The sequence below is a fragment of the Pygocentrus nattereri genome, chromosome 16 (genome assembly GCF_015220715.1).
Source record: "Pygocentrus nattereri isolate fPygNat1 chromosome 16, fPygNat1.pri, whole genome shotgun sequence".
NCBI classification, from domain to species: domain Eukaryota; kingdom Metazoa; phylum Chordata; class Actinopteri; order Characiformes; family Serrasalmidae; genus Pygocentrus; species Pygocentrus nattereri.
The window spans coordinates 18,548,718-18,678,701 of NC_051226.1; the positions used below are offsets into that span (position 1 = coordinate 18,548,718).

At 38.4% G+C, this 129,984-nt stretch overlaps 9 protein-coding genes and 1 non-coding gene across 17 annotated transcripts; 4 read left to right on the forward strand and 6 right to left on the reverse strand.

Moving 5' to 3' along the window:
- The first annotated feature begins 3,815 nt into the window (after positions 1-3,815).
- Positions 3,816-20,352, forward strand: tnfsf10l3 (tumor necrosis factor (ligand) superfamily, member 10 like 3). The gene is made up of 5 exons (XM_017698660.2): positions 3,816-4,136; positions 10,919-11,068; positions 13,695-13,731; positions 14,779-14,871; positions 16,435-20,352. Exons 1-5 carry the CDS (start codon positions 3,870-3,872, stop codon positions 16,890-16,892), a joined length of 1,005 nt encoding a protein of 334 aa, XP_017554149.1. The 5' UTR covers positions 3,816-3,869; the 3' UTR covers positions 16,893-20,352.
- clcn5a (chloride channel, voltage-sensitive 5a) lies at positions 19,990-33,032 on the reverse strand. 2 transcript variants are annotated; one of them, XM_017698658.2, is made up of 12 exons: positions 32,808-33,032; positions 31,889-32,074; positions 30,748-30,890; positions 30,568-30,667; positions 30,132-30,442; positions 27,433-27,639; positions 26,628-26,708; positions 24,815-25,360; positions 23,985-24,171; positions 23,192-23,590; positions 22,307-22,523; positions 19,990-22,134 (listed from the first exon to the last, which is right to left on the reverse strand). In XM_017698658.2, the coding sequence occupies exons 2-12, from the start codon at positions 32,031-32,033 to the stop codon at positions 22,044-22,046; spliced, it is 2,427 nt and encodes an 808-aa protein (XP_017554147.1). In that variant the 5' UTR covers positions 32,034-32,074; positions 32,808-33,032; the 3' UTR covers positions 19,990-22,043. The 2 variants fall into 2 exon arrangements, with proteins under 2 accessions (XP_017554147.1, XP_017554146.1); XM_017698657.2 differs by having other exon boundaries at positions 32,664-33,032.
- Positions 33,033-44,415: 11,383 nt separating this feature from the next.
- phka1b (phosphorylase kinase, alpha 1b (muscle)) lies at positions 44,416-65,461 on the forward strand. The gene is made up of 32 exons (XM_017698661.2): positions 44,416-44,493; positions 45,073-45,231; positions 45,865-45,912; positions 46,977-47,145; positions 47,346-47,428; positions 47,528-47,608; positions 47,880-47,978; positions 48,128-48,274; positions 48,463-48,516; positions 48,698-48,820; positions 48,947-49,042; positions 49,230-49,337; positions 49,578-49,656; positions 51,290-51,424; positions 51,511-51,620; positions 52,783-52,927; positions 53,027-53,105; positions 53,190-53,260; positions 54,308-54,469; positions 54,580-54,650; positions 54,728-54,873; positions 54,990-55,143; positions 56,974-57,053; positions 57,178-57,256; positions 57,742-57,871; positions 59,790-59,891; positions 60,007-60,122; positions 60,212-60,256; positions 60,410-60,571; positions 60,650-60,703; positions 60,965-61,165; positions 65,107-65,461. Exons 1-32 carry the CDS (start codon positions 44,416-44,418, stop codon positions 65,278-65,280), a joined length of 3,540 nt encoding a protein of 1,179 aa, XP_017554150.1. The 3' UTR covers positions 65,281-65,461.
- Positions 65,462-65,605: 144 nt separating this feature from the next.
- On the reverse strand, positions 65,606-79,689 carry LOC108428006 (phosphatidylinositol-binding clathrin assembly protein-like). Of its 3 annotated transcripts, XM_017698662.2 has the most exons (19): positions 78,765-79,689; positions 76,854-76,996; positions 76,478-76,553; positions 76,291-76,393; positions 76,088-76,181; positions 74,564-74,675; positions 74,109-74,215; positions 72,967-73,008; positions 70,705-70,790; positions 70,058-70,112; positions 69,752-69,894; positions 69,297-69,394; positions 68,872-68,988; positions 68,753-68,783; positions 67,785-67,917; positions 67,563-67,586; positions 67,376-67,432; positions 66,835-66,951; positions 65,606-66,288 (listed from the first exon to the last, which is right to left on the reverse strand). In XM_017698662.2, the coding sequence occupies exons 1-19, from the start codon at positions 78,892-78,894 to the stop codon at positions 66,274-66,276; spliced, it is 1,683 nt and encodes a 560-aa protein (XP_017554151.1). In that variant the 5' UTR covers positions 78,895-79,689; the 3' UTR covers positions 65,606-66,273. The 3 variants fall into 3 exon arrangements, with proteins under 3 accessions (XP_017554151.1, XP_017554153.1, XP_017554152.1); XM_017698664.2 differs by lacking the exon at positions 72,967-73,008 and having other exon boundaries at positions 78,765-78,894; XM_017698663.2 differs by lacking the exon at positions 67,563-67,586 and having other exon boundaries at positions 78,765-78,894.
- A 1,144-nt stretch (positions 79,690-80,833) lies between these two features.
- Positions 80,834-86,927, reverse strand: rab38c (RAB38c, member of RAS oncogene family). Its single transcript, XM_017698517.2, has 4 exons — positions 86,878-86,927; positions 86,314-86,515; positions 85,325-85,605; positions 80,834-82,190 (listed from the first exon to the last, which is right to left on the reverse strand). Exons 2-4 carry the CDS (start codon positions 86,504-86,506, stop codon positions 82,023-82,025), a joined length of 642 nt encoding a protein of 213 aa, XP_017554006.2. The 5' UTR covers positions 86,507-86,515; positions 86,878-86,927; the 3' UTR covers positions 80,834-82,022.
- Positions 86,928-88,358: 1,431 nt separating this feature from the next.
- Positions 88,359-88,464, forward strand: LOC119265472. The gene has a single exon (XR_005131666.1). It is a non-coding gene; the product is annotated as a U6 spliceosomal RNA (small nuclear RNA).
- A 1,418-nt stretch (positions 88,465-89,882) lies between these two features.
- rab39ba (RAB39B, member RAS oncogene family a) lies at positions 89,883-97,372 on the forward strand. The gene is made up of 3 exons (XM_017698665.2): positions 89,883-90,270; positions 91,674-91,900; positions 95,077-97,372. The coding sequence occupies exons 2-3, from the start codon at positions 91,686-91,688 to the stop codon at positions 95,501-95,503; spliced, it is 642 nt and encodes a 213-aa protein (XP_017554154.1). The 5' UTR covers positions 89,883-90,270; positions 91,674-91,685; the 3' UTR covers positions 95,504-97,372.
- Positions 97,373-97,462: 90 nt separating this feature from the next.
- slc7a3a (solute carrier family 7 member 3a) lies at positions 97,463-109,865 on the reverse strand. Of its 3 annotated transcripts, none has more exons than XM_017698666.2 (12): positions 109,729-109,865; positions 104,525-104,996; positions 103,778-103,939; positions 103,456-103,627; positions 103,221-103,339; positions 102,855-103,077; positions 102,360-102,499; positions 101,497-101,599; positions 101,178-101,404; positions 100,771-100,937; positions 100,487-100,595; positions 99,815-99,960 (listed from the first exon to the last, which is right to left on the reverse strand). In XM_017698666.2, exons 2-12 carry the CDS (start codon positions 104,889-104,891, stop codon positions 99,815-99,817), a joined length of 1,935 nt encoding a protein of 644 aa, XP_017554155.1. In that variant the 5' UTR covers positions 104,892-104,996; positions 109,729-109,865. The 3 variants fall into 3 exon arrangements, with proteins under 3 accessions (XP_037401724.1, XP_017554155.1, XP_017554156.1); XM_017698667.2 differs by lacking the exon at positions 109,729-109,865 and adding an exon at positions 109,548-109,658; XM_037545827.1 differs by lacking the exon at positions 109,729-109,865 and having other exon boundaries at positions 97,463-99,960; positions 104,525-104,891.
- A 3,605-nt stretch (positions 109,866-113,470) lies between these two features.
- snx12 (sorting nexin 12) lies at positions 113,471-119,002 on the reverse strand. 2 transcript variants are annotated; one of them, XM_017698670.2, is made up of 6 exons: positions 118,640-119,001; positions 117,801-117,896; positions 116,308-116,432; positions 116,033-116,123; positions 115,001-115,011; positions 113,471-114,446 (listed from the first exon to the last, which is right to left on the reverse strand). In XM_017698670.2, the coding sequence occupies exons 1-5, from the start codon at positions 118,802-118,804 to the stop codon at positions 115,006-115,008; spliced, it is 483 nt and encodes a 160-aa protein (XP_017554159.1). In that variant the 5' UTR covers positions 118,805-119,001; the 3' UTR covers positions 113,471-114,446; positions 115,001-115,005. The 2 variants fall into 2 exon arrangements, with proteins under 2 accessions (XP_017554159.1, XP_017554158.1); XM_017698669.2 differs by lacking the exons at positions 113,471-114,446; positions 115,001-115,011 and having other exon boundaries at positions 115,098-116,123; positions 118,640-119,002.
- Positions 119,003-120,204: 1,202 nt separating this feature from the next.
- On the reverse strand, positions 120,205-126,397 carry LOC108427930 (porphobilinogen deaminase-like). Of its 2 annotated transcripts, none has more exons than XM_017698518.2 (14): positions 126,194-126,397; positions 125,284-125,337; positions 124,935-125,007; positions 124,564-124,613; positions 124,318-124,373; positions 124,112-124,189; positions 123,822-123,899; positions 123,649-123,724; positions 123,404-123,517; positions 123,200-123,238; positions 121,982-122,101; positions 121,817-121,870; positions 121,534-121,620; positions 120,205-121,213 (listed from the first exon to the last, which is right to left on the reverse strand). In XM_017698518.2, exons 1-14 carry the CDS (start codon positions 126,227-126,229, stop codon positions 121,040-121,042), a joined length of 1,089 nt encoding a protein of 362 aa, XP_017554007.1. In that variant the 5' UTR covers positions 126,230-126,397; the 3' UTR covers positions 120,205-121,039. The 2 variants fall into 2 exon arrangements, with proteins under 2 accessions (XP_017554007.1, XP_017554008.1); XM_017698519.2 differs by lacking the exon at positions 126,194-126,397 and adding an exon at positions 125,479-125,559.
- Positions 126,398-129,984: the final 3,587 nt, after the last annotated feature.

The following is a 129,984-nucleotide window of genomic DNA, read 5'->3' on the forward strand; positions in this document are numbered from 1 at the left end:
CAAAGCACAAGTACATTCATAACACAACATTAAGATGTTTAGGGTGGTTATATATAAAAGATTTTTCATGCTTACTGAATATTTCATTATAAGCTAGTTATGTATTTTGTGTATTTGAAATGAAACGTTAAATGTAATTTTAAATACATTATTTTTAAAATGTTCTCTGAAAGTTCTTAAGGTTTTATGTTTCTGGCCCCACTATACACATGGTACTTTATTTTGTTTTACTGGATTCAGATTTAGGCTCTCACTCCTAATTTCCTAAATCCGCATGTCAGTACATTAGTGGGTAAATGCTTATTTATGATGTTTCGCAAATCTTATTTGGCAAAAATGACCAGGGCCCACTTAGCAGGCCCAGAGTTTTATTACACACTTCTATAATGTAGGAACAGCTCAGCCTGTTTTAGATTTCTAGCTTATGTATACTGCTCATCCTGCAATGTGTGGTACAGCTGTCTATGAGCTCCATACATCCTAGCTTTGATGCATATCTGTCATGTGAACTGCTATGCAGAGTAACCACACATAACAGCTGTTAAATATATATGGTCTCGGTGGGGGTCCAGGGCAGGCCGCACTGGGCAAGGTCAGAGACCTAAAGAACATGGGCGGAAAACAGATCATGCGAAAAACATAAATCCAAACTTCCCTTCTTTAGTAGATATGTTTGTGATAAGTAGGAGGGCATGATTTTTACTCATTTCATTCAGTGAAAAAATGTTTTTAATATAAAGTCACACTGAAAAAAACATGTAATGCATTGTATTGCAAACTTTGTCTGCATGTGTTTGGAATCTGCGTCTTGTATAAGTAACATGGTAGCATGGTAACATGTAACCATGGTAACATGCCAAATTAAATAAATGATTAACAGATGATCGTTTGTTAGTGTCTTTAGTGGCTTCTACAACTTGACACCAAGCCTGAGTGTAGTGTTGTGTGTGCTCTCAGCTGTCTGTGGCCTTTGCTAGGAAGCTGTAGCCATCTGTTAGCATATGTGAGACATCAGGATACAGCCTGAGCTGACATACTGCCTCTGTCTTCTGTCCTCTTAAACTAAACATTGAAGAGATAGTTTGGGGTGTGTCTGAAGTGTGCTTCTTTTTTGCACTGGAGCTATGATGCATGTGTAGCTAACAAGTAGCAGAAGCTGTGAAAGCTGAACGTAGAAACTGAATTCTTAAATCATCATACACTATGACTAGATTGAGGTGTTAAATAGACATGTTTATATGGTTTCTGACACTATATGTCATACTGTTATCTATGAAAATGGACAAAAGTACATCATATGCTTGCCTTTGAAATAGGAAACTACTTTTTTTTGCCTTTATAAAGACAAGTCACTGTCAGATATAATCAAGTCAGTTCAGCTAAATACAGGCCTGACTCTTCCTGCTGGATGTAAAGTTTCTTGCTCTAGCTTGGTAAATCACTGCCTAGTGTCTGTATTATGCCCCGGACAGAAATAGCTCCCTCTGGCAAGGAGATAATTACATAAAGCTCAATTTGCCAAAAAAACAAAAGCAAAGTTTTGAGAGATGTTTGTTTCAGCTTGTCCGATCCTTCACAAACATATTTAAGATCAAATGTGTTTGTCAGGTCATGAAAACTTTTCTAAAATGTAATGCATTGGGTTTATTTGCTTAACGTAATGTAACGACAGACATTTTGTCAAATATTTTTGTTACAGATAAACACAAGGAAGACTATCACTCTGATGGTCTTATTTGAGGGGAGGTCTGGCATGTGGTCGGGTGCTGGAACAGCCTAGCGCTCAGGACCATTCTGTGGCCAATGTAATCTTTCTGATGGAATGACAGCATCATACTTCACCCAGTAATATTAGAAACAGAGCAGGCTAACACTGATTTAAAAAGACAAAATCTGATTAAATCACTCAGAGAATTTAGCAGGGCCCTTCAGCATTATTGCTTTTATGAGAGAAATCTAACCTTTTGTTTCAGCAAAAATATGATGTAACGAAAAAACCTGCAAAAGAATATTTCAAAAACATATGTATTCGTGAACCTTTTTTATGGATTTGGAGGCAAACCTTGGGTCATGCCTGGACTTGCTGAAAGAGCCCACCACAACCCACTTTTACCCTCGTTTTTATCCATAATTTCTTGTCATTTGATGGAGCCCACAGTCCTTGTATTCTAACAAGGATCAAAAATCCACCACCATACTTCACTAATGGGAAGCAGATTATGCCAAAGCAACCTCTGATGTTCATCTTACCTGACTATAGGATATAGTTCCAATCAAAGTCAATATTTAAATCCAGTTGTTTACTTTATTGTTTGACAAAAGTAAAGGCTGTTTTCTGACAAGACTTCAGAATTATAAATATTTGTTGGCTTTAAGGTGGCACTTAATTGCAGTTTCGCAGCTTGGTAACCCCCCAAAAAACTCTTCCTACAACCGTTCAACAGCTGAGCAAATGTTTTATGTTTTCTTCTTGACTGTGGATGAGTGCAAAAGACATTTGTGTAAGATCAGCACAGCTTCTATTGCTTGAAGTTTCTTAGGTATTGCCTAATACTGAAGATGGGCACTTGGTGAAAAGCTGTTTTATTTTTGCCTTTGCTTGGTTTATGAAGATCAACAACCTCATCTCATTTCACTTACGTATTCCCTGACCTTGGACTTATTAAAGGGCAACTCTTTTCTCATTTTTTCCAAAAGTCAGTTGCTAAACCGTATATAGAAATTGAGAGAGGTTTCATGTGAAATGCAGTCAAATGTACTCAGTGTCTGAATTGTGCTTCTTTTGCACTGGAGTTATGATGCTTATATAGCTAACAAGTAATAGAAGCTGTGAAAGCTGAACATAGAAGCTGAATTCTTAAATCATCATACACTATCTCTAACTAAATTGAGGTGTTAAATAGACATGTTTATATGGTTTCTGACATTATATGTCATAGTGTTATCTGTGAAATGCTCCATTCTAGAGAAACTTACCCAGTCAGAATTGTTCACAGTGGTGGTAAATGGAATCAGACATCAGAAAAGTTTAATGCCTCTACAAGCTACATCACAAAAAGATCTTACATGAAATGGTAATGAATACACTGTCCAGGACCATCAGCAACATGACGTTTAAAAACTCACATGTATGACACGTGTATGTTCACTAGTGGTTTTGGACAATAAACAAATTGGCTAAATCTGTGCTATTGACATCGCGATCCCTGGTTCCTATCACCACCATTGCAAACAAGTCTGAGCCACTAAGTTGTCTACAGTGAACCATTTCACATTGAACCAGTCAGAATGAATTACTTTACATCTCAGCGATTTACTTACACATACATTTGAACACATCGGGGGGGATTTCCCTTTAATTAAGGATCCAATGTGTCTGACCCCATATCATTTCATATGATACCCTATGGTAGGGAGTAATGAATGGATGACCTGCTAAAGACTCAGCTGTGCTTAGCAATGGGAATATATTAAACTTTATTTTGACTGTGATGTGAAAAGCTAATTGTGACTTGTCTTGCGTGTATAATTTCTTTCTTTGAACATTTGTGTCTCACTGAAAGGTTACATTTCCTTCATAATTTCAGTGCGAGATTAAATTTATAAACAAAAAAAGTCATAGCTTTGTGGAGGACAACGTAAATGATAAAATGTCATTACATTTTTAAACAATGATAGAAGAAAAGTTTTAGTCAAAAGTGAACTTGTTATCTCCCACCAGCCAGGATAATCATCTCGCACTAAGGAACGCCTTCTTAACAGGCTGATCTTAAGCAATGCAGCACTGTGTCTCTGCTTTAGATGAGCTCAGCCACTCTCAGACATGCTCTTCAGCCTAGAGCTCGCTGTTATAACTAATAGACAAAGTGATGGACATGGAGGTGGCGGCTCCTCCACCACCCTCTGCTGAACGCGAGGAGCAGTCATTCGAAAGGAATGCGCTGGCATCCGAGGAAAACTCACATTATTTAAGATCTGTGAGCAGCGAGTCGAGCTCATTCATCATGGTTCAGCCGAAAAGCCGTCTGGAAGCGCCGTCCAAGATGTGGATGACCATGGTTATTACCGTCATGATCATTTTCCAAGTCGCTTCGACAACCGGACTCTTCATTTACCTCAATATGTCCATGGCTCAAGTAAGTTCTTTTCTTTGAATATAAGTGATAATAGTTTTTTTTATGAAGAGTAAATGGACACAGTTCGCTCAGTATTGCGTGGATTTTTCGGGTAAACAAATGCAGCGAGAAAAAAAGTAGTCCCACTCATAAAGCTGTTCAGTGAAGTTAGCTAGCAGCCCATGACCCTCGGTGAATGCTAAGTGAACGGCTGCACTAACGCGGGTTATTTCACGCTACATGATTAACTCGGAACGCATCAGCCTGAAGGAGTACATTGTCTTTGCAGCTTGTTTTATACACACATTCCCCCACGATGCGTCCTACTTCATCTAAACCACACTACGGACTACTTTGAGCGCTTCCACAAGCACAAATAAAGGAAGGAAGCTAAAGATGAGCGGATTGATACTGGAGTATCGATACTTCCCATCCAGACTCTGACAACTGATCAGAGAATATTGAGACCACGTGATTTGTTTAATCAGTAAGTGAGCGTCAAAAGTAAAAGGGGAATATAAACTTATAATAATAATAATTAAAAATTCCAAGTAAATTTGGACCATTTCTAGTACTGTCATAATGTGTGAATATATAAAGCCTTTAATATGTTGTAACATGTTATTATTCCCAATATTTTAAATCCTGCAAATAAATAGCCATGTGCTAGTTTGATTCTCTTTCTCCATTAAAGGATGTGTTAACTTATTTTCTCTCAGATAATGTGCAAAACAGGGATTATATATATATATATATTTATATCTATCTCTATCTATATATATATATATATATATATATATATATATATATATATTTACAAGACAGTAGTGCGTCCTGCTATGATGTATGGTTTGGAGACTGTGGCTCTGTCTAAAAGACAGGAGGCTGAGCTGGAGGTGGCGGAGATGAAGATGCTGAGATTTTCGTTGGGAGTGACAAGGATGGACAAGATTAGAATGAGCAGTGTTATGGAGGTGTGTTGTGGAGGAATAGTGGATATATTGGGCAAAGAATGTTGGAGATGGAGCTGCCGGTTAGATGGAGAAGAGGTAGACCTCAGAGAAGGTTTATGGATGTAGTGAAGGTGGACATGGAGATGGTTGGTGTAAAAGTAGAGGAGGCAGTGGATAGGGCAAGATGGAGGCAGATGATCCGCTGTGGCGACCCCTAAAGGGAGCAGCCGAAAGAAGAAGAATATATATATATATATATATATATATATATATATATATATATATATATATATATATATATACACACACACACACACACCTATGTATGTATATAAGTCCTAGATTAATTTGTACTAAACTCTGCTTGCAACCAGTTTTCCATTTGGAAATCTAGCACTTTTTAAGAGATTACAGTAGTCTTAGACTTTTATATGCACTTTAAAGCATCAGTGGTGACCCTGTTTGTTTTCAGAGTCGTGCTTGTTTCACAGATCTGAGAATTTTCCTGCATTGGTCTATGTTAGGATATGTTATCTACATTCTCAAGCCTTTGCTTCATTTGCTGAGCACTCACTAACCTTTGTCATGGCCACATTGTAATAGCCCTCCAATAATACTGATATTGGTCAAGACCAAAACATATGACCACATGACCTTTGAAAACGGGTCTTGTTGTTGCAGATATGAATGTATGAATATCCTCGAAGAGTCCTTAGACAATATGAAGCCAGTTACTTACTGTACTAAGCTAAAAATTATTTTAACCAAAGACTGCTGGTATCAGATTGAATTAGTGCACTAATTGCAGTCTGATTTTCTCAGACTTTTTGGGAGTCTGAGGTTTGGAAGCAGAAGAGCAACAACAGGAGTTTAGACAGCTGTGTACATAATGCATAAAGGTCGTGAAAATAGCCTGACCTTGCCAAAATGAAAACCACAAGGCTTTCGGAGAAAAAGACCACAGATGACCTACAAACATGATCATCCCTGTAGAGATGTGCTTGTTAAAACAAACACCAAAACAAATGGAAATACTCAGCGTTTCCATATGTGCCTGTTTATTAAGGGATGCTGATATATATTGCTTCAGAATATATAATGGTGGCAACTAGTGATGATTACAGAATATTTTTAGATTGGCTCATATTGGAGTCAGAGATTTTGTTCTGGGAAAAATAAATGCTTTCAAGTTCAGCGAGCTCCATAATGATGGCAACATGTCTCTAAATATGTTTACTATAAAGAGAACACTTCATTAAGCAATACTGATTTAACTCATTCCATATTCAGTAGTGGACAGTCAACCATCTAATCACAAGGCTAATCACTTAAAACCTACCATATTCAAACATGCAAACTTGCGGGCAGTTAATAAAGGGGGCTAGTTCAGAACCCAACCCTGTGTAGGTGGGGTTTGAGGCTTGGTCCACTAGAATTTTTTAGTGATTTTAATATGAAAATGTAAAGTGTTGTGGGGCACTCTGAGAGTAAATTACAGTGAAAGAAGAAATTGATTCAGTTCATTGACTATACCAACAAGTCATATAAAAAATTGTACTGCTTTCTAAGTAGACTTATTAAAAAAATGCTTTTGCCTTCTTAATAACTTTTGTAACTAGAGGACATTGTAAAAGTCAGCATCTGTTTCATCAATTAAAAAAAAAAAACAAAGTTGTAGTTGATTGTTTTGTTTCCAAATAATGGTATTATACATATATTAACAGTTTTGCACTGCCATTGCAGGCCATTGAAGACAGAAGTCATGTATGGAAAACCAATTTCACCACTACTGAAACTTTTACATGTGTCGTATCTAAAATTATTTGTGTACATAAATGACCATGTGTTGCTGCTGGAAAAGGTGATTCTTCTTCTGAATTCTCCTTGTTGACAGCAGGGATCAAAATGAGCTACATTACATAAAGCATGTGACTGGCATGCTCAGCATTAAACTGATGAAATTTGCCAAAAGTAGGGGTCAGTGACAGAAGAGGGGCACTTAAGGGGTCAATGAGATTTTAACTAGGGTCAGTGCTCCTTTGCCCCCACCCCTCGATTCGCCCATGGATTGGCCCATTCTGTTGGCGACTAAAGCACGTTGTCAAATAGATTATTATAAATGCTGTGACTGACCTTGTGATTGCCATTATGACATTCTTTGTAGGGATGCACCAATGTGGGAATTGTGGGGGGATGCCTATATCTGTTATTTTTCATGCACATGTCTGCTGATACTGCTGCTGATATATAGATATTTCTAAAAAAGTAGTAATTTGTATTATGGAGAAATGTAACATTTAGATGTAGAGGGTTACAAATACAGTAAAATCTATAAAAGTAGACATTTCAGTATTGCAGCTCAGTACTGCATAAACATTCTGCTCTTCCGGAGTACAAAATACATCATCACATAACAGTTTGAAATATCAGTAAAATCTAAACATTTGTCTGATTCTGACACTTTTTATTTTAAGCAAATCTGCCAGTACCAGTATGACTCTAATATCATTGTGCACTATAGTTCTTTGGAACCATAAATGCTTGTTTTTTGTCATGTTAAATGTTTTGGTTGTTTGTTATTAAATTAATTAAACAATTAATTTCATGATGTGATGCTAACATATCATTAACTTTGCACCCTTAATGGCATCTATAAAAGTTTTGAACAAAATGAACATCATGCAGAATAGTTGTTTTAACATTAATGCTAAGTGACCATACCTTTTTCTGAAGTGCATTAGTAGACATGAACACTGCATGCCCAAAAGTATTGAGACACTCTTTCTAATTAGTAAAATAGCTACTTTAAGTGGTGCCCGTAGCTGACATGTAGGTTCAGTTGCAAACTCTGAGTTTGTATAATCTCCATGAAACAGCACTGTCAGTACAATAGAATCTGGTGCAGCTGCACATGAAAATAAGGTCACCACGCTTAATCCCAAGCATCAGTTGGAGGGGTAGGGGTATGAAGCCTCCACTGCTGGTGTGGAGCAGTTGAACTGCATTCTCTGGAGTGATGGAGCAACATTTTATACTTGAGTTAGAGATGAATTAGAGTGATGTTTGTGATCCAACAATGGCCATCTAACATAATGCTGTTGTGGCTAAATGCAATCAAATCTTCACAGCAATGTTATAACATCTAGTGTAAAGTCTTCACAGAAGAGTAAAGGCTGTTACTGCAGCAAAGGAGGACAAATTCTCTGTTAATACCCTTGATTTTGGATTTTGGAGACATTGCACAAACTGCGGTAGACATATAGTTCTGAGCAGAAAGCAGAGCCCATCATGTATTCAAATTTCAAAACAGCTATGAATTTATACAGTTTTCAATGTCAGGGAAATGAGCATTTAATGGCAGTTTTGGTTGGAAATCATATTTTACATTATCATCCTTCAGTCAAAGGAAGTAAATTTTTTGAGCGTGACCTTGAAAGTGCGAAAGATTTCCTGCTGCTCACTCAATGCTACAGTCAGTATGCAGAATCAAAACAGATGTTCCTTCTCCAGGTCGTTACTACACGTGTTTAGGGACCATGAGAATTGATTGGGTGTTTGAAGAACACAGTCTGACGTTGATGTTAGCCAGTGCCTTTTTCCTGCACTCAGCTATGAGCATTACATATAAAACAAACAGAAAAAAACCTTAGAGGGTGTCTGTGCTCTTAGCTGACCATGAAACATGCCATTACTGTGTGAACACCAGATGGAGAAAGGAAGTTAACGCTGCAGCTGGCAGCCATGGTGTGTCAAACACTGTGCAGGAAATATCCAAATGCACACGCCTGAGGAGATCCTTACAGAGGATCCTGATCAGCTTCATTGTCAGTATCAAAGACAATGTTTTTCTATTCATTAAATTGTATTCATTTATAAAAATCGTCACTGAATCAGGTTTTATGCATGTTTATTATGGAAAAAAAATGATTATGTAAAATGAATTATGACTGTTTTTGGTACAGAAAATGTTGCAAATGCTGGATCTTGGGGAAAAACATTGATTAAACACATAATGGCTGTGTCACTATGACTGATGGCAATAATTGCATATGGTTTTGGGAAAAAGAAATATGTGTGAAGGTAGGAAGAGGGTGTGGAATATATCTTCAGATGGTTCTAACTCTATGAATCCAGTTAAGCAATTATGCAACTAAATAAATCAGTAGACCAGATCAATTAGATAAATCGTTGAATTTGCAATCAGTATTGTAATCTGTCCAACAGCGTACTAGAACTAACTCCAGAGCTGATTAGTGTCATGTTAGAGGGTAAGGGGAACATATATAAAGCTTAGGATATTGCAGTTCTTTCATTAATTTTATTATGTTGTTTAAACAGAACCAGATGCTGTCATAAAATAAAAAAAGAATTCCCAGCATATAATCACATTGCAGATTTTAATAGAGAAATGACAATCCCTTTAATTTGCTGTATAAGTTGCATTTTTACCACTGCAATTATCAAGCTCATTTCTGCGAGCACCCCTGTGGGATTTACAGATGGCGTACATTCACATTTCACATTTATTTTATGCTCCAACATAAACACAGACATTTGAATTTGTTAAATCCAAATGACATTTTACCTGTTATGTTGCAGTTTTACATCCTTTAAGCCTGTCTCTGAATATTATTGGAGGAGCCTTTTAGTCTATCTGTCTGCTGACCTGGTCAGCTCACTCTTGTGAGTCCAGTGTGTAAAAAAGAAAATTAATTGTAGAACAGAATCCCATTCAGTTTGAGCACAGACTGAGCACAGAATGTGTAATTGATGTGGTAAAATGAATTGAACTCCACAGCACTGTTTACCCTGGGAAGAGGGGAGATTGCATATTATTTAAATCTGGAATTCTTGGTGGGAGAAAAGTGTAATCGTGCCTCTGTGCCTCTGTGGGACCACAAAATATCAGGCAATGTTTCATTTAGTACAGTAATAAAATTAAAGCTCTTAAACAAGTTTTGGCTGACTTTAAAGGACTCATATCATGGAAAACTGAATTTTCTTTGCTTTTTTTAAATTAATTGGCTCATTAATAGAATGTAAACACTGTTGATGTTTGAAAGTATATCATTCACCCCCAGTTCATACAGTTCTTACATAGAAACTAAACAGCAGAAACAGCCTGTTTTGAATCTTGTATTCTGTGATGTTGCAAAAATATTTACATATACCCACCTATTTAGCCTATAGCAGGTTAGCTCCAGCAGCCAGTCAGAACATAAATCACTTACATATAATCAATCTTAAAGGCACAGTAACAAAAACTGCCAGTTTAATGATAAAGGATAAAAACAAGGTTGGAAAATGAGCATGTAAAAAATAAATTATGACACACAAATGTCATAAGTTGAGCTCAGGAAAAAATAATATACAAGAAAAATGTAGGATGAAATCGAAATAATCTATGGCTTTTAACAAAAGAGCACTGGAATGTGTGCTTTCAAGCTCTCTTGCGTGCCTGTAATGCTTGCTTGAGATTGAGAGAAAAAATGAGACACAACTGAGTTTGGTTTTGACAGCAAGATTGAATCATTCATTCAAGCCATAACATGTTTATGAAGCTTTTTGTCATTGTTTTGCTTACAGACTTTTATCTTGATGATAAAAGCAGTGATGACTGGAAGCAGTGTAATGGTGGAGAGAGGATGGTGACTTCATAGCACATCTGTCCACATGATCTGAAACGTTGCCTTCATTTGCCTAATTTTCAGCAGAATTTCATTAGAGCTGTGCTGTGACTGGAGACTGAATTGTGTGCTATGTCAGATAGACGTCCTTTAGTAAAAAGATAAACTTTGTTATTTTTAAATCTGAAGTATCTTTGTTTTTACTCTGTCTGCTGATACTCAGGCCCGGAGTCAGGGTGTTTCTGAGGAACTACGGTGTCTAGGGCTGCTGAATGCTCTGGAAAAAGACCAGGAGGTGCCTGATGGCCTGGTCCAGCTGTTTGGTGAACCGTGTATCAAACTGGCTGAGGGAATTAAGGCATACATCTCCAAGGTAAGCGTGGGTACATTCTCATTTTTTAATAAGTGGTCTTGTGATTTATCATAAGGATCTGATGTTGTGCTTGCTATAGCATGATGTTTTGTTATAAACTAGAAGGGCTGAAAAACTGGTTGGAAAGTCTTGGCAGGATTCTCAAGACCTGAGGAAAAATGAATGCAAGTGTGCACTTGCTAATGTGTGCCATGCATCAGTTCCAGGAAAGCAAATTCATCCAGCAAGGCTTTTTTTGTGCCACAGTTTTTTTATTTTATTGGACCTTTAAACTTCTCTTGAGTATCCCTTTTGGACACCTATGAAACAGCTTTACTTTGTGGTGCTCTTATCGCTAAATGAATGAAGAGCTGATTTTTAAATTCTCTAAATCTGTCAGATAGGCTCTAGCTGTGACTCATGTGACATGTGGCATGCATTAAAATAATTGTTTCAGAAATATAAATTTAAAAAACAATAAAAAACGAATCAGGAATCATCTGCCTCTAATCAGTGAGGCTTGATGTCTAATTCATATCAGACCAGTTGTCCTGATTCCAGTGTTATGGGAGCAGTTTGCTTGAATGTCCTGTGAAGTGAATGTCATTTGTTTGAGAAAATGGGAAATTTGTTGGAGAGTGGAGCTTCACCGACCACAAAAATGTGGTGGTAATCATTGAAAAAACAGCTATCCGCTAATAATACAGGCAAGGATCTCCGAGGACGCTTCAACTCTGTTCTCTGTCTCTCCAACTCCTTCTGACTCATTGGAAGAAAATGAAAGCTAGTTAGATGTGTGAACACTGTAAACATTGTTATAATTTAAAAATGTATTGTGTTCTTCCTCACACTTATAGTCCATTTATGGACATATAGAGATTAAGTTAAGATTGGAGCTATGAATATGCACTTACTTGCTTTAATTTTACTTTTAATGTCAGTCAATGGAACTAAACCTTTTTCCAATTACTTTTGGGCCATTTCTTTTGGTCCATTCATAATGAAATTTGCACACAATGTAAAGGCCAACTGACATAACAACCAAAAAAACAGCCAAAATGGAGATACAAGGTTTTATTCCGACAGCAACAATACACACACACACACACACACACACACACACATATATATATATATATATATATATATATATGTGAATTGAGTAGGCTGAATAGGTGTGTGTGTGTGTTTATATATATATATAGGGCTAATATGTACTTCCACTGTAACGTGTATCTGGCAGATCTTTTCTTCTTGTATTTAAATGGGATCATTCACTTTATTATGAAGGTTTGTGATATTACTGCCGCCAAGAGAACTATAGCAGTAATTGTACCTAAAGGCATAAAAGACTTTTTGGCAGGCTTCTGTAAACAAAAATGAATGCAGATGTGCAATTGCTAATATCTGCCGTGCACCAACTCCAGGAAACCAGTTCAACAAGCAAGGCTTTTGTGTACCAATGGATTCAATTGGAGAATTCAGTTGAATGAAATTCAGTTAACATTTCCTTTAGGCGCCCATTATCTGTATGATAAAGATTTACTTTGTGGTGTTCCTGTTGCTAATTGGAGGTTGGTAATATTGCTACAGACATATATGCAAAAGTATTTAGACACCCCTTCTATTCAGTGAATTCAACTCAAGGTGCAAACAAGGTGCACACATTGTTGACTGAGGCATTCAGTTGTGCAAAAAAGCTCACACGTGGCAGTTAGATGGTTATACAGCCCCTCAGCATTGGGCTAAAGAGCAGTGGAAGTGCGTTCTCTAGAGTGATGGAGAACCTTCAAAAACCATCCAATAGGTGATGTTAGGGTTAGGGTTAGGGTTAGTTTGCTGTTACTGCAGCAAATGGGTGTGTGGGGGGTTGGTATGGTGGGGGGCAAATTGCTTAATAATACCCCTAATTTCAGAACTTTGGATATAGTGCACCTTTCACAGTTCAGGTTCAGTGGATAACAGACATTTCTTTGGCCATATGGCATTTATTCTTCATTTAATAACACAATGGCAGTTTGCTTTGGCCTACTGCACTTAGTTAAAAGTGCAAGTCAGCTTTTTGAGGCATTAACAATTCAAGTGAAGTGGAACCCCTCACCTCTCTAAGCTATCGTCTCCCTCGTTGGTGTTTTTGTTTCCACTTTGGTTTGTTTTTTTCTCTCCTTTCACATAGTCGATACTCTTGAAAACCTTCTGGTACATCTGATATGTGACCACTTTGATTCCCGAAGAGAAAGTCAATCACATATGATGTCAGCACTTCTTTGTATTGTTGGCAGGATTTTACATGGAATCTCAGTGTCTTTTGTTTTCTCCTTGGCTGTAAGTTGGATTCAGAGAGGATAAACGTGTCCTGAATGACGTTATTGGCACAAAAGCTCTGAAAGCCTCTTGGCTATACTCCATTTAGCCAGCATGGCTCCTCTGGCCTCTGGCAGAATGAAGCTGTGCAGTCATTTCCTGCTCACAGCTTTAACACCACCCTTTACTTTGTTTAATAAGCAAAGATATTCAATACATAAATATATAACTATAGACATAGAGAGGCAATGGCGACCAGCAAAATGAATGTAGTAGATACTGTAGTTTTTATGTCTTCACTGTTGCTGCAAATCTGAGCGGGACTTTCTTTGTTTTCATTCAGGTAACAGAAAACATCATCTCCCAGCATGTCTTTCAAGGTAATGTTATACCCGTGGAAGCCAAATAGTTGGTTTTAGATCATCCTAAGATAAGCTTTCCCTCTCTCTCTCCCTCTCTCTCTCTCCACACCCCCAAAAAAATCACACATCACACACTGTTTTTTTTTGTGTTCTTAAGTGAGAAGGTATTTTGTTATGATTGACCAATAATAATTCAATAGTTATTACTACTAATAGTAATATAAAATTATTAATCTGATTTCAAAATGATTTTTTCTCTTGTAAGTCATTACAGACCAATGCAGTAAATTGTAAATGGTTTACTTGAGCTTAAAGATTATTATGTCATTTTACAAGTGCTCAATATGAACCTCCTCCAGCAGTACAGACATCAACGCCATAGTCAAATTCATCCCATACTCGATTGAGCACGCTGAGTGTCACTGTACTCATGGCTCTTTCAGTGCAATTTCATTATATTTCATAATTCAATGTAATTTATTATGATTTGTGTATAGTCTTGTTTTTCCTAAAGACAATCCATACTTTTTATCATTTCTTGACATCAAAATAAAGCACAAAATTACTATGTAATTGAAGTTGTAATGTTACATTGTTTTGTTTAAATAGTATAGAATGTCCTTAATAACTTGACTTTTAAGGGTTAAATATGTATCAAAATGTCATATGACGCATGGTATTTTAATGAGCTCCAGCTTTTCCTCTCTTCATTTTTTTTAACGTCGTGAATGGTTATTATTGGGTCTTGTCTTGTTTTGTGTAATGAAAAAATGATCATTAAATTATTTTCTTGACATTGAAACAAATGGAAAATGAGTATTAAAATCAGTTTATGCTGCGGTATAACGGAAGACACATTTTGATTTTGATAAAGGTGGTATTAATCATAATAAAGCATTGCATAAAGCATTGATATTTTTTGTAATTCCAGCAATTAAATATGTAACAGTTGCATTTGAATAGTATAACAAAAAGAAAGTAACACTTGACGTAACAACATGCCAAATTGCTTTTTTGCTTTTTGGATCAGCCGTTCACTCTGCTCTGCCTTTCTGTTTCTTACAGAAAGACAAACAGCTCCGCCACGGACAACGTTTCTCACTGGTGGGAATCCGCGCCCTTCTGCTCACCTCACTCTCCGAGACAGTGGACTACAGGGTGTGTGTGTGTGTGTGTGTATGTGTATGTGTGTGCGTGTGTCTGGTGGGTGAGGGTTTGAAGCATGACCTATATTTTCATATAAGGCTAATACTCATTTTGTAATACTAGTAAAATCAGGACCTGAAGTATAACAAAGAGAAGCTTGAAACATTCCTTAAAAAAAGCAACAATGTCTGCATTGTTTGCACTGTTTATATAATGAATCTCTTAAGACCACACTTGAGAAATGTTTCCACAAGTACTGTGAGATCTCAAACAGTGCTTCAGTTGTTACCAAAGAGATTAGCAAACAGGCAATTGTTTGTGATTTATACTTTATTTGCAATGCATACTTTATAGGCTTTAAAACCTTAAATGGGATAAACAAGATGCTCCCAAACTGCGTATGATTGTTCACTCTAAAAAGTGATGGGTTAAATAAAATTATATTTGTTACCCATTTTAGTGCATTTTGTGTTGTGTAACACATTTTCTGTTACTTTTAATAAATTTGGTAACCATAACTGAGCACAGCAATACATTAAACTAACACATTGAGGTGTCTAGTTAAGGACGGATTGTGTTGTTTCACGAGTGTAGGAGTCAGGTTAAAGGAATATTCTGAAGTTTGTCAAGCTGATCTCTGCATCTGTATTGTATGGTTTATTACAGTGGACAATAACATTAATGCCTTTGCCTCTACTTAGAAAAAAAAAGGAAATCTGTTGACTCAAAACTGACTTTTTACAGAAAAACTCTATGCTAGCCAAGGCAAACGTCTGTTAGCTAATGTAACAGAATTGGCAGTTAGCATTCTCCTCCATGTGCGATTTAAATTGTCCATTGACATTGCGTCAACAGCAGTTTGAAAAGATGCAATGACTAGCTTAATATGACTTGGAAGAAGCTTGTTCTAACATTAATCTTCCCAGCTTGGTAGCATCATGTCATTGGGGTAGACCTAGCTAGTGGATGGAATTTGCAATAACTAAAAAAATTAGGAGAAAATTGGGCAAAATAATAGTTAAAGATGCATACTATTTAACCCTGTTTACACCTGGTCACTTCTAGATTTTAGCCACATGCATTTACACTTGATAGTCAAGTGCGTCTCTGGTATAAGTGGTCTGAGTGATCGGATTTGTATCTGTTTTAAATGCATCTTAGGTGCATTTAGATTTACATTTTTATGTGGCTTGACCTTATCTAAAAGTAATCCGCATATTCAAGATGCATGAAGTAACCAGGTGTAAACGGGGTCTATGTGTACTATTTAACATGACATCGCAACATTGGAGCAAAATAGTGAAAAAGTGGTTCCCAGAGGTTTCTGGCAGGAGTTCATTGAAGCGTCCTACAGAAATGTACATTTCATATAAACATCTGCCCATTGGCTTCTATAAGTGTGTTCTATGTCAACAATAAAAAAGTCTTAAATTATTGTCTGTGGTAATTGGCTATATGCTGATGTGGCAGCTAGAGCTTAGGTTGAAAAATGCTGGACTATTTTTTTTAAGTATTACGTTCATGAATATGACGTTATACATCCACATTCTTTAACTTTCCTCTTCATTCTTGCAGGCCCTATATCTCTAACCCCTCAGGCAGAACTGCACCAGTCCTGCCGTCACCCTGTGCGTTCCTGGGGCAACCAGAGCTTCGGCTCCCACCTGCACAACATGACCGTCTCCAATGGCCGCCTGCGCATCCCCAAGGCCGGACGCTACTACCTATATGCCCAGGTCTATTTCCGCTACCTCACCCTGTCCAGCAGTGAGCGGCAGTCCAGTTCTGAGAGTCACCAGGTGGTGCAGTGTGTGTACAAGAAGACGGCGTACGCACGGCCCATTCAGCTTCTGAAGGGAGTGGGCACCAAGTGCTGGGCGCCGGACAGTGAGAATGCTCTGCACTCTGTCTATCAGGGCGGCCTGTTCGAGCTGCGGGCGGGTGATGAGATCTTTGTCTCCGTGTCTTCCCCTGTTGCTGTACATGCGGAAGACTCATCAAGTTACTTTGGAGCCTTCCGCTTTGACCTGTGACCTCTGGCATAGTGAGTGGTGGTCTAGTTTTCTTTGTTTGGATGAAAGTCCAATGGGTTCTTCTGAAGCGACTCAACAGAGGACTGTGAGAAAGACTGAAAATGAGAGGATTTAGGAAGCCAACCATGACTTCCTGTTTACTCAGAAACCTCCATGGAGTGAGCTCAAATGACTCACGACTATACAACCAGCTTAATGACATACAAAAGGCACATGCCATTATCAAAAACAGTTGGAGAAGTGTCCTATTGTGGTTATATATGGTGAGAGCAATCGCTGCTATTTTTCATGGCCTCAGCGACTACGGAAACCCCTGATCCAGCATCCAGCTGAAGTGAGGTCTCCTCTTTATCCCCTCTGAAAATGTGTATCATGACCTCAAATAAGGAATTCTCTGGCACATAAGATTTGGAGCTAGTGGGAAAGCAGCAGAGGAATTTACTGAACTCTCCATGTATTAGAGCAGATGTGAATGGTGCTGCCAGACGCATGGAAAAATCCAAATGGATAGACACACTAGGGACTTGTGCTCACAGCTATTTTTCTATGCTTTCTATGATGGAGCTTCAAACAGCTAAATGTACAGAAAAAGTAAGTTAAAAAAGCAAACTGTGGGTAATGGATCTTAATCGACTGGCACTCTAAAATGGTTTAATATGCCTGTATTCTTCATAATATATTCTTTCAAAAAATAAATGACTCATGGCCAAGCAAATACACAATAAACATCATCAAATCATTCTCACCAGTGGTGAACTATGATTAACAGAGTTTTGTTGTGGGCCAAAAATCTCAAAACTCAGTCAAAAACGAGGAAATAATTACCTTTGCAATAATGCTGATTTCTTGTAGCGCCTCTATGGAATTCTAGTAGTATGTTATTGCTAAACTAACAGTGATTCACATGAATATTTTTTGCTCATTCTAGATTAAACGCAGACATGTGAAGCTTATAACAGACCATGTGTAGTTGTAAAGATACAACTGTAGCATAGAATAGTACATTTCAACAAATACTGTTTCAACATAGCACTCTGCAAACTGAAATGTTGATAATACTTCTATTGTTAATTGCCTTTTATAAAATAAAGGACATTTTTGTATCTTTGTGGATGAAATGAATCACCAAGGGTATGAGGACACCTTCAGGCCTCACTGTAATATGAACCATGATCGTAAGCACCGTGTGACTCAGTACTCGCGTCTGATCCTCATTACAGTCTGACGGAAATTCACATTGAATCACCATTTATCTCATCCAGAATTTGAGTTTAAACTATGTGGAAGACCCCCTATGTTTTTGTGTGAGAGAGTCAGTGAGGAAACGTCGATAGTGAATACTGACTCACACTGTCGAAATCACGGTTGTATGTATATGACATACTAGGCTTTGAACTGACTTTCTTCTATGAGACTGTTTATTGGTCATCCTTCAGAGGCTTTTTTATTTAATTCTAAGATATTTTTCCACACAGTTCCTCAGGCTGTAAGCCTGCATGTTACTACGTATGTCTCTCGCAGAAACAGACAAACTATTTGGTCCTCTAATGACCTGTAAGTTTACAGAAATTTCACTTTGTGGTGGGAAAAGTCATTTTGCAGGAATCTATGTTAGGAAACATGCTATGAGGCTAATAGAGGAAACTAAAGTTGCTGAACACAGCTACAGTACACTGAACCTAAAGTTACTTGCAAACACATTTATTATGGGTTTCCCAGCCTACTTGTGGACTAAATTTTAGTGTCAATGGAGAGCCATCACTGGAAATTCTTTTTAGTCTATGTTTAATCTGGGCCTGGAAAACTGGCTCTAAAACTGTATAGGTAGAAAGATAACAGGTTGTTAATGTCAGAATGCCAGTTCAAGATATACACTACATAGTGGTGCTTCTGTTAGTGACTTGTAATGTCATTTGGTAACTTAGAGGAAAAAGCCCCCTTAATTTCTCTTTTGATCAAATGATGAGACCAAATGTAATATAAGCCCATTTACTGACAGTCTATGCTTAAAGCAATGAAATTACATCTGGATTCATTCCTCAATAATTTGATTATTTCACTTGATCTCATTTTAGTCCCATTAGATAATGGTGATCTATGCATTTATACATGAATAGTCAGATGCAGGTGGGTAGGCCGATTAGTAGAGCTGGTTTTGAGAAGAATTAAAATACATGTTTTATACTTCCAAAGTGAATGTTAGATTTGTTAGATTTCTTTGGTGCAATTAGTCCATCAGGCGAGTGCTCCATATCACCATAAATACATTATTTATTAATATTTTCATCAGAAAGACAAAGTTATTCACTGCAGTTTCACTGACTGGCTAGCATTGGCGTTACATACTAGCGGAAGCTATCATAAGCTAGAATTTGGAAACATTATTAGTCAGCTTAACAGCTACATCCACGCCTGATCTGTTCTAAGCTATAATAATCAGCTGTACTTTTCAGTTAAATGTTGAATGCTGATGAATTAATTGTTGTTGCTGCAATAATAATGACATTATGATTATTGTTATTAATTCATTTTAAATCAACATTAGACAATTAAGTTAATTCAATAACACAGATGCTGACATAGGCATCAATTTAATTTTAAATCTTTTTGGTTTTGTACTTTGCCTAATAACAATTTTTTTAAAAATTCTAGGATTAGAAATTGACCTAAATAAAACATTCTGTAAAAGATTAGCCAAGGGGGCTTCTTACACCAGGTAGTGGGGCATGATTCCCCTTTACAAGGTTGTCTTTTTTGTGCTGTGGCACCAAAATGGGCTGCTGTTTCAGTTTGTTTTCACTAACTGTGTCTTGGTCTATGCATCATCATCCTGTTTATACTATGTTTAAAAATTTACCCTTCATTTTTCCAAACATGTCAGGTATTAGCTTGCTGTGTGGCACATCAGCAGCTAATCAGTGTTCATTTTGCAGTATGAGGTACAGCTGTTCACATACCACACTATCACAAATAGGTTGCCGGCCATTATGTTTTGGCAGAACCCACCAGAAAACTTGCTCTAAAGGAAAGCGAGAACATAAAGGATTTAGCTATTTGTATGTTTACATACAATCAAATAAACACAGGAGATCACATCTTAACTTGTCTCATGGGTATTAATGCATAAATTACTGTGATAATGTTACATTCATATTTAATACTAACATATGTTCATGATCAACAAGCATTGATTAGACAATTGAAATAAGTACAAACAACGGATTAAAAGACGTTACATTGTTTAAGACCCGACATGTACACAATGTTTTTTTTTGTTTTGTTTTTTTAAATAAAAGAAATACTCTGCAGGAAAAGTGGCTTTTTGTGCATCGCAATTTACAGACTTTTCAACCTTTCTTGAAGCCCTTGAGCTCTTCTCTCATTAGTAATACCTAATAATGAAATCAGATGTCATGGTACATGGTTAGATGAAAAATCCAGTATCAACTCTGGTATGCGATGAGATTAGAAAAAGCTTAAAGCAATACATATAAATGTGTCTTTGGAGGATGTAAAAAATGAGAACGTATTTTATTGGTAAGCTTATGCAGCAGACCAAGGGCAGTGTCATAAACGAATAGACAGCCAACGCAAACATGAGCATGTAATCTATAATCATCTGATCTCTACTGTAAGTCACTTCCATAATAACACATAGATTTAAACCCAGGTAGGTGGCTCATAGCACAGCAATGGCTGCCTTACAATCCAGGTACGCAAGTTTGGAAGCTTTAGAAAGTATAATCAGACAGAGTATTTAAATTTTAGATACTGTTTTGAGTAGTGTTTACATAAAATGTGTACATTAAATAAAAATATTGGAATTAGGGTCATAGTTAATGCTTGTGATATATGAGAGAAAGTTCAACCACGCATGCATCAGATCATGAGGCATATAGCATAATACAATATTTAACATATTACAGGTGGCTCGTTATGCCTACCATAAATTAAATACATGAAATGAAGCCTGAAGTTATGAGGTGACGAGTCTGTGATTAGTCAGGCCATTACAGTTACAATTACCTTTACTACTCTTCTTTAAAGCCTAAACAACCACATTTCTGTGGACTTGATCACTTCTGCAAATTTGCATTCTGACAATGTGGGTTGAGCCACCTGGCTAGGTGAAGATCTGCACTGCTTGCTGTAATCAACCACTAAAGCAACAAGACAGGATTTCTAGCAAAGAAAACAAAACTCATCTGAGGACCTCTTCTGCCTGATGGGCAGAACATACGACACCCTGCAGCAATTTCATGCCAGATCAACTAAGCACAAAAACAGCCAATTTAAAGTAGAGAGTGGAATGCCCAATGTCCTTGTACATTTCATCATTGAAGATAATGTAAAGGTAAAAAAGACTGCAATCCCCAAAGCAGTGGCTCTTTGAGAAAAATAAAAGTGCTCTGCAACTTTCCCCACACACTTCTTAATACTGTGAACTGAAATACTTTCCTTAAACGACAACCCCACTGATGATTCCGCTGAAGAAGCTGAAAAAGCCACAGTTATTTAAAGCCAAAATTCTGACGGACACTACAAATAAAAAATGGAAGGGTTCACAACACAGAAAACACATGGATGTGAAAACTTACACCAATTTTAGTTTAGATGGTTTTAGCTCATTCTTTGTGACATCCATGAAACATATTCAAATGAAAGATGAACAAAGCATTCCTCGGTTACTGAGAGAACATGGGGCTTTGAGTTTTCAGAGTCTGTCTATTTCACAGTTTATCATTTTGCAGGAATTTCAACATATCTAAAGGTAAACATGATTGGGATTGTGGCATGTGCAAACCCACAGAATGTTTTCTTTTTTCAACATGAAGTGATAGTCTTGATATGTTATGATAGACTGGCTACTTAGGGGGAAAAAATGAAAACAAAAAAACCTGGCATCTTGATTTGGCCAAGTTTGGTGGTTAAGCAATGCCGAGGTGCATAGGGTGTTTTGCTGCAAGTTGTCCACCTTGGCGTCATGCCTGCAGCTCTGAGGCCCTACAAATGGCCATCACAGTGTGAGTGGACTCTAATCCAGCACAAGCTGTGCTGTAGTGCAAATGATTGGTCAAGACAGCCATTCCCTGCCTGACAAGTGGCTACACACTGGAGCATGAGTGAGATAAGAAAGGCCAGCTTGGAGCTTCAGTTGAAGAGAATGGAGTCTGGGTCACGGTTGGCTATTTGGGCCATGTGCTTTAAAATGTCCTTCTTGGTGATGATCCCCAATAAACGCCTGTGAAGAAAGAGAGAATATTTAGAAGCTGTGAAGACAGAGTGGATATTAAAAACTGCTTGCCTATGAGCTAATTTCCTGCCTGCACTGCCACTATTTCACAAAAAACAGTAATTCATAAAACACTTCCTAACTGTCTTTGAAATAGAGTTAAAATGCTAAAGCTTGTTACCCGTTATGAGTAACAAGACACTGGCGCAGCCCAAGTTTGCGGAAGATGTCCACCACAATGTCCATGGGAGTGTGGTCAGTAACGGTAAAAGGGCTGAGGTCCATGATGCCGCGCAGCTTCAGGGGAGGCGGGCAGTTGGGTGGTTGAGGGGGCGTGTACTCTGTGAAGAAAATCCGAGAGGTGCTGACCACACCTTCTTGTCGCTGCCGAGCATTCTCTGAAGGAAAGAGAGAAGAAATGAGTAGCGGTGCAGAAAAATAACTAAAAGCTCTCAAAAGCTATCTGTGGCTCACACAACAGTTTGAGCAAGATCTAGGGGTGGACATGGTTATTTGAATATTTGAAGAAACTATTTGGGCTAATTTGTTAGTGACATTAGTCCCACAGCTCCAGCATTAAGATAAAAAAAAAGCTAAATTTGGACTACAAATATATCTTGGCTGATCAACTACATCTGGGAGAAGTGGGAAATTGTGTAATTTTTCTTGCCAAACCATTTCCTTAGTCAGGTATTTAAACAATGGATGTATAGTTTGGAATAAAATTTCAAATATTTTTTATATCTTCTTGAAATATCTCATGTTAAGCAAAATTATGAAATTAAGTGGAGCTACACACACAGACGTATACATACATACATACATACATTATATATTATTGTATTATATTATATATTATAAACACATTTTAAAAATAAAATATTTTACATACGAAAATATTTTAAGCAAAAAGATTTGAATACTGTGTTGTGCATTACTCCAAGTAAGTCCATGGGTCACCTGGGAGTACATTAAATCAAATACATAAAATCTAAACAGACACATATTCCACCACTTTGCCTAGTCACATAAACTTTCAAGCTCCAATTTGTGTTAAGTCTCTCACCGATGGAAACGACTAGATCGCGACGCAGCACAAAGCCCACCAGTCTCTGTGACTCCTGAGAGACCACTACCGGGAAGCCGCTGTAAGATGTGTCTGCGATTAGAGCCTCTACCTCCTCTACACTCATACCATCCTGAGTTATAATGGAGACTGGGGGGTCACTACGACGAGGCCGCATAACATCCATGGCCAGTGTCTTGTGGCTAAACTCCTCTTTAGGCTCTAGGAATGGGTAACCGTTCAGTCTGATGTGGGCCTCATAGATTCCCTCACGACCCAGTGCATCCGCTACCCATTTACTTGTCATGGTAGCAGCCATTAGAGGCACAATGTACTCCAATCCTCCCGTCAGCTCAAACATAATGACCACCAGAGAGACCGTCATACGAGTCACACCACCTGGAAAGAGAAAATGAAGAGAGAAGCTGCAGTTTAAAACTCCACCCTTTCCAAAGGGTTTTCCTCTGTGGAAAAAGGCAGATATATCATTCCCATTCTTTAATCACATTAAAAGCATTCCAGAACAGTCCACACAATTATTTTGTCTGTGATGTGTAGGGTGACAGGCAATAATCCAGCGATGCAGTTTGGTAGCAGTGATCTTGCAGAGTAGGGCACCACTGATGAACGAGTTCATGTCATGCTTACTGCAGACTGCTAGTTTTCATTTTAGATTTGATTATAGTTTTGTTTTACACAATTTAGCTTGAATCATGACAGGAAAAAAATTTAAACACTTGTGTACCATTTATGGAGGATAAGACCAATGCAGTGGGCTGTATTTCTCACTTACCCAAACAGGCAGCAGCGCCCACCATGGCATAGAGGCCTGGTGTGATGCAGTCTGCACCAGGTGAACACCAACCTTTGAAGATCACCCAGTCATGGTGGTAATATGCTAGCTGCTCCATGCCCACTCCTAGCAGCCTGCCTGCAATTGCTCCCACAGCCATGCTGGGAATGAATAGACCTGAAGGTATCTGGCATGGGGGAAAATGGCCAGCGTCAAAATGGAAACAAAATAACAGCTTATAGTCTCATAACAAAGGATGACCCAGGCACTAAACCATCACCCCAGTGAACTCCAATGGACTCTAGATGCAGTTTAGTAAAGCAGACTTAGTACAGCTTTTATGATCAGTCTTATATTGAATTTTCCCAAAATTCTATAATTGAAAGTAAACCTCAAAATGGACCTTTTTTACCATTTTAGTTCTTGTCCTTGGTCATTTTGACATTATGTATTTGACAAAATTCTTGTTTTCCTGTAATCGTTAAGCAACATGAAATGAATTCTGCACACCTCTAAAACATCTCAAATTTGGCTCACAAATATTATCATTCACCCTCCCCTCCCAGCTATAATCCAGTGAACACCTCTTCAGCAAACCAGTGAAAATACTTAGCACCCAATAACTGTCTATAAATAATACGTCAAGTTTGGAGTGCCACTGGTTGTTAATTGATTTTAGACAGAATTGAATCTAATTTTTAGGTGCTAGAAATATATAAAATGATGCAATACTTTCAAACACAATTTCGTCAAAGAATTTTAAAATTACTTAATTTTTTCCTTCATGTTAAGCATCATATTCCAATAGCTGTACTACTAATTAAACTTACCTTCATGCCAAAAGTCACCACAGTGATGAGCATCTTAAAGATAAGTGCCAGTGCCAGCTGCCACATGGCCATGTAGACGTCATGGCTAGCAGGGCGGTCGGGCAATGTGTTGCCACTAAGCTTGATGTCGCTGACATTAGAATAGTTGCAGAGCTGGGAGGAGTCCAGCAGGCCGCAATCATTGAACAGCTCTGAGATTAGCTCACTGGTGCTCATGCGTGTGTAGCTATTGGGGAACGCCAGAACAGCTGTGATTGCAGTCACCACCAGGACCTCCAGTACAGGGTACTGGCCCAGACGCGTTGTCTTGCGCCTCCGACACCAGGCGATGTTGGCCCGTATGAAGAAGGCACCCCAAATGCCTCCGAAAATTCCCAGCAGCACAAATGGCACCAACTCTACGAGGTGCCAGGGAGAGTGGAACTCTACGTAGAACAGCACCAGACGACTGTTTCCAAATGGGTTAATGGAGCGCAATGTGAAGGCAGCCACAAGAGCAGCGAAGAAAGAACGCCACAGTGTCTTTAAGGGGAAGTAGTAACTGACCTAGAGGAAGGAAGAGTTCAGCATGAACCTCAATCAACTTGAAGCCGAAGATCATGAAAAAGACTTCTTATCTGCCAGTAACAAAGCCATTGAATCACAGAATCAAATATACACTACAGGTATGCACCAACACGACATTTCCCTTTTGATAGAGACCAATATCTTTTTCTATCTAACCTAACTACTCAAAAGCTGCCAGTGAATACATCTATGTATCATTCCACTTCATGAGTTTTTTATTTTGGTAAAAGCAGTATACAGAATAAAACACACTAGGCTTGAGTAGATGGCATTTTCTAATGGGATAACTTCACATTTTAGTAGTTTCAGAGCTACAAAAAGTCGCTGTGCTCTTCAGCATGGTCATCTTTAAATGTTTAAATTTATTTAAATTTGATGCACTGCACAGATTTTTTTACAGCATGTGTGAAGCATGAATTAGTCCCACACCACTGGCATGCTGCTTGATTTAGTTAGTCTAAATGTAGTGTGTAAGAAACTGTTTCATGACAGTGGTATTATCTACTGCCCATAATATTTAAATGCCAGTATCAGAGCTAATACAGAATAAGCTTATTTTATTAGAGCTTTATAAGAACATCTACTAAATGGCAATGTAATATAACCTATTAGTGTCACTAACCAACTGAATTCCATAACGTGTGCATGGGGTGTGAAGGAGGGAATCGGGCTTCCTGGGAGACTCACTAAGGCACTGAATTAGATGACAGGTCTAAATGTTACCAGCGAAAACACTGCTGTAAACCCATGGAATATTTATGGATCAATGTCTTTGGTGAAACTTGATGTCAATAAACGTGACGGTTGTAGGAAAACAATAAATGCTTGTTTTAATACAAGCCCAATTCCAATGAAGTTGGGACGTTGTGTAAAACATGAATAAAAACAGAATACGATGATTTGCAAATCCTTTTCAACCTATATTCGATTGAATACAACTTCTTTGGAACGTGTTGCAGGCATCAAATTCAAAATGAGTAAATATTCGCATAAAACAATAAAGTTTATCCGTTTGAACATTAAATATCTTGTCTTTGTAGTGTATTCCATTGAATATAGGTTGAAAAGGATTTGCAAATCATCGTATTCTGTTTTTATATATGTTATTACACAACGTCCCAACTTCATTGGAATTGGGGTTGTACTTTTGGGCTGTCCTGAATTTCATGTCACATTCAAAAAGCAAGAAACCTCTCCTTTCAGAGGAAATGACAGTAGGAGCATATCACCTAATAGAGGTATTTACCTCCTCCAGGCTGAAGAGGACCCCTCCAATCGGTGCTCCAAATGCCACTGAAACTCCAACTGCAGCTGCAGCAGAAAGCACCTGCATGTATAAATACAGAGTTAGGACAAAAACCACTGCCAAGGTTACAACAGACCAAACATACAGCAACAGTGATCTAATGTTTTAATGTTAAATGTTGTCTGCAAAACTGTATTCAACTGCTGTAAGCAAGATTACTTGACTTGAATGTAATTAAATAATTAATTAATTAATTAATTAATTAAGAACCCCCACCAAAAGGACTTTTCACTAAAATGATAATCGAATTACTTTGTCTTAATATAACAAATGCATTATGTCATGTAAACACTTCTTTCAATAGTGCTGTAACAGCTAGTTTTGTTACAGTAACAACATTAGAATACCAGAGCATAACCTTGCATAACTAAAGGCAACTTTCCATGGCAAATTGTGCAAACCAGTACAGTATGATTTGGCTACATCTATTCTATTCTATCCGGTTCTATGGCCATAGAGACAGCAGACAAATATTTGGAATGTGTCTGTGGAAAACATAATACCACAGGAACAAGCTATCAGTCTATTCCAAGTATTGTGTGACAAACAGCCTCTTAGTGTGATGCTGTTTTCAGGGTAAGAAATGGGAAATTTAAAAGATGCAGGTCTTTTTTTCACTACCAATCCTTGTTGCCCCCAATAATTTCCTGTCCTATAGTGCAAAACAGTGACAGTCATAACTGGGCCTGTCACTCTATCCTCTTCCAAATTGTTTTATAATCTTTTTTTGCTATTTTTCACTCACCTCTCGTCTTTTGGCCTCGTTTTTTCTGTACTTGGTGAAAAGGTGGCAAAGAATGTTCCCACAACAGCAGGCTACATGGACCAGTGGCCCCTCTTTGCCCAGACTGAGGCCAGATGACACGGCTAGCACCAGAGTGATGGTTTTAATCATCAGAGTCCATTTGCCCAGGTAACCACGGATGATGAACCCACTAAGAATGGTCTTAATCTGAGGATCAGATTCAGGACACTTAATCAAGATATTACCACATAATACAGACACCTCTGAAATTAATGACACATTTGGAAAAGATAAGCAAAAAAGTGGGACATAACATGTTGATTTAACATTGTTTATCAGCTTATTCCCAAGTAGAAAATATAGAAAAATAAAAACCTAACTAATGTTTCTAAAAATCTAACCTAATGTTTCTAATGTTGAATGAAGCGGTTTTTAAAAAATAAATAAATAAAAAAAACTTATTCGAGCGAATGTCTTGCAGTTTGTACACACATTTTCTTTTATTTCTTAAATCGTTCCCTTGTTTTCTTTCAAACGTGTGCATGTTTTCTTTACTTCATGGGTGCGTTTTTGTTTATTCATGATCACGATTTTCTAATTCGTTCCCTCATTTTCTTTTAATCGGTCGTGTTTTATTTTTAACTGAACGCATGGTGTTTGTATTTTGACAACAGCTCCCTGAGAATTTCTTCCTGTAATTGTATGATGTTTTCCAACACCGCAGCTGGTCACAGGTTAAATATGATCAGTAGAAAGTGCAGTTTAGTGAAAATTGTGGGTATAGTTTGTCTTCCTTCATTTCACCACCAAACTGCAGCTTCTCTGATGAATCTGAGGGCCGTTTGCTGCAAAGAGGAATTGCAGTTTCCTCATAGCACCCCAAATCAAAATTAGACCTGATGAGTATCTCTATCCATTACCTTAGCCATCTAACTCATCAAAACCCATCAGTCTCAGGGAGCTGTTAATTACTCCTGCATAAGTAATAATAACACTGCCTGTATCTACTACACAGAATCAAATATACACTACAGGTATGCACCAACACTACATTTCCCTTTTGATAGAGACCAATATCTTTGTCTATCTAACCTAACTACTCAAACGCTGCCAATAAATATATGTATGTATCATTCCACTTCATGAGTATTTTATTTTGGTAAAAGCAGTATACAGATTCAGAAATGCAGACTCACTAAGGCACTGAATTAGACAGGTCGTTTGGATTGATTTTTTTTTTTTTGCCATGGCAGCATAGAATTTGGTGTGGTGGGCTGCCATAGAGAAATGTTACCAGCTAAAACACTGCTGTAAACCCATGGAATATTTATGGATACTCCTGAATATGAGAAATAACACAAGTTGTATCTACTACACAAAAAATAAACAACGTGCGTTCCATTAAAATGGAACATGACAACGATTAAAAGAAAACGAGAGAACCAATTAGAAAATCGTGACCACGAATAAACAAAAAACGTACCCATGAAGCAAAGAAAACATGCGCACATTTAAAAGAAAACAAGGGAACGATTTAAGAAAACATGCGTATGAACTGCAAAACATTCGCTCAAATTATTTATTTATTTTTTAACTCCGTACATAACAGACAATCCATTCCTCCTTACAAATTCTCCTCATGTCTTTCAGACTTTCCCCTTCAGCTTCCCACACATGTTTACTATGAGTTTTAGGTCACAGAAGCAGGGTAGTCACTACAAAAGCCTGACTCTGTGGTCAGTAGAGAATTTTCTGTGAATTTGTTTTGGATTATTGTCCTGTCTTAGCCACTCAGACCTCCTCACTGCACATGGGGGAAAAATACACTTGTATCCACTTACAGGCACGTTGTTCACAGCTAAGGATGTTCAAGAACTCTTAATTATTCCCTAACAGAAGAATTGGTGTTTACCTTTCTTGTCATACTGTTTAGCCCAGTGTTACAGAAAGTTGTGCATAACCCTGTTTGGGGTGTATCTGTTAGTGTATATGTAGGGGACCATCCAAATAAAGTGTGACCCAAAATGTACATTAAATCTGTACATATGTACATTAAAACTAATAAATGAAAAAAGTTCAAATTATTACACCACATGTTTTTGAGACAAAAAAATCTTTTGTCTTTCAGTAATTTTAGCTTAATGAAAGATTAGATGCCACTCGTACCGAGGGTGCAAGATCAAGCTCATTTTTTTCAATTACCTTGTTTGGTCATTTTTAAAAACGATGCTAAAAATTCAATGTCAGAGAGAGTAACTGAGACATTTTTCTGTCAGATTATAAATCAGCATATACAGTCATATGCAAAGGTTTAAGCACTCACAAAGTTACATGTTTTGTTGATTTAAATGAAAATACATTCCACAAGCTATACAAAAATTTACATACATACATATATATATATATATATATACACACACACACACACACACACACACACACACACATATATATATATATATATATATGGCACAGGCCACATTTTAGGGTTTTTCCCCCAATATTTTAAAGGATGTGTGTTATTTTCACTTAGCACATCAATACAAATAATATATTACTGAGGGCACCCAAACTTTTGCTTATGTCTGTAAATGAATGAACTCCTCAGAAGCAAGAGCATCCCTGCAAATATTGGCAGTTCTAATCAGGAGGAAAAATAGAGAAACTGAAAAGAAAAAATGGATTATTGTCGGCCTTACCTCTGGGATACCAGAGCCACAGGCATAGGGAGCAAAGGATCTGACTAGAGACACGGCTAAGAACGAGAAGAACAGGGCCCAGCAGACATACATTAAATAGTTCATGATGTACGCTAAAGGCCCATTATTGTAGCCAATGAGGAGCTCGGCCCAGCTCTTCCAGTTAGGACACTTGTCTCGCTCCTGGAACGTGGTCTCTTTGGAGTTCCAGCAGCAGTGCTCATGGTTGAACCAGAAACCACTGAGACACACGCCCTCCTTCAGGTCCGTCATCCAGTGAGCTGCAATGTCAATCCAACCAGCCAGGGCACCTTTAAATTAAAGCAAGAAATAAAGCAGGATGTCTATCAGCTGACCCACTTAATAAGTAAACTATGAATAAAAATAAGCACTGCTAATGGTAATGCAAGATAAATTAAGAGCCTGAGGAATTAACCTGCTTTCAGTCCAACCAGAAGCATGAGAAGCCAACCAGAGAAGGCGTCATGAATGCTCATTATGAAAGCCCAGGTGGACTCTTTACTCTGACTGGCAATCTGCAGAACAGAGAAGTACATAATTCCAATCCAGTCTCCTATGTGCATTTAAATTGTATCTCAGTCTTAGTCCCACTAACCTCTCTGTGACGGTCCCGGTCCTTGGACTTTTCTCGCACCCAGTCAATGGTGTTGAAGTCTTCGTACGTGCCTACTCCAGGCACTGGTTCATCCAGAAGATCCATCATCTTAGGGACCCCATTCACCCCATTCTCAAGTACAGCTGCACATTGAATAGAAAGCGTTAGCTCATTCAGGGTTGAATATTGGGTGAAGTGTGCTATCCTTTTAACAGAACATTAATCTAACAAGTATCATAATTAAGAAAGCACTGAGAACAAAAGGTAGATTCTATGATTCTGTTTTTTTGCCATCAATAAACATCTTCAAAAAAATGCTCCAACAGCAATTCTGAAACCCTTTTATTGCTCTCCATTGCCTATAACAGGTGGTGTTAAGCTTCAATGATTTGAAATGAGCTCTGACTACACATATGACAGCAATAAAACAATTCTGACAATCAGCGCAGTTTTACTAGTAGTGAAACTCTTCTCATCCATATGACCTAATAGAAGATGCATTTATTCAATTAAAAAAAAAAATCAGCCTATGTATGTACAGAATAACTCAGAACCAAAAATATTACAGTTGACAGATAGGCAGTAATGTTAAATCTAAGGCAAAACAGTGGCATGAGATTGAGAGACATGTTAACATTTCACAGCTGTTCTCGCCTTAACAGCAGACATAACAGAAACAAGCTGCTAAAAGGCAAGGTAAGCAAATAATTCAGCGATCCCCCAAGTCAAAATATGAAACCACCACAGAAATAACTAGAGAGACTTTGATCTTGTTGATAAAGGCTTAGAGCAGCTCTCTTTGTGGGTGGCAGTGAATACCGACATAATGACCTCATCCATTTCACACCAGGCTTTTCTTACTCAAATATAAATACCAGAAGCATCTACATTACTGATTTGCCCCCTAAACTTGTATCACATTCCATGAGAAAAAGAATAAAAACTATGGGAAGCTCTTACTTAACAATAATTCAAAAGAAAAGGTCAAGAGTGAATGAGGGCATTCGCTACCAAATAATCCGGATTTAATTTTTTTAAAATAACTTTACTTCTTCTAAGTTGTGGGCACCATGTACATTCTACTAGATCTAACTAAACAACTGAGTGACAATCTCTCTTTTGTGCTCTGCAGTTCATTTACCTAATCCATAGTCACGGTCCAACGGAGGAACATCATCAGTACTGGAAAAATCCAGAGTGGCCCCAGCGATTTCCACCATGTCCTCATCGCTGGCGGCACTCTGCAGGCTGGTGAAGCTCTCACTGCAGTAGCCCGTGTTCTCCATCTTCTCTTCAAACAGATGGGGACATAGTAAAGCCCTCTGATCTGTCATGGATCAGAGAGGGTACCATAAATTTGTTGCAGCGCATGTTACAGCCTTAAAGGCCAGTAACGGAGAACTGCGACGTTTAAATAAGATAAAATACAGGCAACCAAACAAATTGAGGCAGGTGAGAAACGGCTAGCTTGAGCTAACATATTTTTGACTCGAGGTAACTAGATCTCGGCAACAGGGAAAAGCGAGTGTAATTAGCGCAGCGGCTAAATGGCCAAACAGTAACTTTACTGTAAATGCTCTGAATCAGGTCTATCAGCTGGGGCGCCGGTTAGTGCACGTTAGCTAGTTACACGGCTAACTAGCAAACTTATTTTACATTTGCGCTATAACGGCTTATTCATGACGAAAAAGCACATCCATCTAACTTCTCCTTAGCCAAAATCTCTTGGTCTGGTATGGCAAAAGCAAATCAAAGCGAGGTGGTACAGTGTAACTTTAAACTACATTAGCTGGCTGCTAATCTGTGCCCGCGGGCTACGAGAAAGTGAATAAACACTGATAGCAACACTCAGTCCCGTTAACTACTGTTAGCTAGCTAGCATCTACGGAAAAACAAGCCGAATTAGTAATTCATACCACTTAGCTGAACGCTTCCTGGCCGTTTCCACAAGGCAGGTAACACGTTACATATTTACTTTGTCGAGCATTCAGCATTGTCATCAAGCTGGTTAAAAATTACCTTTCTAACTACTTTTGTTTTGCATCAGCCAATTCGCCTACCTTACATCTCCTCAAAGACATGCATAGACGAGTGTCGATAGAAAGGAAAACAGCATCGGTAATCCATTAACAGAAACGTGTTATGGTTAGACAGGTTAAAAATTTCTTTGTACTCGCCACACAGAACATATCCTAAATAACTCTAACTGGCTGCTCAAATGTTTTAACAAGTATTAACACACGAAGCCGGACCTAAACACCATAATCAGCTTTGAACTCAGGGCTGCATGAGGACCACATCACTGTCGCCATCTAGTGTCGATTGTACAGCGGTGCTGCTGGGGTCCTTAATTTTACTGTGTGGGTCTTCACACGCGGTCGTGTGCAGAAGTTATGGCTCCCCTGGTCAAATGGCATTGTTTTGTTTATTTCTAAATAAAAATAAATACACTATTTCTAAAGAGAACACACTTCTGTATATTTTAATGCACAATTACTGATTATTAGCTGAATTGAAAAAATACCCAACACAAAATGTAGCCTGTGCAAACGCGTTTTACATTTTATACATTTTTCCAAGATGTTAAACTTTGCAAATAAATAGAAATTGTGCATCAAAATGTGCCGAAAAATGCCATATTTAAATTTGTTTAATTAAGAAAAAACATCAATAGGCAAACCTACAATATAGATGACTTGGCATGTTATTTCAGTGTTTGATACCCAGTTGGTTGGTTTTACAGGGACAGTAAAAAGCCTATACTTAGCTGAACTGGACAGCCAGCCTGTGAGCTGTGTGTTCTCCACTTCACAGCTAGTGTTCAGACCTTCAGCTCCACTAAGGAAACAAGTGAGGGGCACTCAGCTTTCACAGGCTGACAAACAGAGCCCTACAGAGCGCTGCTGTTGACATCTTGTATACATAAAACTGGTGCATGGCCACACCTTAATAACGCGTGGGAATGAGACACTATGACTTAGTAAGAAGTGGGAATGAGATAATTAATTTGTGGCCACTACATAGTAAGGGGTGGGAATGAGATCATGCCTTACTAAGTTGTGGCCGTGCATTATTTTTTTTGTACAGATTGTCAGCTGCAGGGCATTGTAAGAGCCAAACAAACAAACGTGGCTGTTTCTCTTTGTGTAGCCAAAGGTGGGTTATCTTTTATTTACTGCTCAACATCTCTTACTTTGGGCTTTAAAAGCCTTGAGAAATTGTTAAGAACCCTTGCTCTCTCTTAGGCAGCCTTTGGAAGTGATGTTGAATATCATGAGTTGTTGTTGTCAGTTAGTTTCATACACTTTTAAATCTGTTGATAGGAATTCTTTTTGTTATTTAGTATCAACGTCACAATTACCATGCCTGTTACTATCCCAGTGTCCATCTCCCCTACTGTCCTGGACTCATAGCTCTGTGTTGATTTATATTTCTTGGTTTAATTTTCATGTTAAATGGTGGCATTCTCCCTTAAAGGGCCCACATCATGTAAAACTGAAAAGTCCACACTTTTGAGACAAAAGAGCTTGAGGTTACACATTAACACTGTTAAATTTCACAAACATCCTCCTGTTCAGTCTATAGCAGTTTAGCTCCTTTTTTCCACTGATGAGGAGTATTTATGCTCAGACTGCTTCATCAAACACAATACAAGGCAGCCAGCAAGAACAAAGGTTATTTACATAAATCAGTCTTAAAAACACATTAAATATACACACATCTTCTAAGCTGCTTCTCCCTCAGGGTTACAGGGAATGCTGGAGCCTATCCCAGCTGTCATCAGGTGGAAGACAGAATAAACCCTGGACAGGTCACCAGTCCATCACAGGGTAGACATGTCCAATAGGCCTAACTGCATGTCTTTTGGACTGTGGGAGGAAACCCACACAGACATGGGGAGAAAGAACCCTGGTCACCCAGCCATGGAATCGAACTCAGGCCTTCTTGCTGTGAGGCGACAACGCTACCCACCATGCTGCCAACATGAAATACAACTTGTTTAATTTCAAGGGATGAAAAAAGGTTGAAAAATGATCAAGTAAAATGAAATATGACTCTTTTTGGTACATGAAACCACAATAATGGCATCAATGGACCTCAAGAAAAGCTGTAAAATGCAAGAAAGATGTAGGATACAGACCCTTCAAACTCAAATCAATTGTACTTGCCATTATCTCTGGATTTATGATGAAATATTTTGTTTTGAAACATGATAAATAAGCTGAAAATTGTCAGGAATGTTGAATTCTGGTCTAATAGTTAAGACAGGAAAGGAAATGTTGGTCAGAGTTGGTCTAAAGTGGTCTAAACCGCTAATGCATAATGATGCAAGCGTGGGTTTACAGCCATTGCTGTTGTGGTCAGGTGGATTCTCAAAGGTCCATGAATCCAGGCCAAAGTACACTCACATACCTTCACAGGCACACAGTTGCCTGATTTTTTTAGATCAGAGAAGCCATTGCCTGGGCCCTGGTACTTGGGTAGCTTTTTAACAAACTAGCAGATAAACACTGGGATAACTAAATATCAGAACCCACACACAGGAGCATAAAGAAACATTAAAGTACTTCCAAGGGTCAGTGAAGTGGTATGACCGCTGAGGCTTTGACCACAGCTGTAATTTGGTACAGGCATGAATGACGAAACCTATCAGAAACCTAAAGGCTCAAAGTTCAGCCTTCAGATGGCTGAAGCATCTTGTTTGAATTAAAAGCAATTGCACAGAGACATCTTTTAATGTCACCGGCACTTAATGCACTGCCTACGTGTCAGTCAAATAGTAATCATCTAAAGGAGGCCTAGTTTTGTTTTAGTGGCATTAAGTTTTTGCTTAATATGCTTTCACAAGTTCAATATTGCATTTAGTGGACTCAGTGTTGGCAAGCAGTGTCAGTGAAGTCATGCCTGCTTTATGGTTCATAATGGTAAGTGCCTGTGTAATGTATTGCATGCAGACCTTTGTACTGCGCAGTTTGCATTACATCTATAAACTTTAGTTGTAGGCATTACTGGTGTGAAACAAGCCACAAAGTTCAGCATAAGTGTTCACTCAGATATATCCAGTTCTGCTAAAACTTTATTACATGGTTATGGTGTTACAAAATGACACAAAGCATGTTTGATGCTTACTACATGATATTAGTACACCACAGAGCAATACATGCTGAGATTATATGAGAGCAATTTACACTACTGCTCAAAACTGTGGAATCATCTGTCACATTATTTTACAGATTATAATAACTCACCTTGTGTGAATTTGAATATTACAACTTATTTTAAAATGTAGTTTTAAGTGTTTTGTTCAATATTTCTAGAAATGTGTGAATAAAAAGTCATGAAAGGATTAATATTATACTATGAACATCTATTTACATTATTTTCCTGATTGTGCACAAATGCACATTATGGTCTATTTATAAAACAGTAAATCCCAAAGTTTATGACCTAATTAAATGTTCTGTAGTCCATGCTTGAGAATTGTAGTATATCATTGCTGTCAAAAAAACCCAAGTATCTTCAAAATGGTAATTTTACAGGAGAAATCAAAACGTTCCTTACTTTTTAATGTCAAAGTAAATTTATTCCAAGCTGTTTTAGAGCATTTACATCAATCTGGTGATCATAAAAATATAAGGATCAGTTGCTGTGCTCAAATAAAAATGTAAAGAAAAAAAGATGCACTTTTTAAAGGCCTGAAGTGGGTTTTGAGTGTCCACATGCATCACCTGTAAATTTAGAAAGAAAGAGACAGAAAGAACGTCATGTTCTGACTCAGAGAATGCTTTGACTGGACCTTTGTTACCTCTGTACAGACACTGTCCCAACTAGAATGTCAGGTGATAACAACAACAACAACAATAATAATAAAAGCAATAATAATAATCACCATAATCATCGTCATCATCATTATCATTATCATCATCATAATTTTGCAGAACTCTTTTCACAGACACAGTCATGTAATACAAAAATAAAATCATTCTACATTCTACTCATTCCACCGTTGCCATTTGTAAATGCTGGTGTGTAATTCAATTGTTAAACATAATTCTAATGAACATCAGTAAAGTTGTAACACCACTCAAAAAATGACTAAAATCAGAGCTTTTCTAAAGTGTGCTCTGTTTACACGCTAGTTCCCATCACATTGATATGTTAAAGGCCTATAGAGAGTTTTGACTATTCACATACTTCACGGACATTCAAATGTGTGTCTCGGTGAATAGTGACCCTCTTGGTCACAAAGAAGGATTAGGCAATGTGAACTTTTGCCTACATCTTTCTCATGTTACAGAGTCATCTCATGTCATCACCCTCATGTTACAGAGTTTAGCAAACTTCTGAATTTTCTTAGTCTATACATACTTTGTAAATATTCAGTGCATATGTAGGATTTTTAATGCATAATACGACAAACACAAACTCGAGGTTTCTGAAGTATATTTAATATTCAATATTCAAACCTTTATTTAATCTGGGACTGATTGAAGTAAGAAATATACATTTAATAAAAAGATTATAGTTTACAAGATAAAACAATGAAAACAAAATCAGTATTTGTTGTTTTTAACACATATACGCAATGTACTAAGAATGAATGCAGAAATGCAGAAAATATTTCTTGGTCCATGTGGAGAGCAGTGTTTTGAAATTGTGACCCCAGCCTGGGCAGAGCATTCTGTACAAAAAGAACTGACCAACCAGTCCATCAGCTTCATCTTTGCTTTAGACCTCTGTCTGAGTGAACCTGGTGACATGGTCATGCGTCCATGCTGAGAGCGCATGATGTGGAATAACTGGAAGGAAGGATGTCCATTGCATATATTAACATGACCAAATAAAGCCATGAAAAGTTATTGGGTGATGATCACTGCACAAATGCACACCACAGCTTCAGATGTCACAGAACTGGTCATCTGAAATTACTTAATGTTTCCTGAGTGACATCACTGACACAGACTTTTTGCAACACATGAAACAGTCAAAGTTTTTCGCTAACAGTGGACTTGTCACAGTTAGTCCTTTTTCCTTTGAGATATCAGTGCAAGAGATCATTGACAAAGACCTTCCTGTCATTTAAAGGACATTTTATGTTTCTGTAGCACCACTGACGAACAATATTGGTACAATATTATAAAAATCACTATATTTATATATTTTAAAGATGTTTAAATAAGATAAACAATAATGTATTGCATTTTTTATAATTTAAACTGCATCAAAATTGCTGTTTCACCTGCGGTTTTTCAGAATTTATTTATTTTTGCTAGTTAATTTAATAACAGAGCTAAGAATACACAGAAATATATCTCATTTTCATCACTTCAGTGTTGTAGGACAGCATTTAACACCACATTGGCATAATGATTAAAACAATAAAAAAGGCTGAAGGCCCACCTAAGAGAAAATGAGAAAAACAACCAAGATATAGAACAAACAAATAAAATATAAAGACTGCTACATCATAATAAGAGCATTGTCATGTATTTATATATTTATCTACTGAATATAAAATGCAGTTAATACAATCACATATAGTATGTACTCTTCTTGTCTATTACCATCATATAAACAAAAAATACTCATCACAGCTGTCACGGCTGTGGGGACTGTCACAGCTGTCACGGCTGTGGGGACAATCCAGTTGGCATTTGGCTAGAATGAATCAAAGAGTGGTGGGGTTGCCAAGGATGAGACAGGAGATTGACAATCTTCTGCTTTAAGAAATTTCATCGTCTGATATTCTGTTGATGGCTTTCAAAAACACAATATTTGTGTCTCAAGATTCTCCCATGAGCCTCCCATGCTGTCTTCAGCTGGACTGGGATTTGATGTCTCGGTGCAACAAATCATCAGTGGCCAGTTGTGCCATAGATGTGAATCAAGGCCAGTGTCTTCTTGAAATTTATAGACAGAAATGTAAGATTTATCTGGGTAAATTATAATAAGTTTATTTTCTTGGCCAGTTCTGGTGCAGTTGCGTCAAAGCCAGTGGCATACCTACCAGAGGGACTTGGCTGGGGTGAATGATAGGATTGTGAGGCTGGAGGGTTTTGCACTGGGGCCCATGGCATGGGGGGGCCTAAAACTCAATTACTTCTATCAAGGGCTCATATCATGAAGAACTCAGTTTTACTTAATTACATTCAACATATATCTCACATCAAATAAAATAGTAAATTTCGCTCCCAGTCCATAAAGTCCATATGTAAACAACTGCAAAAACAGCCACCTGTTGACCTGACCGATGTCACAAAAAGAGCACATTTACACATATTAACCCATTCAACCTACCACAATTAGTCAAAACCATGAATGCTGATAATGTAAGGAGACTTTCAGCTTTGCTTTTTTGAATACGGTGTTCAATCAGAACAGAGCTCATTTACATATACCAGCCTTAAAGTCAGAGTAACAAAAACAGCTTATTCTGAAAAGAGTAGATAAAATGAGGTTGGAAACGGATAAACAAATAAATTATAGTTGTTTCTTTGTTGGGTGGCACAGTGGGTAGCGCTGTTGCCTCACAGCAAGAAGGGCCTGGGTTTGATTCCCCAGCCGGGTGACCAGGGTCCATTCTGTGTGGAGTTTGTATGTTCTCCTCATGTCTGTGTGGGTTTCCTCTGGGTTCTCCAGTGTCCTCCCACAGTCCAAAGACGTGCAGTCAGGCTAATTGGACATGCTTAATTGCCCCTAGGAATGAATGTGTGTGTGAATGTGTATAGTCTATCTGTCTGTCTGCCCTGCGATAGACTGGTGATCTGTCCAGGGTGTATCCTGCCTTCTGCCCGATGACCACTGGGATAGGCTCCAGAACCCCCCCCCCGCAGCCCTGAGGGAGAAGCAGCTTAGAAAATGTGTGTGCGTGTGTGCTTCTTTGTTTCACCTAAATCCACAGAAACTTAAAATAACAAAATTGAATAACAAATAAAACAATAAGTGGATCACAGGGAAAAAATAAAGATATAAAGATACATGGATATGGGGCCTTTAACAACAATACATTACCATTAGCATGAACAGAATGTGTAATAGAAGCTGCTCAACATTTGCATTGTAGGTGTGGTTTATCCATCCATCCATCCATCCATTTTCTAAGCCGCTTCTCCTGCTGGAGCCTACCAGCAGTCTTCGGGCGGAAGGCAGGATAGGTGTGGTTTATTATAAGTATATTTTTAATAATTATTTTTCTATTCTTTTCTAAATACAGAAAACTAATATTGTCTATAGAAATAGACAATATCTTGTTGTCTGTAGAAATCCACGCCATGCTGCAAGTACAGCAGATAAAGAGTAGGTTGAAAATGCTATAGTATTCTTTTAAGATTATCCTCCTTTATGCGACTCACATGATTCAGAAGCAAGTGCACTCAAGTAAATCAACAGAAGCGTATCACTTACAGTACAATTCTAAAAAAACTGAACCCCAAATGCTGGCTGAGATGACATTTCTGTGCACATGATCAGAAGCTGTACTGTTTCGCAGTAGGCCTGTGTCCCAAATGCCAAATAACAAGAAACTATTGGCTGCTATTTGGAGCTTATCTCAATCATCAAATATTTGACCAACGTGTGATTTCACAGTGGTCAGGACAGTACAGAGGGTGAAAGAGGATGGAAAAAAATGAGAGCAAGGGAGGGAGGCTCCTTCTGTGGGTGTATAAAAGCAGAGGCTGTTCTCACCAACAGCTGATCTGTTCCACTATCAACCAGCATCACCAGCCAACATGCCTCGTTACAGCCAGGCAATACTGGGACTGTGCCTTTTGGTTTTGCTTTTTGCAGTGCACCTGGTAAAGCTTTGTTTTAGCCACTTCTTTCTACTTTTTTATATCTTTAGGATTGGTCAGACTTGTCAGTCTGGAGCTTAAACTCATGGAATGATATTTCTGCATATATTAAAACAACCAATGTATTACATTTACTTGGTTCATAGGAGTGACATTTTAATAAGTTATAAAGTTTTTTGTGGTGTTGTATTTCTGGGCTCCTTGTAGAATACTCAGAAGTGTCCAGGCTTTCACTCAGTAGCGTATAATCATATATCATGTAAATGTCATTAATCTGTGTACCTTAGAGTTCCAGCGCACCAGCAATGGCTTCTGAAGCCACATCTACTCTCCAGCAGTCAGATACTGCACTGATTCGCAAAACTCGTATGTCACCTGTGTGGAGAATCTTGGCGAGTAAACCACCTGGAGCTTACTGTCATGACCATATAGAGTGCTCTACAGGCCTCTGCAGGTAAAAGAGCGCTTTAATACTAATCATTGGCTTTTGAAATGAATAATGTGTCATTATGGTTTACTTACTAGGGGTGTAACAATTCACAAAGTTCATAATCTGATTTGGTTTGATGTCTTGACGCAATGCATTTTTCAATATAACAAAATAAGTGTCCAAAATGTGCTTTAACATTAAAATGTCAATGTTTCGTTTTCATTCGGTAAAAAAGAGTAACATGTCAAAGGCATGTTACTTTTTACATGCCTTTGACATGTTTACAGTATCAATAGCAAATCTAGCCAGTAGAAAATGTTCTAGCTCCAAGCTATCCCAGTAGCCACAAATAAACATGCTAGTGATAATAAAATATGAAACAATGTGACAGATCAATATGGTATATTGTTACATGCCTTTTCTTGCATATATTTAAATGCATAATGTTTGCATTTTCAGTATTGAAACATTTTAAATATATTTTTTTCAATCAAAATATTGTTTACTGTTCATAGGAAAGGCTTTTGCTCTTTCAACCAGCCTGTTCGTTCCTAAAGGATCTGGAGCCTGTACTTATTGATGAGATTAAAACAATTACCCTTCTGATAGTCATCAACCTACACATCCACCAGCATGTTTAGGTGACAATAGTCAGTGATTGTTTCGTGGAAGTACAAAAAAACAAGAAGAATACTGATTTTCAAACATCCATTCTTTCTGACTGGAACTACATTACAAAGACAACAGATTCAACAATGTAATATGAATTGTATTAATTATTGTTTTGTAAAGTATGAAATATATTTATTTTAAACTAAATATTAAATTGTTTATCAATGCATACCTCTAACACAGTGTTTCCACCAAAAGAACACTTGTGCATTTGTGTTGTAAACAGACTGTGACCAGAATGTAGCATAATTTAACCCCTGGCACTGCAAGGGCCTCTATGTGGACCCCCGCTCTCATAACTACACAGTTTACATATTAGTTACACAGCAGTTATTAAATAATAATTCATACACTATAGAAAAAAACTGTTTTTATTTAAAAAGTTACCAGACTGTCCTAAAACTGTGAGTTATTTAAACCTCAATTATTCAAAGGTCACTTACCTCAAAATTTAAGGGCAGCCCAGTAATTAACCTCTTTAAAACCCCATTTTTACACTACAGCTACTGAAAAATAGGTCTTAAGGAATAATGCCGTTTTCTTTAAACCTGATCTCTGTAGTATGCAGTCAATCATTGTAGACAGTAAGTGAGAAGAGAAAATCTGATGGATTAAAGTATATATAAATGACTCAAAATATTACACTGTAAAAATGAAAGCTTTTAAATTTAAAAAAGTATAAGTAACCTAGTGACCTTGAAATTCTGAGTTCACTGAATTTATAATATTAAGTTAACAGAAGATTGATTTGTGTTTGGCATTTGTTAATGCATTTGAAGTTTTACCGCTGTAAGTAATTATAAGTTGATTATTTCAGTGCAAATAACAGGCTTTCAGTTTATTCATAATAGAAGTCAAAGGGCACAGGAGTTTAACACCTGCCCACTGGCTTCTGTTACACTCAAGCAGTTTCTATTCTAAGTACAAGGATTTTATTATCCATGGTAATCCAACATACACTACAGATGCAGCACATAGAGATTAGGTGAAAAAACTCTGAAGTATCCCTTTAATAGCCGAATGAACAATACGCCTGCAGTTTAAGGGGTTAAGTTTAAGTAGCACAGACAATTTTCATCACAAAAGATTGTTGTTTTATTTTCACATATGTTTTACCCCTACAGGTATTTGTCCCTTTGTTATTTATGAAATTGCCTTTTTCTGAGTACTGTACCTGAATTACCTTTAAAATATGGCAAAGTAATGCAGTTTATACCTCTTATGTCTCTAGGTCATTAAGGACATTGATAAATATTCACACTGTCTTCTTTTAGTAAATGGTGTTTGTGTCTGTCTGATATCCTGTGTAGTTAATTACTTGCACAAGATTGTACTGTAAAAAAACATAGTACTGTTAATTACCTGTGTGAATATATACCACTTACAGGTGCCTTTTATGACAAACACAAATGAAGAATAAAATTGTCAAATAAAAGCTGTAATCATTATTCTTTCTCTGATTTCTCTTAAGAACCACTGTGAAATATCTACACACTTGTGACTGATAACTGCACTTCAGAGTCTGGTCTGCAATAATATTATTACAAAAAATCATACTCATGTTACAGCTGCTTGAAAGAGGCAGAGACATTATGCCAAAAGACTCAAAACTTTTAAAGTGAAGTAGAAGAAGAGATACAGTCATGTGCAAAAGTTTGAATGCTATCAGACTAATTACATGTTGATTTTTTAAGTGAGGATAAATTAACTTCCTCTACAGTGAACATATGCATTTTCTGCACAGAATTTCTATGTATTTGTATATATATATATATATATATATATATATATATATATATATATATATATATATATATATATATATAATTTTTTCCCAATATGTTAAATTTAGCAAATAAACAAAAAAAATTCATTACAATTTGCAGATGTTTACTTATTTTCATTTAGGTAATTAACAACACATAATTTGACAGGGGGTGCCAAAACTTTTGCATATGACCATATTTATTATGACATCCTTTATATTTTTGTCACGCTTTTGTCATTTCTGGACTTTTCAATAGATGGAAAGGCCATCATGAGATCAAGGATAATAATAGAGAGTTAATGTTCCCTTTGAGGCAGTAACTGTCTCTACTCTTCTGAGAGGGATTCACATTAAATGTTGGAACATTGCTGTGAGGATTTGCTTGCATTCAGACACAAGAACATTAGTGAGGTTAGTTACTGATGTTATATGATCAGTTTAAAATCACAAACACCACTCCAACGCATCCCGAAAATACTGGATGGAGCTTCATCACTCCAGAGAATGCAGCTATACTGCTTCACTGCCCACTAGTTCATATTCCTCTAGCTGAGGCCTGTCATTAAACACGATGTCTGATGTGTAGCTGCTCCAGAGTGTCCTTTTCTATTGGCAATGCTTTTCCGTGGAGATTTTAGAAGCTGTGTGTGCGCAATTGAACACAATAGGTGCACTACATATTAGTTGTAGTCACTAGTCAAATGAGGTGTCTGGGTACATAAAGTGTGCATTTAAGTCATGACAACACCATTATTCTTATTTTATCCCATTTTAGAAGAATTATATAACAGAGAATGGTGCTACAGGTTCTTTCAGCTGGGGAGTGTTTGTGGTTTCCTCAGCTGGTTATGGAGTGTAACAGATAGCCAGCAAATGGACAGGGTGCCCCCTCCCAGAGACTTTGACATTTGCTTCTCTTGCATGCCTGGAGACTGACAGCGTAACATTAGGTGCTAAGAAGCCTCTAACAGAGAACTGTTAGTACAGTTCAGAAGATAGACATCATGAGAAGTCGTAGTAATTCAGGAGTCAAACTCGACAATTATGCACGAATGGTCCAACAAACAATCCTGTGTCACCAGGTAAGACTTATCACAGTCCAGCGGAGTTCAGCAGAAGTTAGAGTATCTCCTCTCAGAAGTGTTGTGTTGATGTTGTGGTGATTAAATGGCCGTGTTTTGCTGTCTCATTTCATGTTGCACGTGTTGAGGTAGGTCAGGTTTGTTGGCTATCACCAGGACAATTACAGTATAAACATTACTTTAGAAACTAACACTTGTCAAAATTATTACGTATTATTTTAATGCCAAATGGGGTGTGTGTGTGTGTGTGTCAGGCGGAGGGTGGGTGGGGGTTTGTGTTGCCACAAAAATATACACTGATGCATTAATACCTCCATTTTCTTTGCCTTGATGATGGAAAACAGCACTCTAAAATGGTTACTGCATGAATAACATGAATTTCTACACTATAAAAACTGGTCTGTCAAAACATTTTACTTTAAATCCTTAGTTAAATGAGCGCAAAGTAACACTTCAGATGAGCAACGGCAATATTTTACATCAATTCAAATATGTTTCAAATAACCCTCTAACACTTTTTACAGTGTATATTCTCAATCTGCAGGAGATTTTTCCTTTTTTCTTCTGATCATTTTCCAGGATCCGGTGACAGGCTTAATTTCAGAAAGCGGTGATGTCCCTCATGCCTGGGTCCGAGACAACGTGTACAGCATCCTGTCTGTGTGGGGTCTGAGTCTAGCATACAGGAAGAATGCTGACCGCGATGAGGACAAGGCCAAAGCATACGAGCTGGAGCAGGTGGGAGCCATCAGGGACTGCAATCACTGCTCTTTTTCTGACTGATTTTCACTGGGTGAGATTAACTCCTTAAATGCCTCCTAGGTCCAGGCTTCTATTCCTCACTCCTATAACTTAAGACTCATAGCATTGTCTTCCATGAGGTGACTGAATAATAAGTCTTAGGATGTAAAAAGCCTGGTTAGTGGCAAAGGTTAATTGTCTGAACTGAAAATCATTCAAGACTTTATGAAATTAGGAAGAATCTGGACAGAAATGCATTTTAAGCTCAGCATTAGTGTTTATTGGACTGAATGTTGGCCCACACTTCATCTCAGAACTATACAACTTACATAGGAGTTACTGAGTAAGTAATTGATCATCACTGAACAAGAAGTCTTAAGGATAGTAATTGGTAATATTAACTCTGCAGTTCAAGGAATCTCATGTGTCTTTCATTTCTTTGAGTCTGAATGTGCAAGTAGAAATGCCAGGGGGCAAAAGTACTCAGCTCATGTTTCCCTTTGGGTTACAGCAGTTGGAGAGAGTAGAAGGTCAGAATGAAGGCTGACTGGCTGATTCTCTCTCTCTCTCTCTCTCTCTCTCTCTCTCTCTCTCTCTCTCTCTCTCTCTCTCACACACACTCTCTTCTAGAATGTGGTTAAGCTCATGCGAGGATTGCTGCAGTGTATGATGAGGCAGGTATGAACATTGCACAACAAGCAAAGGCACAACATTTAACAATGTTGCACATGTCTACAGTGAACCCCTCCAATCCTAAGGTACCATATTTGGCTCTATATGTCAATTCCTGACATTCATCACCATGACTACCCACGGCCTTTATGTAGGGATGGCTAACAATGTGCCTGGACTAAGTTCCCTTTTGTGTACAGTTTCAATTTTCTAAGTAATTCATGTCATAACTGCTTTAAACTTAAATAAATTTAAATAGAATAATGGCATTCTTGAAAAATATTGGAAATCCTCCCTCCTGCTTCTCCCTGCTCCACACTAGGGCACAGGTGGTGTCCACACCTTCACAATTTGAATATAGCTAACTGTGGTGACTATTGATTAAGAAGTACATTTATACTGTAAAACGTCATGTTAACTAGTTGCGTGTCGTGAGTTTAGTTATGTAAGCTTCTAAGAACAAATCTTTAAGTAGCTATTATGATTATAGCCTACTTAATGTCTCACTCATCCTTCATCCTGCCCTAGAAGCACAACAAGTTGATCAAGGCCTTCCTTTCTGTAATAATTTTGGATCCAATGTTAATTAAAGTTCCGTATAAAATTAGGGTCTGTTAAAAGGGGACAACATTAATCTGACAATGTAGATCATGATAACAGCAGTCTAAAAAAGAATAAATGGTAGCACATGCAGTTTACCAAAATGTTAGCTTTAAGAAAATTACATTTATTGTCATGGCTCAGGAACCTGACAAAATGAAAAGCTACCAACCAAGAGTCAGTCACTGGGGTCTTCTTTTTAACCAACCAGTAAACCGTCCTGTTTTATTCACTGTCATTCAATGTAATGAATTATTGGCGTTTTGATTAGCTTTATCATGAAACTTATAAGTTGTAATTCCTGCAACTATTGCGGCTGAGTTTCAAGTGAGTTACAAGATGCTTTAAATTATGCAACCCAGGTGTAATTTAGTTTCATGTAGGTTTCAAGCAACTAAAGTTGCATGAAAGTTTCACAATGTAAATCCTCTTTGTAGACCCACACCTAAATTCCTTTTATGTATTCTTAGCTGGACAAAGTGGAAAAATTCAAATACAGTAAGAGCACCACAGACTGTCTGCATGCCAAATACCACACGGGAAGCTGCGCTACTGTGGTTGGTGACGATGAGTGGGGTCATCTACAGGTGGACGCTACGTCCATCTTCCTTCTCTTCCTTGCTGAAATGACGGCTTCAGGTCAGCACAACACTAATGAACTCTATTCCCCACCCATTCATTTCTACTTCTGCATAGCTTCTCATCTCATTTAGGTTTGTTATGCCATTTCAGTCACATTTACAAACAGATTGATCAATTATCACAATTATAAAAAAATGTTAAAAGGTATGACATCAGCTGAACAGATTTAATACTTATTTATTTTTTACTGTGGTCAGGGCTGCACATTGTGTACACTCTTGACGAGGTGGACGTTGTCCAAAATCTTATGTTCTACATTGAATCAGCGTACAAAGTAGCGGTAAGTTTCCAGCATAGCACACTGTCCATTATGGGAAACTTATTTCTCTATATGTCGACCGTGTGGCAATAGACTTAAGCATCAGTGGATTTTCTTCAGGATTTTGGAATGTGGGAACGAGGAGACAAGACAAATCAGGGCATCCCTGAAATCAACGTCAGCTCTATTGGAATGGCAAAGGTGAGAGACTTAGATTTGAGTGAAAGTGGAATAAACTCCTTCTGCGAAAACAATTTGGACCTCTCCACAAAGATGACCCTACTGAGATAAAAATGGACAGAAGAACCGTAGCTTTCTTCATATCAAAACATAGGCTGCAGTTGCCACAAAAAAGCTTTTAACACTATAAATCAAGTTGCTTCAGTTTGCTTCTGGTTTTGTAATGCACCCACATTAAAATGTAATCCATTGTGTCAGTGGATGTGCTGATATGTTATTTTGGGCCATTTAGGCAGCTCTGGAAGCGTTGGATGGACTGAACCTCTTTGGTGCCAAAGGTGGCCCAGAGTCTGTAGTTCATGCTTTAGCTGATGACATTCAGCGTTGCCAAGTAAGAGCTTTGTTTTTGCTACATCACACAGCATATGGGGCAGAAGGAACCAAATTATTTTAGCTAAACTGTGATTCAGTGCTCCTTGCCATTTAACTTAATGCTTTAATTTACCTAATAGCTTAATGTCTTATTGTCTGTCTCTACAGTCTATCCTCAGCTCCATGCTGCCCAGGGCCTCCACATCCAAAGAGGTGGATGCTGGAACCCTGTCTGTCATCTCCTACCCAGCTTTTGCAGTCGAGCACATTGACATTGTTAACATTACTAAGGAGGAGATCATCTCAAAACTGCAGGTGATCTAATAATGACAGAACAGGTTTGCGTAGAATGTGTGTTCTATATGAAGTTTAGTTACTTAAACCTTCTTAATTCACACAAACTCACACAAACATTTTAAGTGGACTTCAGGGAAGAGAGTAAAATGCTAGAAAACTACAGAATATGGGCCCCTTATAGAATAAACCCCTGTACTCTTTCACAGGGCAGATATGGATGCTGCCGTTTTCTCAGAGATGGCCACAAAACTCCCAAAGAGGTGAAAGCAGTGAATTATCATGTATCATATTACTTAATAATCCTGCATGAACATATTTAATCCCACTTTGTACAGATTACCTTACTTTTACATTACAGTCATATATATGATCATTTTCCCAAACAGAAGAAACAAAAAAATGAGCACATATGTGGAATACGTTTTATGTTTGTCTACTCAGGACCCCAATCGTTTATACTACGAGTCCTCAGAGCTGATGCTTTTTGAAAACATTGAGTGTGAATGGCCATTGTTCTGGACGTATCTCATCTTGGACGGAATTTTCATCAAAAGTCCTGAACAGGTGTTGAGCATATAATCAAAATAGACTTGAAATATACCTGATGTTTAGCTAAAATACATTTATTTGGAAAATTGTATTAAGTTTGCTCGTATGTTAGATAACTTCTATTTATCTGGTGTATTGCAGGTACAAGAATACAGAGATGCTTTAGATTCCATTCTGATTAAAGGTAAAGATGGACTGCGTCTCATTCCTGAGCTTTACAGTGTACCTCCAGATAAGGTAAGTAATGACCAGCAATGAGACTTACCAGTGCTTGCATGCATGAAATGCATTCTGTTCATTTTGAAAGCTCAAATAAAGTTCCATGTGGCCCTGAACAGAATTAGATAAGCAGCCGTTCAATTGAGGATCTCTGGTTTGTTTAATAGACCTTGAACTTTTACCCTGTGTACCTTATTTGAATAAGGTGGATGAAGAATATAACAATCCCCACACTGTGGAACGAGTGCCATTAGGCAAGTGCCCAATGAAGTGGGGCCAGTCTCTGTACTTATTGGGTAACTTGTTGGCAGAGGTACAGTAAAAATCAATTGCATGTCCCTGGTTGCTTTATATTCTACAATATAATATCTGACACTTTTTGCTTGTTAGGATAAATGTGCAATATTTACTTCTTCTTTATTGATTTATGTTAGAACACCATCACTTGAAATATTTTCAACCCATTTAATACAAACAAGGTAAAGAAAGAAAAGAAAAATATCTCTGTCTGTGTTTACTCTAAGACCTTCTTTATTTCCATTGATCATTTTAGGGATTTTTAGCCCCTGGAGAGGTCGATCCACTCAATAGACACCTCTCTACTACGCCTAAGCCTGATGTTGTGGTTCAGGGTAGGTCAGATGCAGTGGTATGTTGCACAGTAACAGTGCTATATTATATCTAAATGCTAAAAGAACTTCATACAGTAATGCTGCCTGGCTGTTTATGTTGAGTAATTAAAGTCTTTATGGATCATTTTACCAAACTAGTTCAGAGATGAGAACATGTGGACTTTAGACTAAAGCTCTTTTGATTTCAATGATCCTATACCTTAATTATGTTTATTTTATTAAAATCAATGATTAAACATCCCATTCTGTCACTACCACAAGAACCCAATTATTAAGTGTTTCAGTAGTGACAGATTTAGCTAATTTAGAGCTGAACTGAAAAACACTAGCCAGTACATGACTAGCAAACACAGCCTTGAAAGGTACACACATAAAATTATGATATTTATATTAAAACACAAAAAAGAGCTTTAATGACAGAAAATATGTGTTCTAGTGAGAATTTGTAATGTTCCACACTGAATTCCAGATATTGGGATACATTTGTCCATTAGGGTCAGGGTAGCAGTCTCACTTCTTGCTCTGAAATGCAGAGATGTGGCTGAAATAAAACTCCACCTATGTGTTTCAGCAGTGACATAATAAGATGTGAGACAGTATATTTAATAACGTTCTTTGATAAACCTACATCTTCACAAGAAATCAAACTTTATAAGAAATCAAAAACATTATGACTGTATGTATTTATCTTATTACTTTCTGATTTAATGCCTTGGGTTTCAATTCAGACCATTGTATAATCCTTGTAAACATCTAAAATGAGGTCTGAATAATAACTTTTCTAAAAAAATTTTTTACTGTGTGACATCCATTTGAACTAATTCGCTGGAATGGTCCTTGAATGAATATGCATTGAGGTAACAGTTGTCAGATACGGCTACCTTGCACATTTCACTCAATAGCCATTTTATTAAAAACAATTTCCATAGGAATGACTCTGCAGGATGCTCACTAAAATAACAAACACCAAGCCAACAGTGGTTCTGTGGTCAGAAACTGACCACTGATGAAGAGGTAGGGGATGGCTGACACATGTTGTGAATGTAAAGAGATGAGTTGTGCACACCTACTTACTGTACCAAGAAAGTGCACTATATTCAAAAGTTTGGAATCACAGTTTTCAGAAATATAAAACCAATTTGTTGAAGGTACAAAATGCTTCATAAACGATGCTTTTTTACAGTTTACTCTGCCGCATTCATCGTTTAGTTACTTATTTTTAGGAATATGGTGGATAGAGGTGTACATGATTCCATAATGACTGGCAAAGCAGAATTAAGTTATAATTAAAATAATATGTTCAGGATACCTCACATTTGAAAAGTGGTGACCAAATCATCAAGCAAATAAGTTGACAAAAATTAATATAAATAGATTATTACACAATTCAACTATGCTAATATTTGTTTATACTTTTATTTATTTCTAAAATAAAATAAAATAAAATAACAAGAAAATAACAACAAGTGATTGTGCACTCTAGTGTAAGTGTTCCTCATAAAGAGGCCAATGAGTTTACACAATTTCAGAAATTCTGCTATGTCTGATAAACATACCTGTGCAGCAGACACACTATCCTGTCAGTATCAGTGCTGTGTTGTCACTTGATGCATGAGTTCTATCTTCTTTTCAGTGTCTATCTTGGCAGAGACAGATGAAATCAAACAGCTCCTGCACAAGCATGGCATCTCTTCTGAAACCCTGGAAGACATCCATCCCATCAGAGTCCAGCCTTCTAGAATTCTTAGTCACATCTATGCCAGACTTGGTAGGCTAAACTGAATACTAAGAAGACAAACAGACGAGCATATATCCAATTCAGCAAATGTTGTTAAAGTTCTTTTGGTCTCATAGGACGTAATCAGCGACTAGGATTGACTGGGAGGCCATATCGCCACATTGGTGTGCTGGGGACGTCCAAGTTCTACTTCATACGGAACACCATCTTTTCTTTTACCCCTCAAGTGAGTGAAAATGATGTAAACTGGCAGTCCAATTGATGCATCAAATAAACAGAGGTGGGTAGTAACTGGTAACTTCTAGCTATTTGGTTGCTTGCATAACATTTTGTTGCACGATTTTTAAAATGCTAATATCTTATTTTTACTCAGATATATTTGTGAACAAAAGCTACTTTTTATTCATTTTCATTTAATATTTAGTTTACTAGTTTGGACCATATCTTGAGCATGTGGTTGTAACATGAAAAGAGACAGTACATTCTCAGAAATAAATGTGTGAAACTGTCAGTAGCCCTCTTGTCCTCAAGGGTACGTCTTAATACCTTTAGTCAGGGATTAATTGTTCCATAATCCATTGAAATTATATTTTCTAAGTTCTATTGACTCCACACACCCCACCAGGCTTTTTACTTTATTGTTCTGTTTTAAAACTTTAGGTTATGAAAAGGTACAAATGCACACTTTTCATCTGTGAAAAAATATATTTCAAGTTCACAATTGGACCTTAAAATCACTGTTGTACCTTTGAGGGAACATGTACATTGTTTGTACCCTTACAAATGAAAAATGTGCATGCGCAGAACCTTTATTTCTAAGAGTGTATGACTGAAATAGGGGAGAGTTGTCTAAGGGTTTTGGTGAGATTCTGCTTTAAGCTAGATTGTTGGACCCACCTTTAGATGGGATTGTGGTGGGGTGTGAAAACCTTCTGAGAGGAAACAGAAGGTAGTGATGAAAAAGCTATATAAGTAGTGAACAGAGCTTCAGGTGTGGTCCTGCTCTTGAACTTCATATTTCACAACTTCATATTTCAATGACTAACTCATTTGTGTGTATAATTTTATTGTGTTCTGATGGTGAAAGCTTTTATGTTCCTCACACCTCAAACTTTGAAGTTTTGTCATTACATTTTAGAATGAATTGATTCCAAAAAGAGAACAATAGAGCCTAACAAACTCGATATTTGAAGAGGTTTTGGACCTGGTGTTTTGATTCCTATTGATGCTGTTTTTGCAAGGCTTCTTTTATAGTTATTTTCGTGAGTATTTCAATAAAGTGCCGAGAGATTATTCTGAGTTTAGGCAACTCCACCCACCTCTGCAAACTCTTCTTTTACTATTTGATGTAGTCTGTTCTCATTTCTTTAGGTCATTCTTGTATTTAGTTCATAGATCCCCAGCATTTTTACCTGGCTCTGGATAATAAGATGATTGTAGAGATGCTTCGTATCGACATCTCCTACCTGTGCTCGCGCTGGAGAATGACCGGCAGACCTACTGTCACTTTCCCAATCTCACAGAGCATGCTGAGTGAGTACCTGAACACAAACTCACATAGAGAAGTCATGTGTAAAGTGATGGAGAGCGGGATTTGATCTGATAGACACTTTTCATTTTGGTTCATTGAAGCTGATGACCACAAAGACATTGACCCTGCCATACTGGCTGCCCTGAAAAAGTTACAAGACGGCTACTACGCAGGAGCAAGGTAGCATCTTAAATGTTGCTTGACTGAAGTGTGAACCAACAAAGAGACATTTGTAAAAACATCTGACACATCTCATACATCCAGGGTGAAGACTGGGAAGCTGGCATCATTTCTGGATACATCCTGCTGTGCTCACCTTACGTTCATGGACTGTGGTGAGGGAGCAATTTAACTAACTTAAATGTCAAGCAGTGGAATTTGCACACACTGATCTAACATTACGCAACAGACACCAACATACTTTTGGCAACATGGGATTTGTACTGTTCTTCAATTAGAGATGACAGTGCAGGTATAGAAGAACCAATGGGGAAAACATTGTTGAACAATGTGAAAGGTGAGAAATTCTAGAACATTGTAAATGGAAGGGAACATTCTAGAACACAGTGAATGTGGGATGAACACCGTAGAACAGTTTGAATGGAGGGGAACATTCTAGAACACTGTGAATGTGGGACAAACTTTTAGAACGGTGTGAATAAAGAAACATTCTAGAACACTGTGAAAGGAGGGGAACATTCTAGAATACTGTGAATGCGGAGAACACTTTAGAACACTGTGAATGTGGGGTAAATATTGTAGAACAGTGAGAATGGGGAAATATTTTAGAAGAGCATGAAGGAATTCTAGAACAGGGGTTCTCAGTCCCAGTACTGGAGACCCCATGCTCTGTATATGAGTTGACTCAGGTGTGCTCAATGAGACAAAGCACAAAATGTGCAGTCGAGATAGGGAGCCCATGCCCTAGAACAATGCAAACATTCTAGAGCACCATCAATGGGGAAACGTTCTAGACCTGTGAGAATGGGAGGAGACCATTGTAGAACAGTGTGGATGAGGAAAAATTTTTCACTCAACAATCAAATATATGTTTGGCATACCAAGCTTACATATGGGTCTGTTGGAGAACACTGCGTTGGTGTGCTTTGGGCTTTGTTGAAAACAATATCTGGGTTCAGCCCCTTAAAATCCCAGGTGTATTGCATACTGAGGCTTATTATACAGTTACTACAGGGACCTCAGTGCAAACTGGCTGTGCTATTCTTAGGTTATAGAAGTATGTAATAAAGCTTTGGCCATTTAAGGGGTTAATTAAATTTGGGAGCTTTAGTTCTGCACCTGTGCTAATTCTACTGAGAGAGGCTAGCATTTTGTGCTAAAATACTTTGTTGCCATGTATTGCTTGGCTGTGGTCTCAACAGAGGTAGATTACCTGGCAGAGTATCTGGACCAGCTGTTTGCCGTTCCCCAGCAGACTTCCGTCCGTGCCATTAAAGGAGGCCTGAATCGCTTCAGGGCTGTTGCCAAAAAGACTCGGGAGATGGTATCTCTGGTGAACAAAGCCAGAGTGCTGGACATACATAGTGAGTTCAGAAAGCAGCCACATTCAGCCTGTGTGACAGTGTGTTATGGCCAATTTGTTTTACCTCCAAAGCCTTGCAGAACTCAAATATTCTCACTTTTTTGTTAACAGATGTGCACATGTATCTCCCCATTAAACTGTTTCGCGAACCACCACCAGTCCTCCATTTCGATGAAAGCCAGGTATATTGGAAGTAAATTTGTATGTGGAATATATTTTGAATCATTACCTTACATCCTGTCCTGAAAATCACACTTAGATTCTTCAGAACGGAGTTTCCACTTCACTAAACCTGCCCAGAAATGTGGATGGAGGGATTGACTATCCAGCGCTGGTACAGATGTTGAAAAAATGCCGAAGCCTGCAAGATCAGGCCGACATCCTCTACATCTTTTATAACGACAAGTAAAGACACAAAGTTAAATGTGAAATATGATTGGGCTGACAGTCTAAAACCATAATGTTTGTCATGTTAATACACGTTAAAAGGAGTTTAAATGTTTTTGAGTATGTGTTTTCAGAGGCATGGAGTGGGACACCAGACTGCATGGGAAAGGCTGGAAGGTGAAAAGACTTCTAAGTGAGCTGTATGAGAAGGCAGGAAGGCTGAAGCACTGGGGTCTCATTCGGATGGTGTGTGGTATGCTCCACAGGAAAGTGGAAGAACTGGATGAGGTGAATGCCACAGCTGTGCCTTTTTTCACTTTAAATAGTCTATCACGGAAAATCCTCAATTTCTTTCTTTTTTTTATAAAAAGCTTTATCTAGAATGTAAAAACTGTGAAAGTTTCAAAATGTACCATGACCTTCCCGTGTCCATACAGTCCACATTCTGAATCTAAGCTGCATCCAAGTTTCTTGAAATGTTTTGCATGGACATAAGTCTTTTCATAGTGTACATTTTTGTCTGAGCTGAATGCACAGGGCACAATGTAGGACAGAGGTCATTTCCAGCACTTTGCAAAAATCAGAGATCATCCTTCATTTATTAAATTTTCAGTCAAACTGGCCATTAAATACAAATTAATCATTTTCTACATAAGATATTTCTGAGAAGATCAGCATAATAAAGGGGAAAGCCAAAGCAGAAAATTCCAAAACAGGCTGTTTTGACGGGAAATTAAATAATAAAATGGGGTCTTTGGGTGGGTGTAACCAGGGCCTTTTCAATTGGGTGGCAAGTTTAGAAAGAGCAATTTTACTGGCATGGCAAACTGCTAGGGGGAAATAATGGATGGGTGTAATAGCATTATGAAAGAATAATATTTGGCAACTTAACAAGCTAACCGACTGTAACCTTAGCAGAAATGTATACTCAGCACTGGATTTGCCTCTGATGAAATTTAGACACACTCGGCTGAAAATTTATTTAGTTTACTTGATAAATGATATCTGTCCTAGATAATAGTAAATTTTAGTAGTAACTTTTTGATAGTGTCTTCATTTCAGCAGTGTATTGATTCATTCATATAATGTAGCTTAAAGAGCAGCACGGCTAAAGTGTACTGGGCAAATTATTAGCACGGTCATAATTCTACAAAGACTAGTGAAATAATAGTGTTCTTAACTATTAAACACATTTTTAAATACAGTTTCACTCTGGAAAACTGAAAGTGGTTTATGCTGTTTTCCATTACATTACATGAAAAATATAGAATGTTTTGTTCCCCATACTATTTCAACAAATTATTGTTAAAATCTTCAGCTGCAGAAATGTTGCAGTGATCAACATAGAGCACGTGTTATACACTGATGTAGAGATTTATTGAAGTGCTTTAAAATTGTTTCTAATGTTCTAATGTTTTCTAATGTTCTAATGTTCTAAATTGTTTTTAATGTAGATAGCCAGCATTAGTTGTTTTCTAAGGCATAATGAACAGAAGTTTGAATGACAAAGTTTTAGCACTGATTTTAGCACTGACAAAGTTTTAGCACTGTCACATCAGAACTGATTGCTAACTGACCTGATGGCAGATTTTCATTGTAAAACTGCTCACATGAAGGAGAAAAACTTTTCATTGGGAACTGCTGACTGTCTTATTTTGTTTAACTGGGGTGGCCAGGAGGGTGGACACTCTTCATGCGAGGATGGTACTGGCCACCTCTGGCAGCACTTGGCAACACGCCCCTGGGATTATTGCACAAGAACTGTACATCTATCATTCTTGAAGACAGAGTAACAAAACAGCCTGTGCAATTTCAATTTGAAAAAAGATATTGATTTTGGTGCAAGAACCCACAAACATCATAAGTGAACTTTAGTTACAGCATATACAAGATAGGTAGGCTATTGGCTCTTTGAAAGAATACAGTAAACCACTATTCAGTAAAACACTATTATTTGAAAATGATATATTCTGTACACAAAATGTTAACAAAATAAACATACTTAGTCCTAAAATAGAAAAATGATACATACTGCATAAAGCTGAATATTATGTTGACTGCACTTTAGTTTAGAATTCATAATTAGATTGTAATAAGATTAATATTCTGTCATAACAGGCTTGTACAGACCTCCTGGCTCATCAGAAGCACCTGACAGTTGGTCTTCCTCCAGAACCACGAGAGAAAACTATTTCAGCGTGAGTGATCACATGAAAAATGTACAAGATGAGCACATGTACAGTGTCCAGTCAGCTGAGCTTAACCCTCCTGTCGTTTATGCTAGTTATTTGATTGGAGTGTTTCTTGCCTTCATGCACAAAGCCCGCTTCCTCCAGACAAGCTTGCCAGGCTTATTGATGAGGCTAGTGAAACCAACCTCACCATTGCTATCCTCACTCAGGTAAGTCTTTCCTGTACCCTCTTGTTCATCCGCAAGCAGCATCATGAGGAGTCATATTAGATACTTTTCCAATAGAAATGCTTAAGAACAAGAAGCTCCACATATCTTCACTGCCAGAATTTTACTGGAAGTTGTTTTGGATGAGGACTGTTGGGTTGTTCTTTATAAACTTTCTACAGTGTTAACAGCAACTGGAATTTTCAAATTATATCAAAAATAAAATAAAAAACAGCAGAAATGGAGGTATAACGTCTGACAGTGATGATATACTAAGCACAAATTGACTTCTGAAAGCTACTTGTTGGAGGAGCTTCTCAAAACACTATTCTAGTTCTTTTAGTATTCCAAATAATTTTCAAACATTTAAACATAAGCCATTAGATCAGGTCCTTAAAATGATAGAAAATCAGTCAGGTGTGTCTGAATGTAAGAAAATACAACATCAACATTTTTTGTGTTTGTAATGAGACTTGTGTGATTTACAGGAGATAATGGTCTTCCTGGCCATGAGCATGCGCACCCAGCCAAAACTTTTTAGTGAAATGTTCCGCATCCGCATCGGACTCATTATCCAGGTCATGGTCACTGAATTGGCACAGTCCCTTAAATGCTCTGGTACGTCTGTTTCACACAGCACAGCAAACAGAAATGCCTGTTCTAAAATAACCATTCTGCTTTAATGTCTCAGCAAAGTTCTTTCGTTTTTTAGTCAACATGATTGACTGACAGTAGCCTTTTTCTGCAGGAGTGGAAAATTGACTAGCATATATAATTATTAATATAATCAAATAAAATATATTTCCCAAAATTTAGTGTAAAGCAAAGACAGGTGCATGAGGAAGGGTTCACACGTCTCCACAAATGTGACTGTACTGAGGTAAAAGGGCAGAACAAATGGGTCTTTCTTCATTTAAAATAATATGTTCAGTTACCACAATAATAAAAGCTTTTAACACTGTAAAACCTATATAAATGTTGACTTGCTTGCTCACCTATGAAGACATACAAAAATCTAGTTTGCTTCCAGTTGTGTAAATCAAATTATTTTTTGGAGTGGTCTGTTGTAGATGATTAATAAACTCTTAACAGATTATCAGTAACACATCAACAACATATCAGTGAAGTAGAAGTAGTGAAGCATCTGAATACATTAATAGGTCATTATCTTGAAGATGTACTGTTGATACATTACTTACATTAATAGATGTATTATTGATATTTTACATCAATTAGACTTAATTAGTAACTTTGATTATGTACATCCTAACCTCTCCCAAAACCTAACTCAAAACCTTATTTTATATTTGGTCCTAATCCTGACCTTAACCTCAACCCAAAAACTAATCCTAACTTTCACCCTAACCCTAATCCTAATCCTAACCTCAACCCAAAACCTAATCCTTACCCTCACCCTGGCCCTAATCCTAACTGTAACCTTAACCAAAACCTAAGCTCCAGTTACCAAATGGTGTCAGCAGCGTGTCTATAACAGCTTATTGAGGATGCTGAGATGGTCTGTTACGTGTTCAGTGACCTCTCAGGTTAACATCTAGAGATATGAAGTTTGACACCCCAAATAAAGTGAAAAACAACTGAATACAGCAGATTATAAGCAGGTTTTATTTCTGCAGTCAGTTTAAAGTCTCTTAATAATCTACTGAATGTTGTCACGACTGCCCGTAACAGGTGAGACACTCGCTGATGGATCTTACAAGGTTTAATATAACAGGGCAATACAAGAGAATAGTAAGGGACAGGCAGGGTCAGAAACAACAATAACAGCAGCAACATAGACATACCAGAGGGTGGTCAGACTGAAGAAAGGTCGGTACACAGGAGAGCAAAAACCAGGTAAAGGGGCTAGGCAAAAGGGTAGAGAAAAATACAAACAAAACGGCAACAGTAAGGCAATCAAAGGGCAAGGCAAAAAGGAGAAAACTAAGTGCAGGCGAAGGTCGGAAATAACAAAGGATAAGAACAAGGAAAACGCGTCGTAACAGAGCTAGAGGCTAGATAATACTCAGCACCAAACACAGGAAACAACAGGGCTTAAATACACAGGTTCACAGGTGTAGAAAATCTCACTGATTAGAAACAAGGCGAGCCGGAGCGCCGGAGTGTCACGTGCTCAGCAGAGTCACTGTAGTCCATAGTCAGAGCATGCTGGGAATTGGAGTCCATGGAGGTAACAGAGTCCAAGGCAGGCAGACTGACAGCGTCAGGGCTGACAAATGTATTCACTGCTGTGTCATCATTAATATATTCTTGATTTGTTACTGAGAGTCTGTTGAGTGTTTATTTCAGTTAAAAATGACTACTCAAAATAAAGTGTCACCAATGAATGTATAGTTCAACTGAGGGACTTAAAAACACTCAGACATTTTATGGTCACTGTAAAAAAAAAAGTTAACTTTTTAAATTCCAATGGTCTCTAATGCACTGCGGTAAATAGCAGAGTGTACTTTTGATTAGAGTGGATCTTATATTTTTTTCTGGTGAGAGAAAACACTGCGTCTGTATTTTCTATTTTCAGGTGAAGAGGCCACAGAGAGTCTAATGAACCTGAGCCCATCTGAATTCAACAACCTTCTCCTCCACATCCTCAGCGGCAAGGAGTTCAGAGTACAGAGCAGTGGTGAGTTTGTACATCCATCGGCTGGTCTCTGTCACATAATGCCAACATATCCTAGCAGGTTTCTATTGATGTGCTATTACTGATATTGGCACTCTGTGTCTTGCTTGTGCCTCAGTGCGCTCAGCTGGAAATGTCGTAACTCCAGTTATCTCCATACACGACAAGATCAAATCTGGTTCTGCTAAAGATCAGATAACAAGTGTCAGTAAGCCAAAGCATCACATCAAGCTGGTAAGAGCTGATACATTAATTTATATCACTGTCATTGATCTTTCAGAAAAAAACTGATACCTGGCTAATCTCTTTTATTGTATTTTCAGCCCTTATCAGTGCATTCCTTGGATCTTGATAATATTGAGTCAGGGGTGAGTAGTATATGGAACCAAATGCAAATAAAGGTTAATTTAACAATGTAGTTCAGAACTACTTAAAGGAACCAATGTAAATAATTCTTTGGGTGCTTTCTGCCGTGACATTTTTTAAAAAAGTGATCGTGAGAACCTCCTGTTATTGTTCAGAGGTACAGACTACCAAGCATTGAGCCATTTCAAAGTTCAGCAGGAGTTACAATGGTCCGTGACAGCAGACAAGGACAGTGGCTTCGCCGTAGACGTCTGGATGGAGCTCTCAACAAAGTGCCTGTTGGTTTCTACCAAAAAGTCTGGAAGCTTTTGCAGAAGGTTGGTAAAATAATGTCATAGTGAGAGTACATATGAGTTCTAGCTAATTGACTCGAAAATCTTTTTTTTAATTCATAGTGTCATGGACTCTCCATTGAGGGCTGTGTCCTTCCATCATCCACTACAAAAGAGGTAATACAACATTTAAAAAATGTAATCCCTTTCTTTCCAACCAAATCCTACCAATAGAATAAGATAAGATAATCCTTTATTAGACCTTCTTTAAAAGTCTAGTAGGCCTTGAGGGTTCATTGTATTTGACACATGGTAGTTTTGCTTTTGTTTGGCCCAGTGAGTGAATTTGTAATTTTTTTTTTTTTGTAATATGGGTCATCTTTGCAAAAGCTTTTATTTTGGCTTAAATATGTTTTTTTTTTAATATGCACTCATCAGATGACTCCAGGTGAGATAAAGTTTGCGGTGCATGTGGAGACAGTTCTGAACCGTGTTCCACAGCCAGAGTACAGGCAGCTGCTAGTAGAGGCCATTTTGGTGCTGACCATGCTTGCTGAGGTGGACATTCAGAGTGCTGGAGGAATCATTCAAGTGGACAAGATTGTACAAATGGCCAGCAACATGTTCTACAAAGACCAGGTTAGCCGTAAATACACATCTGCATAAGCCATAATAATAATAGTGTTTATTTGTGAAGCAGCTTTCTGCCATGTAAAGTGGCTTAAAGTGTTTCACTAATGCAACAAAAGCCTCTGACAACAGGGTGGTGCAAATTAGATAAAGCAACCACATTACAAACTAAAACAAAACACTGTGTAAACAGCAATAAAAACAACACAAACAAACACTGTATTAAATATTAAATGTAAATTCTGTAAATAAATAATCACAGTAAATAAACTGTCACAGTTGTCAGAGCACTGATTATTTAAAATAGCTAAAACCATGACAGACATTATAATTTAGCTGAGTTGTCTTTTGCCTTCTGATCAGATTCAGCTGAGCTTTGAGTTGGGTTTTTTTGAATGAGTAAAAAATATGCATATATCTAATTGTTAAATGACATGAGATATATGAAGCAGATGTCTGCAAAGGCCCATTTTCTAAATAAATTATATTGTAGTGTTTTGGCAAAGAAGGACACACAGGAGAGACTGTGATTTTGTCACAATTGGCCCCTCCCAGCCCTGTCCATGTGCTCGTGTCATGTTTACTTCCCAGTCCTGTCCATGTGCTTTGTTTTGGTTTTCAGTCCTGCCCTCTTGTTTCATGACTCCATCCCTGATTGTCTCCCCCTGTCCCTTATTTACCCTCATGTATTTAATTCCTGTGTTTTCATCTGTCTGGTTGCAGGTCTTTGTTTGATCGTGCTGGATGTGTTGGATGTTTTGCTTGTTCTGTTCGAAGTGTTTTGTTAAGTATTTGGGTTTCTGTGCTCTTTGTCATGTCTGTCCCTCCTGCCCTTTGTATTGGCTACCTGGACTGTCATGACTACGAACCTGGATTTGCCCTCAATAAACGCTTATCTCAGCGTATGCGTCCACCTTATTGCTCCCAGCTGTTACAAATCTCTGCTTTGAGAGGTGCTCTTAATTAACACAAGCAGAAAAGCCACATAACAGGTGGGCAAAGCAGGCAGGTCACCTCCAGCCATACAGTTTCTCCCATTGGTAGAATCAAACCTAAACTAGCTCAGAGCCCAACTAACAAACAGCAACATAAACATCAACAATAAAAACATTTAATGTCCCTTGTGTGGAAAGGGTGGGGCACGCAGGGCAACTCTGCATATCGTCCCCCAAAAGCTCCTTCCCTGAAACCGGAGCCAGTGGCTGCCACTGCATAGCCCTACCCTCAAAGGTCAGCTGTCTCAGTGACCTTACACAGTCTGACCTAAATCCCAGGCAGTGTACTGGCCAGCAAAAGCACCGCGGGGCCCCCAGTCCTCGCTCGGGGCTGTGTCCATGCTGCAGTCCTCACTCCTTGTTGCTGCTGCCATGATATGTTGCCTTTGTCTAACAGCTAAAGATATTCAAACAATTTTCGTGCACAGCTCACAATGGCACCCAGTGTTGTCTAAGAGCACTATCATATAAAACCGAGGATTTTAAAACAGAAGTAAATGCATTCTTATAATCTGCTAACGTTTGTCTGAACTGCTTTTCTTCTTTTTAAATGCAAAATGAGTTTCATTCATTCAAAAAAGCTTTACTGTTCATAATGTTTTCCTTCTTGTCCTAGGGAACTTTGTCTCTGTGAAAGCTTTAAAGTAATTGTGCCATATTGTTTCCTGTATTTTATTGAAGTCCACTTGTGATGTTTATATGGATGTATCAAAAATAATCATAACTCATTTTAACATGCTCATTATATGAATGATCGTTATGAATATGCCCTGTATTCAAAAAGTAGTCCCTAATTCAAAAAACAATCCAGAACTTCAACATTCAACATGAATGGGTTGGGATAAATTGCTGTAGTCTGATGGAGGTGTATGTATACACTGTAAACGTGAATTGATTTTGAAAAATCAAAAATTAAAAAATGCAAAAGTTTTGCTTCAAAAAATGAAGCAAAGCTACTTAAGAGGTTCAAGTTTAAATAACTTTCTATTTGAGTTATAGGTACTCTATGTTTTTAGTGGTCCACACTTCTTCAGCAGTTAAAGAAAACAGCTCAGTCATTTTAAATAGATTTAGTGGAGCTGAGAGTACTGTACTTTTTTCGAGTTCTGTTTACTTTCGATTTAGTTAGATGAACTTGAATTAAGTCATCCTCTCATTTAATTGCACTTTGCTGCAAAGATCCATCTGTGTGCAGTTCACTGGTATCAAATTAGAAACTACTCCATTATTTTAAAAGATGAACAAATGGCTGCAGATCCGAAGGCTGCTTTTAGCCTTATCTATTTCTTCATACAATCGTTAAGAAACAGACGAGACAAGACTCACACAATTCTCAAATAGCTTCATCTTTGCCATTACATTATTACATATTCTGTCAAACAAAGAAAGGACATAGTGGACAACACTTAATCAGTCCATATACCAAAGTAAGAGCGCTAGTTCAATATGGGCAGTATAGGCACAGAAGTGGATGCTTTGTTTGTCCAGCAGCAGAGATGGACAGAAGTGGGAAAAATGAATAACTGTTTATTTACATAAACATTTAATGTATAGTTATTAGTAACATTTGATGTTTAAATATTTGATGTTTATATGAACACATCCAGGAATGTTTCCCTGCAGAACATCATTTCTAATTAAACACAACATCCACCAATGTTTTACCAGACAATTGTTTGGACTTTTTCCACTAACGTTCTGATTTTTAATTCAGTTACATGTTTTCAGATCAAAGTCAAAAGGACAGGCTTAGTAAAACTTCATAAAAAGTCATACTTTTTACAGGTCAATGAAAAGAACAACTCCAAAAAGAAGGAAATATCTTTTATTCCTTGAGCTACTGCAGTAATCAGGCTATGCCCAGATCTAAAACTACACTATATTAGCAATAGATATATTGCTAATGAGTTCAGCTACTACATGTGCATCATTTTGGATAGCTCTAGGTTAATTGCCCATTTAAATTCCTTTTAATTCTAGTGATATGTGTGGTGTTTACAACTAAAAGCAATCCATGCAATCTTGAAACTAATTCAGAATTATCAGTCAGAAGCAGGTTGATTACAACATGTCAGCTTGTGTGCCAAGAACTAAATTACTATGGCATAGCTGTACATGAGCTTTGACACTGCTACGAACAAGTGCCAAGTGTTGGTGAGAGGGCTATAAAACCCCCTGACACTGGGCTGTGGAGCAGTGGAACTGTGCTCTCTGGAGTGATGGAGCTCCATCCAATACCTTTGGGATGAGTTGGAGTGATCCAGAACTGACCGTCCAACATTAGTACCTGACCTCACTAATGCTCTTATGGTTTAGTGCAATCAAATCCTCACAGCAATGATCTAACATCCAGTGTACAGCCTTCCTAAAATGTTTAAACTTAGTTCAACCAGCAACAAGCTTTAATGCCCAGGCCATCATCAAGGATAAAATGTCTTTTGTAATAAATGTCACTGAACTGGTAAAACAAGGATTAGCTGTGTTTAAATGTCTAACTTACTGGGATCAAGCTTACTAAATATAAATGTAATATTAATATAAAATATTAGCACCCAACCTGGATGAGGCCCTAACCCTGAAAATTCAAGTGAAATAAACCCTTGAGTAACCTATGGTGAAACTGTATTCTGTATTTTCCTGCAATATTCAAAATAAAGGTTCCTAAATGGTGCTCAGCCTGAATGTATGGTTTAATGAAAAACAGTTAACTGGTATTAAGCCTTTACATTGTGTGAAGATTTTTCACACAGTTGTATATATCATTTACAAAAATGTTATAACTGTCCATTAAAAGGTTCTTTAGGCAACCAATGATTATTCTTCTATACCTTCAAAGAACCTTTTTAGGTACCTTTATTTTTAAGAGTGTCAGGCTTGTATGTTTGACATTTTGCACCAGAGATTGGAAAATATGAACTTTCACTTTATTGAGTGTCCATGATTCCTCCATTGCAGAAGGACCTAGGAGCAGATGACAGTCTTCTGGAGAAAGATCAGTCCAACGGCATCTGCAGGTTACTTTACGACTGTGCACCCAGCGGCCGTTTTGGGAGCATGACCTACCTGTCTAAAGCTGTAGCCACTTATGTTGAAGATTTCTTACCAAGTGGGGCCTGTGCTCTTCAGTGAAGTACAAAGTTTAAGAAGAATTATTCTGTTTATGCTTGCAAAAGCAAGGGGCTGAGACTGCAGGAACAAAATATCACATAATAAAGTTGCTGAATAATGAAACTGTCAGATAAATTCATGGATCTACAGTCTAAAGGTGAGGCAATGTAGTTCTTAAATACAGATGCTTGGAAAATTTTGACTGCTGTGTTTTTTCTCAATAGCTTTAAAAGCATTTCAGTTTTAAGAAACATCACCCTCAGTCTCTATATAGGTACAGTATTTGTGTCTGATTACAATTTAAATTAGAGTTAAATCTGGTTGAATATCTAATAAAACACATACACACACTGCTGTATTTGTTTTAATCCATACAGCCATACCTTTACCATACCTGAATGAAACATTACAAGTCACTGTATGCAGAAACAGTTTTAACTTGTAAGGTGAAGTCCAAAATGTTTGGGGACAAGACAAATGTACAAAAAGTGACCTGTACACATTTCTCCAAGACTCAAGAATTCGGGAAGCCAGCAACTGTGGCATGATTAACATTGACAGTGGTTGGTTCAAAACACTATTCAGGCAATGTGCATACAAAACCGTGGCTTGGTTTAGACATTATAAACATTGATTCAAGTGCGCACGATTACAACAATCACTTTTCCGAACGGGGGGCAAAAGGGCAGGGGGCTTGACATCATGACATTTTTTCATTCCACCGCAATTCACTATACACTGTCATTCCATTTGCATCAGCCAGTGACATCATCCAAGAGGGCCATCTAGAAACACTAGATTTGACACTTAAAAATTAAAGATAACATGTAAAATGACAGGACTATGTTATGTTGGTCGGGCAGGGTATGCTACAAACACACAGCTTAAGGGGAAAATGGCACATGAACATATCAGTCTCTGAACCATTTCTCATGTCTGCTTTGTCATATTTGGTTTTGGGTTGGTTGATGTTTTTCCTCTGGCGCTACTGTCAGTCCAGCGTATTCCTCAGCGCTACATGAAGTGCATCTAGAAAAGAAGAAAATTATGTTTACCTAAAGGGCTAATTCAGCTAAATGTCTTTGTGATGGTAAACCTCTACTGATTGTATGTACAGCATATTGTACTCCTGGCTATATTAGAAAACAAATATATTTTTCTCTAATGTGAAGGCAAACAATATGCTATAAGTTAATATATGGACAAGTGATGTGTTGATTTTACTTGACTTAAATGTGTACCTTACTTCCACCTGAATAAAATACACATATACACATAATACACAATTATAGCCAAAGATACACCTGTGTCGATTTAACCCCTTAAATGGCCAGGGCCCACCAGCAGGCCCAAAGCTTTATTACACACTTCCATAACCCAAGAGCAGCTGGAACAGTTTGAAATGAAGTCCGTGTCGTAACTGAATAACAATTCTTATTATGTAATGAGCCTGGGATTTTAATATATTTCATTAATGAGGCAATTAATTACACATTTGTACAAAGTCAACACAGTGCACTGCATTCTCAGTCCACTGTGGGAAGCTGGTTCCTTTTTAGAATGTGAGTGCAGTACCTGAGTTCCAGGGACAGGAGTGAATGGGTTGGTGGTGCGAAGCACAGGCTGGTTGTACATCACAGGCTGGGGTGCCATCAAGGGGACTGAACCCATCTGGCCCATGGGAGGAGGAATCTATGAGAAATCAAACACAGTCTCAGTAACACTGTATGAGAATGAGAACCTACTGCACTGCAAATATTAAATGCTGACAATAATTGCAACTGAATTGTTTGCAACAATTTAGGAAGATTTTGAAAAGAATAACAGCTCACATATAACACAAACACATTTTTATTTTTCTAACTAAGGTAGTATATTAATCATTGCACTGACATTTCTTGCATGTGTAAAGCTTACAAATGAAAGATTTTATGAAACAGTACTAGCCAAAACCATGGGACATCAAACTAATTACACTCCCTTATCAAAAAGATACTGAACATATTAATTACTTGTTTTAATTGCCATTTCTGCAGTACTAATGTTCAACAACATATTACTGTATCAAAAATATTTAAGCTAATGTAAGCAAAGACATGTTGATTTTAAAACCTACCATCCCATATACAGGCACTTGGGGGGTTGTCATTGGAAATGCTACCGGAGCTGGTGCCTGAAACATAAAAAAAGAGAATTTATAAATATTCTATTTTTTAAATCAGCGTAAAGTTACTGACAAACTGTTGTAATATGCCCTTTAATGCCACATAATACATCAAAAAATGGTTTCAAAAGAGCCTTACATAGCCAGTATAAATCATTCCATTCTGCAGCAAGAACAGAAAAGAGGAAAGGAAAAAGAGGGTTAGCAAGCATTGGAGTTTTTATTTACATTCAGACACATACAGATTATAAGTCTTTGCTTTCACCTATGCAGTTGCGTCACAATAACCACATTCCAGGCAAGAAACTAAGTAGATTAACATGCAAAGGCACAGTCAGCTTTAAAGAGCAAATGCTCTTACCATTTGTGGCACAGGGATGGGAGCCGGGGCAAGGTGTGTGTGCCCCCACGGTGCAGTGCCACTCATGGCTTTAGACTGCCAGTGAGACCCTCCTGTGGTTTTCTTCTCCAGGTGAGTCCACTGCATCTCTGGCCTGATAAAGAGAAAGCTTGGAATAACTGGACTATTCCACCTAATAAGTTCAAACTGCAGTCGACAGTAAAACAAACAATTAATTATTTCAACCTTATATATTTACAAGGATTGTTATGAACAATTTACATTCAAGGCATTAATTGAGATAGCAATAATGTAAATAAATACAAAAGCATCAATTATACTTCTACTAAGAGGCAGCCCAAAGTCTGAAAATCAGTGTGTAACCTAAAGAACTATATCTATTTTATATCATAACTAAAAAAAAAGGTTTATATCATGAATATCATGTTTTTCTGTGGCTACAATTGCTAAAAGCCATATTTGGCAGTGATGCACTGGCTAGCATTTTTGAGTTATGCTAGTTAGTACATAACAGAGTTATGAATTAGCTAAAATTAAAAGTCTTTGTAGTGTTATCATTCTTTTGTTCGTGAATATTTTTAAATAAAATAAACACAATTAAAATCTAAAAATAGACAGTCAAACAAAAGGATTTTAATCTAAAGTCAAAGTCAGTTAAAAGGCCTTAAAATCTAAACATAGATTTTTGAGAAATAATCCATTAACGTATTCATTTGGATCTACAGACTCTTTTCACCACATTTAGGACAGGATAACAGACCTATTTTCTTAGTAAATGTTACATTTTTAATGTGCCCTTATGATCATAACAGCCAAGTGTACAATACAGTTAATAGAGTTAATAGTGTATAGATACTATACAATCTATTACTCTGTATAACTCATCTTGTTGTAATGCATTTTGCAGTATTCTATGACAGAACACAAGAGATGTTTGAATATGAAGTAGCAGTAGTTAAAATTCTTACTTTTTGGTCGGAGGTCCTCCAAAGTGCAAATCTATGAGAAAGGGAAAAAAAATTTACAGACACAATGCATGTAAAATATAACAATGAATAAATAAAGGTAGAGTGAATAAAAGACTTACTGCCCACTAAGTTGGCCAGAGAGGAGTCCAGGTCATTAGTCAGTAACTTTCCACCATTGTGGAGTTGTGTGCCTTGGCCATGGACCTGTGAAGAAAGAGTGGGCTTCAGCAGGGGCCCTAAAGGGCAAACAACCTACAGTAGAACAGAGAAACAGAGAATAGGAGAGAGGAGACAAAGAGACACAAAGAGAGAGTGGTTACTTATGCTCTTCTCTCCACTTACAAGCCATTAGACTCACTCAGGCACTTTTGACTCACCCAGAGACAGCCCAATCAAGCAGATCAAGATGCACACGCAAAAAAGAAAAACACAGAGTCAAATTATAGTAATCACTTACATTTGACAGAAAAAGCTTTAAATAACTGGCTTTTTAAAAGTGAAAATTAATCTGTGACTGTGGGAGTTTCTGGGTCTTAGATCTCACCTCCCCAGCCACTGTTACTGGCAGGCAGGGTGGTGGTTTGAACAGGGGTGCTGAGGTTGTGTTGGAGGTCAAAATGATCACTGGTGAAACTGTGCACACTGTTGGAGATAAAGGATGTGGACAAATAATAATATTCAATTATTTGCATTTTGTATCATTGTTAAACTAGAAAATTTCTTCCCATAAAATGAGTATCAACAAAATGGTAACACCCAGTAATCAGGCCAAAATATGAGATCATAAACCCATATATAGCCACTGAACTGGCTATATTCAGGGTAGTATATGGCTGGTATATGAGGTGTCTTTTTCTGTAATTTGAAATGATATTGTTATTCCGTTAATTTCAAAATTAACTTATGCTAATAATGCAAATAGATATTTTGAAACTACAATGAAAACTGATATATATATGAAGAATTTTATCTGAATTGCACCAGAAATAATAACTGTACCCATTCGTGATGGGTAGATCGGGTGGAGTGGAGAGGAGCTCAGTGGCACCGCTGCTGGTGCAGGTACTATTGGCACTGCCCACAGACTGCCCGCTGGGAGACACTGTTGGTGTCTGCATTCCAATATCTTTGAGCTGTACTCCCTGAGTGCAAGGACAAATAAAAACATTTCTTTTCTATTTAATTTTCCATCTAAAAATGTAATTCAGCTGCAAATATTTTAGTCTAGTTTCAGAGAAGTGATTAAAGACATTTAAAAGATGTTTGAAAAGCTACACAGAGAGACAAATGTATGGGTGTCTCCACCTTTGTAGGCTGTAATCTGTCGCCCTCCACCTCCGGAGCCTGCTGTTTCTCATCCCTGCAGATAGAAAAGATAAAAAACAATGAGCGTCTGGAAACACAGATGCAGACACTAATCTGAACAACTGGGAACGAGTTGAAGTTTCACATTTAGATCTGCTCCATAAACATCTGCATCTACAGAAGGACTTTAATAATATGAGACTATTATTGTTGTTTTAATAGGAACATTTTTGTGTGAAGTGTTTTCACTATCGACATTGGAGGAGTGAAAGTCAAATGTGGCAAAAATATCAAGTTACTTCAAGAAATGTTTACGGTACATGATATGTCACAATATAATTTTTTTCTGACATCTGATAAATTTGAAAAAATACTGTCAAATAATTGCTATTAAACATTTCACACACTGCACTACACTGAATCCAGTTAAACTGGACTAATTATGCTGCCTTTGTATGCATTTGTATACTGTTCTAGAAGTACTGATGATATCCACAACATACTCAGAAAAGCACATTGTGATCAAAACTAATGATGATGATGATGTGCTGTTTTATAAGGGGTCATTTAAAAGCAGTTGTTTTGTTTTAAAAGGAGCTTATACAATCACCTGTCAATCCAATGAGGACAGTTTTAGTGTAAAGTACCTGTTGACAGTGGAGAGCTCTTTGATTTTCTTGCCCTCCAGAGAGGCCAGGTGTTGCTCAAGAGCTTGTAAGAGACTGCTTGGGGCCTGGTGATGATGTAGTTTGAAGACAAAAGAGAAATTTTTAGGTACACCAGGATATACATGGACATAGAGTACAATACAACAACACACAAACACACATTCGCCCATTCACACACAAGTACACAAAAAGAACCAAACACATGAACACAAAGGCCTACTGTTACACACAACACAACACACATACAATGTGTGCAGAGGCACACCAAAAAACTCTCTCTCACTCGCTCCTTTTCCCTCATACACACATACACAGCAACATGTATAGAGTCACAAAAGGAAGGTCTGCATTACTGACAGAACCTAACAGTGTTTATGAGCCTCTGAAATCAAAGGGAGACAAAGCAAAAAGGATTCAGATAGGAGACGCTTACACATGCAGAAAATGTGTTATTTCCCATGCAAGCTTTTTGACACTTCATACACGGCTTGTGGAGCAAACCGAGGTCGAGGACCTCTCAAAGGGAGGGTTCAGAATATGAAACACAAGAACTGGACTGACCTACAAGAGGAACCTTTTCTGACCATGCAGAGGGTTTCATAATGCACAGATAAAAAAGCAGAAACCTGTTAACCTTTGGATTCCACCTGGATTTCAGTTTTTATGAAATAAGCCAGTTTATTTGTTTATTTATTTTAGCTATGTCTTTTGGAATTGTTCACTGAACATATGCATTTCAATCTTCAAGAAATGAAAACAAACAGAAAAAACATTTGGAAGCCAAAGGAGGTTTTCTCAAGAAAGGCAAATGCTGGATGAGAGCACGGCTTGTGCATTTAGCAAACTGCATTGCATTTTCCCCCACAGACCACAACCAATAAACTTTAGGCTGGCAAGAAACATTTACTTTTCGCAGGGATGGGTTCTGTTCTTACACAACATTTGCCTTTCAACCACTGGATGTGTCCACATTGCATGCCAATTTGAGGGAGGATATCCATGAATAACAAAAGAACAGATTTCTCAGACACATAGCTCTAAAGAAGAGACAGTTCAAGGAGAAGCTCACTGAGAAATCTGAAACATATGCGACAAAACCACAGACCGTTCAAAAAAGAGAGTAAAAAAAATAGCGAAGTTAAGGAAAGGGTAACATGGCTGTAGGAGTGTACAAAAGGCCATGATATTATGTCTCACAACCGCAAAACATTTATTCAACCTTAGACAGTTATTGTCATTTCTGTCAGAAGAAGCTTTGTACTACTGATGAAGAACCATTTCTGATGAGGATATAACACAGGCCTTCTGAATACTGCTTCAGCTTTAGTAAACAAGGTACTCCTTCTAATTAAAAATGTTTTTGACATGTTAGGTACCACTGTGTAGTATGCGAGCCCAACACCTTCAGGAGTCCCTGTCCAATGTAAATGAAAATGTCAAAAATGCCGAATGATGGCAAACTGAAGGGGGAGATGTATTGCCCAGCACCCCTCTGGCGTGGAGCTTAAGTTAAAGGACTATATTTGACATAGCTGCTGACTATTAAGTTCAGATGGTGCCAGGCAGAGTTTTGTCCCCTGCTCCAGTTTTAAGGCATTCTTCCTATTGTGCACATTCACTGCTCTTCCTGTAGCTAGTCAAGCACAATACCCTACCAGTGCGGAGATATATAGCAATGGTGATTGCCTACAACTTAAGAAGCTAGGCGCTACACCACCAATGTGGTACTTGTCACAGGGAGCACAAAGTTCAGCACAGTCGGCACAAACACCATTTAGCTATATATCAGTCAGCAGTGGATTTAGAAGCAATCAGATTTCTCATGGGTATACCAGTAAGAAATGGTGGCTTGAAGAGCAAGCACTAAATCTTAATGAGACAGTACCGCAAACCTCAAATAGCCTTAAATGGCTTTCATTCCTAATAAAAACGCTGAGCTAATACACATGGTAATATTCAAGGCATAAGCTTTAAATGAGAGCTTCTCTGAGGTCCAAATAGAGCAGCTTTAGTACCCATTTACCTCGGATGAAAACAGAAAATGCAAAACAGCACATCAGATTCCCAGGGAGAGCGCGGGTATGGAGTAAGTTTCTGGAGGCCCCTATCCTAAAAGTCTGACAGATGAAGAGTAAATCATAGAGGAATGGGGGCTGGGAATGGACGTCTATGGGGTGAGGTGGTGATGAGAGTTTAGGGTGAAGCCACATGGGAGAAATTGAGATGAAATGTGCCACTAACCTGTGAGAGATCTGGGATGTCAACCTGATCAATTCCAACTTGCTGTGACACAAAAAAGGAAAGGAGGGAGGAGAACGAAAAACAAAATGTGAAACCAAAAAGGTAAAAAAAAAGAAATAATAAAAAACAGAACAGAGGTATGTGGAGGAAGGAGAAAGAAGAATAAAGAAAAAGAGCCATTACTCCATGCAGTGTGTCTATGTGTGAGAGCGTTAAAGAAAAGATGGACAAGTGGATGTACATAGAGACAGACATCAAGGTCATGGAGGCTGGTTTCATGGATGATTAAACACTGAAATGTCACTTTAGGTCATGTGAACGGAGATGGAATATTCATATGACTAGGTGAGAAACATCCAAAAGAAACACACAACTAATGTTGACTTTGAAAAAAGGACAAGAAAAAATGGCATACACACATTGTTATACAAATAAAGAAATGCGCTCTTAAAGTCAACTTTAGTTTGTTTTTGGATAGCACTGCACCCTATTCCTGAAGAGACAAATTATTCAGCCAAAAAAGACCAAAAAAAAAGGAAAACATACTCTAGAAATCAAGAAGGATGTGCTTAGCATTTTTCCAAAATATACCTCCATAGATAGCAAAACAATATGCTATATAAAGAAAAAGAAAGACTAAATTCCAGCCATCAAAATGTGGCACAGTTGTCAAATATAATGTTGTTTTTTTATGTTGTGTACTGTCTCTTATTGTCTAGAAATGCTAATAGTGTCAAGACAAGACCCACTATAAGTGCATCTTTATCCAATCACCTTTTAAAATCCTTACTGTCGTGTCATAAACCAATATTCAGTCAAGATATTTACCAGGATTGACAACTGTGCCCCGCAATTGGACTGCAAAAAAAAGCCAGTGCACTGTTTGCAAATTTATATCAAAAGACTGAAACAGCTGGTCTTCATCTGAATAAGTAAGCACTGTTTTTATTGTTGCTGAGAGGGACAGATAGATTGAGAGACATCTTGCTAAAGCATGCAGTGCAGGCACCAGAACAGGCAGCATGAGGGGGAACCTCTGATTAAAATTGAACCGAAAGGCAAGAGGGGCAGTCATCAAAAAAAGGGCCTGCATGGAAGAGCCCAACCAACCCATGCATTAAGTGAATTCAGAAACATTTTACCTCTGCCACTTTGAGAAACTCGGACAGCTTGGTCATCCTGGTAAGAAACCTCTTGTATATTTCCAGGGCTTCTTTACACTGGTGCTTCTTCATATCAAAATATTTCTCTTTGAAATGAAAAAGAGAGTTTAGTATAACAGCTCTTCACTGAATATTTCACACAACATTTCAAACAGACCATGAGCAAAAACTGTGCTAAACAGCAACCAGACCTTTGGCATACACTGTGGTAAACCACAACCTAAACGCAATTTTTTAATGGAAGTCAAAGAAACAACACTTTTTCCAAGTAATTTCTATTTCTACCATTTCTATTAATCTGTTCAACATGGAAATAACACAATATAAAGATCAGCTGATGTTGTTAAATCATTGGGAAAAAAACAATTAAAAATGACAGTGTCAGCAACGGTTTTCTAGAAACAATGCAAACCACAAACAATTTACTGTATTACCTAGAAGGTTAATGACACCCTCATTGTAAGCAGCAAAGATGCGGATAGAGTCCTTGAAGAGCAGCATGAAGGCACCATTGATCACACCATTGGTCAGTTCATTAGAGCTGGCCTAGAGGGAAATTCACAGTAATATACACAATTACTCTTTAAAAGTGGTTCTTGCAGGATTCCCAAATTTGAAGAGGTTGTTCGTTACAGCTATTTTCTGTCTTACAACCAATACCAACAATATATTAACAAGGTTAAAATTCAATTTCAGTATTTTTAAGGTCTTGTGGAGGGAGAAATGGCAGTTTCCACTGCACAACAACACACACAAACTCAAACTTAAATCTATTTGTCTATTTTATTGAAGAGTTAGTTAAAATCAAGCATGGATATACACTTAGAGATATATACTTGTCAAATACCAGTCAGTAGCCCTCTTCTTAATTTCCCTATTTAGACCCACTAGCTGCTCTCTTTTCTCTCTTTTTGTCTTATTAGTTTCTTAACAATTTTCCTCCATTCATTAATGATGTGTTTCTGTTGTTTTTGTTTAGCATATTAGTTTTCCATTATATATACCATTACATATAATACAATATTATCATATATCTTTATATAATGATTCTTTTTAAAGTCTCATGTTCATGCACCTTGATAGATTTTAATATCTCTAATAGTAAAAGACATTTTCAGAAAGAAGGATTCCATGTAAATGAGGTGGTGCAGGGAGAGGTTTTGTGAAAATTATATTAGGGTAATAAGAAACTCGGGGGATATGTTTAAACTCACCTGAATAATTTGCTAATTTAGTGATTGAAACAGCAGGTGCAAACACAATGTGAGCTGGAAATGCTCAACACTTGCAGTGGCTCATGGAATAATGCCCGTGATAATCAGCGTTTTAACACCTTATGGCACCGTCACATGGACATGACTATCATTAATAGAACTAGTATACTTTATGCCATACTCAAACTCAAGTTCCACGCATTTTCACTCACAGATGTGCTATTTCTTTTATTGCACATTATGTAAAAGATTTTATCTACTCCTAATTTCTATTGCCACTTAATTTGCTGCAGTTTAACAGTAAACAAACTATTGGAATACATAATTGGGTCATTATCTCTTCACTTCATCAAGTTGAGGTTTTTTTACACTTCCAAATATTTGCTCATGTCTGCAACCACCTCATTGTCCTCTGCTGTGAAGCTCTACGCTGCCTCCCTGAGTGACCTTTCCATTGTGCTTTAAGCAGCTATTTAATAGCTATGAGACAAGCAATATGATTGGCTGAGAAGTTACTAACTGAACATCACTATTAACATTCAACTTTGTGCTTTTACACAAATGTGTTCCTGTTCGTATCTGCATTACAATTTCAAGTGGCTTTAGGATATGCACCCATGTCCTTTTGAAATGTAGCAACAACTGAGTAGGTCACAATGATTGCTAAAAGAAGACAAGCAGGTGTTAGGTTAAAACATCTATTTTGGCAAGAAGCTGTTTTCTCTTTTCTGACATGATATTTACCTCAAAGTCCAAGAGGGCATCCAGCTGGTTCTGAATAATTGGGAGAGTTTTCATCAGCTTCTCTGTGCTCATGGTGCGCATTACCCCATCAATCCTAAAGAAAAGTGAAAGCTTAGAGGAGGCTGCAAAAAGCTGAAAAGGTAGCTTTCTCATTATATGCATAACCTTCATCTTCTGACTCTCATCAAAATAAACTAACTCACCCTCTCTTCATCTTAGTGAAGTCGACCGCTACCAGTCTGTAGGACATTGCCCGTTCATTAAGGTACCTGCTATATCGTCTGATGTAGGTGGACATATCATAACCTAGAGAACAAGATTTAACCACATTGTCTAAAAAGGATTTCTGGAGATATATCTGCAGCGTGGATTTATTTAAGTCTTACCTACCTTGTAATGCACCTTTATCTATGAAATTGTTCAAGTTAAAGAGTGTGCTTCTGGATGCAAGGTACTGGATGAACCTCTGTTTAAAAGGACACAAATAAAACATCTTTTGCGGTGCATTCCAAATTTGTGTGATTACATCAATAAAGAACGAAAAATTAAATCAGTCCGATTTCATCACGCTAAATATTAGATTTCAGTCGGAACAAAACAGAGGCTTCACCATTTACGCATAGGAGTAATGCAGTTTCCCAGAAACTATGTTCTTCTTAAAACACATATACATGTTTTTAAAAAATGACCTTGAAAACATTACAGCACAGTTACAAAAGAAAAAGAAAACTATAAATGCAATGCACCAAGTTAGTTGACAGCTTACCTCATTGCCGTACATCATGAGATGGTGAGTGGTGATAAGGGTCTTGAACACCACAACCCAGCTCTGATTGGCCGTCCTTTCAATCAGCGTGTCAGCCAAATGAGGTATACTCACACTCAGCTCATTGGTGCAGTGCATCAGATCTGGGCATTGCACAGAAACAGGGATACAAATGATAAAGGTATTCTTGTGGAGGTGCAGATATATATTTCACTGCATTTTTTGAATGGCACTTCAAATTTGTAAGACTGGCAGGCTCCTTCCCTTAAACCCCTCAGGCATACCTCTGTTCTGAACTTGTTAAATGACAGCTTAATTGATTACCTGGTCCCTTAATCAACTATGTTCAGATGTTCTTTGTGAACAGAAGGAAAACTCTTTTACCTCAACTGGCACATAATGGTAGGAATACATTAATGTTTAGGATTTCGTTTACTCTGGAACTATATCTGAAATACATTACAAGTTCTGTTCCTTCACAGTACTGGAGAATGATAATATTCTAAGATTATTTATTTATGGTACAGCCACGAACAGTACAGCTCTTGAGACCATAGTAACTGAAGAGGGGAAAGAGGGGCACAACGTTCCAGCATCCTGGAGCAAGCTGAAATGAAATGCCCTTACTTCAAGGGCATAATGTATTTTCCCCCAGGTGTGAGGGGAGGGAGTCCAGAACCTGCAGATGTACTACCCAAGTATAAAGTACAAGTGCGATTTTTAGGGAACAGCACCAGGATGGAACCCTAATTGAAACCTCTGGTTGTTTTTAATGGTACCTACTGAGTCACATGCTGGCCAATTTTAGTTAAGGTTGGACTAAAACAAGAAAGGCAGACTCTTCCAACACTGTTGTTTTTGAGCACTCTTTAATAAGAACTTGATGGAGACTGGAAAGTGATCAGTCGCTGCATCCTCTGGGTGATGGTGTAGTAAATAGTATGCAGTATGGAGAAACTGTTCTGGTCATTTCCACATCAAAACTGTAATTAGACCCACTACTGTAACTGTAATTAGGCCCACAGTAAAACATGCAGTATATAACCACCACAAACCCAAGCACCTCTGCATTGACAGTCCTGTTCCTAATTATGACTCAGAGGGCACTAAAAGCAATGGCCGATATAAATGACATCCAAACAAGAGCAACAAGACAGTGTTCAACAACCATTTGTTCACTGCTTTTGTGCATGCGCTTAAACTGAGTGTTTACACAGCAAACCTCACATCAGCATACAGTGCAGCACAACAGTCCACAATGATTAATACCTTTTTATATAAGGAAACAAAGGAACAGCTATGTCAGTGAGATGCATATGTATAAATTTGTGTGGTTTTCATGCTGCTTTGTAATAGTGCATGCTTTAACATCACCCCATATGCCCTTGATGCTGCATGTCATATCCTATAGATCAGGTAGCTCTGAGGTTATCAACTCCTGCGTAGGCTGCTCACTACCTGAGACACTATATGAGGTCTATATGTTTCAGAATTAGACACCCTAATTCGAGCGTGTGTGCGTGAAAAAATGAAACACAATGTATGTCAGGACACTGCTCATGCCTATAGCTCTGCCCATTACAGTGAGGCCCCACACTCAGCTGTGGCGGCATACTGGCGGTTAGGGTGGCATTAAGACGCTCTTATCATGTTTGAAATGAATTGAAAGTGCTGTTAATACTCCACGGGCTTCGATCTGGGCTACTACCCTGACCTTCAATATAATGAATGATTATCGCTGTCCGGTGATGAACGTGAATGGGCTGTAAACACAGAGAGAAAAACACACACGAACAAACACGAATCGCAGCGGGATCGAGGGCCAAAACCCACTCGCCCTGAGCCCCTGTAACAAAGCGCTAATGCTCCACCATTGGCTTGGCATTTCGGAGGGCCGTCTACTTAACCTACAGTCGAGGTGCTTCTTCTTGGGGGCGCTGACTTCGTGCGTCGTGGCCTTGCACACGGCTTTGCTGATGGCCGATCCGGTCATGCTGTGCTGAGCCGCGGCGATCCGGTCCGTGATGGACTGTCCCGACATAGCTAATAATGCCTCACGATAAAAAAAAATCGTCTCTGAGCAAAACGAAAAAAAGCACTCGGTGCAGGGATGGAGGGAGGGGGGGGAAAGCCCGCTCACGTCGCTTGTCTGTGTGCGGAGAACGGCAGCCTATCCTGACAGAAACCCGAACTGAGAGGAGGCACTGACATTCAGAATCAACCGGGCTACCGGCGACGAGACGATCAAGGGCGAACGACTGCGCTGATGTGGCTATCGTTAAAGCCCGCTGTCAAGAATACAGCAGTGTCCAGAGCGCGTTAGCCTACTGAAGCGGACCGACCCTCCGTAACGTTACGAGCTATAGCACATCACTACGGGCACTGCTGCTACCCTCCCGTGTCGCCGGTTAACCATGTAACTGCTGCTCGAATAAGGCTAGCTGAATGATTTCGACTTCCAAAAAACATAAAAGACGAAACCAGCCCTGAATGAACGTGCGGGGTTGAATACTGTCAAACCCGCGAAGCAGCAGCAGCAGAAAAATAACGGCCGAATTCACATCCCCACTAGCAGAACACAAGTCTGACGAGGCTAGCAGCTACTACTCGGCATCTTTTCACATTCCTTCAGCTCTCCTTCATGGAGCGAATTCGTAGAGATACTTAAAACACGAAAAAGGGCTGTGCGTTTATCCGAATGGCGGCTCCACAGTGACACTGGTCCTAACCGTGCCAATTCAACATCTCGTCGCTGACATTTTTTGTACACAGAGGAATTTCTCCCAGTTTCTGCCTCACAGTTACGGAGCCGGACACTGCGCGCAAAATGGCAGTTATGGAAATCAGGTGACTCGAGGAGGTCGCAGATTGGTTCTTGTACGAGTAAAGGGGGCGGGGCCTTACGGTGGCATCAAACGGTCCAGATCTCTTATGCTTCTTCTTATAAGAAACTGAAGATGGCCGTGTCGAAATACTTTATTGATAAATCTGCCAAACAATACCGTTTTCTCTGAGGCCTCCCCCATAGGCATTTGAGGAGATCAGTCACCGAGTAACATATATGACAGTGTAGTCCACCTCAATATATACATAAATACCGTCTCAACGGTGTAAGAAGAGGAAACAACAGCAAACCTAAATGAACATGTCGTATTACATTCTTACATGGTAACCCCATTAGAAACCACTTACACTGGAACAGCCATTTCTAAAAAGCTACAGAGAGGGCAGAAAAGCCCCTCTGTGTAAATGCAAATGTACTGTGTGATTGTTCATAGCTATTGAGCCATGGCGTGATCCAGACAAATCAGGTGGACAGAGACATGGGCTATGACTTTTGAAGATCGTCACACACACATTGAAACTGCTCTGAATTTCTCTACCACCTGCTCCCATCGATCACCCACCAACCCAGACAGGGACGAGCAGGACACAACCTTGTAAGACTCAGATGTAAAACAGGTTTTTTATGTGGCTAAACATGTTCAAGTGAAACATGCCTTTGGTCTTCACATCTTCCTGATTTTTTTTCCAAGATTCGACCTGAGGGCTGTTTGTACCTTAACTTTCCTGTAAATATTTTAATCATGAGTATTTTTAATCACTGTGTATATGCTGCAGAATTGACACCTATATTATTTTGGTCATTGTCTTGGTGGCTATAAAATAAAGCATGTAAAGAGCTCAGAGTGAGAGCTAAACAGCCTGCAGGACAGCCTCCCTGACAGTACATCATAGTTTCTAACTTTTGCAAGTGTTACAATTAAGCCTCCTAAGAGAATGGAAGAGGTCCACATTCCTTATGATACATTCAAAACAGACAATGTTTTGTAAGTATTCATGCACAAATTGATCAGAAATGTACTATAAATATTTTGTATAGTTATGTTCTTTATCATATATAAAATTATGTAATTTTTACACAATTTATTGTGCTGAAATTTCCTCTACTTACATTGTGATATAAAATACATTTTCCATATTTGACACAATCTCTTTTATTAGTAATATTTATTTTGATACATACAGTTTCATTTATAATCTTGTCTGGTTCAAACAACATGGAGTTACATGAAATTGCTTTTCCATTCAGTGACTGTTAAAACTAGTTTTGTCATGTTAAAATTAACCCCACTTATGCACTCACTCTTTTGCTTTTGGCTGAATTGTTCATAAATGGTAGGTACTAGAAACAAAGTTTACATTTGGAATTATAGCAGAGATGTGTATAAAATGTACTAAAGGTCCCATTTGTCTTGTACTTGATCTTTTTTCTTGAAATTGTCATGTTGTGGCTTTATGCATCAAAAAAAGTCATCATTAATTGTTATATGACTATTTCCAACCTCTCATCACTTAGAATTAAACACAACATTTTTATTTCTGTGCTTTTAAGACTAAATATGTAAATAAGCTTTATTCAGATTTTCTGTCCTGTTTTGCACCTTATTTGGAAGATAGTCTGGGCTGAAACACTCCTTATAACTTCAGCATGACCAGGTGGAGCTAAACTGCTGTAGGCAGAATAGACTGATATATGTGAATGGGATGCTTTCACAGAAATAGGGAATTCTAAATGTGCTATTGCTGCAGCTTAGTGTTCTTATATAGACTGGGTGAACTTTTTTGAAACTTAAAAAAAAGTTAGGAAAATTTGTTTTTCCAAGATATAGGCCCTAAAATGTTGTGCCATGCTCTCCTTTACTCATGTGATTGATATATCTGCAACAAATCTGATAGTACAGCATAATAATCATTTGCTGTTCCTGTGGAGCAAATAATCTCACATACTGGTTTCATATTTACTCAAGAAGCAGTTGGTCCAACAAATGTAGTGTTTTGCTACTTATAAAATACATGAGAAACGTGAAAGTGCACAGATATTTCATTACTTTCTTCAACAGTGTTCTTTTGGGTCTGGGAAAATGTTGGTATTGTCTGTACACATTGCTGTGCATCACCTCCACTGCAAGTCTGTAATATCTGCTATGAACATCATCAAGGCCTGTTCTTATTTCTCCTCTTAATGTTTTGTTTCTTGTTCTTCACTGCATGTTGTTGTTGGGAAAAGGCATCAACCTTCACAAAATGATGCCCAACATGTCTTTCTCCAACTCTCTCTCTCTCCCTCTCTCTCTCTCTGACATCTGTTCCTCCTCAGCACAGATCTCAGTATTTGGAGCATGTGGAGCATCTGGCCCGGTCACGATCTTTGGTGTTATTGTTATAGCTGGGCAGGGTCACTGTGTCTGGATCAGAGTCGCTGACAGTGTTCTCCTCATGGGTCAGTATGTGCTGCACCAGGCATCTGGCTGCTGCTTCAATATTTGTGTTCTCCTATGACAGAGGTGAAGAACCCATAAGAACAGGTGAAAAACAGATTTTACACAGCAACCTTCACATTAGCGTGGTTTGTATAGTGAGATGTAAGGGAATAATGTATTAGCTATGTCTGTGAGATGTACATGTATTTCTGTGGTTATAATGCTGCTCTATAATCGTAATCCACTTAATACTCAAGGCCTTGCTGATCACATGAAATATGAATGACAATTCTCACACTGCATGCATACCAATGTCCTTCAGCCACGGTTGTCGATGCCCTTCTCATAACATGTGATGTGCATGTGGAAAGACATTCAAATTATCTTTAGGCTATGTGATAATAACTGCACTAATTCATGAAAACATTGCTTGGTAACTAGCAAAGATACTTTCTCTAGATTGACAAAGCACTTCTTGTAAGTCGCTCTGGATAAGAGCGTCTGCTAAATGCTGTAAATGTAAATGTAAAAACCATGTGACTACAGTTACCTTATACAGAAACTCTACCTTAGCGAACTTTTGGTTTGAAGTTAGAATAATACATTTATGTTGTGTATTGGCTGTAGCTGCACCTAAAGCAGCCCTCTTATGCAAGGCCACTTTAGACCTAAAATTAATGTGCTCAGCTTTATAACTTGGTGCACACAGTGCACTGAAAAAGAGCTGCAATGAATTTGCTTGATTCAAATGTGTGCATCATTTCCACAAGAACTAAATCTACATCAACCCAGATTTCAATTAATTTATGCACTTAAGCATTACTTAGGAAGACTTGTATTGCAGTTTAGTATTACTAAAACTGAATAATGACACACTCAATTACATTTCAAGCAGAATAAACATATTTTGTACTCCTTACATTTTCATTTCGACTTCAAATCTCTTTACATCATCTTTTTATACCCCTTCATATTTATTCATAGTTCATAGTACTTTATACCCCTTCATATTTATAACCTGTACATTCTTGTTTATAACCTGTATAACCCCCTTCATGTCTATACCCCCTCATATTTTTAACCTGTACATACTATACTTACTGTACATTGTAACATACATATTTATATTTCTGGTAAGCACTTCTGGATGGATGCAAACTGCATTTCGTTGCTTTGTACCGGCGACATACGCAATGACAATAAAGTTGAATTTTATTCTATTCTATTCTATTTATTCTATTTTTTTTTGTTTCTACCGTCAGTCAAGTTCCAGCATCCATATCTATAACTATAAAATTAAACTGCCAATAATTAGACTAATTCATGTTTGTGCAAGGACCAGTACCACCTTATAGTCAGCTATTGAAAACTATTGAAGAATTTCACTGATTTTTCAAAGTCTCTATGCAAAACTTATTCAGTCGGGTTTGTTTTGAATTTCTAGAGAGAGTCAGAACTGTTTGCAATGATGCTGATAGGAACCAGCTGTCCAGAACATTTATCACCTCTAATAGCTCCCTCACATAAAGTTGCTACATAAAGTGCTTATGAATATGTTGCATGTTGCCGGAGACTGTTTTATGATTACAATTGTTCATCAGTTCCTGGATGAGACATACATGCAGTGTGTTGTAAGGCAAAATATTTAAAATTAAAGAATGAATGAAAAGCAATGCATTTAAAACTCAGAAGGTATATGTATGTTCACTGGCCATTTTAGAGCGCTTAATTTGCACTCTAGAAATCGTGACCCCTGGTCCACATCATCATCACTGTAAAGAAATCTGAGCCGGTAAGTTTACAATAAACTATTTCACATCAAACCACTCGAAATTACCTTGTTTACATCTCAATGATTGAATTATGCAGAAATTTTGAAAAATGTGGAATTCCCCTTTAAGAGGCAGTTACATAGTTTATGATCAGTTTGCGTCCTCTTAAAACTTACTTTAAAAGAAAGCTTGTCCTGATTCCTGGTTTTTCTAATAACCCCTCAAAATCCCAGGTTTATTACTTATTAAGGCTTATTATTCAGTGACTACATGGGCTTGAATGCTAACTGGCTGAGCTGTTCCTAATTATAGAAGTTTGTAATAAAACTTTGGCCCACCGACAGGCCCTGGCCATTTAAGGGGTTAACGCAACAGCAAAATTCTGATCAAATGTCGATACGTTTTGACTTTCATTCAAGCATATTTGCCAAAGATTTCAACACAATACTCATGTTTCGAGTTAATTAGTTTCTTTGTATGTTTTCCATCCTGTTTATGTAAATTGATGGACACATTCAAATCAAGTAAATTCCATGCATCGCTTTTCTCTGCGTATCCAACTGAGAGTATGATTTTATTTTGGAAGTTTTCCCCCAACTTCAGTTCATTATTTTAAAACATGGTTTACAAATCATAGTCAAATCCCCACTCATATTTTTAAAAGCAGCAAATTTCAGACCTCACACAGTAAGGTGTTAATAGTTATGCTCTGTGACCTTTCACGCCATGTTCATACAGTCCCCATCTCACACACTGCTGTGTCTTTCATTAGAGTGGTGCTGTGAGTTGAAACATGTGAGCCACCCTGAGCCCCTCTCACACACACACACACACACACACACACATCAAACACTGACCTCCGAATCATCCCCATCTCTGTGTGTATAGGCAGAAACAGTCATTTAGACTAGTCATTTGAAGCTGAATTGTTTATCCAATTGTGGATGAGACATTTTACAAGGAGATGCAATAGAATTCCTTCAGTCAATTCAGCATGGGTCAAAACATCAGTGGACAGCACAAGTTAGACCAGTTCTCTCTCGCTATTACTTTAACCTCTTAAACTCTTGGCTTACTATTCAGTTATGAGTCTTAAAATATATTATTAAGTATTTACTATTAATGATTCAGTAGCTGCTATCGTTTGTTCATTAACTACTGTGGATTAACTAGTAACTACTGTAAATTATGCAGTAATAACTGAATTATCAGAAACCTACTATAGATTATTCAGTAACTACTGTGAACTTTTCAGTAAGTATAATCTATTATTTATTAAGCAACATAACTAATAATTCAGTAAATACCACTAATTCTGCCTCTTTTCCACTAAAGATGGCATCGACACAGTCAGACATACATGGCTTAAATTTCAAGCCAAAAAGGAATTTTTCAGCTTTAGCTCTCTTAAACACACTAATTGGTGTTTACTAACCTTGGCCGAGGTTTCAAACCATCCCACGAATCCGTTTTCTTTGCAAAATGTGTCCAGTTTGGGAATCTGAGGACACACACCCTCCCGTAACTGGTCAGATTTATTGGCCAGCAGAACCACTGGGACAGGTTTGCTGTTGCTGAGAGTAACCTTTGAGTCCAGGTCATCTTTCCACTTCAGCACTGCATCAAATGTAGAGGCTCTGGTCACATCGAACACTATAAGTGCCCCCACAGCCTCTCGGTAGTACACCCGTGTCATATTCCCATAACGCTCCTGCCCTGCACACATGGGGAATGGAGCAGGATGATCACAACTCAGAGTTTACTACATTCGATTTGAATTGATCATGAATGCGATTATGAAATGTCATCTATTTATAGTGCAGGGTGGGTTAGGAGGGAGACAGAGAGTAAGAGAGAGAGTAAGACACAAAGAGAGAGAGAGAGAGAGAGAGAGAGAGAGAGAGAGAGAGGGAGAGAGAGACGGAGAGAGAGAGAGAGAGAGAGAGAGAGAGAGAGAGAGAGAGAGAGAGAGAGAGAAGGAGAGAGAGAGAGAGAGAGAGAGAGAGAGAGAGTGAGAGAGAGAGAGAGAGAGAGGGAGAGAGAGAGAGAGAGAGACTGGCACTATCCCAACTCTCATGTGACTCTAACACGAGAATGAGAGCAGCAGTGGTTGTACACGTAGAGACATGTATTCTTTAACACTGCCTAGAATTAAACACCAAACTCCAGAAGTAATGAGTCAGGCAATGAGACACGGTGTGTAGAAGTTTTCATCCATCAACAAGGTTTGTAGGGATTAGCAGTCACATGAATGTAAACACTGATGAATGTTTATAATTATATTTAATGCTTACTATTTTGCTTGACCATCTCAAAGCACCGTTAAATGGAGTTACTAGATCCCAAGTAAAATGCCAGCCATGGGAACAACTTTACATGTGTCCTATTTCAGAAGAAATGGAAGGTGGGAAAGGATTAACATACCAGCAATGTCCCATAACTGCAGGCGGATGACCGTCTGGCTGTCCCAGTTCAAGACTTTGAGCGCGAAGTCGACGCCTATAGTAGCGCGGTAATGCTGAGAGAAGATCTGATGAACATAGCGCTTGATGATGGACGTTTTCCCGACTCCGAGGTCTCCAATCACAAGGACTTTGAACAAATGTTCTTGCTGCATGACTGATATCTACAGGCACGCCAGAAGGACCGTTACATAGAGTTTTATACGTATTATAGCAAACAGCACTTCACCGTTGAGATCCCACAGTTTGTGCTACTGTATGTTTCATAAAACTGGACATTCTGCCAGACAAAATACTCTTCACTTGCACACGATTCAGGCAGCTCTCCGAGTCACACGACAGTACCTGCACATGCCTCACCGTTCAAATGGGATCTGCGATCGATTACACAATGAATAGGAATGCGAAAAAACACGAGAAAACTTCATAACCGTTAATATTGTGAGGTGTCGTTCTGCCAAAAGTAAACGAATGTGTTCTGCTAGTCAACGAGCACTAAAAAGTGTTAGAAAACACACGAACTTACTTCCCAGTCCTGAGCACACAAACCACCCGTATTCAGACAGTGCCCGCCTTCTGCGCTGCGATTGGCCAATACTTCTCTACAATCTACGCTGCGATTGGCTATTACGTAGTCGCTGCACACCAGCCGCCAATCCTAGTGCAGGAGGCGGGACTTAAAGGATACGGGTGGGAAAAATAACGCCTCACTGTCAACCACGGAGGGCGGAGCATTTTCACTCTCATTGTCCTGTGCTAGTCCTGCTAAGCCAGTGAAAATGCGTTATCAGTGTGGAAAAACCTTTGATTGTATACAGACAGAGCATTTCGGCAGTGCATATGACTTAAACAGCTGATTTCCAGAAGAAGTGCCCTCATAAAACCTTGCCATAGTAACATTTTTACAGGATGCTGCAGGACACACCATGTCACTGATGCAAAGCACCAGCATGTAGAACCCAAAAGTCATAGAAAGCTTGCAGGTTTTGCACGTCGACCACGCTCAATAGACTCAGGCAATCCAGCTAACACAATGCTGTCTTCACTCTCGTTAGTGTGCCAGTAGCTCTCCCTCCGATGTTGAACTTGAGTGAATGAGTGCATGAGTTACAATGCGGGTCCACCAGGTGCTTCAAACAATGAATATACTACAGGATACTACATGAGAAATAGGAGAAAATACTCCACCTTGGCCCCCTGGCCTCATAAAAATGTGCATTTCCATTAAACAGCCAATTTAAATAGCCACACCTCTTTGAAATAAAAGAGTTTGATGTAATATGTTAAAGATTTAATGCATACTATTAACTCTGCAGTCCATATGTATGTACATGTATGTTTTGAATTAACTGTTTCATATATATATATATATATATATATATATATATATATATATATATATATATATAAACTGTTGTACACACATAAAAACATATATGTGTATATATATATATATATATATATATATATATATATATATATATATATATATATAATTTTTTTTGTACTGAAACACAAAACAGTGTCCCTAATTGCAGAAAATATGTGTTTATATGTGGAAATATGAAATGATATGTAGTGACAAATCTTATTGCTCATTTTCATTTAGCATACTGTTTTTATGTAGAAGCCATAGTTCTATACAATACAAGTAGGAAGCTTTTTGAGATTCAGCCTTTGCGTTTTAATGGTGACAGCATTTTTTATCAGATAAAAATCTTTAAAAATATTGAAAAATATACAAATACAAAAAAGGAGTATTAGTATTTAAAAAAGAAAACATTTGGTGTTAGTAGTAAAAAGTATTATTTTCACAAGGTGAAATGTAGGGGTTAGGGTTTGGTACAGTCACCTCCCAATAGAAAGTACCACAGCTTATTACTATGTCAAACAGGGCAAAATATATTGGTCTTAAAGGTAATGTAATAAAAAGACCCTGCAGAACTGTAAAGATGAAGAAAGATTAGAAAATGATCATATTAAATAGGATTATGACTGATTTGGTATATGCTCGCTACGGCAGCACATATACTAAAATTGGATCGATACAGAGAAGATTAGCATGGCCCTGCGAAAGGATGACACGCAAATCCGTGAAGCGCTCCATATTTTTTGGGGGGGAGGGGGTCGTGGACTGGAGGTTAGGTATCTGGCGCTGTGACCGGAAGGTTGCCGGTTCGATCCCCAGGGCTGACAGTCCATGACTGAGGTGTCCTTGAGTAAGACACCTAACCCCCAACTGCTCCCCAGGCGCCATGGATAGGGCTGCCCACTGCTCCGGGCAAGTGTGCTCACTGCCCCCTAGTGTGTGTGTTCACTAGTGTGTATGTGGTGTTTCACTTCATGGATGGGTTAAATGCGGAGGTGGAATTTCCCCGGTTGTGGGATCAAAACAGTATCACTTATCACTTAAAACCAAATAAATGGTAAAAGTGGACTAAAGGAATAAAATGAATGGGAAAAGCAAAATACAAAAATATTGTCCCATTAATTTGGTCCCCTTAGCAGTGAATAAACCCCACATTCTTTTTTTTTTTGCAGGTATCTACAGATGGGTGACAAATGAAAGGAAGCTCCCCATCAGAACAGACATGTTTAATCAAAGGTTGTATAAAGGTAATCAGTCAAAGTAACTTTGATTTGCAGTGACTGTTCCCTTTACAAATGAACCCAAATCAAGCAACCAAAATGTTCCATAGCATAACAGAGCCACTTGGGGCCCCTGTATAGGGTTCCTCACTGTTTTCAGTCACCTGAGGAAAATACTTTTCCGTTTTCCTTACATATTGCACTAATGCACAAACATTACAAATTCACTAGAATTTCCAAAGCTATGGATGTCTTTCCCATAGAACTAAATGCAGATGCCGTTCAGTCACTGTTCCTACTAAAATCAGTAGTCAATTGAGCAGTCTTTGTGATTGAAGCTCCTGCCATCTGCACCCCAATTATGAACCCTCTTTTAAAGTCACTTAGATATTTTCCCCTTGCTTTCTTGAGCCACAACTGGGATGAACTGGGCCTGCTCAGCCTTTACATACATGCCACAAGCCTAGCAGGATATACCTATGTGTGTGTGTGTGTATGTATATGTGTATATATATATTTCACATACATTTATACACACACACACACACACACACACACACACACACACACACACATATATATATATATATATATATATATATATATATATATATATATATAATTATCATCGTTATGCTGTATACAATAAACAGATTTGCAAACAAATCTAGCCTTATTTCTAGCTTACTGCTTAACATTCCCTCTTTCATGGCCTGCGTTGGCGGTAATGCATTTAAAAGGTCTACACACTCGGCCTAAATAACCCTGTATCGATTAGACCATCTGAACAAAGCCTCGAGCACCCCTTTCTGACAGAGTGAAGTTGGTGGTCGACCGTTGTAGTAGCTCTCAGAGCGCCTCCCATCGCCTCCCGGCGGTTAATATGAGGGCAGTGGGCAGATGTAGGAGAAACAACGACACCGAGCCAACGCTGTTCTGCGCCATCACTGTGGGTATTACGGTAATGGTACTGATGAGGGATGAGTCAGGCTATATGATGCTGATGATCCTGCCATTTCATCAGCACATTTTTACAAACATCTTTTCATCCTTTATCATGAGATTGGCAGCAAGATTCTGCAAGCCGTTTGGGGGGTTTCTTAAGGTGATCGTTGCTAATGCAAACGGCCTGCACGGTTGTTCTTGGTAGTTGGTTGCGCCCTTAAAGCGGAAACTAGTTGCATATTATTTCCTAACAAACGTGCTCGGGGTGGGTGGCCTTGGATGCTTTGCCTGGGAACGCCACTGACTGCACTGCTGATTTTCCAGCTCAGAAGACAATGAGGACCATGGGTTTTGCCATCGCAAAACACTGAGCGGCTTAACTGAGGTACCCGCAGTCCACTGTTACTCCGTCGTGTGTGGTCATAGAGAGCTTTAGCTAGATGTGTGTAGCCTAGTCGAAGCTGAGGTCGGCGTCTTAATCGCCAGCTTCTTTTCGAATTTTCCGTTCCACCTTAAATGGCGCGGCAAACACGCTTTGCTGTCTGAGGCACCACGAGGTAACTGCTGCACCATTTAAGGTGGAACGGAAAATTAGAACGAAAAGCCAACTTCATGCTCGTCCTAGCCTAGTGTCTGGCCCACACACACACACACAGGCCTGCTTTACGGCTTTTGCTTCATACTGCGATTTTAATGCTATGAGACAGTTTATAATCGCATTGAATATATAAATGCAATGAATTTCAGGCAGGAGACATCGGACAGTATGGTCATGCTCAGTTATGTTGACGTTCGAACCAAAAAGGCTCGTGTAGATGTGCTAGCAGCTCTGACATCTTGAACCTGTAATGTCGAACAACCTTATTAGATTGTAATCTGAAATAGACATGATACGATGGCTTGGTTGCTCCCAAAATGCCTTGCAGTGCATTAAAACTACTTTAAGACCTTCGTTAACCGCAGGGCTTTATTTACTTGCTGAAGCTCCAGAGATATTGTTTATGTGGCAGAATAATGGACATTTTGCAATGCAAGCCATTTTAAATGAAGATGTGAAAACACTAACATTTTCCATTTGCTTTTAAGGTCAATATTCCAAACATCTCTCTGACACTACTTGCCTTAATGCAATTATCAGTAGCTGTGTTTGTATAATTAATGTTACATGTGTATATAGCATATTTAACAGTTATTATTTACTATAAAACAAAACATGGCAAATACTGGGTCTCAACCTGATAAAACTAGAATGATTGACGCATACATTTTTGTTTTGTTTTTTGGATATACAAACATTGATGCCTAATTGAGTAATTGAGTGATTTAATTGATTTTAAATTGATTTTGTGTCACATTCAGTGACCAGGTTCTTATTACAACAACATTTCTGAAGATACACATTTTAAAATAATCTATGTACTGTTGTTGGTCTAAATATATTAAAGGTAATTTTTAAAGTATGTATATTACAGATCATAATGTTTTGCAGTTTCATCTCATTCTCACAACACTGGTTCTTCTCTTATCTTGTGTCACATAAAATTTAGTTGTTTTAGTTCACTTCCTTCAGCAAGTAAAAGTAAAGCAAAATACAAACTTTTTCTAAGTAAAAAATCTTATAAAATAAAATAAAATAAAAAAAGCATCAGTAATGATAAACATGTGGACACATTGCAGTGATGAGAATTAGGGTGAAAATGCATGAAATAATTAAATTATATGACTATTGTTCCTAGCTTAATGACCCAAAAGTTGAATGCTTCATATTCTTCTCTTCTTCCGCTACAGATTTCATGAGATATGGAAGCTATATGGCTATACCAGTTTCGATTGATCGTCATTGGCGACTCGACAGTGGGGAAGTCCTGTCTGATCAGACGTTTCACAGAGGGCCGTTTTGCACAGGTGTCTGACCCCACAGTTGGAGTGGACTTTTTTTCACGTCTGGTAGAGATAGAGCCAGGCAAACGCATCAAACTGCAGATCTGGGACACGGCTGGACAAGAGAGGTTCAGGTACGACTGATGATATCCACTGACATTTTACATGCACCCAAGTAGACCTTTCTGTGGCTGTCCTACGATTAAAGTAAAGTTCAGTCTGGCCTCCAGGCTCTGCTGTTATAACTCATAAACTCAGACAGAAATAATGCTTGTGGAAAGCCAGTCGTACTCTCCCTGTCGTCTTGTAAACTGTTCATCTTATTTTTAGGCTACACCTGCATGTCATCTGCTTGGTTCCTCTTTTCTGTGTTCTAATTTAATACTGTTTCACTCACAATCAGCAGCCTTTGTTTGAAATGGATTCTGCTGTCTTTTGAACCCCTTCATTGTGCATCATTTTCACTCAGTAGACATAAATCTCTGACCTCACAACTAAGAATGCATGGTGATATCAGACATTGGTATTAGAAAAAAAAATGCTTTAAAATAATATCATCTTTGGACAGATGTATAGATTGGACCAGTATTTAAAACTGATATATAAAGATGTGTTTGCTGTATTGCGGAAGTTCAGAACCTGTACACAATGTTGGGCTGCTGCTTTAAAATGTACACATTTTATTTATTTTTCTGCATTTGTAACCTTAAAGAAATAACCTTTATATGTCGCTGTGATTCTAATCCAGGTAGAGAGTCCCAGTATGTACATTTTATAAATATTTATGTAACAGCATTGGCAGACACGCAAAGTATATTTACATATATATTTTTGAATTATATGTAAATGTTTAAATATTTAATTTAGACATTGCATATATTTCAGTGAACTGACATACCCTCTGGTGCAAAAGTTCCTTCTGGTCAAACTACACAATTCATTTTCTAAGCAAAAATAAGTTAACACATCCTCCACACCAGAGTTTCTCAACCTCTGGGCCATGGACCACAAGTGGGCTGTGAAGCACCCTCTAGCAGTCCACAAGCCTGTACTTGGGGGCCTGTTTTCCACTACAGGGCTGACCTGTTCTGAGCTCGGAGAGTAACTGTTCTAGCAGCAATTCCACATGGACACGATTTGACGCACAATGATTTCAGACTGTGCTCAGTGCAGTTTACTCAACACAGTTAGCTAACCGAGCTCCGCGCAGCAGGACGATATGGTGGGACGCAATGGCGTAGCTATTTACTGATTGTTTCTACGTTCATGGCAGTATTGTGCCACCGTATCTTGCTGAAATCTCAAAATGAGATCAACTAAGTTTAGTTCACTTACAAGATCATCAAATAAACTAAAGCAGCGCGCCATCAATAAATGTCAAACCATCAATCTAGCAACAGTTGATAAATACTAAACAGTGGTGCTAACTAAGAGAGAGGAGCTGGTCAGCATTGAATCTGAGAAACCAAAATCATGCAGCTGGTATGGAGGGACAGAAAGCCCAAATTAAACTTGTTCTGTGGCTTTCCTTGGCTTATGCTAGCTGGATGCTTTAGCCCAATTATCTAGTGAGCTACAGATTCAAACCCCACAGTACATGAATAATCCTGTCTGCTCTGCTGTTACATGTGTAGAGAGTAAAAAAGTCATCTTTACTACTGAGAGAGCAAAGTCTAATGATTGGTGATGGAGTGACAGAAAGCTAACATTTAACCTGCTCAGCAGTGTTGAAGATGTAGCCACTGGTCTAATGCTAGCATAACATTAGTTAGAAGGCTAAAGGTTTTGCCCACCACATTACAGGCTATATTTAAATAACAACTATTCAGAGAATAAAGACTCATGAGTGTGTAAAATCAAATGACTGCTATTGGAGTGGAGCTGGAATCGAATGTGTTCTGTAGCATTTAGACAGTCATTGCTAAGCCACTCTTGTGTATAGTTTTCCTAAATCAAATCAAATCAAATCAAATTTATTTGTATAGCCCTTTTTACAATGGATGTTGTCACAAAGCAGCTTCACAGAATTCCAGAAAAGACAAAGTTTTAACAAGAATGTAAAAACCTCCCGGGGGCAAGCCGGGGGCAACAGTGGCAAGGAAAAACTCCCTCAGAACTAAGGAAGAAACCTTGGGAGGAACCAGGCTCACCAGGGGGGACCCATCCCCCCATACTACGAATATTAATAGCAGTAGTATTAGTAGTAGTAATAGCTAGGAGTCTATGAAAACATCAGTGTAGGGTGGGCAGCTAGTCCAGGTGGCGGTAGCTGGGGTGTGGGCAGCTGGTCTGAAGTGGGTAGCAGGAGGGCTCGACAGTCAGTCGTCCTTCAGTGTCCGGCCGGACGTGGGCGGGTATATACTCGGAAAAAAGGCAGGGAGAGGGAATTAGTTTTATGCTGTCTGTTTATACGTAAAACAGGGGATGTAAACATTTCCAGAGTGTGGCTAATGACTCCGGCAGATCTGACTATGACAGCTTAACTAAAAGGAGAGAACCAGAAGGAGACACAGACACGAGAGCACTCTGAAACAGTTTGGCATCCCTCCACCGTCCACAAACCTGAGTGACCGCATGCGAGCAGTGGGACGACCTTGTCCTGTGCCCATGGACCCCTGGATCTGGTGCCTTTATCTAAGGGGGAACATTACCTACCAAAAGCTAAACTGAACAAGTGAGTTTTCAGCCTAGTTTTAAAGATTGAGACTGTGTCTGAGTCCCGAACATTTTCTGGAAGGTCATTCCAGAGTTTGGGGGCTTTATAAGAAAAAGCTCTTCCCCCAGCTGAAACCTTATGAATTCTAGGAACTATTAATAAGCCAGCACTCTGGGATCTGAGTAGTCGTGATGGCTCGTAATGGGAAATAAGGTCTTGCAGGTACTCAGAAGCGAGCCCATGTAGCGCTTTATACGTCAATTATAAAAATTTCCTGTTTCTGATTTCGTAGCACAACAGATAGAAATAGAAACCGTAATCCAACTCATGAGCATAGAATAGAACAGTATGTCCAATGGAACCATAAATCAGTGGATTTAATTACCTTCGTATGATTCTGAATTGTTTTTAAAAATACAATAATCACATAAATGTGAATGTGGAGGAACATACAGAAGATGAAAACAATACATCAAGCTTTTCTTTTTGTTGGGTTTTTTTCCATGTCTACAAAAAGTAGCATCGATTCTAACATTCTAAAACCGATGCCATAGAATCGTCACCTTCAGATTGATCCATCTTGATGCACTGATGCATTTTTGCACCTTGTAGTTATCCTGCTTCTTGACCTTCTCCTCCATGTGTCTATTTTAGATCTATCACCAGGGCGTACTACCGTAACTCTGTGGGAGGCCTTCTGCTGTTTGACATCACCAACCGCCGCTCCTTCCAGAATGTTCACGAGTGGCTGGAGGAGGCGCGCAGCCATGTGCAGCCGCACAGCATTGTCTTCCTGCTGGTGGGCCACAAGTGTGACTTGGAGGCTCAGCGGCAGGTGAGCCAGCAGGAGGCAGAGAAGCTGGCAGCGGCATACGGCATGCACTACGTGGAGACGTCAGCACGTGACGCTATCAATGTGGAGAGGGCTTTCACCGAGCTGACCCGAGACATATTCGAGCTGGTCAAACGGGGTGACATCACCATCCAGGAAGGCTGGGAGGGCGTGAAGAGCGGCTTTGTGCCCAACGTCGTCCACTCGTCTGAGGAAGTGACCAAGAGTGACCGCCGCTGCCTCTGTTGATCGACCAACACTTGCAGGTGTATCATGTTCCTCCTCTGCAAAACCCAGTCATATCGTGTTCCCTCAGCTTGGCAATCTAACACTGCACCTTTCTTCCTTCTTGACGACTTCCTGACCACAGCAGAACATAACAGTGCCCCAAAGCATTAATCACAAAGATATATTTTAGAACATTTCTTCTAAGCTTCAGCCTCTCCTGTTTACTTCAGGTAAACCTCACTACTGATTCCTAATGCTTGACTGTGTTTAAATATCAGTTTAAAATGCAACAACAGCCCTGTGTAACAAAGCAATGAACTTTGGAACATTAAAATGGACGGGCTTTGGGTTTTTTTGGCCCTTGCATGGAAAAATGAAACCAGGACGAGAACTGCTTGAATATATAAATGCATTCCCTCCTTGACTTGCTCCCAGTCTTTTAATCCCAAGACAGAAGCAAAGTTCACAAATCCAGTTTAGTCATCAGCTGTTTCCCCTCCAGGAAAAATTACATGGATGGACATGAAAGAGGATAGCCAATCAAATCAAAGTTATCTGTGTTTTTTTTTTTTTTAAACAAATGCATTGTGTCCAGCATTTTTAGCACCTACAATACTGTGAAAGCGAGGGACCACCCTTCATATAAAAAAAAAGCAAAGTGAAAACAGAAGTGTTTCTAAAACTGGAGAAAATGGAAACAACTGGGTAAGACCTGGTAGACCACCATGACTGTCATCTTCAGATAAATAGCAATTTAAGCTTTCATCTTTAAGGGGCTTCACTCTTGCTTCAGATGTGAAAAATCTACAGGTATTTCTGTCCATCCTTCTACTGTGCGAAGATGACTCAACACTATGGATCTGAAAAGATGTGTAATTTTCAAGAAGCTGTTATTGAGACAAAAGAGAAGAAAGTTTGCAAAATTAATCAAAGAAGCTTCTGGTGATCTCAGAACAATGGACTGGCCACCCCACCAGAGTCCAGAACTACTTTACTTGGATTGTGTAAAGCAGAAAATGCAACCAACTTCTTAGAATGAACTTTGGAGATGTGGCAGAATATCCCTGCAAAGAATAGCAGCTGTAATAAAAGAACGGTGGACACACTAAATACTGAAAATTTGAGATTTAGGCTTCTGTCATCTTTAGTTAAATGTGTTTTTAGCCATTTTGACTGGAAAATAAAATAAATGAAGGGTGGCCTCTGATGTTTACACAGTACTACACAGGCTCTCATTCTGATCATTTTAGGGGAATACGGACAATTAAAAAGCTTTGGTGTGTTTTTTTAGTCAAGTACATCCTTTGTTACATTCTTAAAAACAACCAGTGAACTTTACACTTAATTAATGTGAAAGATCTTGTCACGTTATATAGCCCCATTACAGATGTCATTGCCACATACCTTTGTCCAATGTCAGCTTTTATGTAATTTAAATGATTTAGGAAACAATTTTATTGTTCTTGAATGCCTCAATTACTGATTTACTGTACTCTGACTTCTACCTATTAAAGGGAAAGTCAGTGGGAACTTTTCGAAAACACACAGCTTTGCTTGGAAACCAAACCCGGTCATCTGACATTTCTTTCACAGTTTGAAACTGCACGTGGAACATCTCGATCTATATATTTTAGCCTCTCACCCCTTAATATATTTTTAACTTCCATTATCAGCCTTGGAATGAACGCTCAGAATGAATCTTCTTTGGAGCTTTTCACTCTTTCATCTTCATCACCTGTCACTTGAGACTGGTAGCTGCTGAGATGTGTCTTTTGACTACTGACCAATACGTTATTCATTTAACAGGTTGAAATGACTATTAACTATGTATTTATTGATCTTGTAAGAAAGTCAAAATGTAATACCAATAAAATGTGACTTGAAAAATTATTAATGAAGTATCATGTACCTCTCCCATCCTTGATGTTTTAGGTATGTTTTATATTACCGATGTTGAAAATGACAGGTACTGCGAAGCCATTTAAATGTAATGATTTTATTTTAAAAAAAGAGGACATTTAAAATACAGCTCCATTTGACATGACATATTTACAGTTTACAAAATCCAGTGACAAACAAAAATACAGTATATTAAAAGGTATAGTATGTACTGTAAAAAAAAAGAACATCTAAGCAACAGTTCTATGAATTAATCCCAAAGGCGTGGAAACTGCTGACATCTACCAGCCAGTCAGGCCTTTGAGGGTTCATTTCAATTTCAGGCACTGTTCTATTGGAGAGACGAGCCTCAAAACTGAAACAAATCACTGCTTTGAAATATAATGCCATGAAGAACACACAAATGTATCTGTGAACACTTTTACATGTACAGAACATGTAAACAAAACCAATTCATCTTTCTGTACACACACTATTAAGATGGTAAAGCTATACAAAAATACATATCTAAACAAGTAATGCATAATAGCATGAATAATAATAACAATATTTGACCAACCTAAACAAAAAAGTTAAGAAAATCAATTGTTACAATATCATAGCTCAATATTTATATATATATATATATACACAATAGTAAACTACCACTCAACTACATTAAAATAATTCTACAAAATAGAATGCATAAAGATGAGGTCAATAGAAAAAAAAAGTTTCAATGGAAACCACAAGTATCTATACCATGAGATATGATACAAAGGCCATTCATAGCCAATTCATTTGGGACTTCAACTTTTGCTTTAGTCTTACTGCAGCATTTCTTCAAATGATTGTTGACCAGTTTTATAAAGCAAAATATAAAAAAAGGAGGTTCAGGAAACAGAGCATAATCACAAAACAGGGTTTCTATGCTGAAGTATTTTTAAAACTATACCACAACGTTTAAACCCCCAAAGACTAATTCAGCACAGCAAGCTGCAACTTTTCTACTGGCTTCCAGTCTACAGGGATTTAAATTAGCAGTTAAAGAGCCCATAACTTACATTATTTTTTCTCTGAAGCCTACTTATGACATTTATATACTTTTTTGTGCCAAAAACAGTCATCATTTAGTTTTAACTCTTTTGTAACTCTGTCTGTCTGCCCTATATTATGCCTCTTTCAAAAAGCTGCAACACTGCTTATAACTTCAGCAGTGTTCAGCAGGGCTAAACTGCTGGGATTAAACTATGAGAGAATAGATGGATCAGTTTTAATGACCTCACAAAAACAAAAATCAACAAAACAGGCTTGGCTTCCATATATAGACTGTATGGTCTGGGGAGAAGAATGTACAATTTGAAAACTTTAACAATGTGTATATATCTACACGTCTTTTCTTTCAAAAAAGTGAAGGAAATTGTTTTTCTATGATATGGGCCCTTTAACAAAATGCTAATTTTTAAAAGATTCCAGTATTGAATTTTGTCTATGCCTTCATATTCCAGTAGGAACACTGCTGTAGTTTAACTCTGTTTTGGTAGACACTTCATCATTTGGTTAAGAAAGGGCATTAAAACAGCAGAATTAGACAGAAATAATATACAAGCTAACACTGGACAGTTTCCCATTGCCAAACACACACACACACACACACACACACACACGCCCAGACATACTACAGTACTAATCCATCATATAGTAGAGCGCTGCATTTTTCCAATGCTGATGTGTGTTTTTGCACTGATTGAAATGTACTGAAATGCATAGCCCAGACTTATGTCTTAATATTGGATGAACTGCACACATAAGCCTAAAAGCTTTACCGCTAGAAATCTGCATGTTCTTTTTCACTGTGCCAATAAAATCTTAAGCCACATGTTTTTCATGTGGGAACTTAAAATATCCAAGTACTGATTTCTGCTTTCATCATTTAGCATTGTTCCGGAGTTGCAGTCTGTACATCAGCCACAAGAGGACACTATTATGTTGCAGTTGTGTTCACAGAGACCACAGGGTGGGATGGAAACCATTTTGGACTTTGTAGCAACTCTGAACTGAGAGGCCTTAGTCCTAACTGAAAATGTGATTATTTTGAGATTACGAAAACAACAACCGCCACATGCTCACAAATACCCTGTTTACGCAGACATTAGATTTTACAGTACTGAAGAGTACAGCACACATGACCAAGCTTTTCTGTACTTGAGGTGCACAATGCATAATGAGCATGAGCAGAGGCTAACCAATGTCAAGTAAAATTTCTGCTTTGTGTGTTTGTTTTTTGTAATTCCATCAATTCCATAGAGTGCAATCTAGTTTTGTTTAAATAAAGCTTTGGAGAAACGCCCTACAGAGTAAGAATCTGGACCTTTAGATTTGTCACACTGAATCTGCAGTCTTCACTAGGGAGCTGTAGTACTTCATAGAAGAGACAAACTGCTTTTGTCTTTATCAGGGAGAAATCCCCTCTACCTCACTCTCATCACCTCCTAAGTAGATTGGACTCTTATTCTTGGTGCTTGGGACGTATTTGCGCTGTTTACTGTTCAGGGCCTCTGTGCTGTTCCAGATGCCATATAAGAAGTAGATCAGAAAACCTGAGAGAAAAGCAAAGGAGGATAGAGGTTAGGAATTAAGGAAGAATTTGCAGTTTTAAGAGAGAATTCCAAATTTAAAAAAAAACCAAACAAACAAACAAAAAAAAAAAAAAACATTCCACATTAATTAAATCACTGAGAAGTAAACAAAGCCATTCACGGTTATGTGCTGACAGAGTCAGAATTGTTCACAGTGGCAGTGATGGAAACCAGAAATCTGAAGAGTTATTGCCCCTGAACGCTCCCTCACAGAAAGATATCACTCAAAATGTTTGCACAGATGCCATCTGATGCCAAAACACTGTTTTACAAAAATTCTCAGATACATTTTTAGGTCTTTGTAAGGCAATATTCCCCAAGGCATTGTTTTTTCAGATTTACCACAATTTTATCATTATCAACATTAAATATAAAAACTCAGAAGATATGTATAGGTTTACTGGTCATTTTCAGAGTTGAATTGTTTGTTTTATTGGACTGCACCATACTTTGGTCAGTCTGTTGTTCACATAACTTGACTACTTACCAATGCCCATCCATACTGCAAAGCGGCACCATGTAGCCAGGTCAAGCTGCATCATTAGGTAGATGTTGACAAAAACACTGAACAGAGGCAGCCAGGGCAGCAAAGGCACCTGCAGGAAAACAAGATTAGCTCAGTTCTATTACTGAATAACAGGACCATAACAGACAAAATGGATAAGCTGATTTGGTCGGGAAGTTGTTAAGGGGGAAAGATTTGTCAACATGTAGTCACAAACCCTTTTTATGGCTATATTTCACATGCAAATGATTAGCCTGATGAAGTACCTTGAAGGTGAGAGCCTCCTTGCTCTCAGGCTGCCTCCAGATGATGATGACGCAGAAGAAGCAGAGCAATGCCAGAACGATACACACAGTTACCCATATGGGATGGCCCACCAGCAGCTCATCCAGATTCACAGCCAGCACCACACACAGCAAAGTAATCAACACCGCTGTGGAGGAGACAGTACACAGAGATTACTCATGGCTCCTGATGGATTCGTCTGGATAAAAATGACCTCAAGATCTAACAAACTATTTTCAGCACAAGCAAGACTGACTTTAAACAAACAAGTGATTATCCTAGTCTGTGCAAAGAAACCAAAAAGCACCCTCAATCTGCATATGCATACTGTTGATAACCTTTATTAAATAGCCTACTGAATTCATAAATCCAAACTTAAAATTCTTACAGATAATTGCGGTTGTGGCATAGACAATAGTTCCAGACATCTTGGTTGGAACGTCCCTGGAGGGAAACAAGAGCAGTTTTGCAAAAAATTTCTCCCTTGGAATATGATCCTCTGAGTCTGGACTGTATTCATCTCCACTGTCTCCAGAAACAGCCACCTTTTCTCCTCCCACCAACTCCACCAGCTTCTCGCTCTGACTGGAGGAGTTCAGGGTGCCTGGCTGGTACCTAAACACACCCACACAAATTAGCCGATTTGGACACGAAACACGTAAGCATATTTATGATGTGCAGATTATATTATGTAATCTCTGGCATACCTGAGAATGAGAACACACACAGCGACCAAAGAGTATGCCAGCAATGTCCCAATGGACATGAGGTCAACCAGCGCAGCCAGGTCAAAGAGGAAAGCCATGAGTGCTACAGGAGATAAATCCCAATAAAATGAAATGTACATTTCAAATTTTATGAATTTACTGTGTCTTAATGTACTGTAAGGCAAAGTAAGACAATGTATTTGTAATGCATTGCAACCTTACACTGTATTATAATGTGACATTTTAGGAAGTTCAAATTCATACTGTGATGAGTATTAATTGATGGTGTATTTTTAAGTAGTTGTTAAGTATCATGATGACAGACAAAGTGAATCTTAAAGCACCCATATCCTACATTTTCCTTGTATTTAGTTTTTTTCCCTGAGGTTCGCCTATATTTGTGTTGTTTTATGTACCAAAAATAGTCAGAAAAAAATTACTATCACAATTATATAACTTTCAAAAACAGGCTCCATTTGATACTGTGCCTTTAAGACTGACATATCTAAATGACCTCTGTTCTGACTGGATGCCCTGCATTGTGTCTCATCCAAAAAGCAGTGGAGGCTGAAACACTATTTTTACCTTCATTGTGAAAAGATGGGGCTAAACTGCTTTAAGCTAAATAGGAAACTGTGTGTAAATGTGTTTGTTCTCATGGAATCACAAAAACGGGGAATTCAGAACAAGCTATTGTTGCAGCTTAGTTTCCATATGTGAACAGGGGGAATGAATGGTATGTTTTGAAACTTAAATATGTTTACATACTACAAAGACGTTCTTTTCAAGTTTTTTTTTCAGTTTTCCATGATCTGCAGATGGAAATAGATGTTAAGACATTGAACACACAAAGTTTCTCTCACCTGCTACAAATCCAGACACCACAGTGGCCATCAGTGGAGTTTTGGTGCGCTTGTTCATGCTAGAGAGAGCACGAAACAGCAGCCCGTCCTCTGCCATGGCGTAGATCACTCGCGGCATGGGGAACATGGAGCCCAATAGACTGAAGAACAAAAAAGACCCCCCCCACGCACATTATAGTGAACTTTGCTGATCCAGAATAGCCACAACAGTATGAAACAGTCACACCACTATTTTCAGGCAATATTTGCCTGAGGACGCTGTCTAATCTTGGACAGGGGTGTCCAATTCTGACACTAGAGATTTGCAGTTCAGCATAGTTTACTGATTTCCATGCTCAAACACACCTACTAAACCTGGTAACTAACCTGTGTTAAATCAAGTGTTTTTGCACAATGACATGATCAAACTGCTCAACTTAAACCCACCAGCACTGAAACTGGACACCCCTGCCCAAGGACTTACAAACTTATAAAGATCAGTGCGTTCTCTCTCACCTGGTCGATAAGGCACAGAGTGAACCCGCAGCCACTATGTAGCGGGCTGGGGCCCAACCCACATAACTGAAAGCCTCTGGCAGGGGGCTTTGAGTGTTGAGCTTGTAATAGGGCATCATGAGGGTAAGCGCAGCCGACACACCAAAATAGGCAAAGAAACAGATGAGCAGAGAGGCCACTATTCCCACTGGGATGGAACGCATTGGATTCTTGGCTTCCTCACCTAAAGCAAAATAAGGTCAAAGTTAACTACATGCATATGTACACAGTCATATAAGCAGATAAAATGACTTACATACACAGATGCAGCAGAGAAGGAGGTCAGTGTTTGCCTAGATGCTAAAATGAGAGGACAAAGTGACTTACTTGTGGTAGCAATGCAGTCAAAACCCACGAAGGCATAGAAACAGGTGGCAGCACCAGACAGAATGCCACTGAAGCCAAATGGTGCGAAACCTCCACTTCCAAATGAGTTCTCCACTTTCCTGTGAAAAAGAGAGTACATTCTAAAAAGAAGTTCAAATGGCAAACTAATAACACTGTTGGTAGATCATACAGAGTGTTACAATTTAAAAAAAAAGTGTTCATGAAGAGAACTCACTCTGGTGACGTGATGTTGGTATCATTGATAAAATTGTCAAGAGTGAGATTCCAGTTCGCTGTATTGCCCTTTACAAAACCAGACATGATGACAAAGCCCAACACCACCAGGTTGATGCCAGTGAAGATCTTGTTCACTAGTGCAGACTCGCTCACTCCAAATGCAAGTAGACCTAAAGAGTACACAGAGAATACAAGTCATTATCTCCCACTGACTTACTCAAGAAAAGTTTTATTTTATGTTTTACACAAAGTTATATGTACAATGTAATTACAATATAAGATGAGTTAAGAAATTACATTCAGTTTAATGGTTTGCTCACCAGTCAGTAGCAAAATGAGAACAAGTGCGAAGAGGTCTGGGTACTCAGCAAGCACATTGCCTGGAACTTTCATAGCCATAAAAGATTTGAAGAAGCTGGAAATCTTTTGCTCTATCAGGTTATCAAAGGTGGAGCTCCACGCTCGAGCCACACTGGCAGTACCTGAAGAAAGGAAGTTCATTAGCTACAACTGTTAACACTAGGACTGAATAATATGGATAAGTCTTAGTTATGTGATTCTATTGCTACATGTTTTAATTGTGATAGGCCTTACAAGATATTAAAAATGTCTCTTTGAATATAAGGATTTCTGACTCATCACAGCATCTGTTTATTTCATTGGGTATTCAGATAAGACACTGAATAAGTGAATGAACTTGGTTAAAGTGAAGATTTAGATCATGGAAAAGGCCACAAAGAAAGAGTGATGCTTTGTGTCAGTGTCACTGCGTGCCCTTTTTAATTTATAACAATATAAAATATTTTGTCACTGGAATTTATTTAAATGGGTGGTCTTCAATATACTTTGGGAGGGTGTGTGGGAAATAGTGATAATGGTTACAGGCTGGCCAAAGTTATTTTGACCAAAACTATTTTCTTTAGTATGCACAACATGAATAATTGATGCTTCTGAACAACAACAGAAACACTCATTTGAGTGTATTTCTTTGCACCAATTCCTAATATAGCAGAGACTTATTCCCTTGAAGCTTAAGTAGTGGTTGTAAAAGTTCCACATAAACTCACCAATAACGTAGGAGAGAATGAGGTTCCAGCCAGTAATGAAGGCCCAGATTTCTCCCACCGTTACGTAGCTGTAGAGGTATGCCGAGCCTGTCTTAGGAACTCGAGCGCCGAACTCTGCATAGCAAAGTCCTGCCAGCATAGACGAGAGAGCAGCCACTAGAAAGCAAAGAACGATAGCAGGGCCAGCCTTCTCCCTTGCCACTTCTCCAGCCAGCACATACACCCCAGCTCCAAGTGTGGAGCCCACGCCCAGGGCAACCAGGTCAAGAGTGGACAAGCAACGGGCAAAGCGGGTTTCCTCCCCCGAACAGTCCAGTACACGGCGACGCAGTAGCATACGCCCTACAGAGGCCATTTTATCCACCATGACTGAATGTAGTAGATGAAATAAGTTGAGATGTTCAGGAACAGCTGGAGTTCTCTGTTTTTCAAAGTGACGAATCTCAAGCAGAGGTTTCACAGAGGTACACACCTGGTTAAGAAAAAAAATGACAGAGAAGAGGCAGACAGGTTTAATTTGGGTGTGTGTGTGGGTGTGTGAGAGAGTTTCATGTATTACAGTAGGTGATTTAGCTGCACTCTATGTAAAAAAATGCATTCCAGGCTTTTTACATAACTGCTCCAGTCAGGACATGACTGGCTGACGATCATCATCGTATGCCGCACCTCTAGTACATTAATTCCAGGCTGTCTCTAGAGCTATTCAGAATTACAACCACAATGCATCAGTTAAGGTGCTAATCGTTCTGACAGGACAACCAAATGTTTGGCCTTTATTAAAAGCAGACAGTGAGACAATGATGATTAGGCCACCTCCACCACCCCGTGTCATTTTACCCAAGGTTCATAAATAAAAATCAATAAGCCCCAGGTATTTGTTTTATTTGTGGATTGTTTGTAAAATATGCCCTGAGATACATGCCTTAATCATGTATTTGTTGAATAAAACTATTCTGATTCTGAAAAAGGTTGCATTTACAATACATTAAGAGTTGGTGACATAGTGGAAATCCCATCACAATACCTTTTCACAACAGATAACATACATCGTAATATTTAATGCAGCAGCAAAACAGGCCATTTTAAAATTACTATAAAAATTACATACTGCAATGCCCTAAACAGGATTTAAATATGCTCTATATGTAAAAAAAAAAAATAGATGTTTGGTCTTTTAAGTACAGACAATACTTATGCTTAGTAAATGACAATTTTTCAAAATAACAATAACATCACATTGTCCACTCATACATCAAAAAAAAAGACAGAAGATGTAAAAAAGATAAACCAATGCATATATGCTCATATTCATAAAGCCTAAAAAGATGCACCACCAAGTCATGGTCAGTGGTTGATGTGATCCACAAAGGAAAGTCTTGCAATGTCATCAGAGTAACTGATAACAGAGTGAAACTGTACACTGTTTGGTGTAAGCCTTCACCATGGATATCTGACCAGCTGGAACCATCACGCCTACATCAACACTTCAGGCTTTGATACTGTTATCAGAGGCTGTGTAAAAACAGTGTAAAATGATAACATAAACCAAGCCAGCCGAATGAATACTTTTCATGGAGAGTTCAAGGATGAGAATTGGACACAAGGGGTAGTCAACACAGCTGCCTGATTCCCCGTACTGTCAGTATATCAATTCACACGACCCTCTAAGAGACTGAGCAGCCTGGAGTTCACTAATATTGACATTACAGAAAGAGTGTCTGGTTCCTTACCAAGGCCATCATGTTCTTATTGGTGGCATTTACAATGTCAGTATACCTTATTCCTGTGTCACTGTTCCAGCCTAGGCATGGAAAAGGACACCATTCAATCTTGTATGGCAGCAACTGAGCCAGTCCAACTAAGATTACGCAGTGAATTCTAACAAATGGCTCCGAAATGGGATTCAACTGAAAAAGTAAGACTGTGAGAGATGAAAATGGTGAGAAAGGGTGGGGAGATATCCATTCATGTCAAAACAGAGACAAAACAGTGCTGCAATTCCCAAAATCTGACTTCCTGCCTAATGATGGAGATCAATTACTCAGACAAAAACCTAACATGACTTGTTCCACAGTAAGGATGTGAAAACTTAAACAGCTTCAATCGTAAGCTAAAAATGGGTTCATAAAAAGTTGTGGAATGTCTTGTACTTTGTCCATGGATCAAAGGCATGTCGGACAAAGAAGAAAGTTGGAAAAAAGCAAGAAAAACATCCCTTAAATTCCACATACAATGGAGAGGCTGAAATAGAACCTTTTATCTGTAAGATGGGCTGTTTCTCTTGGCAGAGCAGTTGGCGAGACTTAAAGGTTTGATCGAGATCAGTCTGGGCAAGAACTGAACGCTTAAGCCACCACTAGGGCCTTACACAACACATACAATGGCTGCCTTCATTCACTGCCCATTGGCGCAGCCTGCACTCTTCCAGAGAACATGCAGCGCTTACAAAAATCATGCAGTGCGATTTCCACACTGTAAATAAAGCATATATTCTAAAAATAGCTCTCACGGTTGTATGTAAGTTTTGCTGTTCAAAGCTGACTTCCTCCCTTTGCACAGGTGACTACCAGAAAGCAGAAGGTTAAGGAGTGCAAAGCAACCCGTGGCCTTGAGAACGTTCCTCATGGTGAGAGTCTAACAGCGCTAATCGCTCAGCGTGTGTGAGGTTCTCGGAAGGGTTAGAGTGTTTTGTTCTGGGGATACAGTGAGTGCACGGCTAAGATAGGCCACTCTGCGTCACCTGGACCCAACTGTGCTAATCTCTTTCTTGTGGTCTCCACGAGGGCGTCTAGGTGATACGCAAGTGTCTGATTATTTTATGTCTGACCAGACCATGAGAAAGTTGTGCTAATGTCTGTGACACTCTTAGCAATCACAGCTGAAGTATCTTGCTTTGTTTAACCAACAATATTTTTCCAACAACCCATTAAATATAAACACACCCAACGTACAGAAGCCTTGTGTCTGAAACTTTTTTCCAATGATGCGTTAACCATAAACAACTACAGTACTGAACGCTGAAACAAGCAGATCAGACAGAAGGAAAGATGAAGAGGATGATGGCCAGTACAAGCCTTGATACCTCTCTCAATTGAATGAGGAAAGCAATACCATGGAGTGACTCACTGGGCTTTTCTCAAAATAAATGCTGCTATGCACCTTAAGCAGATTACGCAAAGACCAACCTGCTAACCTGCTTAGACCGAAGACTTCAATTAGAAGCATGTTTTTGTTTTGTTTTCATATCACATTACAGCTGTTTTTACAGCTCTTACTAGAGATACCTTAACAGTTTGAACTGATGTGAACCAAAGACTCAATTGAAAATTCATTTAAAGGAATAAAGATTACAAAACAAAATGCTAATTCTCAGCATCCGGTGTGGTGAGTTTCATCCAACAACAGAGAAACGTAAACCTGCCCTGCACTTTCTGAGGTTGGTGGGTAGAAATCTGCTGGGCCTTGGTCACACACTGTATGGGTGTACATAAAAGGCCTATTCAGCCTTATTACAGCCACTCAGTGTGACAGGATTTGCTAAATCCTCACAGGAACTGGCTTCCTCAGGGTCCACTTCTTGCCAAATTAGGGTCAGTAATGTCTCGGTACAACCATTTCACTGATGCTCTGTGAACTCAGCAGTTGACTTGGCTGGAAGGCAGGTATCATAGAGGACGTCAGGCAACAATGAGTTTATTGCATTTTGCGAGACACTCAATAGTCCACATGCTGTGACCAAACACAATAAAAGATTATTTTATCCTGTTACACACAGAGGATATACAGCCTTCATACCTGGAGCAACTGCCCTGAAACCGTTTAGAGGAACCACGGGTTCCATTTGCCCTTGGTGCCGTATTACGAGCGCACAGCATGAGGGCATGAGCAGGCTGTGAACCCACATGGTTCAGAAAAAGCCTGATTCAGTTAAAATACATGGTTCCACTCTGCTGAGAATCAATCGAGCAACGTGTCCAGGTGGCGACTATCAGTCCAAAAAACGCCAGCTATAACGTTACTAACTACATTCGCATTAGACCACCAAAGCTGCAGCATGTGAGTCATGTGAAGGGAAGCTGTCATGCAGGAAACAAATTCAGTCTAAACGCGGTAAGCGGTAATAGTGGAGTGTATCGACGAACCTTCACACGACCGCCGTGTCCAATACCTGAACACTAACCTACAAAAATATCACAACCATATTAAGTCACTCGGCGCAGGCCAGTTTCAGCTGGCATTCTCCGTCTGATGCAACAGCTCTTTTCCAGCCGAGACCTGCTCCGGTTCCTTTAGCCCTCATTCAAAATGCCAGAGAAGAGCGGGAATTCACGTATGGGCTCAAAACAACGCATTTCGCTTCGTTTTTTCTTTTAAAGCACGCCGTTTCGCTATGAAACGTGGCAAGTGTGAGGATTAGCTAAATTAACAAATGCTGTTAAATAGCTAGCCTTGTTTTACTACTCGGGAAAATGTCTCAAAAGTGAGAAGCAGTAGCTAAAATTACTAGTTAGCACACTAGCTAACTAGCTAACGTAGGGTAACAACATTGGGAGATTATCGGTGCTACTGCCATACAAATGTGGGAAAAATCCACCACGCGGAAACTACCGTTACATCGAAGCCAGCGTCCAAAACAGACAAGATAACCTTAAATAATTAAATAGCTAATAAATAAATTGCTAACGTTAAGTATATGCGTAAACTTGGAAGAGGACCAAATGATGCAAGAAGTCGTGTAACTTAGTTACTGACCGCTGACTGGAAGTCTCACGGGGAAAAAACGTGTATGCATAATATAGGAATTCCTAGCTAGCTAGTTAGAAAGGATGCAATTGGTCTTTACTGTTACTAAACTAGTTGGGTATGGGTCGCTATGAGAGCGCTCTTCATTCATTCATTTACCAAGCTTTCCTGTTGCCAGTCTTATTTGGCATGCCTTAAAATAAATATGAAATGCAATGCGTGCCTTCAGTCAAGCAAATTAAATACTGGCGCTGAATTAGATTAACAAGATAGCGCTAACCTGGCGAGAACAAGCGGGACGATTGCATCAGAATCCACAGTAACGTTAAAGCTCCAGCGGCACCAGGAGAGGCTCTGCTGTGGTAGCAAAACTGATTTAAAAACCTCGACTCGTTTTCAGAAATTAATGAAGGGAAATTTAACAAAACGTAAATCTGAATGCACTGATCAATCGTCGTTACCTTCTGCAGATTTTGGACCCTCGCTGTGTTTCTGTCGGCCGGTGAGTATTCAATGAACCAACCCGGGAGAAAACCAGCTCCTCATTTCACTGGTTTATCGGTGACGTAGCAACGTCTGTAAACAAACACGCCCCTCTGCAAGCCCGCTCATTCATAAGGCCCACACGGACAACGGGAGAGTCCTAAAATGAAGGTACAGAAAGAAGATAGATGCCCTTCTCAAACTCGTATGAAGTGTGAATGCTTAATTATCCGAATGGCTTAATTCTGCTGCAGTCTTTTGGTTTTATATTTGAGAGTGGATGAACATATTCCATAAATCAGATTTTAAAACGTACTATATCTGTGGTCGTTCTCAGTGCATGGCAAATGCTCACTTTTTAAAGTACTAGGTAAATTTTACCTTATTGGAGTTACCTAATAGGTTGCCGTACCTCGTACAGCCAGGTTTGAGAGGTCATCCACACATTTCTGACACTACTGTTGTACTCAGAAGTCAGGTGATCAGATCCTGCTGTGTTTTGGCCAGTCTATAGCTACAACAGGAGAAAATGAATTGTCCTTTTCTAATTGAATGCTTCTTAATTCATAAACTCAACCCTCAGACACAAACCTAGCCACTCAGAGACAATCTTTCACAGAAAGGGAGGGTGCACCCATTACAGGGGCCCACTCTGTGTATGGTTGCACTATATTTGCATAAAGAGCTTTTCAAAAGTCTAACACTTGTCCATTGATCAAAAACAGGTCATTCTTGAAAGAGGTCAACAGAGTTCAAATGTACCAAGCGAAGTGGCCTCTAAGTGTAAATAATATCACTCTCATAATTACCTTTTACAAGTAGACCTGAATCACACACAAAGAGGCTAACTAAACAATGAAGGACCAAGCTGAGCTGTTCCGAAAATGTAGTGCAAAGCTATTTGATGTATGGTAATGGGATAAGCCTAGAATATCTCTCAGCTCTCCTGTCTAGACAGGTCATCGAGTATTACATGCGTTGTTTCGATAATAAGCGACTGATGTCTAAATGTGACCATACATTGTACACTCTTGCTATTGTGCACTATTTCTGCTTGAGAATGACGGACGCTTCCAGTTTAGAATCCGTGCAGAATACACATTTTCTCCAGGTATTTGCTTTGTGTATAAAAATACACACGTTTTCCTGTTTGCTTTGTCAAGTATCTTTTCGTGACTATAAAGGTTTACTTTGTCTTAGGTTTGTGTGCTTGAATGCATGTCGGGCAGTGTTCCAACAAAAGGAAAGAAGCTTACTATTGGAAACTTTGAACTTCTCAGTAATGAGTGGGCCCGGGGGTGGGGGGTGTAAAATGGTATCCGCTCCAGCTTTGCCGTCAAGCTCAATAAAATAAACAGCAATGTGAAATTCTGCACCCGCTGGCCCTGTGAGAAGTGTGGGACGTGTAATGCCTGACTGTGTGAAATGGTTTCCTTCAGTTTGTCTTGCTAAACTTTAATGTACGGAGGGCAAATTCTGCTAAGCATATCCTAAAAATGAAAAAAGAAAAGGAAACAAAAACATTGAAAAGAAAACACTGAACAGTATTTTACAGAAAATTAGCCTCAACAACTAAATATAATGTTTTTCAGTATTTAGTGTGTGCACTCTTTGCCTTTACAGCTTCCATTCTTTTCAGGAGACTTGCTTTCAGTTTTTCATAAGAAATCTGCAGGAATATTTCTCCACATCTCCGAAGTAAGTGAATGTTCATTTATGTATTCATTTGGAAAGAACAAAAACAATAAATGAATAAAAATAATGCTGCTAAGTGAATGAATTTTAAACGATTAAGTAGTTAATTCATGTTAAACTCTGGAACATTAGGCTTATTACTCAGTTATTAACAACATAATGATATCAATGCATTAATGAAACTTCTTGATAGTCAGAAAGGGGTTCAAAGTTTTTTCTATTGCTTATAGCTCAGTTTTAACTAAACTGACCTGTTTTGCACAAGGACAAGTTGCTTTGCAATCTGTTGTTCTGCAACAAAATTTTCCAAACTGATCCGATCTGTGCAGTATATCATTAGAGATCCGTAGAACCAGGACAACTGAAATAAGTGTCTCATTAAACCCCTATCAGTAATCAGTCTAAAGACTTACTAATCAGCAACTACTGTGAAGCCAATATGTAAGGTATGCGGTTGTGAGAGTGAGGAAATGCAATAGAAGGTTCACTCTCATGAGTTTGAGTACCTAAACATGTTACCATACGTGGTCTTCTATGGACTTTGCTCTAGACTGGCGCTGTAGGGCCTATGGAAGCTCATTTCTTGTTTCATCTGCTTCCATCTCATCAAGTTGACTGAGCTGTTAGTCTCCCATCAGTAAAACAATGGTGACCATTGCAAACCAGGCCACAGCTTTACATCCCGTGATCTCATCCAGTGCATTTTCACTGTTAACAAAGCACTAGTAATCTCAGTTCTGTCCTGTGTGGCTGGTCCCTTCAGCAGGGTTTGGACAAAGAGGGCTGAAGTGTCTGGATCAAAGAAAGCCCTGTGCTCTTTGACGTCGGTGGATATGATGTGTCGGTTTGTATAGGCATCAAAAATATCCCCTTTAGCTTCCACTCCAGGGCTTAATGTGTCAATCATGCGTTATGCACAAACTCACTGCAGTCTCTCCTACACACAATGTGAAAAAGATCTTTCAATCTTTAAAAGAAAAGGGTGTGTTTTTTCAAACCGTATAACACTGCATTTTTATATTACCAAAATGATTCAAAAATACTATCCAAAGGGACAAATAATGCAGCAAGTTATATATAGTATAAAAAGGTGATTTTCTCATTGGGTGAGAGGTGAGGGTTACTTTTGGCAGGCCAAACCAAACATCCTCACTGGCCAACTTTGGTCTGTGTGTCCTAGGCTGGAACAAAACCTTTTTAGTGAGAAACAAAATATGTAGCTTTATTTCAGTTGTGCAGTTTCTTGTGCTGATTAGTGGTAATGTTTGGTTTATTTTGGCTTTTACTCCACAATGCAGAGTGAATTAAGAGTGATTTTAAACTGAAGAAGTTCAATGATGAAGCGATGCTTTTCTGACTCCAGGATTAACACCAGGAATTTTTAATGGTGAATTACAGAGACAGTGCCATGTAATCTGTCTATATAACCACACCTGCACCTTTTACTAGTAATATTCATGAACTTTGCTTTGTCTAAAATTGTATTCAAATGCTATAGAATTAAAACTGGATCACTGCATGTCACTTCATATTCAAATCACAGTACTTGTCATGAAAGGACTCACAGGAGTGAAATATAATTCTGGAGATTTTCGTGGTCAGCTTCTGGCTTCCCAGCACACATTTTTGTTTGGCTGCTTCTGCTCGAAAATCACTCACACACAGACGCTTCTTCTGTCCTGTAAATTAAACTACTATTTACTGCTGCTTAAACTACTGTTTACCACTTTCTGTACTACATTCTGTTTTCAGAAAGAGTATTTACTGTAAATTAGACAAAGTGAATGCAATTTTCGCGAAGATTACACTAGAAAGCATTGCAATGCCATGGTCCTCTTTCATCATGCGCGGCTGCAGAGACACGTAGTGTAGGTTAAATCATTTGATATAAACAGCGCCATCTGTCGGTAAATGGGGATAAAACTCCAGACGGGACATGACCTAAACCTCTGCAGCGGTGAAATCCAATACAATACAAACGGCTGCAGAAAATGTCATTAAAAACCGGACTCTTAACTAGTCAGAGTAAAGCAAGCAGAGGGGGCTTTTATTCATGGGTAGAAATGACATGACAGTCTGTACGAAAATAACTATGACAATAACTACTGCACTTCTACATGTTAATTGTATATAGTACTGAATCAGCAATATCACAAAGCAACAAAAATAACCAAGAATTTCAGTAAGGATGTGAAAACATGACATCAAAAGTGACCTGGTGTCATTCAGCGGATGATCATTTCTCATTTTCACAGTGATTGAATATATACATTCCCAACAGCAGTGTTATAACACCCATATAAAGACTAAACTAATAGGGAAATGAACAATGGTATAAAACTTTGCAATGAAAGCTTTGATATAAAATAGATTTAGTCATTTAGGTCATATATAGACAACACATGGAATGTGGAACAGGAAGACAGTTTTCTTTTTATGGTGGTCCCAATTTCTCTCTTCATGAGTGTCTTGCTACATTTTTAAGAATACATCTCTGGATGAAACAAGGGCCACATTTTAAAAGAAAAAAAAAAAAAGATTTCTGACACCGGTATAGACTTTTGAGCAACACTGAAATGAATATGGGCCTCATTATAGGACATTTTCCTTCACTGACAGCAACCCCTGATACTTTCTCAGACTGAAGGCTGAGACACATGATCCTACTCTCCCTTACAAACAAAAGAATGATGACTCATGCAATGTGACATACTTGTGCAGTCTCTTCAAGCCATTATTGTTTGGCCTTTAAGGGTGAAGAATGCAAACCATGGGACTGGGCTTCAGCACTAAAATAAAGCTTACGGAGTAGGATTTGATTTTGAATGTTCATGTTCTAATTGCTGTTTATATGCACATAGCTTTTAAACCAGGGTTTAGCGATAAATGCATCTGTATTCTTCAAGAGCACCTGAGTGAGCGAGCCAGGCATATACACACGGCCTACAGATGAGGCATTCCTCTGGGGGGGTTGGGGGGCGCTTTAGTCTTGCTGTTGCATCTGAGAATACAAGTGCAAACCATATAGTGACACTGTAGTTGGTAGAAAGGTTATTTTTTTAACAATTTCCCTTTTAAGTGTTTCAACAACAGCTAAGGCAGAATGTCAATGAGTGCATGTCCCCTTACTTTTGAATAACTTCTCACACTATTATACCTAGGTCTCACACCTAGATCTTACTGAATTATGAACAGCACTTAGTTATTACAAAACTGACGATTGTAGTGTTAGAAATTACATGTAGCCCATCAGTGCAAAAAACTGATTCACCTGTTATAACACAATGCAACATGCAATCATGACATGCAGGCTACAACATTAAAGGTAACTGTGCTACCTGGTGTTGACTGATATGAGTGACAAGCAGATGCAAAAAGAACTAGCAAAGCAACAAAATGAGAGACAAAATTACAATGCCTATTGTAAGTATGGGTATGAGTATGCATCTTTTCACAATAATGTTAAAGAATTAGCATCCATGCAGACACTGGGTTACCCCAACAGTAGTTTACAACATTATGAGATTGATAGTAAAAAAAAAACTCAAAACTTACTTCATTCATACCTAAAATGAAAGAGAGAATAAATAAGATAAGGGGGAAGATGAGACTCAGTTTGTTTTGATGTCATTAAGTCTCCAGTCAGCAGCGCTCACTATTTTGTTATACTTTATTTACAGACAAATGTCACAGGCACAGATTGATTAACACAGGAAGAGGACATAAATATAGCGTCATTCTGAGAAAAATGACTTGACTTTGGCAGGACAACTTTTACAAAGTTGGCAAATACTTTGTCCTCTAGGGAGTGTAATGGGACTCCTGTGCTGCATAATTCAAGCATCTCTAGTCTGACACCACATCAGAATGGGTACATTCACTTCTTAATGCTCTCCGGCTAACGGACATAAAACAATACTTGGACTTTATCAGTAGTGTGAAGAATGTAGAGCTCTTACATTTTATTAGATTTGTAGCTAGATGTATAGCCAATTATCATAAGAATTTTAGACCTCAGGAATGTGCAGATTCAGCATATATCACAATACATATTCATGTTATGCTTCTACCAAATTCTGCTAAGGTGTGGAACCGCAGTAAACGAGAGCATAACTGGCTGGTACAGTTTTACCAACAAGCATCTTTTTAAGATTATCAGGTAAATTAGAAAGTTTGTTTGAAGAAACAAGTAAGCACTTCTGAATTTCATCTGGAATATACTCTCCATTCTCATAGTACAGACTCGTAACAGCTGCCTGAGAGGACAAAGACATGAGCCAACCATCTTTGTTTAGTGCTACAGCTTTCATGTATAATCATATAATGCACACGCACACTAACAAGGACATTGCATGGATGTAATAAAACAATACACTGTGTGTGTAAAGAGCAACTCTCAGACACATGTACAAAACATCATCTGCCCAATATATTCAAGTCCTGCATTGTTTATGATGCATCTAGCATTTACTTGGTGTAAAAATAAATGTTACTCTGCACTGTCTGCAGATGAGTGGGAATAGAAGTTGATAACAGGAGAAAGAAGACCCTCCCCGAGTCCCAGTTTGGAAAGCCCTACTGCCGTACTTTTCCAGGGATGTAGTTCCGATCAATGCTCTCCTCTTGCAGGAACATGTGAAGACAGCGCTCATTCTGGGCCAAGGGGTGACCAGCAATTCTGGAACAGAAAGGGAAAAAACTCAATACTAAATAACTGACACAACATATTACAATTTAGATATTTTACTAGTCAAACTGTTTCAGACACTCATGCGTGTTATGTTATATCTGAACTTCAATCCTGAACTCATCCATGTGGTTTTTTTGGTAAACTGTTGTTATTCGCCCTTTTGGGTGCCAACCTGTTAATGAACTGTTCAAGTCCAACTCGTCTCTCTTCAATAAAGGACTCCTCAAATATTCCCTCATCACCACGGAACGGGAGCTGTCTCTTCAATGCTTTCCCAGGCAGAGGAGGCACAACAATCTACAAAACATTTTTATATGAATATTTTAACACAAGTCACAAAAAACTAAAGGTAAAAGTATACTAAAACCAACCATAAACAACTGTACTTTACATGTTATGTAACGTAAGGGTGTAAGACTTTCAGTACATATTGCACAGTCAATTCTGAAACGGTGTATCAAAATTTAACACCGTCGATGTTAGTCTTTACTGTCTCTTGCAACAATCTGTTCTGTCATCTTTTATGGAAAGCACCATCAAAAAAGCACCACTCTCAAATGACTGGGCTTTTCTACAAATCAACTATAAATTCTAGGAGTTGTGATTTTTTGAGTCTATTTCATTAGAGGGTGGAGTGGCATGCAGAAAAGTTCTTTTGTAGAACTTTCATTTATCTGGGCCAAACCTGTCTCTTTATACGAGTATATAATTAGAGCTCCATAGAATATTTTTCTTTAAAGTTTAACATTAAAAAAATCTCAAAAATCTACTTCTTGACCTCTGGATTGAAAGTTGTATTGAACTTGAAAACATAAATTGTTAAGCTTCTAGTCTGCATGCAAGTGTGCTGAGTGCATAGTGTAAACATTAACGTACTAATATTAACACATGAACACAAGGTACGAATTCAGGCAATCTTATTTTCGTTCTATCGAAAAATGAGTCAACTAATTAAAAAAATCTAATTTAATGCCAATCTTTTTGCATTATTATCATTACTGTAATTACTGTCCCTATCCTCCAATAACACCACTTTTCTCTAAGCTGATTTCCACTGTAGCAAATCTTTGCCCTACTGAAAAATGCTACCAACTGTGTGAAGGATCATACCTTTTCAAAAAACACTTTCCACAGACTATCACCAAAAACTTTGATATGAATGTAAACAAAAGAGGCTTCTTTTTATCTCTGAGTGAAAACATGGTCAACTATGCCTGCGGGAGTGGCCTGTTCAGGACACAGCTGGGAAACTGGGGTTCAAACCTGAGGCCTGTACAGGTCCACTGTAGTGCTTTAGCCAAGGGACCACCAACATCACAAAACTTTGAAAAACTTTAAAGCAGGTGAGTCCGTTTTTCACTGTGAACGTTTAATATGACTTGAATTCCATGAATGTATTAGTTTATAACAAGGTTACCTCGGTTTTCCTCCATGTTAGTGGGCAAGCAAACGGAAGAAGAAATTAGACCACAAACGTTCTTCCAGCTATATTCCTATGTTGTGTACTGTGATACATTAATGTGAAAAAATTTATTGTGATTACATATATGGGACTTTTATTATACCTAATGTATTACAAATGTAATGTACATTGTAATTTACAGACTTGTTTCCAAAAATAAGCAGTTATACTTGCTTCAACAAACTGATTTGTCTGTTTCTTACCTTACTGTCTCTTTCCAGCTCATTTTTCAGCCACTCAAAGTCGCTGTACCTTCTTCGAACACAAGACTCCTTCAACTTGAAAATGGGGAGGTTTGTCTGTTTACAAAACACAAAGGCCAGTTAACCACATAAACAAATTGCTTTCATTAACATTGCAAGGCTTCAGTCTAACGTTATATGCAGGTTTTGGGGGCATACTACGTCTATCTTACTAGCATTTATATCTTCGAGATGCAACAATTATGGCTTGTTAACTAGTTAGCTATTAGCTAGCTAAGTGGCTTAGTTAACGTTAATAGATTATACACAAGGATAGCCATCAAAATATCCAGGACAATAAACTACTGCATCTGCTTTAGAACAATCAGCACAAATGCTGCTACTAATCGCCTGATATGGTTACTGCAAAGTCACCTAGGTTAGCTAATTAATTAATTGATCAAAATCTTATTACGGCGCTAGCTAATGTTAGCCAAGCTCGGCACCCAAGTTAGCTGGGCTGTCACAATCCGACCGTGAGCAGCTAGCTTAGCAAATCAGCTATCCGAATGAATCAGGCTATCCGCAGAAACTGCACAGCGTGCGCAATGAACTGACCACGGACGTTTATGGTAGAAGAAATAAACCCCCCACACTCATGACTGGTGTTAGACAGCTAGCTAGCTAGTTAGTTAGCTAGCTGACGAATCAGACAGGCTAAGTCAGCTAACGTTAGCGAGCTAAGCTAACGTTCAGCAGGCCGAGTCAAATTCCAGCTCCACGGGAAACTCTGCTAACGGCTCGCGACCTCAGCCAACACAGCCAGGTTCAGCGCACTTAGCGCGTCGGCAGTGACCTACCCTCATTCGGACTTCGTAAGTTGTGAAACGATTCCGCCCAACTCCAATAGTTTGGGGGTCGTAGACGTCAATTTCCAGAAAATTACTTGGAGGTCCGTAAGCATCCGTGAGGTCTTGGGGCTTTGAGTTTAACCGGCGAGTGTCGGCCACCGTGGGTTCAGACATTTTTATTTCTGGCTAGCTAGCTACTTCTGGATGTAGTCTAGGACACGCGCAGAAGATATTACGTGATTAAGACATTAAATCTGAAAAGATGACACTGACTAGATACTTTACAAGCCTCAAGTAAAATTCTGCAGCTCAGCAATGCCACAGGAAATCCCGTCGATCTCAACCCTGTGCGATATTTGCACTGTTCTGAAAATCGTGTGACCAACCCTGTTCTCCCCCGAAACCAATCAGATGGCTGAATTCACCGTTATTGACAGGCAATGAACCAATAGAATTTGGAAACATGGCTAAAGGAGGCGGGTTTTGTCAAGGCTTGTCGTTGAGAGACAGAAAGACGCGAAAGGATTGCAAGAATTTGACGAGGAAAACAATATTGGGAAGTAATGTTAAACGTTTTGGGCGTTACTGTTGCATATTTTTCTGTGCTATTTCATATCAAACTTCCAAACTTTGAATTCAGTGTAGTTTTCATCTTCTCATATGCAAAAAATGTAAGGGTGGCTTATTTTAAATGAATCAACTCGTGGCCTATTTTTCCTAGGAACATCAAGAAATGTCAGAAGGAAGAACTTAAGCATCCTTTAGCTGTATATATAAACTAACTTAGGTACTCAGAGGTAGAGCTTAAATAATATGCTGGTTTCAGAAGTACTACTACTACTACTAACAATAATAATAATAATAATAATAATAATAATGGACATAAAAAGTGTGCCTAAACAAAAGTAAGCTTCTTCTTATTAACATAACTTACCATCTTTTTGTGTTTTAGTTTATTAACATTCATTTACTGCAACACCCACCATGCATTAAATGATTGCCATATAACTATTGAGAACCCTTCCCTCATGTGTCTACCCCACATAGATCATCAGAAGGGCGTTTTTCTAGTGTTTAAACAGGAAAAATCTCACTCAAGAGGCTGCTGTAGTACAACCACAAGAGATAAGTAGGTATGTCATTGTTTACACATTGGCTGCATTGTCTCTTTAAGAATGACATACATCATAAAAAGCTAACATTTTTTTGTAATGGTGGTACTATGCACGGCTGTATGTGGCTTGCAAAGCAAGGACGCCGCCCTTGTCTGAATGTAGCAGCATACAACATATCACACAGGGAGCTCAGACAAGTGTACACTTGAAATTTTGATGGGCTTGTTCTACAACCCACATTAACTGTTAAATGTTAACTGGGTGCTACACACAAACCAAGTGACGACATGATCTTTAAATCATTTTTTTATGATGGGAGGGATGCTGTACTATAACATTAGGTATCAACTTGTTTTTGTCAGAATTACAGAGATGGGGATACCAGAGACCATAAATAAGTCATTTCACTTTCAGGGTACAACAATCACTCAGTAGCAATGAGAGGCTTAAACACCGGTATGGTTGTGAAAAAAGACTAAGTTTAATCATAAAAGGGAAGATTAATGCAGCAATAAACCAAGACAACAAGGCAAATGATGTTTTCATGTCTGTTATGAACAAATGTCTGTTAAAACATTAAAAGTAATAAAAAATAAAATAATGTTAGTTTTATGATTTTAAAGTACATTTCATAGTATTTGGTTGAAATGATTCAATTAGGAATTATTACACAAGTGCTTGGAACCAGTGTACAAGTGGTATGTAGGCAATGCTTATATGTGGAAGATACAATAAACAATGACAATAATGAAATAAACATAATTCAAGTTTCATTTAAGTATGTATTGTGTGAAATAAATAAAAAAAACTACCATGTAACAGGACTCACTGTATTTTGTGTCTACTGAGAAAGAAAGTAATGTAGAACATACATTCAGCAGGATCAATAAATACAAAACATTTAGGCTCTAAAAGACTGCTGAGGTAAAAAGAAGTCTTCTTAGGCATCTAGCTATCATAAGGTTGTAAGAAATGGTACAGGCATGCTGAAACATGCTGTTGCTTATCAGCGTCTCAGCAGCAGGTATAAAATGATTATCGTTTAAACCTGTAAATCTCAAAACAGCAATACTACAAGTCTGAATTTTCTCATCAGTGACTGGTACTTGGCACAGGACATGAGTTATGATGAATATTTCACCTTAGAACTGAGTATGCAGGTCAAGTAGGTGTATGACAATCATCACTGAAGTAGTAAATGCATTTGTAAAGATATTATGATGTATGAAAAGCATATACAGAGTTTAATTGTGCCATTCATACTTCAACACTGCATGGTGGAATATAAATGAAACTACCGTGCATCATTGAGCTGTCTGGCTACTGTCAGAATCTCTTTGGCCCCTTTACTCAGCAGCAGATTGGCGAGGTCCACTCCTAGCCTCTCTGCAGCATCCTGAGCAGCTCCTGAGACTTTCAGTGCTGTAATCCCCACACGCTGAACTTTCTCATCAACCTGCTCCTGCTCCTACCATGTAAAAGCAAACAAAATTGGAATCTTATTTGACTTCATGCGCTTCACTGAAATTGTATGTTCACTGTTCACATACTGTTTTTATCAAGTCCTGAACTTGAAACACTCGAGTACTCTTTCTGTATTAACTGCTGATTTCACTATGCAATTAAAAGTAAAAAAAAATATTCTGAATAACAGAAAATGTAATCTATCCAAGTCACAAGTATTCAACATGTTCTGATAAGTACTACTGCCTATTTAGACACATTATCTAAAGTGCACTTTTATGCATATCATTCACAGTGTGAAGTGATCATAATGCAGATACTAACCTGACTGTCTAAAGCAATGCTGGTCTGCATTGTCTCCTTCAGACTATCCGAGCCATCTAAACTGTAAACTGCTCCAGTTAGATAGAGCTGGGAAAGCACATAAAAAATCCTCAGTACAGAGCACAAAGAGCACTTTTTTTGCTGTTTATTTATGGGAAATCATTTTCATGGTTTACTAACCTGCTTTTCCACTTATGACATATGTGTGGGTTACATTATTATTTCTATTCCTATTTATTAAAGGAAAAATTGGTATTCCGTAATATGGGTCCTTGTGCTCTACCTGGGAATTCTTTACTTCTGTGTGAACAGCAACTGGAACGCTGCACCCTCCTTCCTGGAATAAACGGTAACATAGTAGTACTGGAAAAAATCCACAACTAGTGTGGAATCATGCTTAAAAGAGAGAAGGCATGTGCGATTTTAGTGTAGACAGTAGAATGCTTACCAGGTGTCTGAGAAAAGCTCTCTCTGCGATGCAGCGCAGCACTGTGTCGGGATCATGCAGCACTGACACCATCTCCAGAATGTCCTGATCTCGTGCCCTCACCTCCACAGCCAGAGCCCCCTGACACACAACACAACATGACCTCCACCATAAAACCTCACCCTTTGGTTACTGAGCTAACCACAATAACCCAGCTCCACTGCTTATAGGGACATAACTGCATTGACTGTGTGCCACTGCACCACTACAGAAAACACTGTAGTGACAGTTTGGCAAAAACTCAAATTTGCGTAATCTTTTCTACCCCAATTGCAGTCAGCCAAGATATGTTTGGTGTCTAAAGCTACGAGGCTAATGTAGCTAACAAGTAACAGAACTGTATAGCTGATAGATCAGCACTGTGCCATTTACCTAGACTTGCTTATGTGGTTTATGATACTGTACAACAGACCGCTATCAGTAAAAATGGACAAAAGTACAGCCAACCTTCAGGTTTAAAGAAGGCTGCTAGTTATGATGGTATGTAAATTTTCATAACATATCACTCACTTCCCAGTCTATATGATCCATATACGGAAACAATTTTGAATTCTGCAAAAACAATTTTTTAATTCCGTGCTTTTGTGAAGTCAAAATCAATGTGTGGGAAAATCTATTTGTGTATTTCCACCTTTTCAACCTACAGCAGTGTAGCCCAGCCCATTCATGCCAAAGTTATAAGAGTGTGTTAGCTGGACTGCTTTTTGAATGAGGCACAATAAAGGGTAATCAATCAAAACAGAGACCATTTATATAAATCAGTGTTAAAGAAACAGTTACAAAACAGCCTGCTTAATTGTAAAAGACAAAAAAAGCTTAGAAATGGTCATGTAAAAAATAATTATGACTGACTTGGTTTACATAAACATTATAAGTGCACATATATATTAAAATAAAACAAATTACAAGAAGGATGTAAGGTATGGGTGTAGGGTGATGCAAGTGTGTAATGATTTAGGCATGAAGTTTTCCTTATGGTAGCTGGTCGACATACGTTTGCATTGCCTTTCAGCCACATTAGCCCTGTAGCTCCAGTGCAAAATTAAAAGAAGCAACCTTCAGACAAAAGTGTTTTGGCTGATCGACTATATTGATCACAAGGGAAAATTGTGTAAATTAGCTTTTGCTCCAGACTATCGTTTTAAGGAATCATTAGCATAAAGAAACCGACAAACCCACCTGTCCAACGGCATACATGCAATCTTCAGGACCAAGGACCTGAGATAGCAACAAAGCATGCAAGTAAATAGTAGTACTCAACAATAAGGTATAACACATGAATCTCATCACATTTGAAGTTTAAACTGCATATAGTTGAACTGCAAACAGTTAAAATTAAGAGTTAGAGTGGCACTAATAGGAGGGGCCTATGTTCTGATGTACCTGACTAATACGGGTTTCCCAACCCATTCTCTGAAGACCAGCTGCAGCCAGGATGATGGCAGAGAAGTCATTATTCTCATCCAACTTCTTCAGTCGAGTGTTGAGATTACCTCTCTAAGACACTTTACTAAGGAACAATCCGATATCATATATTTAAGAAATAAAAAAAAACAAACAAACAAAAAAACAAAACAGGTGAACAAAATGACTGCACTCAAACTGAAAGCCAAGCATCAAAAAGATACAATATCCTTAAACTCCAGGTGAGGAAATCTTTTCTTTAACTGTGCAGCCCGGCGAAGGGAACTGGTGCCTATGATACTAAAAAAAGGAATATAAATACTTTTAGTACATCACACTTGAAAATTACAACAAAATACAGAAAATACATAAAGGAAACAAATCTCTAATATCATACCTCTTGTTTGGTAGTAAATCCAGAGATTTCCCTGCATGTTTGGGGTGCAAAACTACTGCATCTTGTGGATTTTCTCGCCTTCATAGACAATAAAAAGTATCATTGAATAAATATATATTAAATGTACAAAACATTCATTAACACCATAGTGACAAAAGATTACTGAGTGTCAGTTTAGTTATCAAACACTGCTTGCTAAAAGCCTAGTCACAGGTTGCTAAACATCTGAAAAGGCTTTGAACCAGTACATCCGTTTCTTAATACAGAGGCTCCAGTGTTGCTCTACTTACTTGAGCACAGCTCCTATTGTAAAACCCAGAGGAAGAACCGTGGGTAAATCTTTCAAAGAGTGCACAACCAGGTCTACCCTGTGGAGACACAAGGGTCAACAGCATCTTTCACACAGCGACACAAACACCAGCATGTAACAATGAACCTCTGTGCAAATCAAAAACAGTCCATGGAAAGGGATGTAAACAACATTATTAGCACTTACTCATTTCTTTCCAAAGCATTCTCCAACTCCTTTGTGAAGAGACTCTTTTCACCTATCTTAATCATAAAACAATTCAGCAATATTTCTGATCAGTCTGAGCACATAAAATTATGTTTTTATTTCATTGCATGCACAGGATCACATTTCAAAATTTTAAAAACTGCTGAATAAGGAGTAGGCAATTCTGCAAATAGTAGATTTCAGGACAAATGGATTTTTTGCATTTCTTCATAACAAATGGCTTACCTTTGATAAAGCTGTGTCAAGTATTTTGTCACCTGTTGTTGACATAGCCACTGCAACAAAACACTGATGTCATACAAAACATAGTTGCTTGCCAAATACTAACTCACTGGCATAACACAGTTGAGCATGTTTTATGTTCAAACACAATCAGATTACTGTATCATGCCCTTAATGAAGTTAACAAGGAAACAATAAACTACATTAGGAAACATGACTGTAAAAAACACATATATTTTGATAATATCTGATCTCATTGACAAATCAGATCTTTTTCGACAAGATCTCATGATTATAAATATCTCAGTTTCAGAGAATTCAAAGATATGTAGGCGCTGAGCAAGTGTTTCACACACTGTGCAACGAGCTCTTACCTATTTCCAAGTGCACGTCGGGGTATAACTCTTTCAGTTTCTCAGCAACACTGTCGGTTTGAATGCGAGCCAGCTTGAGTGAAAAAGTGAGGAGATTAGTTGACACTTAAGTTCACTCAGTGAATTGCTCTATAAATGTGAGTAGCTTCTTGAAGCAACAACTGCTGAATAAATACAACACGGAAAAAAGTAAAAACATACTAAAGAAACTGGACAAGTAATGAAGAATAATAAATATCATATTGTATAAATATATTAATACATTTTAAAACATTTCTCAAGTCTACTAGTGAACTAACTGCTATTGAAAAATGTAGAAATTCACAAAATCTTTCATTTGGGAACATACCTGGCTTTTCCTTGTTCCAATGCGAATTACCCTGCTGACTTTGCCATCTCCATCCTGTAAGAAATATACAAGAACACTACAGTCAAACAAATAAATGAATTTGCTTTCTCTATTTTGGATGAATTTCCCTTTTTCTTTAAATTAAAATAAACTAATGTTGAAATTAGAGTTCACTGACTTAGAGCCTCCTCTTACCCTGATGTACTTATACACTCCGTCTGCCATAGTTTTAATATAATGAGCAACAATGATGTATGCTGGAGCTCTGGATGCTTGCTTTCAGTAAGAAAGTGCAGCATGGCATAAAGACACAATGTGCCATTATCAGGGTAGATGTATGTAGGGGGACTCCGCCCCCCATCCTGGCTTTTTGAGATAAGGTGACTATTCACAGTGTCCGTTACAGAGAAGGGAGGAGTAAAACATGCAGTGGTAATCTTTCAGATTGACAAACCTAGATCAAGCCGCATCACTGAAACATCTTCACAATAATGCTGAGTTATTACTTACTACCTCATACTAGCACTTCCTTCTGTTACACCCACAGACACACAACTTTCTTTTTTTTGTGATTCTTGTAATAATCCTTGCCCATTCTAGATGTCATTAGTAAAGAAAGTTTTAAAAGGCCCTTATCATTGATTCCACATTTTCTCAGTACATTTACCTAAATGCATCTGCTTAGTCTACAACAGCTTAGCCCCACTCGTTCACTCTGAAGTTAATTAAACACAATATAGGACATCCAATCAGAACAGAGGTTATTTACATACACCAGTAACAAAAACAGCCTGCTTAATCCTAAAGGTTAAAGAGAGGACGAAAAACATTTTTAAAACACTGTTTCACTTAAAATAATATTAGTATGGGTTAATGATACAACTCGGATGTTAACAGATGTTAACGTTACCTGAGAATTAGTTTCTGAATTTGCTTCTGCCGACATTTTCGCAACGTTAAAGATATTCAGATAGATACGAACACAATGCAGCACATCTTAACAATCCACCGCTTTTAAAAGTCACAGTCTTCAGAGTTTAAATGTAACAGAGCGCTGTAATGTTTAGATTTTCTGAATGACTCTTAACCCGGTAAAATCATGTGGAAGCACACGAATCCGGGAAAGGCGCTGCTTGTAGTACTATTTTCAAAATAAAAGTACTAAATCGAATTCAAAATAAAGGACTGCGTTGGAGCTGGAAGTATGAAGCTAAACAAAAACATGAACTGAAATTGAAAAAGCTCACGATATCTACCAAACAGTGTAATTCTCACATTTGGGGCACCGCAACGCTTACAGCAACACAGCTTGTAGTACCACTAAGCTTTGACCTTTAAGATCATCTGGATCAGGGGTGCAGGCTGCAGGTTTTCAAGCCAACATACCAGAAGCACACATGATCACTTATTTGAATTCTCTAACCTACTGACTAAACAAGTGGAATCAAATGTTCAGCCACACCAGCCCTTTACAGACAAGATTGGACACCCTGGTCTGGACCTCCAGCAGGAGCGTAGCCAGAACTTTCTTAAGGGGGTGGTCAGGTTGCTCCAAGTGATTTTATCAGGATAGCAAATGGAAAAAATAAAAGGGCAGTTTATAACATCCTTCTGTGTGTTTTAGGGTTATGTTATTAGAAGAACATAGAAATGTTTTGAATTTGCTCAAAGCAATTATTGCTGGAGAATGACTTGGTAGACAGAGAAATGCTTAGCTTGTGTATAACGTGGCTGTGGTGGACAACAGCTGGAAAATAAAGCAGTGCCTCTTTTAATAGCAGTGAATGCCACAATACTATATTGATGTAGACATTTATTTAAATGCTTTTAACTGTGTATTTAACCTTTGTTTGCTACCTCATTAAGCAAAATGAACCAGGCCAGCATTAAGCAGAGTAGTCTATCACAGCAGGGCTTACTGATCACTGAATGCAGCACAATTAAATCTTACAAGGTAACTGCATAACCACGCACAAACAGCACATTCATTTGCAGAGAATCTTCCCTCTAAGGGGACAGGTGTAGCCAAACCATGCTAAGAAAAGAATGTTTTGGCTACACACAGCGTCAGAGAGCCACTAGACCCCCTCATTGCAGGGGTCAAGCATTCAGTCCTATACCATTCTCTTGGTGTACACCACATATGCATTTAGAACATAGTGACTATGTCATGTTTTTCCACATCCTTGTAGACCAGCGATAATGGTTTTTACACCATTGGTCCCTCAAATGTGGATTCTTCTTTGTAATGAGAGGTGTATGCGCTGCAGTCCTACTCTGTTATCCCTCTCTAAGTAGCTGGAGTTGGGCTGTTCTTGATGACAGTCTGATCATGTTTGGCAATGACATTCTCAGTCACATGAAGAACAATTGTTTTTCCAAGTGTGAAGCCCTCCCCACCACTGGAAATGCTGCTGGTGCTATGAATTACACAATTACATGAGAGTCATGCTGCTACCTCATTTCTTCTACTCCTTCATTCTTCTTTATTATCTATATCATTCCTTAAATTCTGCACATGTAGATGTGTGCATCTCATGTTCTGATTGTACTACATACTGTATTTTTCATATGGATCTGCAACTTTCATACACCCTACTGTATATGGTGCTGTATCATAGAGTATTTAATCATATTTCTATAATGATTTCTTTGTGTGTGAGCAATGGGGAATCACATACTTAATTTCACTGTACAATTCTAAAAAAGTTGGGACGCTGTATAAAATATAAATAAATGTAAATAAAAATAGAATGCAATTATTTGCAAATCTCATAGACCCATATTTTATTCACAATAGAACATAGAACATATATGTTGAAAGTGAGACATTTTACCATTTCTTGAAAAATATGAACTCATTTCGAACTTGATGGCAGCAACGCAGGGGATTTACATTTTACACAGCGTCTCAACTTTTTTGGGATTGAGGTTGTACTTGTGCAGTAACAATAAAGATTCTATTCTATTTTCCAGCCTGCAAGTTGAGTGGGGACCTGCACCAATACATTCTGATATCAAATGTGAAGCTTAGGTAGCAAAAGAAGGATCTCAGTCCAAAAAAAAAAAAAAAGCAACAGACGGTTACAAAACTATAAAAGCTCTTAGTAGAACAGGAATGCATAATAAAACTCTTGCAATACAAACAATGTCAGAGTATTGGAGTCCATTGAATAGAATGTCCCAGTTAACTCATATAATTCTTCAGTACAAAAACTTCACAACAGCAAGTTTTCATTTTCATTCCGCAGTAGCCTATTAGCACTGCACTATGTTTGACCCTGGTGTTGACCTTTGTGAAAAACAACATGCTCATTTCATGCAAGAATAAAGTCCACTCGTGCTACCATGCTTTAAACTCAGCAGGAGTAACTGAACATTGACCACAGTGGTGTAGGCCTTCAGCCAGCCCAGCAGGAGGAGCTACAAATGAACTTATTCCACTGTGAAATTCCAAATGAAATAATGGGAGTCAACAATGCTTATGATGCCATCTGTGGCTACATAGTTTTGACATTAATTTCTCAAACAATAATAACACTAATACCTCTACTATTACTACTACTACTACTACTACTACTACTACTACTACTACTAATAATAATAATAATAATAATAACAGTAATACATTTACATTTACAGCATTTAGCAGATGCTCTTATCCAGAGCAACTTACAAGAAGTGCTTCGTCTATCTAGAGAATGTGTCTTTGCTAGTTACAAATAGTTTAGAGAGAAAGCTACTCAGATTTCAGAGCTCAGGAACAGAGTTGAACACTGAACAGTGCAATACAATACAATACCTGTGTAGTACAATACATTACAAACAATACTTAATTCAGTGCTCATTTAAGTACTATATAAAGAGATGTGCCTTCAGTCTGCATTTGAAGACAGTGAGAAACTCTGCTTTATGGACAGCCAGTGGGAGTTTGTTCCACCACCTGGGTGCCAGTACAGAGAACAGTCTTGATTCTTGTCTTTCACGTGCCTTGAAGGATGGCGGGTCAAGCCGAGCTGTCCTCAAAGTTCAAAGGGCTTGTGGTACAGTTTGAGATTTCACCGTCACATTCTGGTTGAGTTGCTGAGGCATCGATGGCCTGCATAGGAAAACCAGCCAAGAGAGTTGCAGTAGTCAAGCTTTGCGATGACAAGAGAATGGACTAGCACCTGGGTGGCCTCTTGAATGAGAAAGGGTTGGATCCTCTGACCAGTAATAATAGTTTCATGTGTATAGCACCTCACCAGCACTTTAAGTTTCCTTTACAAAGCATCAACAACATAGCCCATCAACAGAAAGCATACAAATATCAAAATAAAACAATGGACAAAATAAAACACAATATAAGATAATACTGCAATAACATCAGAAACTACATTTGAATACAAATACAACTAAAGAGAACAACAAATCATTGTAATGACCAACAAAAGAAATTAGTTAAATAAATACAACAAAACAAAATACCCATTTGTGTTGAGTTCTGTATTGTCCATTTGTGTAACCATCAGTGTGACAAAAGAAACTTCAAATACAAGTTAGGTGACCAAGTGGGGCAGTCATGGGCGAGAGGTTAGGGAACCAACCCTAACCAACCCCGTGACATAGGTGTCGTTGAGCAGGGCACCTAACCCCAACTACTCCCCGGGCACTGCAGATAGGGCTGCCCACCCCTCAGGGCAAGTGTGCTCACTGCTCCTT

Excerpts from the sequence above, each read along its gene's own strand:
- tnfsf10l3 (XM_017698660.2), top strand. The coding sequence starts at position 3,870 with ATGGACATGGAGGTGGCGGCTCCTCCACCACCCTCTGCTGAACGCGAG. Across the intron at positions 4,137-10,918 it reads TCAATATGTCCATGGCTCAA|GCCCGGAGTCAGGGTGTTTC; the intron begins GTAAGTTCTTTT and ends GCTGATACTCAG. Across the intron at positions 11,069-13,694 it reads TTAAGGCATACATCTCCAAG|GTAACAGAAAACATCATCTC; the intron begins GTAAGCGTGGGT and ends GTTTTCATTCAG.
- clcn5a (XM_017698658.2), bottom strand. The coding sequence starts at position 32,033 with ATGGAGAACACGGGCTACTGCAGTGAGAGCTTCACCAGCCTGCAGAGT. Across the intron at positions 27,640-30,131 it reads GTGGCTCTGGTATCCCAGAG|ATTAAGACCATTCTTAGTGG; the intron begins GTAAGGCCGACA and ends TCTGATCCTCAG. Across the intron at positions 24,172-24,814 it reads TGGTGACTTTTGGCATGAAG|ATACCTTCAGGTCTATTCAT; the intron begins GTAAGTTTAATT and ends CCCCCATGCCAG.
- phka1b (XM_017698661.2), top strand. The coding sequence starts at position 44,416 with ATGAGAAGTCGTAGTAATTCAGGAGTCAAACTCGACAATTATGCACGA. Across the intron at positions 48,275-48,462 it reads AGATCATCTCAAAACTGCAG|GGCAGATATGGATGCTGCCG; the intron begins GTGATCTAATAA and ends ACTCTTTCACAG. Across the intron at positions 54,651-54,727 it reads TCCATTTCGATGAAAGCCAG|ATTCTTCAGAACGGAGTTTC; the intron begins GTATATTGGAAG and ends AATCACACTTAG.
- LOC108428006 (XM_017698662.2), bottom strand. The coding sequence starts at position 78,894 with ATGTCGGGACAGTCCATCACGGACCGGATCGCCGCGGCTCAGCACAGC. Across the intron at positions 70,113-70,704 it reads GAGCTCTCCACTGTCAACAG|GGATGAGAAACAGCAGGCTC; the intron begins GTACTTTACACT and ends TTCTATCTGCAG. Across the intron at positions 68,989-69,296 it reads CAGTAACAGTGGCTGGGGAG|GGCCCCTGCTGAAGCCCACT; the intron begins GTGAGATCTAAG and ends TTTGCCCTTTAG.
- rab38c (XM_017698517.2), bottom strand. The coding sequence starts at position 86,506 with ATGCAGCAAGAACATTTGTTCAAAGTCCTTGTGATTGGAGACCTCGGA. Across the intron at positions 85,606-86,313 it reads GCAGTTATGGGACATTGCTG|GGCAGGAGCGTTATGGGAAT; the intron begins GTATGTTAATCC and ends CCATGTGTGCAG. Across the intron at positions 82,191-85,324 it reads GGTTTGAAACCTCGGCCAAG|GAGAACACAAATATTGAAGC; the intron begins GTTAGTAAACAC and ends CCTCTGTCATAG.
- rab39ba (XM_017698665.2), top strand. The coding sequence starts at position 91,686 with ATGGAAGCTATATGGCTATACCAGTTTCGATTGATCGTCATTGGCGAC. Across the intron at positions 91,901-95,076 it reads GCTGGACAAGAGAGGTTCAG|ATCTATCACCAGGGCGTACT; the intron begins GTACGACTGATG and ends TGTCTATTTTAG.
- slc7a3a (XM_037545827.1), bottom strand. The coding sequence starts at position 104,891 with ATGGTGGATAAAATGGCCTCTGTAGGGCGTATGCTACTGCGTCGCCGT. Across the intron at positions 103,628-103,777 it reads TCTCATTTTGCTACTGACTG|GTCTACTTGCATTTGGAGTG; the intron begins GTGAGCAAACCA and ends TGTACTCTTTAG. Across the intron at positions 101,600-102,359 it reads GGTGTCTGGATTTGTAGCAG|CACTCATGGCTTTCCTCTTT; the intron begins GTGAGAGAAACT and ends TATCTCCTGTAG.
- snx12 (XM_017698669.2), bottom strand. The coding sequence starts at position 118,804 with ATGTCTGAACCCACGGTGGCCGACACTCGCCGGTTAAACTCAAAGCCC. Across the intron at positions 117,897-118,639 it reads CTTACGAAGTCCGAATGAGG|ACAAACCTCCCCATTTTCAA; the intron begins GTAGGTCACTGC and ends TTTTGTAAACAG. Across the intron at positions 116,433-117,800 it reads AGCTGGAAAGAGACAGTAAG|ATTGTTGTGCCTCCTCTGCC; the intron begins GTAAGAAACAGA and ends AATGTTTTGTAG.
- LOC108427930 (XM_017698518.2), bottom strand. The coding sequence starts at position 126,229 with ATGTCGGCAGAAGCAAATTCAGAAACTAATTCTCAG. Across the intron at positions 125,338-126,193 it reads ATTCAGAAACTAATTCTCAG|GATGGAGATGGCAAAGTCAG; the intron begins GTAACGTTAACA and ends TATTTCTTACAG. Across the intron at positions 125,008-125,283 it reads TTGGAACAAGGAAAAGCCAG|CTGGCTCGCATTCAAACCGA; the intron begins GTATGTTCCCAA and ends TTTTCACTCAAG.